General features: G+C 45.1%; 1 protein-coding gene across 3 annotated transcripts; it reads right to left on the minus strand.

The window, feature by feature from the left end:
• Positions 1-15,652: 15,652 nt before the first annotated feature.
• On the minus strand, positions 15,653-109,619 carry SV2B (synaptic vesicle glycoprotein 2B). 3 transcript variants are annotated; one of them, XM_068991186.1, is made up of 12 exons: positions 109,169-109,619; positions 71,154-71,334; positions 70,536-70,687; positions 62,187-62,320; positions 60,323-60,412; positions 50,179-50,289; positions 48,656-48,744; positions 44,905-45,069; positions 32,973-33,106; positions 27,762-27,962; positions 20,196-20,355; positions 15,653-15,836 (listed from the first exon to the last, which is right to left on the minus strand). In XM_068991186.1, the coding sequence occupies exons 1-12, from the start codon at positions 109,617-109,619 to the stop codon at positions 15,653-15,655; spliced, it is 2,052 nt and encodes a 683-aa protein (XP_068847287.1). The 3 variants fall into 3 exon arrangements, with proteins under 3 accessions (XP_068847287.1, XP_068847288.1, XP_068847289.1); XM_068991187.1 differs by lacking the exon at positions 27,762-27,962; XM_068991188.1 differs by lacking the exons at positions 70,536-70,687; positions 71,154-71,334.
• Positions 109,620-144,179: the final 34,560 nt, after the last annotated feature.

The raw sequence follows: 144,179 nt of genomic DNA on the forward strand, positions 1-144,179 counted from the left end.
GGAATTTCCATTTGGCTGAGCAGAAGTCATGAGAAAGGGAGTTCAAACACTAGAAACTCTCTTTTTTATCAAATTTTCATAGATTCTCTTGCAGCCCTGCTTTTTCTCTTGCTGTTTGCTCAAAGGACCATTTCCAGAAGTTTTACATGATTGGGATTTTTAAACTAATTCTCACCAGTTTCGCTGGTGAACAGACCAGTGGAGCTCCTGGCACAATTGTACCAAAAGTCTCTGTTCAGTCAATGAACCTGAGACAGCATTCGTAGTTCGTGAAGATGTAAAGTGCAAAGAAAGCAGAAGGTCTGAGAGATGCTGAACTCCAGACCTGACCATTTACTGGTGCAGAAGCTGAGGCCCAAAGTCAGTGGTTCATCCTGCTCATCCTTCCTTTCATTCTCTCTCCCCACAGCGGGGAGGAGCTTGGGAGCTGAGGCGGGACCCACAAGAGATGTGGCAACTGCAGTCCTGGAGGAAGATGGAGGCAGGAGGGTGAAAATCGTCACGACATCCAGCTCGTCCTCCCTAGTTCCACAAAGGAAAGGGAGACTTTACTCCTCTGGCCCAGAGACCCCAACGATGCCAGCCAGATCAAACTTCGCTGCATAGTCAATTCCCAGGTTTCCTTGGAATTATTACATGGAGTCACTGCTCTTTAATCTTTTATTACTAAAGATAACTCTACTTTGTTTGACAAAAATGCATCTGGAGTACAGACTCTTAAAAGAGAATATGCCCAGATGGTAGCAGTATTTAAGGAAATACAGTTTTCCAATATGAGAACACGTAACCCTCTCTGATTTCATTTGTATGATTTTCCAAACCTTCCCCTGCCTTTTTTACCCATATACAGTTCAAGTTGCCAGGGGAAGTTTGTGAGGTAGTCATGGTAACCAAGAAGCCTCATTATGCTGCCCACCCACCCTACACACAGGCACACATTTCACCCACTCTTACCCACCAACCATAACTTGCTCAAACTCCGAAAATCATTTATAATGCCAAAATGAGTTTAAAATAACAAAGTTGTATGAAGCACCACATGTTGTGTTTTTGTTGCTCTCCCTAATTACTATTCACACCATAAGTAAATATATATCTATATAAATGGGATTCAGGAACAGGTTGCTGGCAGTTTCGGACTTCCTCCTTAATAGAGAGGAGAGTGGGAGTTTGTGTGCTCCCCTCTCCACTAGGAGAAAAGCTGAAATGGGAGACGGCTTTAAGGCATGTTCCTTCCCAGTTGTTTTCACTTTCCTTGCAGTAATAATTATTCTCGGCTAATAATGTTGTTTTTAAAGCAGGTAATTAGTGCTCCCAGCACCGTAATTGAATTTCCTGAAAGCAAAGACCTGCACGCTACAATCCAGGACTCCATTAGTTGACCATGAGCTGCATCTCGGTGACAGAGGCAAGGATCTCCCTGCTTCTGCTCTGGTCGGGTCATACCTGCTGGGAGGTCCACAGCTCTTGAGACCAGTTTCAGAAGAGCATTGATGGATAGGTCTGCATTCAGGCGCAGGAGACCAAGTCAGTGAACAGATCCATCAACTGTGTCTTAAAATTAAGCCCTGGGGACACTGAGAGTCTTTGGCCTAGAGAAGTGTGTGGAGTTGGAGATTGCAAAGTCTATCTTTCAGGTGAAATCTGAAGAGCAGAGGAACTGCTCCTGAAAAAAGAATATCATTAACCAGCGAGTTGGTAATAATAATAATATAATAGTGATGATATTCCCATGCGCTCACCACCTCTCCAAAGCAGAAGATGAGGGAAGCGTCCTCACCCTTTGTGCCGGGGCTCCCTGTGGAGATGTGTTACATGCAAGACGTCCTCCCGGAGGAATGATCCCCATCCCCTTCTCACTCTCAGCCTGCTATTTCCCTAGCCTGGGTTACCCCACAGTAGAGCCTGAGATAAAGGCATATGTGAGAGTAGTCTATTTGGGAGGGTGATTCCAAGGGAGCGAGACTGACGACAAGAGTAAAAAGGAAAGAAGGAAAGCCGCCCACTTGTGCTGTCTAACTGGTCCTTGCTCTTGAGCCACTTGATTGCAGGGAATCACCTGAGAAAGCATGGAACATGTCTCCACATCATCTGGGTAAGACAGGGAGAAGGCATCCACCCTGGGCTCCGTCCCAAATGGGTCCAGGGTGTCCCCATAGGGAACCGACTCCCTGCATGTCAGGGATGAGCACTGGTGGGTCCTGGGATGTGCTTTGGGTGTGCCCCGCCACAGACTCCAAAACTCCCTCAGGCACCAAGTGTGTGCTCAAGTGCTTCAGTCGTGTCCAGCTCGTTGCGACCCCATGGACTGTAGCCTACCAGGCTCCTCCGTCCATGGGATTTTCCAGGCAAGACTGCTGTTCCTTCTCCAGAGTATCTTCCCGACCCAGGGATCGAACCCAGGTCTCCCGCATTGTAAGCAAGACGCTTTACTGTCTGAGCCTCCAGGGAAGTCCCCCATCTAAAAAGGAATCTATAATCGGGCATGTTTCAGTTTCCTCCACTGAAGGACTCAGGATCACTGAACACACTCTCCTTTCGTGTCCCTAGAATTTCTCATGGGGACCTCGTTCTTGCTTCTGTGCACACCACCTGCTGTCCCCTTCCGGCCTGGATTCGTTCCACCTCCTGCCCTCCTCCTCACCGTCTGTGCTCTTCTCTTACCTTCATCTGATTCATTCTCTCTCTCTCCTCTTTATCCTTCCTCTTTTACTCAGGGTAGGTTTCCCCAGGCAAAATCCTACATACAGTGTAAATTACAACTGCAAGCTCGATGCAAATGCAACATTGATTTCTAAGCAAGATTATGTAAATTGTGGGTAGTCCGTTTGTATGCTTGCTGAAATATCTTTAACAAAATTATGAAGTTCTTTAATATGAGGCAGACTCAGACAGTAAATACGTAATGATCAAATCATGAAAACATGATTGTTGGTATCACAGACCCTGCATCCTGATTCTAGGAAACCCTAACATCCGAATTTTGGAAGAGACGTACTTTCTGCTGAACTTCACCCAGGCCTCTTCCATCGCTTTTCCACATAAGAAACCTGAAACTCCCTCAACCATTCTTTCTAGGGTTCATGACTTACAGCTGCGTGTTTCCTGTATGTTTCTAAGCTTCTTATAAACTGGATCTCATTTGCAGTAACCACTCGTGTTTCTTAGGATTTTCTCCAGGCTGTTAATATAGGATTTCCAATCACAGTAAGAGCTTCTCCTGGAAAACTTTGATTCAAAAAGATACATGAACAACACTACTTAGGATGGATAAGACATGGAAACAGCCTAAACGTCCGTTAACAGAGGGATGGATGAACACTGTATACACATACACAATCGGATGTGTGTGTGTGTGTGTTATATACACACGCAATGGAGTTTACTCAGCCTTAGAAAAGAACGAAATGATGTCATTTTCAGCTACACAGATGCACCTAGAGATTATCACACTACATGAAGTGATCAGAAAGGGAAATGCGAATACCGTCATGATATCACTCACATGCGGAATCTAAACTATGACACAAATGGGGCTCTTTACAAACCAGAGACAGACTCACAGGCCTCGAGACCAGACTCGCGGCTGCAAAGGCAGAGGGGAGCTGCGAGGGAGCGTTGGGGTGTCTGGGGTTAGCAGATGCAAACTGTTGCATGTAGAATGGATAAGCCAGGTCCTACTGTATAGCACAAGGAGCTATATTCACTATCCTGTAACAAACCATAATGAAAAAGAAAAAGAAATAATTTCTCCTGTTTTTTTCAGAAAGCGCACAGGGGTGCCACTTGTTGGCATACAAGTGTTTCCCTCACGCTCTTCTGCAAGCTCTGGTTCCCACTTTTGATGTTTAGCGCATCCTGTTAATACAAAGCCTCTCCTCACTGTCACCATCGCCGAGCCTCTACGCACAGTCCTGCAGCTGCTCGCCCAGGGCTCCCACCCAAGTCCGGGGAGGTGGCCAGTGACCGGTCTCCAAGACGACATTGTCTTCCTGCCTTTCCTTCCCTGGGACCTGGTGTACACAGCTGACCTCCTTTCTTCTCCTGCCAAAACGAACTCTGCCACGCAAACCAATGCCGGAAAGGTCTGTCTCGTGAAACACACCAGGACTCACGCTCAGCCGCATCTTCACGTCCTTCACCCATCTGTCCTCTCTGGTCTTCTTTCAAGGCCTGCTCATCTTTAGGTGGGGAGCGTGCTGGAAAAGCACGGTTCCTTCCGGCCAGGTTTACTGTACCCCAGTTTCCCTGTGGTACTGTACTTTCTGGCCTCCTCTCTCTCCACTGGGCTTCAGGGAGAGTGATATGCACTGAATAGATGAAACCTGCAACTATTTTGCATTAAAAAAAAAAGGTGAAATTTCTTTTCCCTTAGAACTACAGATTCAAGTGAAGGCAAAGAGAGGGAGACAACTAACATTTACAAACATCAGATGAGAAAAAAGGGAGGTTCAGAGAGATCCCCCGCTTGCCCAAGCTCACCATCTAACAACTGACAGAGGGGCTTCCCTGTGGTCCAGTGGTTAGGACTCCACACTTCCATCGCAGGGGGTGCCGTTTCAGTCCCCAGTCAGGGAGTGAAGAATAAAATTAAAATTAAATAAATAATAAAATAAAGAACCAGGATTTGGATCCCTCCGTCTCTTTCTCTCCCTGATTACTTTCTTTCGTAGTTTCCATCGGCCTGGCTGAAGTCTCCTATCACCACTTTCTGGGTATCTCAGTTAAGATCTGACTATAAAACTAGACTCCATTTTCACTATGACTACTTCCTTTTTCTTTTTCCTGTAAATTATCCCTGAGTCCAGATTTCCCTCCACATTATGTTTACAGATCATCCACTGCTTTTTTCCTTCAGAAGAAGCCAGCCGTGGGGGGAATAAGCAGAGTACATCCTGTCAAGTGTCTCCAAGTGAAGTTTATCAAACCTTGCATGCATCCACTTCTTTGCATCCTACCCAGATTCACATGTAGAAGGTTCTATTTCTGTGTTTCGCTTTGGAAATCAGAACTTGGAGGGACCTTACAAGCACTGGTCCACCTCTTCTATTTTAAAGATGATGAAGCTGGAGCTAAGAAACCAAGCCAAGACCTCCCAGCCCTTCCCTAGATCACACAAGTTAGGAGTGGAGCCAAGAAACTCTAGGCTCCCAAAGGGAGCTTCTCTGAGTGTATCCGACTGCCTTTATGTGGATCAGATATGCTGAAGAGACTTGCTCCCACGAACTCTGCTGGGATGCTGGCTGCATGTGCTTAAACATGGTTAATGTCAGGAGCTAAGTCACTTCAGTCATGTTCAACTCTGTGCAACCCTATGGCTGAGCCCACCAGTCTCCTCTGTCCGTGAGATTCTCCAGGCAAGAATACTGGAGTGGGTTACCATGCCCTCCTCCAGGGGATCTTCCCAACCCAGGGATCAAACCCACGTCTCTAACGTCTCCACCATTGGCAGGCAGGTTCTTTACCACTGCTGCTGCTGCTAAGTCACTTCAGTCATGTTCGACTCTGTGTGACCCCATAGACGGCAGCCCACCAGGCTCCCCCATCCCTGGAATTCTCCAGGCAAGAACATTGGAGTGAGTTGCCATTTCCTTCTCCAATGCATGAAAGTGAAAAGTGAAAGTGAAGTCGCTCAGTCGTGTCTGACTCTTAGTGACCCCATAGACTGCAGCCTACCAGGCTCCTCCATCCATGGGATTTTCCAGGCAAGAGTACTGGAGTGGGGTGCCATTGCCTTCTCCATCTTTAATGCTCCCATATGTGGAAGAGCTCAACTTTTGAACTGATACATTAGAAATATGGGCTTCCCTGGTGACTCAGAAGGCAAAGAATCCTTCTGCAATGCAGGAGACCTGGGTTTGATCCCTGGGTCAGGAAGATCCCCTGGAAATAGCAACCCAGTCCAGTATTCTTGCCTGGAGAATCCCATGGACAGAGGAGCCTGGTAGGCTACAGTTAATGGGGTCATAAAGAGTCGAACATGGCTTAGCGAGTAAACAACAACGTTAGTCATCTGCTAGGATGTTGCTAAGTGTTTCCACATGCTGTTGTTGTTGTTGTTGTTTAGTCACTAAGTTGTGATGTTCAATTACTCTTTGCAACCGCACGGACTGCAGCACGCCAGGCCTCCCTGTCCTTCACTATCTCCCAGAGTTTGCTCAAACCTATGTTCATTGAGTCGAGGACGTCATCCAGTCATCTCATCCTCTCTCCTCATTCCGCATGAATGTTTAATAAATGTTTGCTCAATCTGAATCTAGACAGTTGCCCCCAACAAGTAAGTCCTTCTGTTTCAGACCTGAGCATATTAAATGACTGATGAACACTCTGATCCCTTGAGAAATTATTCTGGAATCATCTCCACTTTCACATGCATCCTAAAGAATAGAGGGAAATGTTTGTCGTTTTACAAAAGCTGTCACATTCCGCTTGACGGAGACCAGGACCGAAAGCTAACCACCCTGAGTATAAATGTCATACATCTTCAAGGTAGCTACTGCCCTCTAGTGTCCTGTGCAAATAGCAAAAAGTATACTTTGTGAGTGTGCTCAGTCGTGTCCGACTCTGCGACCCCATGGACTGTAGCCCTCCAGGCTCCTCTGTCCATGGAATATTTCAGGCAAGAATACTGGAGTGGGTTGCCGTTTCCTACTGCAGGGGATCTTCCCAACCCGGGGATCGAACACGCCCCTCCTGGGTCTCCGGCATTGGCAGGCAGATTCTTTACCACCACCACCTGGAAAGCTCTCCCCATCTCTAAAAGGAAGAAAATAACATTTCGACCTTTAGTTTTTTATAAGGAGATATATCATATCTCATGTCATGTAGAAAGCTTTCCATATGTGTTTGCTAATATTAGGATCACAAGGTATTAATAGTTTAATGTATTCACCAAACCAAATCTTTCTACTACATTAACACACTAAAGAACAAAAAAGCTTAGGTCATCAGAGCAATTCCACTTTCCAGAGATAGTCAGATGGAAAAGCACTTAAAGGGAGACGGAACTAGAGCATGGAAAATGTGAAGAGGAAACAAAACTGACTCTGGTCATTTCACAGCCTCAGCCTAGCTTTAATCATTCAGTAGGTGCATTCACGATGTATGGTATTATTTACAGACTTCTCCAGACAGCTCCATACAGCAAAGCTTTATCCAGCCAGCTGTCAAGTCACTGTAAAGCGGATAATGAGTCTCTTTGCCCGTCACGTGCAGAATTCCTCTTCTTGGCTCACAGCTTGTGGCCCTGTGTCCTCCTTGTGGCTGTGTCACACACAACTGTAAAGCAAACCCACTCTTCATAATCTCTGCATGAAGCTGCTTCCAAAGAGAGATGGCAGGTTTCCGAAGGAAGGCTCCTTCCTCCGTGGGCTGTGTTTCAGCACATTTCATCAACAGCAATAATACTGCTTTCTATGTATGTGTCCGTATTGTTGTATGCAATAATATTGCTTTCTTGTATATGCCTTTCTATAAATTCCTTCTATATCTACAACGCGTTCTTTACAAATCTGAGAGCACTGTGCAGGACTACACTGGGTACTTGGCAAGATCGTCCCTATCAACTTTGTTCCAGACACCCAACCAAGAACCATAATGGACGTAACTACTCAACTGCTCACATTTGAAAAGTTAGAAGTGCCCCACACAGTCAAAGGACTGGGATAGCCATGTTTATAGTAGTGACTATAAAACACATTCAAAACTACTGGTCAAACATTCAAGGAAGATCATGAAGAGTCACACGTCTGGATCCTGTGACCTTCCCCCCAAAATGGCCCCTCTCTAGCTCCCCTCCGACCAGAGGGAATAAAACCTCTTAGTCCCCCAGCATTGCTTATTGCAGCCCAGAGGCTTTGTTGGGACTTTCTAAATGTAACCTACTACTCCGGAATTTTTTTTAAAAGGTTCTGAAGCATAAGTCAGTAAGAGAAGATGGAGCAAAAAACTTGAACTTCTTTTCCTAAAAACTCAACCTGCTTTATGTACATACCTATCACATCAAGAACAAAGAAGTAATAACTTAGACTGTTAGGGTTGGGGGCCTCCAGGATTCACACTGACCAAAAATCTGGGACCAACTGGAAATGCACAAACCAGCTATTTTTAAGTCTGGCCTATATGAAATGTGTGGATCACAATAAACTGTGGAAAATTCTGAAAGAGATGGGAATACCAGAGCACCTGACCTGCCTCTTGAGAAACCTATATGCAGGTCAGGAAGCAACAGTTAGAACTGGACATGGAACGAGAGACTGGTTCCAAATAGGAAAAGGAGTACGTCAAGGCTGTATATTGTCACCCTGCTTATTTAACTTCTATGCAGAGTACATCATGAGAAACACTGGACTGGAAGAAACACAAGCTGGAATCAAGATTGCCGGGAGAAATATCAATAACCTCAGATATGCAGATGACACCACCCTTAAGGCAGAAAGTGAAGAGGAACTAAAAAGCCTCTTGATGAAAGTGAAAGAGGAGAGTGAAAACGTTGGCTTAAAGCTCAACATTCAGAAAACTAAGATCATGGCATCCGGTCCCATCACTTCATGGCAAATAGATGGGGAAACAGTGGAAACAGTGTCAGGCTTTATTTTGGGGGGGCTCCAAAATCACTGCAGATGGTGACTGCAGCCATGAAATTAAACGACGCCTGCTCCTTGGAAGAAAAGTTATGACCAACTTAGATAGTATATTCAAAAGCAGAGACATTACTTTGCCGACTAAGGTCCATCTAGTCAAGGCTATGGTTTTTCCTGTGGTCGTGTATGGATGTGAGAGTTGGACTGTGAAGAAGGCTGAGCTCCGAAGAATTGATCCTTTTGAACTGTGGTGTTGGAAAAGACCCTTGAGAGTCCCTTGGACTGCAAGAAGATCTAACCAGTCCATTCTGAAGGAGATCAGCCCTGGGATTTCTTTGGAGGGAATGATGCTATGCGAAGAGTTGAGTCACTGGAAAAGACTCTGATGCTGGGAGGGACTGTGGGCAGGAGGAGAAGAGGACGACAGAGGATGAGATGGCTGGATGGCATCACCGACTCAATGGACGTGAGTCTGAGTGAACTCCGGGAGTTGGTGATGGACAGGGAGGCCTGGCGTGCTGTGATTCATGGGGTCACAGAGAGTCGGACATGACTGAGTGACTGAGCTGAACTGACATGGAATGTAGCAGAACTGACAAGTCCGCGTCTCACCAGTTGATAAATATTTCACACTTTTAAACTTTAAAATAGCCTTTAGATTTTATCACATAAAGTAAAAATAGCCTGAATCAAAACTGACTAATTCATGGCATGTGTCTTAAACAATAATAGTTTTCCTGTCTATATATTGTGTACATGTGTGTGTCTGACTCTCTGTGACCCCATGAACTGCAACCCGCCAGGCTCCTCTGTCTATGGGATTTTCTAAGCAAGAATACTGAGTTGGTTGCCATTTCCTTCTTAAGGGATTCTTCACCAGGGATCGAACACACGTCTCCTGGGCCTCCTGCATTGTAGGTAAATTCTTGACCACTAATCCATCATGGAAGCCCCTACATTGTGGAGGGATATTTTTAATGTATATATGGATATTTTTATGTATATATATCACAAATACTTCCATCTTACTTCTCCAAAATTTAATTTTTAGAAGTTGAGCTACCTTTCAAAATCATCAATTAAACCCATTGGTTATATATTTGTCTCTTCAAGACTACCTATGTAATGGTCTTTTCCTGCCTCACTTGTTCACCACATATTCTAACATACATCTCAGCAACATACCATTTATATTCTGATCGAAAATCTTCAGCTTATGGTTTGATATTTCAACCGTAAAGTATGTAGAATGCAGGTTTCTGATGGTATCCTTATTAAAAATCATTAGCAAGAATATGGGCAAATTAGCTATTAGCAATAGCTATTTGTTAAAGTTGTTATATTTTAACAATATTTGTTAAAGTTGAGTTTTCTTGATTCATCCAGACCAACTCCAAATCGGAAAGAAAGCTATTACCACAAAATAAATTTTAAAGAAGTAGAGTTTTGCCACTTCCAAATACTTTTGAGGTCGAAAGAATTAGCTTTGTGATTCTTTGGAAGAAAGGCTGTTGTAAATAAGGGTCATTTATATGCTATGTGGCCTCTTGGAAGGGAGGGGAGTTTGGGGAAGAATGGATACACATAGATGTATATCTGAGTCGCTTGCTGTTCACCTGAAACTATCACAACATTGCTAAACAGCTGCACCCCAATAACAAACAAAAAGGTTTTTTTTAAGTAGTCCTTTGTGAGATAGTTCAAAGTCAAATTTTCCTGAAAGGCTATTTTTGTTGGCCTTTTGCATGTATCCTATTGAATTCACACACTCTATTGCTGAGATTATATATTGTAGGTGCAATATTAATTGAAAGGACTGATACTGAAGCTGAAGCTCCAATACTTTGTCTACCTGATGCAAAGAGCCAAGTCACTGGAAAAGACCCAGATGCTGGGAATGACTGAAGGCGGGAGGAGAAGAGGGTGACAGAGAATGAGATGGTTGGATGGCATCACCAACTCAATGGACATGAATTTGAGCAGACTCCAGGAGAAAGTGAAGGACAGGGAAGCCTGATGTGCTGCAGTCCCTGGAGTCGCAGAGTCAGACACGACTGAGTGTAGGTGACAGGTGGACAGGATAGCTGGTTTCGAATAGCCTGCTTTCCTGAGGGACAGTCATGGAATTAAACAGACCTCCCTATCTAGCCAAATGACCAAATGTGGTGTGGGGGCTATCTCCTGAAAGAACTGTAATTCCCAGAGGAGTACATATTTATGGTCCCTGAAATTCAAAGACATTTGTAGCCAGCGGGGCCAGAAGTGAATGGATAGCCAAGCATGTCCTTTCAGGGGACATGGTGAAGAGTCCTCACTGCCCAGCTCGTGGCTCGAACCTCCTGGAGTGTGTTACTACCGTCCTGCTGAGCACATCCCCTGTTCATCCTGTAATTAACAACAATATAGCACCATTTACTTCTCCATTTACTTTTGTGGATAGCTCTAGAATTTGTTTCAGCTCATCATCAATCTTTTCAGAAACTTCACTGCTGTCACAAAAGCTATGCATATAAATCTCCCCACCATGCTTCTGCAAATTAAATAAAATGTGTTATAAGCTTGCCTCAAATGCAAAGGCTTCATGTGATTTAATTCCACATAGTTCTTAGGGCTGTGCCGAAGCATGACTCACCTACCTGCAAAAGCCCAGACTTTGAACATGGGGACAATCACTTAGAGGTGGGGGCCTTGTAGAGCGTGGGACACACGTAACCATTCTGCAAACACCTGTTGGATGAGGTCTAAGTGGAGGAATTCCTCATATCAGTCTTTCTCTTTTCGAAAGAAATCTCTTTGCCTTTTTCTAGAGATATTTCCGTGCCAAGTTCAGGTTGACTGTCGCTGATCAAGTTCATATCTAGCCATAGCTTCATGGACACCCATCAGTTACTAATGCACTGCCCCCAGTTGATTGTCCCTGAACTTGAGGACTATGGTAATCATCTTTTCATGGCTTCTAGTTTTGTGAGTTTCTTTCTGATTTGGACAAGTTTTAAATGATCGGTACAACAGAACTTCTCCAACAAATCAAATTGGCAGATTGTCGATGCTGCTCAAAATACTATCCAAGGACTGAGGCCATCCACACCACCTGGGAGTTGGTTAAAGATGCAGATTCTCAGATCCCACCCCAGATGGGGTGGGGCCCAGCAGTGTGAGTTTTAGCCGCCACCCCTGCCCCCAGGTGATTCATATGCTAAGGGTTAAGAAGCATCGTCCACCTCTCCTTTCTCTTTTTCTCCCTTAGTGCCAAGATCTTCAATTTGGAGGACAAGTGGCAATGTTCCCAGGTAAAGGTGGCATTTCCTAGCCTCCCCTGCAACAAAGGGAAGTCCATGATATACTTGCGGAAGCAAGCAGAAGGGGCATCCATGACAGCAGGTCCAAGAAAGGCTGCCTCAGCTGGGAAGTGTGGCCCCTTTGCCTGTTGCCCTTCCTTCTGCTTCCCACTGAATTGTGGATGTGAGGGCCGGTGCCATCTCAGTCAGTGAGGCAGCCTTGATGATGGAAACAGCACTGAAAACTAGCAGCTGAAAGGCAGAAGTCTGCTCCCAATAATCAGATTACAAAGCAGCCACACCGGCCATGGCTTTTAGTTCTGCATCCCCAGAATTGAGTGTGGAGACTGGCACACAGTAGGGGCTCAGTAAAGATTTGTCGAATAAACAAAATGAGTCACTGAATGCATGCTTGCTCAGTCACTCAGTTATCTCCAACTCTTTGCAATCCCATGGACTGTAGCCTGACAGGCTCCTCTTTTCATGGAATTTTCCAGGCAAGAATACTGGCTCAGGTTGCCATTTCCTTCTCCAGACGATCTTACCGATTTTACTGACCCAGGGCTGGAGCCTGTGTGTCCATGAATACACACGAAACCCTTTCATGTTTATACTGGTCCTTCCACTTATTCTAGGTAAAGAAATCAAGTGGACTTTCAGTGAATGGTCCCAGGTAAGTGTTGGTCATATTTTCCTATCCCTCGAAGACTATGGGAGACTCTGTAGTAATGTATCAGTGAGTCCAGAACTAGACCAACTTGCAACCCACTTGTAACCCACTCCAAGTGCTACATGTCACCTTGGTCACATCATTTAACCTCTCAAGGTCCCCATATGCAACATAAGAAGGAAATGATTGTCAGCATCCTGTCAGCACATCCAATCAATCAAAGCTTCCAGAAGAGACTTCAGAGTCTAGAAATAATCTTTAGTCTCAGTTCTTTAAGGCTTGTTTACAATTACTTTTATTATTATTTTTAATGAACTAATACAAGGTGCCAGGAAACCCTGGGAAAGAGTTTATTTATTACATGACCTCAGGGTCGTGTGCTATAAACGTCACAAGTAGGCACACCCCTTTCACTATTTATTTCCAGTGAAACAAAAGATCGAGAAATCAGCATCAAGAGATGACACAATACAGCTGAGACCTTTAAAAGCAACTCCTCCCAAACTGGGCATCATAAAAGTACATCATGAACTGCGAACAGATTTGCTCAATGAGGGACAGCCTCATCCCTCTGATTCTCCACGAATGCCATAGGGAGTTTCTCAGGGCAGAATGTGAAATGAAAAAGAAGCACCCGGCCAGGAATGCTGTGCGTTATCCCCCAGTGACCTGCCAAAGGGACTATTTTTAAAGACGCATTTATCTCAGCAGGAGTGACAGCATTTAAGAAGTGGCCAGGTCCCAGTGCCAGACAATTTTGCATGGGAAAAGTCTGCAGAGCATGGCTGTACCTTTACAAAGCCCTGGGTGATGGATGGGATGGGAATTGCCCTTGGTTGGCTAGATGGTTGGTGTACGGAGCCATAAGGATAATGCAGAAGTGAGAACTTGGGAATCAAATGGAGTTTACCCCAAATTGTCACAGCCATCCCAATGCTCAGAAATGAATCAGGCTTTAGATTTACAAGATCCACCCGAACTAGAAATGCAGGCTTTTGCTGCCTTATAAATTTCTCAAGCAGTAACTGTTCATCGAATTGTACTCTCCCACTGAAAAATCGTGTTAGAAGGGATGCAGTAATCCCAGTTTACACCGTTCTCGTTTATGAACCTAGCCAGTGTATTTTGTACCACAAGCAAGTATATTACAGCTATGTTACATTGATCCTCTCATTATGGATGTAGCACTGATGTTAGGTAACTCCTGTAACAAACTGAGACAAACACTAATACACAATGATACATTTACACATTTGGGGGAGTCAGGATATCAAACCAACGTTGATGCATCTTCCTTCCCCGCACAGAAAAAAATAATGGTGATTCAATTATCAGTGGACAAGAGAAGCAAAGAAAACCTTTTCATCATTAAAACTGATCTCAGATCCAGGATAGAGAGTTGCCAGGATTTACTCTTTCTCCTCTCCACCTTCTACTCCAGAGAATAACCAAAGGGTGGCTGGAAGCTATCACGGGGCCTAAGTGTTTCTCCAAAACAGAAAATACACTCAATGCAGCCATCTTTATTCTTTAAATTTTTGAGGTTTCTGGTAGCAAAAGCCTGGCACTTTATAGAATTGAAAGCATCACAAATCAAGGGCTAGTTCTTGCAGACTGAGGTCCATCTGGCCTCAGGGTTCACCTCCAGGGACCCAGGGCTTATAGCTCACACTCCCTTCCATGCAAGACAGTTCTGAAGGGTGAAACAGTTGTTCTTTTTCAATGGATTCAAGACTCCAATCTATTACTGACCTTTGCCACATCAGTTTGTCCTGAGTTCCTGACCCCACCCCCACCCCACCCCATTCACGTTTCATACTAGATCTCAGGAATGTGTTCCTTGTGAGGGCTGAACAAAAACATATATGAAAACCCCTGCGCTACCCAACTCCCAAGCCAAAGTTTGCGTCAAAAAGAAGCCAAACCAAGACACAGAGTAGATTTTCACGGATCTGACCTTTACAATAAACACCGATCGTGCTTCACTGCCAAGTTTACACTTTAAAGGCCTGCGGCTGCATTTCCCCACCCCGCCCTCCGTCCCTCATGCCCGCAGCATCTCATCCTTGCCCAGAGGAGATGGCAGGAACCACGGAACACTCTCCGTGTTGCTTCTGGGTGAGCAGGCACATCAAATGCTAGGATGGACGACGGTGAGCTCGCGTTTCACCAGCAGTCTGTGTAAGAGAGGAAATAATTCCTCCCCCACAAGAAGAAAAGAGCCAGAACGAAATGAACAGTGCGACGTGAGCTCGTGAAGTGCATCCTCCCGCCAGCAAGTTAAATGGCTATAAGAAATTGTGCTTGCACTTCACTCCATCAGCCCCAATTTCTTGGGACCTCAAACACCAACTCCTCTCCAAATATGGCTAAATGCTGGCAAATATTTGCAGACACCATTTCTGCAAATGAAACCCAAAGACAATTATGTACAAAGTTAGTTTAAAGAATGCCTATCCCCTTAAGTGTTTTTGACTAGATCAAAATAGGAATAAATATTATTCTTCAATTTACCCCCTAATCATCATGGAAAACTTAGGACTCTTGGAAGGAGTAACATAGATTTCTACAGATATTGCTCAAATATTTGGTTTCCTATATCAGAGTATCTTCAATGCTACTGTGCCAATTTTCAAATGGAAACTATGAGAAGTGACACTTTAACTGCAAAAATATATGTATCATATGTACTTCAGTATTCAGACAATGACTCAACTTCCCCACCAAGTCCATTTGTTAAGTCCTTGGGCTCCGAGGAACTTCACAGAGGAACGTGAGTGTTTCTCAAGTTCATTTTTAAATGCAAGAAAGTCCTTGTACCTCACCTGCAGAAATATACACCCCTTGCTTAGTCTGTGCTCCCACTGGGGGTGTTCTCCCCTCGGCTGGGCACACTAGAAGCCAAGCATGGAGTTCTGGGATTCTACGGGAGGACAGCTCAGGAAACCCCCGAGTTACAAACATACAGACAGCGGAAACGGGTGCTAAGCTAGGGGTCCCAAGTTCAAGTTTTCCTCCTGCGCGATCCAGGGGTCCGCCGGACAGTGACAGACAGGAAGTGAGGGCACCGTGGAGGTTCCCAGACGGGGTTCTTCCAACATTTCCTTTCCCTGGCAGGTGGTTCACATCAGGACCTGTTCTCGAGTCTCCGGCAGTCGAAGAGCAATCAGGCCTCCCCCAACGAGGGAAGTGGCCGCCAGAAGGATGGGGACCACTTTGGTGATCCCAACAAAAGAAGCGAAGATGGTGTTTCCCAGGATGGCGCCAAATTTGCATAATCCGTTGAGGATGCCAAAGGCTGTTGCCCTGTAAAAGAAGGAGAAAGGAAACCATTCTGGAGGATATAAACTAGACCTCCTTAGATGTGTGGGACTGGGTTCTTCCTTTCCCTTGTTAAAGAAGTAGAGTGCAGCCTGGATGGGAGGGAAGTCTGGGGGAGAATGGATACCTGTGTATGACTGAGTCCCTTCGCTGTACACCTGAAACTACAATGTTGTTTTCTAATCAACTCATTCTTTTCAGCCTCAACACAAAATAAAAAGTTTTTTCAATAAAAAATAAAAACCCTGTCGGAGTGAATCCCTCAAGCCAAAAAAAAAAAAAAAAAAAAAGAAGAAGAAGTATAGTGAAGATGTGGGAGGGAATTTTTTTCCCTAAATATCAAAGTAACACATTCTTATTTCAGTCTAATTTGGAAATACAGAATAACATAAAGATGCAAGAATCTGTAACTTCACCACTGAAAGGAATCACCATTATTAACATTTTAGAGTATTTCCTTCCAACTTGAGTTGCTCACAGGCTTCCCAGGTGGCGCTAGTGGTAAAGAACCCACCTGTCAATACAGGAGACATTAGAGAGGCAGGTTTGATCTCTGGATCAGGAAGATCCCCTGGAGAAGGGCATAGAAACCCACTCCGGCGTCCTTGCCTGGAGAATCCCATGGACAGAGGAGCCTGGCAGGCTGCTTCCGTGGGGTCACAGAGAGTCAAACACTGAAGCAACTTAGCATGCACACAAGTACCTGAGTACTGTGACATATTGCAAGAATGGAAAAGGATGAAGCAGAAAGTGTACGTGTTCCCCATTAATAACTCCTCTACCTTCTTGTGGCAAAAACGGTTCTGCCTAAATAGCAGATCTCCAGATATAAGACTATATTTCCCAGACTCCTGTGCTTCCGAAGTTTAAGCCAATGGAATATAAGTACAAGCGGCAGTTCCTGAGAAACTTCCTTAAGAGATGTCAAGAGTGGTCTTTTCCAACTACATAGCATAGGGAACTCTGGTCGATGTCACGTGGCAGTCTCGATGGGAGGGGCATTTGGGGGAGAACGGATGCACGTAAATGAATAGCTGAGTCCCTTTGCTATTCACTTGAAACTATCACAGCGTTGCTAATTGGCTATGTGCCGTGTGCTTAGCCGCTCAGTCGTGCCTGACTCTTTGTGACCCCGTGGACTGTAGCTGGCCAGCCTCCCCTGTCCATGGGATTCTCCAGGCAAAAATACTGGAGTGGGTTGCCATGCCCTCCTCCAGGGATCCTCCAGGGGATCTTCCCAACCCAGGGATCAAACCCAGGTCTCCCACCTTGCAGGCAGGCTCTTTACTGACTGAGCTATCACGGAAGCCCAAGAATACTGGAGTGGATATTACTGCTGCTACTGCTAAATCGCTTCAGTCGTGTCCAACTCTGTGTGACCCCACAGACAGCAGCCCACCAGGCTCCCCCGTCCCTGGGATTCCCCAGGCAAGAACACTGGAGTGGGTTGCCATTTCCTTCTCCAATACATGAAAGTGAAAAGTGAAAGTGAAGTCGCTCAGTCATGTCCGACCCTCAGCAACCCCATGGACTGCAGCCTACCAGGCTCCTCCATCCATGGGATTTTCCAGGCAAGAGTACTGGAGTGGGGAGTGGGTATACTCCAATATAAAATTTAAAAGTTTTGTTTTGCTTTATTTTTAAAGTCCTTTATCCTTCCATTCTGCTTCCGGGAATATAGATGGTCTCGCTGCAGACCATGACTGAGGTCATGAAAGAGGAAGAAACAAGATAAAAAGACCCTGTAGTTCCTAACTTCCTACGTCTGTAGTTATTAATATCTGGAGTCTCTCACTCATGGCAGAACCTAATCCTAACTGGTATTAACCACACTTCCCAGTGATAACTACTGTTAACCATCAATTGTCTTCTGATTCCATTTATGTACAGAGACAATATTCTAAGCACTATTGGAACTTTCCAGGTAAGAATACTGGATTGGGTTGCCATTTCCTTCTCCAGGAGATCTTCCCAACCCAGGGATCGAACCCTTGACTCATGCGTCTCCTGAATTTGTTGTCCTTCAGTCGTTCAGTCGTGTCTGATTCTTTGAGACCTCATGAACTGCAGTACCCCAGGCTTTCCTGTCCTTCACCACCTCATGGAGCTTGCTCAAATTCATGCCCATTGAGTTGGTGATGCCAACCAACTATCTCATCCTCTGTTGTCCCCATCTCCTCCTGCCTTCAATCTTCCCCAGCATCAGGGTCTTTTCCAGTGAGTTGGCTCTCTACATCAGGTGGCCAAAGTACTGGAGCTTCTGTTTCAGCATCAGTCCTTCCAATGAATATTCAGGGTTAATTTCCTTTAGGATCAATTGGTTATATCTCCTTGCAATCCAAGGGACTCTCAAGAGTCTTCTCCAGCACCACAGTTCAAAAGCATCAATTGATGCTTCGGCGCTCAGCCTTCATTATGGTCCAATTTTCACATCCATACATGACTACTGGAAAAACTATAGCTTTGACTATACAGACCTTTGTCAGCAAAGCAACGTCTCTGATTTTTAATACGCTACTAGGTTTGTCATAACTTTCTTTCCAAGTCACTGAGCCACCTTAGAAGCCCGTGTTCTGAGCACTAGTCCTCCCCAAATTAAGTAAACTGTCTCTATTTCATACCACAAGTTTATAAAGAATATATATATTTTTTTACTTTAAATTCTTTTAACATTTTTTCTATAACCATACAACACTTTACCTTTATCCATTTTTGCCCACCCCAACCCCAGTCTTTTTGTTTTCAGAATTTTGGGGGGTATTTTCATATGTGTATTTCTCCAGATAAATTTTACAGTCTTTTTTTTTTTTTTTTTAGTTTCCCAGGGTGGGAAAAAAATCTCATAGAGCTGTAAATGAATGCTTCAAACGCTAAAAAATACTTAATATTTTTGTAAGATTAAATCTTCTTAGATACATATTGACATATATTTAAGTCTTATTTTGTATCTCTCAGTAAAGTTTTATGATTTCTTCACATAAGCTTTTCAGTTTTCTCATCAAATGGATTCTGAAATATTTTATGATTTCTTCCATTATTAAATGAATTTCATTTTATTTTTAATATTTGATCTTCTTTAAGATCTATAAATTCTTATGTCAGTTTTATTATTGACCATTTTACCAAATTATTTCATTGTCCCTATTACTCTCTTTGTTTAATTCCCTTAGGTTCCCTGGATTTAAAATCACATATCACTGAAATAATGATAACTTTGCATCTCTTATTTTTTGTAATAGAAGTTCTTTGATTAACAGAAGAGGTTTCAAATATAATATCCCGTGCTTTTCCATAGCTACCTGTAATCCAATACCTCTGTCATCAATTGTCTTGGGAATATCATTATTTTCTGCAGAATTGCATTTACTTGCCTTCCACACCACTTCACACTCATTTCTGGCCCAAGAGCCACTCACATGCAGTCCTGAAAAATCCCCCCTCTACATACTATGAATCCATTTAAAATACTGAGAAAGTTATATGGAACAATCTTCAAAATATATGCCTGTGAGAATAAAGCATGACATAGCATGCTCTCATCTTGGTTTTAAAAGGGGGGATGGTAACATATACACAAAGATGGTAACAAATCACACAAACACATACACATATGCATTCCTATTTATGCAAAGAATATTTCTAATGAATACACGAGAAACTGGTAGTAATTGCTGCTTCTGAGAGGGGAATTAGCAGCCTATGGGAGAAGAAAGATTGAACTTCTCACTGTAAATCTTTTTTTTTTTTGTACTGTCTGATTTTACACTGTCTGTGTAACTTATCTATTAAATAAAGAAAAAATCCACAAAAGAAAAAAATTCCCCCTCCATGAGAAGAAATTACCTGCTAAGCAATGGGCCTTGACTCTATGCCTTTAAACTAGACCTCTTCCTAAAGAGTGTGCATGAAAGAAAATAAATGCTGGGCATTCCTGCCACATTCTTTGCAAATGTCCTAACCATCGTGCCTCATGCCACCATTATTTCTGCTCCACCCTTTGTCTGTCCAGCTCTTCCCCTTTCTCCTTCACTTCCCACTGGCATGTCTGTTCTCACCTCCCCTTGGATGGCACATACATAGGGTTAGCCCTGGCTCCTCTCTCCTGGACAAGGTTTGCCCTGGCCCTTTACATCTTGCCATCCAACCTACTCTATCAAGCCTTAGCCTTCCCAGCTCCAGGCCTATGCCAGCCTCTGGGCAAGAGAAACTCAACAACCCAAGAGACATTTGGTCCATCGAACTCCAAGAAGACCAAGATGGCCCTGGTGGAGAATCTCGTGGCAGGCTGACTCTTGGCCAAAGGAGCCCAAGCAAGTCCCATAGAAAGCACAGAGAGGAGCTGACCTTTGGTTGGTGGGATACAGCTCCACTGTGATCACATCCAGTGCGTTCCAGGCAGCAATGCTGGTCCCGCAGAACAGGCACTGCCAGCCGATCATCGCGGACTCGCTGTTGCCGAAAAACAGGAAGAAGCAGCAGACGGCCGAGATGAGCATGGAGCCACCTGCCCAGGGAGATCAGAGGAGAAAGAAACACGAAACCCATGTCAGACAACACCTGCAAAAGCAGGTTCATCTCCACACACAGGGAGCACACCTTGGACCCCCACGTGGCACCCCAGCCGTGGAATTACAGCCTGCATGGGTCATGTCACCAGAATGAGCCACCAGGAAGGATTTCAAAATTCTCCCTCCCTAGTACTGTCCAGTGGTCATGTATGGATGTGAGAGTTGGACTATAAAGAAGGCTGAGCGCTGAAGAATTGATGCTTTTAAACTGTGGTGTTGGAGAAGACTCTTGAGAGTCCCTTGGACTGCAAGGAGATCCAACCAGTCCATCCTAAAGGAGACCAGTCCTGGGTGTTCATTGGAAGGACTGATGTTGAAGCTGAAACTCCAATACTTTGGCCACCTCCTGCGAAGAGCTGACTCATTTGAAAAGACCCTGATGCTGGGAAAGATTGAGGGCAGGAGGAGAAGGGGACGACAGAGGATGAGATGGTTGGATGGCATCACCGACTCTATGGACATGGGTTTGGGTGGACTCCGGGAGGCCTGGCGTGCTGCGGTTCATGGGGTCGCAAAGAGTCTGATACAACTGAGCAACTGAACTGAACTGAGTACTTTCCAGACCAGAGTAACTGAAGACAAGGCAGAGAGGGTGGATATTAGTTGAGAAACTATTATATGCTGGACTTCCTAAGGTGCTGAGATTCATCAGTATCAGAAGACTCCATTCTTGGGACTTCCCCGATGGCTCAGTGGTAACAAATCCACCTGCCAATCCAGGAGGCACGGATTCAATCCCTGACCCCAGGAAGCTCCCACAGGCCACAGGGCAACTGAGCCCCTGCTCCAGAGCCCCCGGGAGCCACAAATACTGAAGCCTGTCGCCCTAGAGCCCGAGCTCCGCAACAAGAGGGGAGCTCCCCCTCGACGCACCTAGAGGCAAGCCAGCGCGGCAACGAAGACCCAGTGCAGCCAAAAATAAATAAATAAATGAAATTTTAAAAAAAAATTTTTTTTAACCCAGGACTCTCACACTGCAGGCAGATTCTTTACCAGCTGAGCCAGCAGTATACGTGAAAGTTGCTCAGTCTTGTCCAACCCTTTGCAACCCCATGAACTGTCCATGGAATTCTCCAGGCCAGAATACTGGAGTGGGTAGCCTTTGCCTTCTCCAAGGGGTTTTTCCAACCCAGCCACCAGGGAAGCCCTTTAATTTTTAATTGAAGGATAATTACTTTACAATATAGTGACAGTTTCTGCCATACATCAACATGAATCAGCCACAGGCATACATATGTCCTCTCCCTCTTAAACCTCCCCCGACTTCCCTGCCCATCCCACGCCTCCAGGCTGTCACAGAGCATAGGCAATCATCTTTTTTTTTTTAAGACTCCATTTTTATGGAGCTCGAGTTCAACTGGACACTGGCTACAGAAGAACACCTGATCAAGAGCCCCGCTGGGCATTCTTACGTATGCCACCTGCATCCCAGATATCTAAGCTACCCTCCTCAGCCCTGCCCTGTGCCCCAGGAAGATAACCCCTGTGGACAGCATGCCTGCAGTTGGCTCCCTTGTCAGTTGCAAGGAGAAAGGGCTCGGGGTATTTCATGCCAGTTTCCAGCCTGCTTTATAAGCCCTTTTTGGGGCAAATGTTACATCCCTCCAGAACTATAGTTTCTCCCGGATGCCTCCTCCTTGGTTCTAGCTCCCCCTGGATTCAGTTACTGCTGTTTCCTCCCTCTGTCCCTGGAGATAGAGCCTGCTGCCCACTGTCACTAGTATCTGGGTGTCTCATCAACCTCATCTATCCCCACAACCCTGCCCACACGTTTAGATGCTGCTCCAGCATACAGTCTTCACCAGAACTATCTTGGGTGAATTCCTTTTCCCACCAGGACTCTGGGTGATACAGTTAATGACAAGAGATTCCCTTCAAAGAAAGCTATGTCACATCCTACCCAAATTCAATACATCCAGACCGGAAGAGCTGGGGAAGTCTTGAGTGGGTGCAGGGCGGGGATCAAGAATATTCTGGAAATGTAGTGGGAATAGTTGGCAGAAAGAAAGAAGCAGGTCCCAAACAACCATCTGGGAAACAGAGAAGAGTCCCCACCAGGGATCAGGAGCCTGGAGAAGGGAGCTCTTTAGGTTGCCAAGGAACCAGAAGGCTGGTCTGGCCTCCCCTGCAAGTGCATCCCTGGGTGGGGGTTGGGGAGGAGGCCTCTGCCTGGAGCCTCACCATCAGTCCTGGAGCCGCTGAGACTCATGCCAAACCCTGCTGATGAGCTGGGGGATGGTAACTGTCCAGCTGCATTCTGCTGATTCTGGGGAGGGATAGGCTGTGACTGGGTAGCATGCTAACCTCTTTCCAACGGTGAGGAGAGTACTAGAGCAGGAGGAGACAGCTATCTACTGGACCACGAGTGCCCCGAGAACTGTATCATCAACAAGCATGCATCGCTCAAGGAGGCCAGCCATGGGCGTTGGTGTACAATGTTTATTGAACACCAAATATTATCATCAAAGAAATCAAGTGATAGGGAACCATTGCTGTTGTTCAGTTGCTAAGTCATATCCGACTCTTTGAGACGCCCCACCCCCCAACCACCACTCACTGAATTGTAGCCTGTCAGGCTGTTCTGTCCTCCACTATCTCCTGGAGCTTGCTCAAACTCATGTCCATTGAGTCAGTGATGCCATCCAACCATCTCATCCTCTGTCCCGCTCTTCTCCTCCTGCCCTCAATCTTTCCAAGCATCAGGGTCTTTTCCAGTGGGCTGGCTCTTCACATCAGGTGGCCAAAGTACTGAAGTTTCAGCTTCAGCAACAGGCCTTCCAATGAATATTCAGGGTTAACTTCCTTTAGGATTGACTATGTTGAGTCTTTCCTATAGATCCCTCTGGTCCCCAGTTCTTCCACTCTCATCATTATGCCCTTGTTTTGGAGAAGCCTGAGGTCAACCCCAGCTGCCCCTGTGTGACCTTGAGTGAGACACTTAACCTCCCTGAGCTGTCTCACTTTCCCCATCACAGGGTTACGGTGAAGGTTAAATATACTAATATTTACAAAATGCCTGAAACAAAATCTGACCTCTAATAAGCACTTCCTAAGTGTTAGTTGAATGAAATTTCTAGTTTATGTCTATCTCTCCCACAGATCATTTGTTCCTTAAGCACAAGGACGCTGTCTGTCTCAATTAGCATCGTATTCCCGTTGCTGACCACACAGCCTGGTGGAGAACTGTTAGGGACAAATTAATGTTTATTAAATTGAATAAATGAGGAATAACGGGCTCATCAGGAAAAATTTCTTCTCTGCTGTTAACAAGGCACAATTCTGGCCCAAAGAGGGCACAGTGGCAGAGTAAGCAGGATAAATGATGCTCCAGCAGACTCGACTGGGGGGTTGTCCCAGGGTCTTGGGAAAGGCAATTTCAAAACAGGTCACTCCACATCACATCGAGACATTAACTGAGTACCTGGTAGGTACTGGGGCCCGAGAATATAGCAGTTGATACTCTGTGTGCCAGACCTTTTTCTAAACATACAAAAAGAACACTGTATGAGCTTTTAACAGTCTTGCTCAGAAATGAAATAGACATTAGCAAAAGATGAAAATATAAAGACAAAGGTCCATACAGTCAAAGCTATGGTTTTTCCCATAGTCATGTACGGATGTGAGAGTTGGACCATAAGGAAAGCTAAGCACCAAAGAATTGATGCTTCTGAACTGTGATGCTGGAGAAGACTCTTGAGAGTCCCTTGGACAGCAAGGGGATCAAACCAGTCAATCCTAAAGGAAATCAACCCTGAATATTCATTTGAAGGACTGGTGCTGAAGCTGAAGATGCAATACTTTGGTCACCTGATGCAAAGAACTGACTCATTAGAAAAGACTCTGATGCTGGGAAAGCTTGAAGGCAGGAGGAGAAGGGGACGACAGAGGATGAGACGGTTGGATGGCATCACCGACTCAATGGATAAGAGTTTGAGCAAATTCCAGGAGATGGTAAAGGACAGAGAAGCCTGGAATGCTGCAATCCATGGGATCACAAAGAGCTGAACATGACTGAGTGACTGAACAACATAGAAACAACGACGAATGGTAAATATTAGCTGCAGATATCCAGTTTGGGGAGTACAACTAGTTAGCATTGGAGAACTTTATTTTCAGCTGGGATACATTCATGATGATAAGAAGAGACTCCGTGGAGAAGGAAAGGATATGTGCTCTCTCCCTGCCCCGCCTGCTTCCTGTGCTCAGCCCTCCCTGAGCCCTTGGCTGAGGGGGGTGGTCCATTCTAGTTCACAGGGGCAATCCCCCCCCCCCAAATTCCGACCCTTCATCCACACTTATCTCCCAAGAACTCTTTCAGCTACTCCAGGACGTGACACAGAATTCACTATTCAACCCTAGGACTTAAAAGACCTGTGATAGAAATTCACTTCCTGGGGACTTCCCTGGTGGTGCAGTGGCTAAGAAACCACCTGCCAACTCAGGGGACATGGGATCGGTCCTTGGTGCAGGAAGACCCCACATGCCTCAGGGCAACTAAACTTTTCCATCACAACTACGGAGTCTTCGGGCCCTAGAGACCATGCTCTGCCACAAGAGAAGCCACTGCAATGAGAAGGCCACGCACACAGCTAGAGAGTAGCCCCTGCGTGCCAGAACTAGAGCGAGCCCACACGCAGCAACAAAGACCCAGCACCGCGGAAGATAAAATAAACAAAGACATAAATTTTAAAATTAAGAAAAATATTACTTACCTGAAGCTATTATATAGAGAATGGATAAACAAGGTCCTACTGTATAGGATAGGGAACTACATTCAATACCTTACGATAGAGCTTCCTTGGTGGCTCAGTGGTAAACAACCTGCCTGCCAGTGCAGGAGACTGAGAATCGCTCCTTGGTCCAGAAAGATCCCCCAAACCATGGAGCATCTAAGCCCATGGCCACAACCACTGAGCCTGTGCTCTAGACCCAGGGAGATGCAACTACTGAGGCCCCGTGCCACAACTCCTGAAGCCCAGGCTTCCTAGGGCCCGCGCTCTGCAGCAAGAGAAGCCACTGCAACGAGAAGGCTGTGCATCGCAACTAGAGAGCAGACCCCAGGCCCTGTCGTTTAGTGTGCAGCAACAAAGACCCAGCGCCGCCAAAAATAAATAAATAAATCATTGAAAAAAAAGAAAGAAAAACAAATTCAGCTTCTTGTACGAAGATTGCTCTTTTCTTCTCCAAAATTGTGGGGGGGGGGCGGGGTTTCCCATAAAAATAGACCTGTCAGAGCCACTCCAAGTGATTTAGTTCAAATGCCAAGTAAAAATGTATGGCTTCAGTCACCTGTTTTTCTTCTCTATGTTGTTATTACACAGACCGACAGAGACTGCTTGAAACATGCTATTTGTCTAGCTCCTTACCTACTAATATTTCCAAAGTTTAAAAAAAAAGGCCAGTGGCAGAAGTGTCACACACTTACTCTCACTGGAGCAAACAGAGGTATTATTTAACCATCGTGGGAGAGAATCTCAGAGCAGTCGAGGAAGTCGTGCGGACTCACAAAGCCAGTGCCGGCTGAGACGGCCAGCTGACTCCCAGCCACCAGTCTCTGACACCACGCTGCCCTTCAGGACCTTCTGCTGAAAAACTTGGTGCCTCCAGCTCACCCAGGAAAGAGGTCATCTCTGCTGGTTCTCTCAGTCCCACAGCGTGACTAAGCCAGGACTCAGTGGCAGACACTGAGCTGGGCACAGACTTCACAGAAGTTGATAAGCCACCATCTTCCCGCATCGGGTTTCCAGTCTAACCAGAACACTGTAACTGAAGAGGGCACAGCTCAATCTGCTATGCCTGAGACAGGACCATCCTCTCGACGAGATTAAAAAGCAGAAACCACAGGCATGTCTTGGGCTCACCATTCTAAATAGTCATGCAACTACTTATTGACAAAGAGGCTCTGCAATTTGTTTTGTGTCCTTTGCGCCTTGCTGCCAGGATCTCGGAATTAATTTTTCCCGACAACTACATCCCCGGGGCTGAACTCATGGCATGTGTATCAGCCTACTGTCTGCTCCCCCTCCCCTGGCCTTGACTTATATTCTTTCTTTGGTGATTTTGTTAATTTATCTTTGGCTGTGCTAAGTCTCCGGTGCTGCGTGGGCCTTTCTCTGGCTGCGACAGCGGGGGCTACTCTCCGTTGTGGTGCAAGGGCTTTGCACTGCGGAGGCTTTTCTTGCTTCAGAGCCCAGGCTCCAGGCGCACAGGCTTCAGCAGTTGTGGCTCCCAGGCTTTAGACCACAATCGCGACAGTTGTGGTGCATGGACTTAGTTGCCTCAGGGCATGTGGGATCTTCCTGGACTGAGGATCGAACCCGTGTCTCCTGCATCGGTAGGCGGCTGCTTGACCGCTGAGCCACAGGGAAGCCCCTTGACCATATTCTTCTGTGTACATTTTCCCTGTGCTGTGCTCAGTGGCTCAGTCGTGTCCAGCTCTTTCATGACCCCATGGACTGTAGCCTGCCAGGCTCCTCTGTTCACGGGATTCTCCAGGCAAGGATACTGGAGGGGGTTGCCATCTCCTCCTCCCACTCCCGACCCAAGGATTGAACTCATATCGTTTGCATATCTCGCACTGGCAGGTGGGCTCTTTACCACTAGTGCCACCTGGGAAGCCCCACGCTTACCCTGGCTCTGGGTGTATACATATTTCGTTTCTTGCTCACCATGCCTGGCTTGTGTTTTGGTAACAAACTGCTGCAAATCTGGCAGAATGAAGCAAGGCAGACGTGAGAACCTGCAATGCACCGAGCACTAGGAGATGCTTTGGGTGCATTGTGTCAAATTCTCCCAAACCCCTGCCAGCTCATCATAAGTCTAGTTATCTGTAAAATGAGGCCCAGAGAGGAAAAGGAACATGTCCAAAGTCAAATAGCCTTTAGGTGATAGGATTCCAACATGAGCCTGTCCAACTCCAAAGCCCAGAACGTTATTACTATTACATAATAAAAAGTAACAAGATTCATCTAAGATCATCAAATGAAATTGATGCTCATTTAAAAGCATTTTAGTGTATTTTTCCACAAAGAGGAATACAAAGTGGGTACAGCGGACGTATATAACATCCTACTGGAGTGCTAATAGAATACGTAACTGTGACAGAATTGCTGAATCAGGAAATGACGGCTTGTGCCTGACCTGGACTAGGGATCTCAGAGATCTCCAAGGTGCCCTAGGGTTTTGCAGACTTGGTTCTATACCAGCAGAATCCATCTTACCTACATGGTTTCCTGTGCGAGTTTTCTTGAAAAAGACAAAGGAAAATCCCACTGCTTTTCCTCCACTTTAAGCCTCTGCCCTGGCCCACTAGAACACAGGCGTGACATCCCTGGCAACTCACCGATCATCTTGAGTCTTCCGACTCTGTCCATGAGCAGGGCAGAAATGATGTTCCCAGGCAAGACAGACAGACTGCCAAGGAAGCTGACAAGGTAGATCAGGAAGTCATTGTCTTGCTCTAAGTCCATATGGCAGCCCTCCTTCTGCTCCAGAAAGGTGACGTTGATAAAATGACAGTTGATGAACTTATGTTGATAGAGGTCTGAGGAGAGAAGGAAACATGTGGTTCATGTGAAACAGGGGTCGGGGAGGGGGAGAGTGCTGGGGAGATGTGGGGCAGAGGCAGGGATTGGAGTTATTCCCCTTCCTCGGGCAGGCAGCACCACCCCCTGGCACTCAGACAAAGTCAAGGTAACACGTGGTGGTGACAAACGTAGACAGCATATTTAAAAGCAGAGACGTCACTTTGTGGATGAAGGTCTGTATAGTCAAAGCTATGGTTTTTCCAGTAGTCTTGTTCAGATATGAGAGTTGGACCATAAAGAAAGCTGAGCGCCAAAGAACAGATGCTTCCAAATTATGGTGCTGGAGAAGACTCTTGAGGGTCCCTTGGACTCCAAGGAGATCAAACCAGTTGATTCTAAAGGAAATCAATCCTGAATATTCATTGGAAGGACTGATGCTGAAGCTGAAACTCCAATACTTTGGCCACCTGATGTGGAGAGCCTACTTACTGGAAAAGATCCTGATGCTGGGAAAGACTGAGGGCAGGAGGAGAAGGAAGCGACAGAGGAGTAGATGGTTGGATGGCATCACCAACTCAATGGAAGTGAATTTGAGCAAACTCCAGTAGTGAAGTACAGGGAAGCCTGGCATGCTGCAGTCTATGGGACTGCAGAGTCAGACATGACTTACCAACTGAACAACAACAATAACAACAGGGGCCAAGGTACAGATGCAGCTGCTGCCGCTGCTGCTAAGTCGCTTCAGTCATGTCCGACTCTGCGCGACCCCATAGACGGCAGCCCACCAGGCACCCCTGTCCCTGGGATTCTCCAGGCAAGAACACTGGAGTGGGCTGCCATTTCCTTCTCCAATGCATGAAAGTGAAAAGTGAAAGTGAAGTCGCTTAGTTGTATCTGACTCTTAGCTACCCCATGGACTGCAGTCCACCAAGCTCCTCCATCCATGGGATTTTCCAGGCAAGAGTACTGGAGTGGGGTGCCATTGCCTTCTCCCACAGATGTAGCAAGAAATCTTTAAAAATGTAACAACTTGTGTAAGTTTCTCTAAGCAAAGGGAAATGGAATGAACGTTCATTGAGGGACATGTGTAAGTAGAACATCTTTCAAGCCAGTTAACAGCCCTGTTTGTATCAACAATATGACACTGAGGCCCACCCTGCCTGGGGTATTCCTTCAAGGGTTCTCAGCTTATAAGAGGCAAATGGCCAGAGAATTGGGTCCAGATTGAGCTGGTCACAAAAACCTGAGCAGGCTTCTAAATAAACACCATTGGCTCAGTGGTTGCGGGGGTTAGGCAGGAAATAGATGACTTGGGAGAGTAAAAATACTCTGCATGATGTTACAATGATACATATTATCCATGTATCCAAGCCCATTGAACGGAGAACACCAAGAACAAAGGCCTTTCCCTCCCCTATTGCTCTGGAAGTCTGATCCTATCTCTAACTAAACTTTGAGACTTAGAAGCTTGGGCAGAAATGTGTGAGGAAAGAAGAAAAATGTGAAGAGTGCGGAATTTTAAATTTTGATTTACTCTTTTGTGGGAGGTGCTTCATAAATGGGAGAAGGCAATGGCACCCCACTCCAGTACTCTTGCCTGGAAAAACCCACAGACGGAGGAGCCAGGTAGGCTGCAATCCATGGGGTTGCTAAGAGAAAGACACGACTGAGCGACTTCACTTTCACTTTTCACTTTCATGCATTGGAGAAAGAAATGGCAACCCACTCCAGCGTTCTTGCCTGGAGAATCCTAGGGACAGGGGGAGCCTGGTGGGCTGCCGTCTATGGGGTCGCACAGAGTCGGCCACGACTGAAGCGACTTAGCAGCAGCAGCTTCATAAACAAATGCACTAATATGTATGTGGAATCTAGAAAAATGCTACAGATGAACCTATTCACAGGGCGGGAACAGAGACACAGATGCAGAGAACAGGCATGTGGACCGAGGGTGGGGGAAGGGGACAAACTGGGCTGTGGCACTGACATACGCACGCCGCCAGGCGTGGAACAGGAGCTGTGGGAAGCGCTGGACGGCACGGGAGGCTCAGCTCAGGGCTCTGGGCTGGCCTAGAGGGCGGGGTGGTGGGAGGGAGCCTCGGGAGACAAGGGGCATATGAATACACGGAGCTGACTCACGCTGTTGTGCAGCAGAAACCAGCACAGCACTGTAAAGCAGTTATGCTCCAATTAAAACCTTTTAAAATTAAAAAGCAAAAGCCTTACTATGCAAAAAAAGAATAAACCTCAGCGTGAACTATGGACTTTGGGTGATGATGTTCATTTATTATAACAAAGCTACCGCCCTGGTGGGGGATGTTGATCATGGCGCAGGCTATGGTGTGTGAGGAGGCAGCATATGGAAATTCCTGTATCGTTCTTCTAATTTTGTGATAAACCCAAAACTTCTCTTAAAAAAGATGAAGTCTTGAAAAATTAACAAAATAAGCATTTGCTTTGGAACCCGTTTCATGTTCTCTGGTAGCTTCTAACATCAGCTGTTCTAGAAGAAAGATCACTATATAGGCTCTCCGCAAACCTGGGTTTGGGAACTGGCTCAGTGGCTGGCCCTCTTTAACCTCCCTGAGCTTCTGCCTATAAAGTCAGAGGAAACACCTAATGATAGCCACTGCTTCCCAGCTCTGATATTTCATGACTACAAGTGTTTGCAAAATCCCAATCTCCCCACGTGGCACAGTGTAAAGAATCCACCTGCCAATACAGGAGATTCAGGAGACCTGGGTTCAGCCCCTGAGTTATGAAGATCCCCTGGAGGAGGGCATGGATTCCTGTCTGGGAAATCCCATGGACAGAGGAGCCTGGAGGACTACAGTTCACGGGGTCACAAACAGTCGCACCCAACTGAGCTCTCACTCACCTACCACGTTAGACGGTGCATACCTATGGCATATTAAGTGTAGAAAAGCAGTGTCACAACAATATGAGCTATATAATCGATTTACTTTTAAACAAACAAATATGTTACCCACGTGAATAAACATGAAAAGTTTGCAAGGACACTGTTATGCAGCAGCTCCCTCTGGAGAAAGAAGAAAAGATTTCAGAAGTCAAGCGCCGGATGGAAACAAGGTTTTAGTTCAGCTCTGTGTCCTTCCTAATGTTTGAACTTTTGCAATGATCATATATAAGTTTCATAACTTTTCTAAATGTTAGGAAGAGTAGTAAGGACAGACCCTACTAAATGAATTGCTATGTTGCCCATGTCTGTATACACATGGATAAGTGTGAGTGTACAGACCTGACTGCACCTGTGTACATATAATGTGTGCCGGTATGTAGCGAATATATGTTCATGAATTACGTGTAGTGTGTATGAACATCTATGTCATATTGTGTTATGTGAGAACATATAAATATATATAGTGCCTGTGTGCGTGCTAAGTTGCTTCAGTGTTATCCAACTCTTTGCGGCCCTGTGGACTACAGCCCTCTAGGCTCCTCTGTCCAAAGGGATTCTCCAGGGAAAAATACTGGAGTGGGTTGCCACGCCCTCCTCCAGGGGATCTTCCTGACCCAGGGATTGAACCTGTGGCTCTTATGCCTCCTGCATTGGCAGGAGGGTTTTTTACCACTAGCATCACCTGGGAGTAGTGTAGTTCATACATACAAAGTATACAGACACATAAAGTTACTTGGGCTTGCTGCTGCTGCTAAGTTGCTTTAGCCGTATCTGACTCTGTGCGACCCCATAGATGGCAGCCCGCCAGGCTCCCCCATCCCTGGGATCCTCCAGGCAAGAACACTGGAGTGGGTTGCCATTTCCTTCTCCAATGCATGAAAGCGAAAAGTGAAAGTGAAGTGTTACTAAATTATATGAATACATATATTCATAGAATTATATATATATATATATAAAACCTTAATGAAATAGAAGATTTTATCTTTGAAACTCCTAAAATATTTTACATAAATAATATGTACTTGCTGACATTGAAAAAAAGAGAAAGAGAGCAAGCAAAGAGGCATCACTGAAACTTGAAAGGAGAAAATAAAAGATATGCCAAAGACGAAATGTACAACACTCACCAATATTTTTTTACATTCAGGCTAAAGATAAATTAGATAAGTTCCATAATGGACTATTTAAAGACCAAGGGATATTTAGGGACCAGATATTGAATTGTTTGAGATTGGCATCATGAAGGGGAAAAAGATGTTCTCACATTAAACTGTGCCATGGTGCCAATGCCAGGGAGAAAGCATTGATCCAGACACAATGCAACTATTTCAGAGGAAGCCTCGCAGACTTTACAGCTTAACAATTAAGGGATGAAGCTGTTTCCCTCACTTGTTATCTGTGGGGGAATTGTTATCTGTGGGGGAATTTTTATCTGTGGCCTTAATGTAAGTTGCTTAAGCTTCTGTTTCCCTAGTTGTAAGATGTGGATGTTGGTACATTTCTTACTTGAGACAGTATCGGTGAAGCCCCCAGTAAAGCTCAGTTAGTTTCCTTGAAACCCAGCTTCACTTGGTATTAATTCATAAAGAGAGAAGTAAAAATAATGGGTGAGAGAGAGGTGGAATTTTGTGATGTTTTTTTAATCATGGAAGTCTGAAATGGTGTAATTTTAAAATATTCTTATCTTATTTCATGCATGAAGCTTGAAAAGATGCAGTCTTTCCTTTTCATGTATTATCGTGAGAATTTTATGTTTCAAATTATGCTAGGTCTTCAAGAATGTACTCCAGGCATAATACATCACCCTCTTGGAATGCTATTTTTTTTTTAATTTGGGTCATAATTTGTTCCTACAAAGACCCTGAGCATATAGCATCAGTCTTGTTGAGATCAGAACACTTGCCCAGTGCTTCTATTTCTATTTTACATGTGATCAAACTGAGATTCAGACAGATTAAATGATTTGCCATGGCACCTTCTTTGTGCCCTGCATGAGGCAAGAACCCAAGACTCAGCACACGCACCAGTGAACACTTTACTACTCCTAAAGCTTATGGCTGAGCAGTCGGACAATTTCTAGACACCAAGCTCACCCTGTTCATGCTCTTACCTGTGTTATAAAAGATGGTCGATTCAATGGTGCAGTTTTTGAAATAGGTATCGGTCGATGTAACATCCTCAAAATAGCACTCATCAAATAACGTGTCCTCAAAGAGTACATGTTTAAAGTACATCTTTGTGAACCTATGGGGGAAAAAAAAAATAGCTCCCAAATGATTCATCCAGGAAAAAAAAAAGGGAGACTTGAGGCTGACACAGAAAACACAGAAAGGCAGAAGAAGAAGAATCGCAAACTGAAAGGTTCTAGCACATTATTTTCGACCCAAGCTAGTTCCCCTTTTCTTCACTGTGTATTTATAAACAGAGAGGGGCCTCAGGACTGTGGGAGCTGACGTTTAGTCCAGGTACACACAGGGTTCTAGGCATCAATCCATGATTCCCAAAAGCAGATTCATGGGCTTTCTGCATCAGAATCATGGAAAGATGAAATAGCGTGACATGAAAATATTCATAATATCTCAGTTTAGGAGCTTTAAAAACAGGAATATCCCTTAGCTGGTCTTGAAAGGTTTAAAGGCAATAGACGTATGAGGGCCTCAGAATTTTTGTTTTTAAAATTGAACCAACAAAAATGTGGGGGAATATAAGCAATGTTATCCACACTGTTGAACATAATTGGTGCAGGCTTTTTGGAGAGCAGCTTTGCAAAATTGAAATGTACTAGCCCTTTGACCTAGGAATACCACCTCTACAATTTTGTACACATACTTGCTCATGCATTCAAAGAGATCCATTCACTGACCTTCACTTAAACATTGCTGATAACAGCAATGGCTTACTAGAAAGATAGATGGATAGATAGATAGAGGATAGATAATAGATAGGGCACAGGTAAATGATAGGAGAGACAGATAATAGATGACAGATAGGGTAGACAGACGATAGAGAGAATGGATAGACAGATAGACAGGTACCACACATAGCCATCCACCTAATTGTTATAACGGCTTCAGGTGCTCAGGTGCTCAGCTGCGTCCAGCTCCTTGGACCCTGTGGACCGTGACCCATGGGGTGGCTCAGTGGTAAAGAGACCACATGCCAATGCAGGAGATGCAGGAGACCCAGGTTCAATCCCTAGCTCAGGAAGAGCCCCTGGAGAAGGAAATGAGATCCCTTTCCAGTATTCTTGCCTGAGAAACCCCATGGACAGAGGAGCCTGATGGGTTACAGTCCACGAGGTCGGACAGAGTCAGGCACGACCGAGCAACTGAGGACCCGCAGATCTGTGTGTCTTAATCTGGAACCACGTTTAAGATGTATTGTTAACTGAAAAAAAAAAAAAGAAGTGCAGCATGATATTCACAGCATGTGAGTTTCTTTCATGTGAGAAAGGATAAGGCACATACAGCTGCAAGTGCATAGCACACACCTGGAGAGAGTGCCACAGACACGGGCGGGTGTGTGCGGCCATGGGGAGGTGCACCAGGGGCTGAAAGGGAACGTGTTCATCACTCAGCTGTATCCGACTCTTTGTGACCCCTCGGACCATAGCCCACCGGGCTCAGACAAATTTTTCTTTATCCCAAGTGTATATAATACTTTTTCACTTAAAACCAAAACAGCCAGTAAGAGGTAAAACCCCTGGATAATTGTGAGGCACAGCCCACACCCGGAGCTGTTGCACACCTTCAACTCCTACACAAACTTAAAAGGAAAAAGCAACAGGACACTTCAAAACATGTACTCACACACAGGGATATCAGCCTCTCCTGGTTATGCGTCCCAAGCTTGGTTAAGCTATTAAGTGAGAAACCTTTGGCTGTGTCTTCATTTGTGATGAATTTCAACCCCATCTGTCTATCCATTCACTGATTCAGTCTCAAGCAAAAGTTTTACCGAGGGTGGCATTAGGTGCTACGAGTACAGACAGAAAAGACACGGTACCTGCCCTCAAGCCTAATGGGGAAAAGAAACGGAGCCAACAGACAATTACAGTTCAGTGGGGACCCAGTGACAGAGGCAGCACAGGGCACTGGGGGCCACTGCTGCTCCTCAGGGCCGCCAGGTCACTCCATCCACCAGCACACACGATGGCCAGGGCCCCTTACTCTTCACTCTCAGCTACGTTCTACTGAGAACCCTCACCTAGAACCACATCTTATTAGCTTTGACAAAAAGACCTCTCAGCAATAAGAAGGCCTGGGCCAGTGCTTCTCAAGGGGAAGTCCCCAGAACACTTGCATCAGAATAAAATAGGGAGACAGACTGGGAGAGTAGCATTGGCCTACATCCACTACCCTGTGGGGGCTCAGATGGTGACGAATCTGCCTGCGGTGCAGGAGACCCAGGTTCAATCCCTGGGTCGGGAAGATCCCCTAGAGAAGGGAACGGCAACCCACTCCAGCATTCATGCCTGGAGAATCCCATGGACAGAGGAGCCTGGTGGGCTACAGTCCCTGGGGTCGCAAAGAGTCAGACACGACTGAGCAACTAACGCTTTCACTTTTCATGTGTAAGACAGATAGCTAGCAGGAAGCTGCTGTGAAGCACAGGAGCTCAGCTGGTGTTCTGTGATGACCTTGAGGGGTGGGATGTGGGGGGGCGGGAGGGAGGCTCAAGAGGCAGGGATTTATGTATACATGAGGTTACACAGCAGGAGCCAACCCAATATCGTAAAGCAATTACACTCCAACCTTTAAAAGTTAAAATAAACTGACGGAACTTAGGTACACACACAAAAAAAATAATAATAATAAAATGGGAGATTATTACGAAAGATGGGAGTTCTCTTCCACCCTGCACCTCTTGAACTCTAATCACCAGAGGGAGATGCCAGATTATTACACTTTAGGAAATGTGGGAATCTCTGATCAAGAAAGCCAAATTGTTTTCAACAGTTTTTCTTAGGGTTAAATTTGAATCGGCCTCCAAAAGCTACTGCTGAACTCTTCCTATTTCTATGGAAAAACTGATCACTAAGCCTTTTGTTACAGGAAGATGGCTCTGATTTCAAAATTAATGTAATTTGTATGCTGACTGTATTTACTCAGGAAAGCTATTCCTGGAGCCTGTCTCAGGTCTTTGCCCTTCTTAATATATCCTTCTCTTTAATACAGTAATGGGCTGGTGATGTGGCCTCCGGTGATATTTTAACGTTCTGCCGAAGGTGGGTGAGAAAGAAGGGCCATAAATCATAACAGGTCTGACACCGGCAGACCTTAAAATGTATCTCCAAGTGAGTTATAAAAAGCCAAAGTTATAAAAGGAGAGATAAAAGGAGAAAAGGCCAAGGCATATTTTATGAGTCTTTTATATAAATCATCTCCTCCGATCTCTAATTTATATACTGAACTGGTCCAAGATGCTTCACTCAGGAGGTCTCAAAGGCTGAAAGAAGTAGCTTGTGGAACCCTTCCTTTAAGGAAACAGAAGCCATTGGTGATCCAGAGCCTGTGGTGGAATTATTATTACAAACGCTTTATTTCAGCTACCCTCAGCCAGTGCTTCATCCACCAGGTGATCTAAACTATACCAGAAGCCGCATCTACACAGTCACCATGATTTACACTTGAATGGGCTCACGCTCAAGAAGCTCAAAGCTGAAGGGGGAAACAAGAAACCTGACAATTGAAATCTGGCGTGATAACTATCGAGCTCAGACATACGTAGGACTCCCCTGGAGGTGCGGTGAATAAGGGTCCGCCTGCCAACACAGGGGACTCAGGTTCAGGCCCTGGTCCGGGAAGATTCCACCTGCTGCGGAGCCGCCAAGCCCTCAGGCTACTACTGAGCCCGTGAGTCTGCAGCCTGTGCTCCGCACAAGAGAGGCCACCGCACTCAGAAGTTCACGCACACGGCGAAGAGCAGCCCCGACTCACCGCAACTAGAGGAAGACTATTAGGAAAACCAGTGAAGACTCAGCGTGACCAGATATAAACTGTTTTTCTAAAAAGATTAGAGATAAGCCACAAGATCACTGCAGACGGGCACTTATGATACAGTCGGGTACACCATGACATTGGCTTTTCCTTAAGGATAAATAAAAGCTCTCCAAGCCAAGATGCAGAGCAAGTGAATTCCAGGCAAAGGGCAGAGCATATGCTAAGGCACAGAGGCATGACATATACTGTGCACCCTTCACCTGACTTTTTGGTAAGTGTGAATTCTCTTTCACATCATTTATACCACCTTTCAGAGAGAACGTAAACAAAGGGTCTATTTTCCCAAAGCTCACACACATGGACCGTCCTACAATAAGCCTTCCACATACAGTGAGATAAAAGAGAAGCTTTTCTGGGAAAGCCCCGGAACTCTAGTTTCTCACACATCATCTGATATCAGGTCCTAATCTGAGATGAAGCAAAGCAGGAATGAGAAAACCGTCCACGTCAGGGGACTTCCTTGGCAGGCTAAGACTTCGCCTTCCAAGGCAGGGGGTGAGGGTTCGATCCCTGGTCAGGGAGCCAACATCTCACATGCCTCATGGCCAAAAACCCAAAACATAAAACAGATGCAATATTGTAACAAATTAGTAAAGACTTTTAAGATGGTCCACACAAAAGAAATCTTTAAGAAAAAAAGAAAATCACTTCAGAAAATACATGCTTGGGCTCATTTTGCTTAAAGAATGAAGGAAACAGAGGGTCTTTTGTTTATAACTTCTATGCAACTTCTTAAATTCTCTATATAACTCTAAGTAACTTCTTAAATTCTCCACACATAGGCATCAGGCTTTTACTTCACCTCTGATACTACCTTCCAAAAAGTGAAGAATAGAGTTCAGCTTTTAGGACTCTCATTAAAAGATTTCAGGCAAGTCTCTTCTCCTCTGCAGGCTTGTATTTTAAAATCTTTAAAATAACATTATTGAGGAGATGACTTTTTCCGGTGCTAGTATTTGGTTTCATAAATGAGAGGTATCTTTGCTATAAGTAGCCTGGGAAAGAAAGGAGTGGAGTTAGGAGAGGGCCATCAAATGGTTGAAATACTGCTTCACGGAGAAGCAGATGCACATGGTGGGAAATACCGGCGCTGCGTCTTCCAGACAGACTCTCTAGGGACAAATCCTTGTGCCTCAGGGGATCTGCCAGTAAATCCAACTTACTCTCTCCATCTTCTCTTACGCTTACAGCCACCTAAGTGCTGAAATCACCATATCTCACCCTGTCTCTTTACACGGACCCTAGAACATTTTTTAAAAGAGGGTATAACTGAAAAGGAGCAGGATACTATGGTCCTTGCCTCCCATGTCCTCAGCCTGCCTTTTGTCTGTGGAAAAACTTTAGCCAAAGAGTAAGTTCCATCAGAGAAGTGAAAACACGCAGAAACAAAGGAAAACAGTCAACGGAGCGCAAGTGATAATAGTTTAGCCATTACACATGGTCAGGGGCCTTATCTCCCTCTCAAGGCCTATTCACCATATTCTGAGCCATGTCCGTGAGCTGTCTTATGGATACGGATGCCCCCACCAGGTGAAGTTGCCTGCCTGATGACCAGACTAGCCGTGACGTGCGCTGTCACAATTCTAAGAATCGGCCTCAAAGAACTGGAAACAAACCAATCCTGGAGCTGAAGATCAACTGCACTTAAAACAGTCAAGATACCACTGGTCAGACCACTGATGACCAATTTCAAGGTGACTGTCAGCCGACCGTACTGTTTCTGCATGTAGCTCCCTCCCTCCGTCTGTAAAAGCTCTTGCCCTCTGATTGTCAGTGGGGGGAGCTTGGCCTTCGGACACATGTCCACCTCCTCCCCTTGCCCCAATGCTGAGTTGCTGGCATCCGAAAGAAAGCAAACTTTCCTTTCTGCCAACCTGGCCTCTGTATTGGCTTTTGAGCAGTGAGCAGCGAGACCCCACTTTCGGTTACATAACCTTGGTGCGTGCACGTGTGTGTGTGTGTGTGTGTGTGTGTGTTTGTTAGTCGCTCAGATGTGTCCCACTCTTTGCGATCCCATAGACTAGAGCCCACCAGGCTCCTCTGTCCATGGAATTCTCCAGGCAAGAATACTGGGGTGGGTTGCCATTCCCTACTCTAGGGGATCTTCCCAACCCAGGGATCGAACCCGGGTCTCCTGCAGTGCAGGCAGATTCTTTATGGTCTGAGCCACCATGGCTCAGCCACATAACACCAAATAACCTTGATACCAAAGATCAATAAGAATAGTATAAGGAAAATATATACCAATCTCATTTAAATGCAAAAACCCTAAATAGAACATAAGTAGTTCTGTGTGTGTGTGTGTGTGTGTGTGTGTGTGTCTGCACGCGTGCACACGTGCATGCTCAGTCGTGTCCAACTCTGCGACCCCAGGGACTGCAGCCTGCCAGGGCTCCTCCGTCCGTGAGATTTTCCAGGCGAGAATACTGGGGTGGATTGCCATTTCTTACTCCACGGGATCTCCCAGACCCAGGGATCAAACCCACATCTCTTTCATCTCCTGTGTTGGCAGGCAGATTCTTTACAACTAGTGCCAATTGGATTTTAGCAAATGTGTCCATCGCTACGGCACCATGCAGACTGTTTCCACTGAGCTCTGCTTATTTATCCATACTTCCCTCCCCCCTAGCCTCTGGCAACCACTGACGTGCATAGTTTTGCGTTTTTAGGAATGACATACAGTTGAAATCATAAACCTTTTTAGAGAGGTTTCTTTCACTTAGGAACATGCATTTAGGTTTCTCAACGTCTTTTTATGACTTGGCCCCTTACTTCTCAGGCACTAAATAATATTCCAGGCCCAGTATGTACCACAGTTGATTTATCCGTTCACCTACACAAGGACATCTTGGATCGCTGCTAGATAATAGGCTAGTTCTGGCAGATGGCATATGGGACATCTCTGTGACTTCCTCGAAATTTCACTGTGAACATAAACAGCTCTGAAAATAATCTTAACAAAATAATAAGTTGAAAACCAATCTGAAATATTTGCACAATTTTCTGTAGAAAATAAAAAATGAAGGACATGTGTGTTGCCTCCACATTTTAACAGTTATGAATAAAACAGCTATAAACATCTAAACAACACAAAAAAGAATATTAGTAAATCAAATCTGTCAATGTATTACCATTTTAAAAAAATCACATGGAATGATCACGATATATCCCAGGAATTAAGTACAGTTGAATATCCAGAAAAAATATTACTTTAATCTATCATATTAATAGGTCCAAGGAGAAAGCCATATGATTGTCATAATAGATGCAGAAAATAACAGACGCATGTGACAGATTCAGTATGCCTTCATGATAAACACTCTCAGCATACTTAAAAGAGAATTTCCTTAACTTTATAAAGAAGACCAATCAAAACATAGCAAGTGTCATACTTCAAAGTAAGACAGCCAAATTACCCCCACTGAAGTCAGGATACCCATTAGCACTGACATTATAATCAACACAATACTACACCTCAATTAAAAATATTTAAAATAAAAAGTAAATGGTCTAAAAATAATAACAAAAAAACTAATTGCAAAGTTTATAGTATGGGAATTATACATTCACATCTATAACAAAGCGTGATATTTACCTAAAACTTAAAGCACACAAAAGAAGGCTGTACAGTGTTTACAGATACACAAATACATGGGAAAGTGTAAAAACACGCATGCGTGTAGAACACCGAGTTTATGACTGTGGTGATCATTACTCCTTGGGAGGAAGAAAAGCAACATCAAAAAGAGCAACCGAGTGAGCGACGTTTAATCTACATTAAAATCTGAAATCAGTGTGAAAGTCGCTCAGTCATGTCTAACTCTTTGTGACCTCATGGACTATACAGTACATGGAATTCTCCAGACCAGAATACGGAAGCAAGTAGCCTTTTCCTTTCTCCAGGGGATCTTCCCAATCCAGGGATCGAACCTAGGTCTCCCACATTGCAGTCGTAATCTTTACCCATTGAGCCACAAGAGAAGCCCTTGTGGGTCCTGGAGTGGGTAGCCTATAATCTCTTCTCCAGGGGATCTTCCCAACCCAGGGATGGAGCCCAGGTCTCCCGCATTGCAGGCAGATTCTTCACCAGCTGAGCCACCAGGGAAGCCCAAAGTCAGTGCAGCATAGTTTATGATTTTACAAAGCTAGATGCTCTGAATAGGGTTGTTGTGTTATTCTGTGTTCTTTGTATATTTGATATGTTTCATGATGTAATAAAAAAGAAAAGAAAGGAGACAAAACAATTGTTATAGGCAGATGACAGGGCTGTTAGAACTAATAAAAGAGCTCAGCTCAAACATCCCCAGATCAGCAGGATTTCTGTTGATCTGCAATAATAATCTGGGTAAAAGTCTGATGGAAGAACAGCCACCCTATTTTTAGTAGCTATTTAGTTGTAAAATGGGCTTCCCACGTGGTTCAGTGGGTAAGAATCCGCCTGCGGTTCAGGAGATGCAGGTTTGATTGCTGGATAGGGAAGATCCCCTAGAGGACGCCATGGCAACCCACTCCCGTATCCTTGCCTGGGGAATCCCACTGGACAGAGAAGCCTGGAGGGCTACAGTCCATGGGGCCACACAGAACTGGACATGACTGAAGCAATGCACTATGCACACATGCACAGTTGTAAAATATTCCGGAAGAAGCTCTATAAGAACTATGCAGAACCTGGATTAAATTTCTAAATTATGCTGAGGTATTTTAGTAGTGGGCTTCCCTGTTGACTCTGTGGTAAAGAAGACATGGGTTTGACCCCTGGGTCAGGAAGATGCCTTGGAGAAGGAAATGGCAACACACCCCAGTATTCCTGCGTGGGAAATGCCATGGACAGAGGAGCCTGGCAGGCTACCGTCCGTGGGGTCGCAAAAGAGTCAGACACGACGTAGCAACTAAACAACATCAACAGTAATTTCAGCAACCCTGAAGCATGACGGACGTTTTATCTCAATATTATGACTTTCTGATGTGCAGAGGCTTGCACAGGTCAGAGAGGGTTCAGCTAGTTACTGACCCATCAAGGCTTGGAACGTAGAGCCCCAAGTCTTGGCTACTTCCTCAGACCTGAAGCCAGAAAGTAAGTTAAACACATTTCCCATCCTTGGCAGCTTCACAGAGCGTTATTGCCCTTAAACACACCCATTGCAGATGAAGAAAATTTTTACTAATGCCTCACTAAAAAGAGCTTTTAACTGTGTGTGTAGCATGTCACTATGATGCATGAAATCAACCTTCTCTCTTCTAGACTTTATTTCTCTTTGCTCTCCCTGCTAAAAGTAATCTTCCCCCATGTGTGGTAGCTAATAAAGTAAATAATTTTACCCAAATTTTTAGTCAGCAAAGTGTGGATAAACTCCAAAGGGGACTACTGGTAAGACTGAGGACAATGCTAACGAATGTGAAGCTTGTAACTTGTCAAGAGGCTCAAGATTCCCGCAGGTGAGATGTTTTCTAGTTTGTGACCAGCAGATGGCAGCATAACTCAAGAAAAACAAACAAACCCACATTCAATTCCTTAGTTTCAAAGGTTCCTAATCTTTTTTGAATTGTGGTGCTAGAGAAGACTCCTGAGAGTCCCTTGAACAGCAAGGAAATAAACCAGTCAATCCCTAAAGGAAACCAATCCTGAATATTCATTGGAAAGACTGATGCTGAAACTGAAGCTCCAATACTTTGGCCACCTGATGCAAAGAGCTGACTCACTGGAAAAGACCCTGATGCTGGGAAAGATTGAAGGCAGGAGAAGAAGGGGATGGCAGAGGATGAGATGGTTAAATGGTATCACGGGCTCGATGGACATGAGTTTCAGCCAACTCCGAGAGATCGTGAAGGCCAGAGAAGCCTGGGGTGCTGCAGTTCCCGGGGTCACAGAGTCAGACACGACTTAGTGACTGAACAACAACATATGAGATTATCTACAAAATACTCAGCCTTAATCAGCCTTGTTATCATTGTCATCACCATCGCCACTATAGTAACACCGCAATAGAGTGTCACTGAACAGAGGCAACTTCACAGATGAAGTCTCTTTTAATGAATTTGTCTCTCCATGGAATAACATCATACCAGAGGGACATCTAGCCATCTATAACATCCCTTACTTTTCAACACTTCCAAAGCATTCTAATAAAGAAGGGCAACATTTCATCTTCTTCTTTTTTTCGGTGGGGGGGGGGTGGGGGTCCCTGTGCTGGGTCTTCCTGCAAATCACAGGCTTTTTTTTTTTTTTCCATCTAGTGCTTAATTGCCTCAAGGCACATGGGATCTTACTTCCTGGAGCAGGGATCAAACCTGAGTCCCCTGCATTGGAAGGAGGATTCGTAACTGCTGGATCACCAGGGAAGTCCCAAGAAGGGCAACCTCTCTTCCTTGGCAATGCCAATGCAAGATCTCTGGCTTTATACGGACGAGCCCCAACAGTGAGAAATCCCAGGGGGATTACCACCCACCACCAACCATCAGCCTTGGAACTGCCATCCTTGAAGTGGCCACTCTCAGCAGATTCCAGTGCCCCAAGTGTCCCCAGCGAGGGCGTGTGCACACACGGGCATGTAAATGTGGAGATGTTTGTGACTGAGCCTCGGCATTTTAAAACATCATCTGAATGTCTGAATTCCGCGTCTGCTGAGAGTCAGGCCTAACGTTCCTTCCTCAAAGGCCTTATATTTATAGAAATAACATTCCTCTTTTCATATCACACTTTCTTTCTCATCCTAAATAACCGAGAACATTTGCTAAGGTCTGGCCAGTAACATATGGACTAGAAGGCCCAAGACCCCCTCCTTGGACTTCATCCAGACACGTACTTCTTTCCCACAGTGGCTAAGAGTCAACGGGCACAGCCACTTGGACACATAGCTGGGTGTGGGCTGGAAAAGTAGAGCTGGCACTGGAGGAGAGCATCCCTGGCAATAATTCTTGCACAGGTGCATGAACTAAGGGGCCGCGTCTATCACCGACACTGAACTGCCTGGGCCGTGGGGTTTCTGGTGTAGCCCTCCCCTGACCCAGTGAACTTGCTAAGGATAATTCAAGATGGCAAACAGCAGAGGTGAAAATGCTCAGCTTAGTGGATCACGTGGCTTGAAGGGAACTATCCTGACCCACTTGGGGCCATTGGAGGCAACCTCAAGGAGGCATTCTTAAAGCCCAGCGGTCTGGACTATCCATCTCAGTGTTCCAGGAGTAGAAAGAGGAGTCAGACTGAAGAAGAGGTCTGTCTGCGAGAGCGCTGTTGTGTCCAACTCTTTGCAACCCTATGGACTATGTAGCCTGCCGGGCCCCTCTGTCCATGGGATTCTCCAGGCAAGAACACTGGAGTGGGTTGCCATTTCCTTCTCCAGGGGATCTTCCCGACCCAGGGATCAAACCCGTCTCCCTGTGTCTCCTGCACTGCAGGTGGGCTCTTTACCACTGAGCCACCAGGGAAACCCTGAAGAGGACATGGGCAGGACTTTTTTTAACACTGCTCTAATTTTTTTCCCCAAAGGACAACACTCTTGATGGCAAAGGGCCATGCTGATAGATACTTGGAGGTAAGAGCTTCCTGACCCAGGGATCAAACCCACATCTCCTGCATTTCAGGAGGATTCTTTACCCACTGAGCTGTTGGGGAAGCCAGTAATAGGTGAAAGAGTATCATAAAATAGTGTCATATTAGCCTTGGGCTTGCTGCTGAAGAAGCATCCAGAATCAAAGAAAAAGCTCAACAATCAGGCTGTGAGTTGGTGCCGGACCTCTGGGCCCTCCCTCTAGGCAGGTATCATTGAGGGGCTCTCTGAGATCTCAGACAAGACAGCCTGGTTGACCCTCCTTGATCAATCAACCCTAGCCAGGATGATGGGGGATTGCACGCTAAAGACAAGGCCACCAAGGGGCACTGTCGAGTCTCTGGCAGCCTAGGCCAAAGGGGATATTCTACCAGTCTCAGAGCTCAATCCCCACCATACTGAAGAATTCTTATCTGGCCAATGCCTCCCTCCCCAAGACAGTACCCACACACACTCCTCTTGATCTAAGGAAAGTCCACGGTCCCTCACTTACTTGTCATTCACAAGTTTCCCGTGTTGGTGAATCTGATTTTCCATCGTGAAGTTGATTGTGACACCGTACACGTGCTCGTCGTGAAACACCTTCATTTTGGACTTGTACGCTTCATCTTGAAAATACCGGATCATGTCGGGGAACCAAACTGTTAGTCCATAGTAACTGTAATCGAGAAGAAAGAATATTGGAGCAGCAACACCATCAGTCTGCATTTCTGACATGATGTAAATCAAGCCCATTTTAAATGAGTCAGTATGGTTCATTAGAAAATGTAACTCATAAAAATAGATCTAATGGAAAAAAGTCACAATCGTCTCCATAGATGCCGAAAAGGCACTTGATTAAAAAAAACAACATGCATTCTTGATTAAAACGCCAATAGATTAGAAATTCATGCATACTTCCTTAGAGTGTAAAAATATATATAGTGCTGGTGGTTTAGTTGCTAAGTTGTGTCTGACTCTTGCGATTCCATGGACTAAGCCCACCAGGCTCCTCTGTCCATGGGATTGCCCAGGCAAGAATACTGGAGTGGGTTGCCATGCCCTCCTCCAGAGGATCTTCCTGACCCAGGGATCAAACCCAGGTCTCCAGCATTGCAGGCAGATTCTTTACCATCTGAGCCACGAGGGAAGCCCAAAATATATATAAATATATCTCAACTCAAAAAAGGATCTTTCAATGGGGGAAACACTGCGGTCACTCCCACTAACATAAGAAATAAGACCAGGATACCCATGTCATCGCTACTATTTAACACTACGTTGTAGTGTTAGCTAACTCAGTTAATTAAGTTAGTCTTAACTAACTCAGCTACGCAAGAAAAAGAACATAGGAATATAAAGTTACAAAGCAAGCAGTGAAACTGTATTTGCAGACGACATTTTATACCTAAAATCTCAAGATCACCAACTCAAAAAAATGGCCATGAAACGTACAAAAATGATGCTCCACCCCACTCATAGCCCCAAAACTGAAAGTTAAAACCACACTGTGTTATCACTCTCGCCCACCAGACCCGAAACCTTGAAGTTTGCAAAAACTCTGCTGGTGAGGCTGCAGGTAAGCAGGTGCTCTTATGCATTGCTGGGAAGAGGACCGCATTTTGCAATACCATCTTGAGGCGAACTGGTCAGTCCCTACAACAATTACTGGTGGATTTATCGCCTTTCGACTCCATAATTCTATTTCTGGGAATCTATTCCACTGATTAACTTGTCCAATGCAAAGAAGCCCACAAAGAGTGACGCACTGTGGCACTGTTTGCAACAACAAATGTCTGAAAACTTCCCAACAACCTGGCAACAAGGTTCCGACTGAAGAAAGTGTGGAGTTGTACTGTGAAGAGCTATGCACACGTTCTATGCCACTGTAAAAAAAAAGAATGTAAATCTCTATCCAGCGGTATGAGAGAGCTCCAGAATATATTGTTGAATGCAAAAAGGAAATGCAAAACTGCTTTCTTGCAGTTCCTTCTCATAAGGAAACAATAAAGAAATTTGTAAATATACATATATTTGCTTAAATTTACAAAAAGAAATACTAGAATGATAAATAGAAAAATAAAAGAGAATTACATAGAAGAGGCAGAAAGGAGTAAATAGAGGGGGAAGGAAGGGAGACCAGATCTCTCTGAGGTTCCAACATTGGAAAGTCATCACCTACTTGACAAAATTAAATTAGACGTAAGGAAATTTCTTAAAACTTTCAGTGAACTGGATCCAAGGGTCTACATTTTAGCTTCTGAAATGTTCTGTGTTCTCGTCTGGCTTGGATGGGACGAGTGGAAGTGAGCAGTCTGCTTCTACCTTACCTGTTTGGTAGAGACTGTTTGGGTCTCCATCAATATCTATTGGAAGACACTTGGTTAGATATCGGAAAAAGCAGGTCTTCCCACATTCCTCCCATAACCCAGGAGGTCATTAAAGCCAGTTGAGTTCCCTGGGTTGAGGGGAATGTGTCTTTGGCCATGGGCGGTGGTGAACAAAACAACTTCATAGGTGAAAGTTTAAAATCTCACTGAAAGATTTTAGCTGATAATAGCAATTTACTGAGCACTTACTGACGTGCCAGAAACAATTGCACTTTATCCGTGCTATGAAACAGCCTCTTAACACTATAAATGGGACCCAAAACTGGCACGGAAAGAAGGGTCATGTTATCTGGAGGTGAATAAAATGACTAGGGTGAAAGACTACTACTTAAGAGAGGAGCCAGCTAATCCTCAGTCACGTTACATTTCATTTACTTTATTGCTGTGGATATTATCGCAAAGGTTCTCTGTCTTTTCCATTTAATATCCACAAGGACACTGAGAGCTGCTGACCCAACATTCATTCCCTGCTTTGGTTTTGTTTGGGTGTCAATGCTCAGGAAAGCAAACAGTATCATCAGCTGAGAGGCAAATCCTGATTAGTCTGAAGTCACTGGGAAATCACACCCCGTTCACCAGTGGCTAGTCTAGCCCTGAAGCATGAGACACACATTTGGCTAATATAAAGCGGGGGTGGGGAGAGCCTGCTGGCGGCTTCTGAGAGAGGTTTGAAGTGAAAGTGTTAGTCGCTCAGTTGTGTCCGACTCTTTACGACCCCATGGACTGTAGCCCGCCAGGCTCCTCTGTCCATGGGATTCTCCAGGCAAGAATACTGGAGTGGGTTGCCATTTCCTTCTCCAGGGAATCTTCCCAACCTGGGGATCGAACCCCAGGTCTCTTGCATCACAAGCAAAGTCTTTACCATCTGAGCCACCAGCAAAGATGAGAAAGGTTTCCTTGATGTTAAAAAGTGGAGCTCAGGGACTTCCCTGGTGGTCTAGTGGCTAAGACTCCACATCCTCCCAAGGCAGGGGTCCAGGTCAGGTAACTAGGTCCCACACACCATAACTAAGACTTTGCAAGCTGCAACTAAAAAAAAAAAAAAAAAGTCACCCATGCAGAAACTAAAGATTCTGCATGCTATAATGAAGATCAAAGATCCCACAGGCCATAACCAAGACTCAGCAGAACCAAGTAAAAAAAAAATATGTTTTTTAACAAAATCAATCTCAGAGAAAGGCAGCCTCCTCCTTGTTGGGACACTTTTCCATGTCTGAGGATGCCGAGAGCAGCTGCAGCATCTTGCTAGCAGATGAGAACTAGCCTGAGGCTGAAGGTGGCTGCCTCTCCATGGAATTCTTATTACAAAGGATCAGAAATTTCCTTGTTGTAGAGGCCACTAGAGTGGGTTGCCTGCCGTAGCCAAAACCATCCAATCTGACACAGACTGTATATGAGTTAAAACCAACGGTAACCCTCAACGTACAGACGAGGCACGGGAAGCATAAGAAAATTACTGAACTTTTTGTTCAGTTGCTAAGTTGGGTCTGACTCTTTGCAGCCCCATGGACTGCAGCACACCAGGCTTCCCTGTCCCTTCACTCTCTCCCGGAGTTTGCTCAAACTCATGTCCATTAAGTCGGTGATGCCATTCAACCATCTCATCCTCTGTTGTTCCCTTCTCTTCCTGTTCTCAATCTTTCCCAGCATCAGGGTCTTTTCCAATGAGTCAGCTCTTCACATCAGGTGGCCAAAGTATTGGAGCTTCAGCTTCAGCATCTGTCCTTCTAATGAATATTCAGGGTTGATTTCCTTCAGGACTGACTGGTTTGATCTCCTTGCAGTCCGACTCTCAAGAATCTTCTCCAGCACTACACTGTCTACGTCTGTGATAGCTCTTTATTAATTAATGAACTTAAGGAAGACAGAACTTACCTTAAAGCCATGGTAAACCAGACCACGGCCAGAATCAGCGTGTTCATCCTGTAGGGTCCCATCACACAGTACAGAGCATTTTCCCAGACCTGTAACCCACAGCACAGATGGGTGGTTAAAGGCAGGAACTTGTGACTTGGAAGAGCTCCTTTTTAAGATTCTCTATTAAATTGCTTAGGAACCCACAGACAGATCAGGCAGCAATGTCTTCCAGAGGCAGCAATTCTGCTCAAGGCACAAGGAACCCTCTTCTGTTCTTCTTAGCTGGTGTCACACTCTAACAGTCCTGCAGCGTCCTCGAACACAATGGTGCATGTGACCAAAAGCACAGTGAGTGGGGATGTCAGGTGCTGAGCAGCCCTGAGCTCATCTCCCCACCAACGGGGACGGACGCTGTTTCAAACACTGAACCACCCTGCCCCAAGAGGGTTATGCAGGCTCAGTATCCTGGCCGATGCCTGCCTGAGTGTTTGACAGTTGGCTTGTCTCACAGGACCACTTCTCCGGAGAAATGCCCTTGCCCTTCATAAAGACTTTCTCAGAGATCACCAACAAACCTTACAGGGGTCCTTTCTTTCACTCACTCCCTCCTTCCCACAGTTTATTTAAAGAGAAAATGCCACTGCAGTGGCTCATCAGCAAGAATTTTCACCTGGTCTAGGATGAGACTCCCAGCACTGTGGCACAAAAACCAATCCTGAAATGTCTCCCACATATGGATCGAATTTTGGGCCAAGAGGAGGAACTGATAAGCGGAATACTGCCTGTCATATTGGTCTCATTCACCAGTGACTTCAGCCATCACCAGAAGGCGAGCTGGTGAACCCTGAGGGAACTCAGAAGGGAAAACAGTACCTGCCTTTTAGCAGCCACCAGACTGCAGCCTCTCCCCACAGGGAGCCCTGAGGAAACTCAGGGTGTGAAAACACAGGAAGGACATTGGCCCCAGATAGCTGAGGTGCATATAAAAGGAATAATTTCAGTGAGCCCAGACATCTTCCCAGCATGGAAACGCACTAAATTCTTTAACTTGGCATATCTAGTTTTCTTTCATTAATAATAAACTTTTGACTGTCAGACCACCTGCCCTTTGTTGCAAAACTCCTATATATCTGGCTTCCCCCGTCCTCGCCTCCTTGGATAGTTCTCTCAGAGTTACTTGAGCTGCTATCTCCTGGGCTTGAAGTCCTAAAAATTCCCACTGAATAAAACATAACTCTCAGACCAAAAAAAGAAGAAGAAGAAGGTGCTAGAAAGAACGGTGCTTTCTCAGACTAGACATTGTGTCTACATTCAAAATCTCTGCCTTTGGAAAGAAGAGCAAAGAAAAGAAACCAAGGATTAGATACTTTGTGGTTCAGGGCTCACAGGAGTTGGAGATTGGTGTGGGCTAGGACCCAGATGTTGCTTCCTGCCCATCACTGTGCCTTGGGTTGATGGGCGTGTTCAGAATCTCTATTCCTCATCCACTCTCGTTACAGCTCACCATAAAGCCTCCCTCTCACCCAGGTCTCCAAACTTACCTGCTTGAAAGTGGTCTTGAATCTGACCAACCAGCGTTGATACCAAGTTCCTGTTGAACTCTGGATCTCAATGAACTCATCCATTTGCTTGGGAGTTTTAATGTTGGAAACCTGTGAAGCAAAGACGGGCTAGAGAATCTCAACCTTACTTTGACTTTTCAATTTTCAGTTGACTGTAACTGACTTTATTAACTTCCTTAGGGCTAGGGGAGCTTTTGGTGACCCTCTAGTTCAGTAATTCTTAACCAATATTGTACATAGCATCTCTTAGCGATCTTTCTCAGGTAGATATGTCCCACTGCAGACAGATGATTCGGAGTTTTTTCACTCAGTTATGGCTTTGAGAAATACACTGAGGTCCTGTCTATATCTTACTTGCCCATAATAGAGTTGACTGCACCTTAAAATTCAGAGGTCTATCCTTAATAGGCATTAACATCAGAGAAGTCTAGAGCCTGCAGAGACAACAGTGTGTGTGCATGTGTGTGTGTGTTGGGAGAGAAAGCTTGCTCTGGAAGACTTTTTAGTTATTTTGTTTAGTTTTGGCTGTGCTGGGTCTTTGTTGCTGCACGGGCTTTCTCTAGTTGTGGCAGGTCGGGGCTTCTCCCTAATTGCGGTCTGTGGGCTTCTCATTGTGGTGGCTTCTGCTGTTGTGGAGCACAGACTCCAGGGCACGAGGTTTCAGTAGTTGCAGCTTCTGGACTCTAAAGCACAGGTTCAATAGTGTGGCACATGGCCTTAGCTGCTCCACAATATGTGGGATCTTCTTGGATCAGGGATCAAACCCATGTCTCCTGCATCGGCAGGCAGATTCTTTACCACTGAGCCACCAGGGAAGCCCTGTGTGAGACATGTTTTAAATACACCAGAATAAAAGACATTAAGTCCTCCTTCTGCACAGCAAAAGAAATCACCAACAAAATGAAAAGACAACCTACTGAATGGGAGAAAATATTTGCAAATCATAAATTTGACAAGGGCCTAATATTCAAAATATATCAACTCCATGCAACTCCCAGCAAAAAAAAAAAAAAAAGCAAACAATCCAATTAAAAAAATGGACAGAGGATCTGAGTAGACAGTTCTCCAGAGAAGACATGCTGCTGCTGCTGAGTTGCCTCAGTCGTGTCCGACTGTTCACGACCCCATGGGCTGCAGCCTACCAGGCACCCCCGTCCCTGGGATTTTCCAGGCAAGAGTAGGGTGCCACTGCCTTCTCCGAAAGAAGACATAGCGGTGGCCAATAGGCAGGTGAAAAAAATGCTAAGCATCACTAATCATCAGGGAAACGCAAATTAAAACCACACTGTGATGTCACCTCATACCTGCTAAAATAGTTATTACCAAAAAGACAAAAAACAGCACGTGTCCATTAAGATGTGGGGAAAAGGAAACCCTTCTGCACTGTTGGTGGGGATGTAAACTGCTGAGGCTACTATGGGAAATAGTATGGAGGTTTCCCCCCAAAATTAGAAATAGAACTACCATAGGGTCTATGAGTCTACCTCCGGATATTTATCTGAAGGAAATGAAAACACTAAATCAAAGAGATATCTGTGCTCCCATCTTCACTGCAGTATTATTAAAAAGGTGAAGATATGGAAACAGCCCAAGTGGCCACTGATAAGTGAAAGGATAAAGATGTGATACACACACACACACACACACACACACACACACACACACACAGGAATACTAACCAACCATAAAATATAAAATCTTGCCATTTGCAACAACGTGGGTGGACCTTGAGGACATTACGGCAAGTGAAATAAATCAGATGGAGAAAGACAAGTACTGCATGATCCCACTTATATTCGGAGAATCAACCAAACCAAACAAAAACAGAAAACCAAGCTCATAGACAGAGAGAACAGACTGGTGGTTTCCAGAGGGGAGGGGTGTGGGAAGGTTGGACAAAACAGGAGAAAGGAGTCGAAAGGTACAAACTTGCAGCTATAAAATAAGTCCTGGGATGTAATGTAGAGCATGGTGATAGTAGTTCCATTCAGTTCAGTTCAGTCACTCAGTTGTGTCCAACTCTGCGACCCCAGGGACTACAGCACGCCAGGCCTCCCTGTCCATCATCAACTCCTGAAGTTTATTCAAACTCATATCCATTGAGTCAGTGATGCCATCCAACCATCTCATCCTCTGTTGTCCCCTTCTCCTCCTGCCTTCAATCTTTCCCAGCATCAGGGTCTTTTCCAATGAGTCAGTTCTTTGCATCAGGTGGCCAAAGTATAGGAGTTTTAGCTTCAGCATCAGTCCTTCCAATGAATATTCAGGACTGATTTCCTTTAGGATGGACTGGTTTGATAATAGTTAATAATACTCTATATTCATTATTTGAAAGTTGCTAAGAAAGTAAATCTTGAGTCCTCAGCACAAGAAAAAACGTTTTGTAACTGTGTGGTGACAGATGGTACCGAGACTTATTGTGCTGATCATTTTGCAATGTATACAAACACCGAATCATTATACAGAACACCTGAAACTAACACAGTGTTACATGCCAATTGTACCTCAATTTGTTTTTAAAGGGGCTTCTTTGGTGGCTCAGATGGTAAAGCGTCTGCCTACAATGTGGGAGATGTGGGTTCCATCCCTGGGTCATGAAGATCCCATGGAGAAGGAAATGGCAACCCACTCCAGACTTCTTATCTGGAAAATCCCATGGACGCAGGAGCCTGGTAGGCTACGTGCACGGGGTCACAAAAGTCGGACACGACTGAGCAACTTTACTTCACTTTTTAAAAAGAGAAATTAGGTCTTCCTTGCTACCCCTGGTTTTCCTGTTGGAAATCAAAGAGATAGGAAGTGGGAATAAGGCTGTGTGTAACAGGGAAGAACAGAATCTGACTTCACGTTGGCTATGTTTCTTTAACCTTTGCTTTCTGTGGCTTTTGTTACTAAAAGGATGCTGTCCACAGCTGTAAGCTTTCCCTGCTTGGGGAACTCTGCCCCTCTACGTGCATACTAGGTTGCTTCAGTCATGTCCAACTCTTTGTGACCCTATGGACTGTAGCTAACCAGGCTCCTCTGTCCATGGAATTCTCCAGACAAGAATACCGGAGTGGTTGCCATTTCCTTCTCCAAGGGATCTTCATGACCCAGGGATGGAAACTTTGTCTCTTTCACCTCCTGCAATGGTAAGTGGATTCTTTACCACGACAGCCAGCTGGAAAGCCCACCCCTCTACTGACTTTAAACTAAAGTGTCTTTGTTCAGCTCACAGGGAAACACCAAGACCCTGACCACCTGTGGATGGCTGCAGGAAAGAAGAAATGAACACATTCCCCCCCACACACACACACACAGAGGCTGGCCAAGCCAGGAGATATTTTGCAAGATTTATGGCCTTTTTACTTTACTTCCTCATCACCTCTCTGTCTCTATTCTATAAAAGAAACTAGCACCCAGACCCCAATAAGATGATATTCCACCATCTTCTTGGACACCCAACTTTCCAAATAAAGTCTCTCTTCCTTGCCTCAACACCTCCTCTCCCGATTTATTGGCCTGTCGTGTGGTGAGCAGACCAAGCTTGGACTCAGCAACACAAGAGCCCTGGAAAGTGTCCATTTGTCCAATATCAGCAGGTATCTCCAAGGAGCAATCCTGACTCATTAAGACAGTTTAATCAAAGTGTAAGACAACCACTGAATTCTATAGCTAACAATCACGTTAAGGAGATTTCTGACCACACAGACTTAGCCAAGTTATCAAGGTCTATGCTCGCAGACCAAATCAGAAGAAAATGGAAGAGCCTACTCGAAAAATTCAAAAACAGTTTCTAGCACCTCTTCCAACAAATCTTTCTTCTGGGGAGAAAAGGCTTTAGTCATAAGAGCATCTCCCATTCTTTCTTCAACCAAGGGACTGAGGATGTAAAGAGACAAAGGAAGAGAGAGAGAAGTGAGGCTGAATATCACACGGGAAATGCAGTCACTGAAATAGAAACAAGTGGTTCTTTAATTCCCCAGCACCAAGCCCAAGATGGCGCGGCTTCGTTTTTCTAAAGCTTGAACACAGTGGTTCTTAAACTCTTGACTGGGCTGGATACCCGTTTGAGAACCTAGCAAAAGCATAGGTGCTCTTCCTAAAATTGCAGGTATATAAGCACACCAGAGCCTCCTGAGCTGGCACTGCCATTCCCGGGTGTGTGGCCTTTGCAATTGCACTACTGCCTGGGTCCAGACAGGGACACAGGAGAGGGAACCCAGTTGGCCCACATCATGGGCCTCTTGGCTGGAGCTGATCTTCCTGTTATTAGATAACCCAGGCGAGGCAAGAACACAGCTGAAGCCAAAAGAGGCCGAGTGGAAGTGTTGGGAAAGTGTCAGTTGCTCGGTCATGTCTGACTCTTTGCAACCCCATGGACTGTAATCACCAGACTCCCCTGTCCATGGAATTCTCCAGGCAAGACTACTTACGTGGGCTGCCAGTCCCTTCTCTAGGGGATCTTCCCCATGCAGGGACTGAACCCAGGTCTCCTGCATTGCTGGTGGATTCTTTACCATCTGAGCCACCAGGGGAAAGTTGACCCCAAGTCAGGAAACACGTTAGGATTCACATTCAGTGGGACTTCCCTTGCGGCCCGGTAGTTAATACTCCATGCTTCTCCTGCAGTGGGCTCTGCCGGATTCCATCCCTGGTCGAGGAACTAAGATCCCACGTGCCTTGTGGTGCCATCAAAAAAAATGCAAATTTTGTCTTTGCTTTCCTCTTGGGGAGAATAACACCCTATTCCCTAGGGATTTGGGAGTGGTGTGTTGACAGCTGCAAGCACAATTACTCTAATTTACAATTAAGTAGGATGCTTGGCTTTCCTTTGGTCTAAACTATAATATGACCTGTGTTCCCCTCCAGCCATGCAGAACAGCAGTTCTCAAGGGAATATTTCAACACCTCTCCTTTGCAAAGGTGTCCTAGGGACACCTGCCCGGGGGACATTTTGGAAGCTTGTGAGGCAGCAAACAGGGCTGGTGAAGCCAGGGCCCTGTAAGGGAGGAAAAATTTCTCCTCTACCATCCTAGACTCCCTGACTGGGTCTGGAAGCTAAACTGGCAAAGACAGATTTAACAGGAGTAGAGACTTCCCTGGGGGTTGAGTGGCTAAGATTCTGCGCTCACAATGCAGGGGGCCTGAGTTTGATCCCCGGTCATGGATCTAGATTCTTCAACTGAAAGATTCCGAGTGCTGCAACTGAGACAGCACAGCTGGAAAAGATTAGCAGGAGTAAGGGACCCACGTTTTACTAAATTTTTACGTATCTGCGGGAGCCTTCACAAGAGAATGAAGTCCCGAAGAAGTGACCAGTGCAGGAAGCTTTTATACTCGTGTGTGTGTGTTTTACTTGCTCAGTCACGTCCAACTCTTTGTGACCCTATGGACAATAAGCCACTAGGCTGCTCTGTCCATGGGATTCTCCAGGCAAGAATACTGGAGTGGGTTGCCGTGCCCTTCTCCAGGAGGTCTTCCTGACTCGGGGATGGAACCCAGGTCTCCTGCATTGCAGGCGGATTCTTTACTATCTGAGCCACCAGGGAAGCCTTAGAAACAGTAAATTTGTGAGGAACAGACAAAACAAAGGGATTTGGGTGAATAATGGTGAAGAAGTAATTAGGATGATAAGGGTTTGTTTAACAGGGTTTGTTTATATAGCCCTCTTCATCTGAGGGACGACAGCCATAGCTCTTGAGAACAACGTCTTCTTTCCTCCTGGTTCAGGGAAAGCATCTTTCACATGGGAGATTTATGGCCTGTTTCAGGGAAGAAGAGGGAGCAAGGGGAGGTCAGAGTAACCTTTCTGCTTCTGCTGTTCTCTCCAACTCCTTCACCTTATGAGATACAATATGCCGAGGTGCCATAATCGGGGGCTGTTATATCCTGAACCCCATCAGCTCAAAGGCAGAGAGAGGAGGCCACACTCAGGGCTTCCCATGGGCACTGAGTCCAGCCTGCCCGACGCTCTTCCTCAAGGCCACTGAGTACGTTCACTGTGATACATGCACGGAGGGGAGCACGCAGGAGCGGAGCAGGCGACCCCAGCCAGTGGGGCTAGGTATTCACGTCCGACTCCAGCCACAGTCCAGCGGTCTGAGGCTATAACACTTTCCAGTCATTTGTTTTTCCCTTTTCTCCCTGCCCCAACCAGCCATCCACTCCTACATAATTATGACCATCAAGTCAGCATGAAACCATGCAGGACCCTGTGGGGCTCCTGGGCATAAGGCCTTTCTGTGTCCCCCATTTGTCTGATTACAGGAAAGAGCCTTCATTCAGCCTCCATGACCTTCCCTGAGTTCCAATGGGCAGTTCCAAGCAGTCGTTAATTAGGGAAGGGATGAGAGATCAGGGAGAAACAATAGTGCGGCCTTGGAGCAAGGACCTGTTTCCACATCAGTGGATACACATAGTATCTTTGAGCTGTTTTACAGATCCTGAAATCCCCTCCAGGTGAGAGAAGTTAACTATTAATGACGATATGCTGCCCACAAGCATGTAGACCCCAGACCAGTTAGACCTGAAGGCTGATGATGCTGACTCCTACTTAGCTCACCACCAACCCATCACCCATCAGAAGAACATCCATGAGCTGATCACATCCTCTTTGAGTAATTACTATGAAACTTCTCACTATCTTCCCCAAGTTGGGACACACATTTCTGAGGGCATCAGCGTGCTGTGGCCCCCCACCCTTTCCTGACAAAGCAATAAAGCTATTCATTTCTACTTCATCCAAAACTGTCTCTGAGATTTGATTCGGCCCTTGTGTACAGAGAAGCTGAGCTTCCAGCATCAGTTATGGAAATACTGAGTCCATAACCTTTCTAGTTCCCTTTTCCTGTGGAGGGGTGAAAACTACTAAAAACAGAGTTTATGCCCAAGGATTTGGTGACTGGCATGCGTGTTGGAGAAAGACAAAATTCCAGGTCTCAGATCCCTCTGCTCACTGATTCCTGCCTGAGCTTTCTTCTGGGGCATGCACACCCTTCCTGAAATGAGGAATTCTGGTCCTGAAGGAAGGGCTCAGTTTCACCTTTGGAACTTGGAGTTTTGATTGATTTTCAGGCCAAGAAAGATCTCATTTATTAAAAGTAAACTGTTTACGTTAGAATGGGTTGTTAAAAAGAGAAAGTCAGACCACTTCTCTAAAAAGGGGTCCCAGTCAGGCAACCCTGTGGTTGTTTTTTTTTTTTTTAATTTTTATTGGAGAATAGTTGATTTACAATGTTGTATTAGTTTCTACTATAAAGCAAAATGAATCAGTCACGTGCATGCAAAGTCCCTTCAGTCACGTCTGATGCTGCAACCCTATGGACTGTAGCCCTCCAGGCTTCTCTGTCCATGGGATTCTCTAGGCAAGAATACTGGAATAGTTTGCCATGCCCTCCACCAGGGGATCTTCCCAACCCAGGGATCAAACCTGAGCCTTCTGCAGCTCCTGCATTGCAGGTGGATTCTTTACCACTAGCACCACCTGGGAAGTCACACATACACATATCCCCTCTTTTTTGGACTCCCTTCCCATTCAGGTCTCCACAGCGCATTAAGCAGCCTTCCCTGTGCTATACAGCAGGTGTTCATTAGTTATTTATTTTATACAAAGTGCCAATCTGTGGTTAGGTTAGAAGTGATCCTTCCAGAGGCAACCTTAGGAAAACCACCGTTTGTAAGGTCCTGCATGGGACAAGCAGGGCAAGACACAGGTGGAAGTTCAGGGAGATTTATAGTTACAGGGACAGACACACAAATGAAGTGGACAGTGAGAGTTGGACTGTGAAGAAAGCTGAGTGCCGAAGAATTGATGCTTTTGAACTGTGGTGTTGTAGAAGACTCTTGAGAGGCCCTTGGACTGCAAGGAGATCCAACCAGTCCATTCTAAAGGAGATCAGTCCTGGGTGTTCTTTGGAAGGAATGATGCTAAAGCTGAAACTCCAGTACTTTGGCCACCTCATGCGAAGAGTGGACTCATTGGAAAAGACCCTGGGATTGGGGGCAGGAGGAGAAGGGGACGACAGAGGATGAGATGGCTGGATGGCATCACTGACTCGATGGACGTGAGTTTGAGTGAACTCCAGGAGTTGGTGATGGACAGGGAGGCCTGGCGTGCTGTGATTCATGGGGTCGCAAAGAGTCAGACACGACTGAGCGACTGAACTGAACTGAACTGAACTGAATCTACCCAAAGACTCCTCTTAGGAGAGTTCAGGGTTATTGTGGAATAAATACTGCATATTAATAAACTGCTTCACATGTGGGAAAATTCTTGGGAAATGGGCTCAAACTCAAAAGACATAAACTTCTTTGCATGAGTCAAGGAGAAAAATGTGTTTTATTCCACAGAGAGGATAGGGGAGGGGAGGGGACTAAGAGGGAGAAAAGAGGAGGGGGGTGGGGAGAAGGAAGGGGGAGACCCTGTACTCTGAGAGGTCGATCCTCTGTGCCCCTTCAGTCCATGCAGTCGCACAGAGTTGGGCACAACGGAATGATTAACACATACACATGTATAAGAAAAGCTTAAGCTAAATGTTATACTATAAACTCCTAGAGGAAAGCATAGGCAGAACACTCTCTGACATAAATCACAGCAAGATCCTCTATCACCCACCTCCCAGAGTAATGGAAATAAAAGCAAAAATAAACAAACAGGACCTAATGAAACTTAAAAGCTTTTGCACAATGAAGGAAACTATAAGCAAGGTGGAAAGGTAGCCTTCAGAATGGGAGAAAATAATAGCAAATGAAACAACTGATAAAGAATTAATCTCCAAAATATACAAGCAGGTCATGCAACTCCATACCAGAAAAATAAACGACCCAATCAAAAAAAATAGGCCAAAGAACTAAACAGACATTTCTCCAAAGAAGACATACAGATGGCTAACAAACCCATGAAAAGATGCTCAACATCACTCATTATCAGAGAAATGCAAATCAAAACCATAATGAGATGCCATCTCATGCTGGTCAGAAAGGCTGCTATCCAAAAGTCTACAAGCAATAAATGCTGGAGAGGGTGTGGAGAAAAGGGAACCCTGTTACACTGTTGGTGGGAAGGCAAACTGGTCCAGGCACTATAGAGAACAGTGTGGAGATTCCTTAAAAAACTGGAAACAGAACCGCCATATGACCCAGCAATCTCACTGCTGGGCATACACACTGAGGAAACCAGAATTCCAGAATTGAAAGAGACACGTGTACCCCAATGTTCATCGCAGCACTGTTTATAATAGCCAGGACATGGAAGCAACCTAGATGTCCATCAGCAGATGAATAGATAGAAAGTTGTGGTACATATACACAATGAAATATTACTCAGCTATAAAAAAGAATGCATTTGAGTCAGTTCTGATGAGGCAGATGAAATCGGAGCCTATTATACAGAGTGAAGTAAGCCATAAAGAAAAACACCAATACAGTATGTTAACGCATGGAATTTAGAAAGATGGTAACAACGACTCTATATGCAAGACAGGGAAAGGGACACAGATGTAAAGAACAGACTTTTGGACTCTGTGGGAGAAGGCGAGGGTGGGATGATTTGAGAGAATAGCACTGAAACATGTGTATTACTGTATGTGAAATAGATGACCAGTCCAAGTTCAATGCATGAAACAGAGCCTTCCAAGCCAGTGCCCAGGGACAACCCAGAGGGACGGGGTGGGGAGGGAGGTGGGAGGGGGGTTTGGGACAGGGGACACATGTACACCCATGGCGGACTCATGTCCATGTATGGCAAAACCACCACAATACTGTAATTAGCCTCCAATTAAAATAAATATTTTTTTTTAAAAAAAGGATGATTCTGAATACTATTAGACACATGTAGAATGTCTATGAGTGCTCTTAAATAATATATATTTATATGTAAATATAGGTACATCTGGCTATCTCCATACGAATACAGCTAGTTTTTTCCTTTGCTATTTTTGAGCAATTAGTGGTACCAAGAAGGAATCCATCAAAATACAAAAAATAATTATGATGCAGTAATATGATGCAGAATATCTGGGGCTTTATTTCCTTTTTGACAAATTTTCCGTGATGTGCTTATGCAGTAAAATTATTTTTTAGCAAACCAAAACAGTGAAGAGGAGAGGCGCCCTCCGGCTGGCACAGGTGACCACACACTCACCGTGAACACCTTCTCCGGGGCCCCCTTGGCCCTCATGTTGGTGTCATGCACGTGCTTGAGAATCATCCAGGCTTCGTCGTGTTTGCCCATCTGGTAAAACCAAGGAGAGAGACATGAACAATCCTTTGCTAATTAGAGGTGGAAAACCCAACCGAGACAACAGGGTGCTGATGCCCACGTCTTAGGCCGTTGGCCATGGATACGTTACAGTCTGCAGCTTGTGAAAAACCAGGACGAGCTTCTGTCGCAGCCCATCCTGGAAGGGTAATCAGGCTGTGCCTTCGAGGTGTAAATGCTGGGTATTATTATCATCATAGGCTGTGAGTAACCACTTTGTAGTTTTTAGACTGAATAGACTGCAGGTGGGAGCCGTGATCCTCTCTGGACGACTAAAGCCAAAACCCAACAAATAACAGGTTCAATTGTGTCCCCCACGCCACTTTGATACATTGGAGTTCTAGCCCTCAGTGCCCCCAGAAGGTGACTTTATTTGGAAGTAGGGTTGCTGCAGATGTAATTAAGATGAGGTCATACTGGGGTAGGATGGGTCCCTAATCCAACATGATTGGTGTCCTTATAAGAAGAGGCCCAAGTGAAGACCTAGAGGCACTCAGAGAGAATCCTTTGTGGTGACAAAGACAGATTGGAGTGAAAGAGCTGCAAGCCAAGGACCACCGTAAATGTAAGCAACCCACCCAGAAGCTGGAAAAGGAAGTGAAGTTTGCCCTAAGGCAGTGGCCCCCAACCATTTTGGCACCAGGGACCTGTGTCATGGAAAACAATTTCTCCATGGACCAGGATGCAGAGGATGGTTTGGGGAGGATTCAAGTGCATTTCATTTATTGTGCACTTTATTTCTATTATCACGATATCAGCTCCACCTCAGATCACCAGGCACTAGGTTCCAGAGGTTGGGGACCTCTGCCCTAAGGACTTCTGAGGGAGTGTGGCCCTGCCAACACCTTGATTTGGCACTTTTAGCCAACAGATCTGGGAGACAACAAATTTCTGTGACTCTGAGACATTCAGTTTGTGTAGCTTTGTTACAGCAGTCCTAGAGAGCTAATACACATCAAAGCTTCTGAGACATGCTTGGATTAAAAAAAAAACACTTTTTGCTGCATCTGCCCCTGACCAATGGGATGAAAGAAGACATTCAACAGGAAAGTCTGCAGAAAGTTAGAAGGAAGCTAGTGAGTGGACTCTGAGGACTGGGGCTGTAAGAGCCTTGGAGTCCTGTCGCCCTTCCACCAGCCCTGCCCGTCTGACCACTGCAAGCCTCCACCACCACCACCATCCAGCTGGAAACCTCACAGGACTGCAGGAGCAGCCTTCTGGAGGAGAGAGGTCCTGCAAAGACAAGAGTCTTGAAGGGCTGGGGAGCAGAGAAAGATCGACAACCCAGGTCACTGCTGTAACATGGAAAAAACTCCATGCAGCTTTTTGTTTTTTGTTTTGGGCATTTTTTGTTTTGTTTTGTTTTGTTTTGTTTTCTGCCTCAAACCATGTGGATGTTAGTTCCCTGCCCGGGGATTGAACCAGTGCCTCCTGCAGTGGAAGCACGTTGGAGAGGACCACTGGACTGCCAGGGAAGTCCCGCTCATGCAGCTCTGAAGGTCATCAGGACCTCTGGGGAGCATGGGTACCGGAAGCATCTTCAAGAGGGTGCCCTCCAGCCCCACCCAGACTCGGGAAGCAGTGCCGCTGCTCTGCACTCTGTGAGCTCTGTCCCTCCAGCTCTGGCAGTCCTCACATCCTGGGCAGGCCACCATCACGACGGGTTTAATGACGGGCCAGGTCAAAGCCGACCTGGGACCAAGAGACCGGGACAGCAAGCCTCGCATGGGGTGGGGCACTGACTCACCTCCAGCAGAAACCTTGGGCTCTCCGGCATGAACTTCAGGGCCACAAGGGACACGGTGCAGGGCAGGGCGCAGACAATGACAAACACTCTCCAGCTGTGGAAGTGGTAGCTGCTGCCCATGCTGAAGCCCCAGCCTGTGAAGAAGCAGCCAGACACGCAGCACTAGTTACAACAGCCAGGACGTGGAAGCAACCTAATGTCTGTCGACAAATAAATACATAAAGAAGTACTATCTATTCGTAGTGGAATACTACTCAGCCATGAAAAGGAATGAAACTGGGTCATGTGTAGTGATATTGATGGACCTAGAGTCCATCATACCAAGTAAAGTAAGTCAGACAAGAGAAAAACAGATATCGTATATTAATGCCCATTTGTACAGTCTAGAAATATAGTACAAATGAGCCTGCTCACAGGGCAGAAATAGAGACCCAGTCATAGAGGACAGACATGTGGCACAGAGGGGAAAGGGGAGGGTGGATGAACTGGGAGAGGAGCACTGACATATACACGCTCAGTTCAGTTCAGTCGCTCAGTCGTGTCCAACTCTCTGCGACCCCATGGACCACAGCACCTGGCCTCCCTGTCCATCACCAACTCATGGAGTTTACCCAAACTCATGTCCATTGAGTCAGTGATGCCATCTAGCCATCTCATCCTCTGTCATCCCCTTCTTCTCTTGCCTTCAATCTTTCCCAGCATCGGGCTCTTTTCAAATGAGTCGGCTCTTTGCATCAGGTGGCCAAAGTATCAGAGTCTCAGCTTCAACATCAGTTCTTCCAACGAACATTCAGGACTGACTGATTTCCTTTAGGATGAACTGATCGGATCTCCTTGCAGTCCGCAGGACTCTCAAGAGTCTTCTCCAATATCACAGTTCAAAAGCATCAATTCTTCGGTGCTCAGCTTTCTTTATAGTCCAACTCTCACATCCATACGTGACTACTGGAAAAACCATAGCCTTGACTAGACGGACCTTTGTTGGCCAAGTGATGTCCCTGCTTTTGAATATGCTGTCTATGTTGGTCATAACTTTGCTTCCAAGGAGTAAGCGTCCTTTAATTTCGTGGCCGCAGTCACCATCTTCAGAAACAGATAACTAGTGGGAAGCTTCTGTATCGCAGAGGGAGCTCAGCTCAGTGCTCTGTGATGACCTAGAGGGGTGGGATGAGGTGGTGGTGGGAGGGAGGCTCAAGAAGGAGGGGATATGTGTATATGTATGGCTGATTCACTTCATTGCACAGCAGAAACTAACATTGTAAACAACATTGTAAAGCAACTATACTCCAATTGAAATAAAGCAGAGTGTCTCTGACACTTGGTCTTAGAGTGACCTTCAGGAAAGTGAAAGTGTTTGTTAGTCCCTCGGTCCTGTCTGACTCTTTGCAACCCTATGGACTGTAGCCTGCCAGGCTCCTCTGTCCACGGGATTCTCCAGGTAAGAATACTGAGGTGGGCTGCCATGCCCCTCTCCAGGGTATCCTCCCAACCCAGGGATCAAACCTGCATCTCCTGCAGATTCTTCACCATCTGAGCAAAAGGAGAGCCCGAGCAGGGCCTTGTGTGACCTAGGGTTTTGATGGGGGATTACTCTCACCCACGTCAAAGAGCAACACCATCTCTGGGTGGTTCCAAAGCACAGGGCTTAAGACCACAGTTTGAAAACCACTGTCAGTCATAACACTAATTTTTTTTTTTTAAAGAAGCTGAGTTTCTACATTCAAATGAATTCATAATCATTGAAACAGAGAGGTGACTAGCTCCAACTCAGCTTTCATTATATTCAAAGTATTTCTAAAACTCATTTTTGGAAATTGCCTTCAGAATCTACAAAACGTTATTTCAAATATCTTTATAAGTAGCAAATGTCCCTCTTTCAGGGAACAGTGACACAGTGGAAAGTGCCTGGACTTCTGCAGTCACACAGGTCAGAGTTCAGATCCTGGCTTTCTCACATCGTTATTATGTTGGTGAGTTTTCACAGCTGTAGAATGCAGCTAATGGTGCTCCCACAGATTCACTGTGGGTGAAAGCTCCCCAACAATCAATAATAACTCACCTTCTTTGAGGGTAGCTTTGATTTGTTTAGAAATAGTTACATGACATTTAGTGCCAAAGATGTTGAGTAAAATGGGTGATCTTTCAGCAAAAGATCAGCAAAAGAACTGTTTTCTTTTTCTCTCATGCCATTCAAAACAACCTCTGAAGACAATTCCAACAGCATTTCTGGTTTTGGTTTTAAGGTCCCTTTTTTTTTTTCTTTTTCGATGGGGACCATTCTTAAAGTCTTTATTGAACTTGTTACAATATTTCTTCTGTTTTTTGTGCTGTGCTTAGTCATTCTGTCATTGCGACCCCATGGACTGTAGACTGCCAGGTTCTTCTGCCCATGGGATTCCCCAGGCAAGAATACTGCAGGGGATTGCCATGCACTCCTCCAGGGGATCTTCCCAACCCAGGTATCAAATCCAGGGCTCCCCCATTGCAGGCGGATTCTTCACCATTTGAGCCATCAGGGAAGCCCATGAATACAGCAGGGGGGAGGCTATTCCTTCTCCAGGGGACCTTCCCAACCGAGGAAACAAACTGGGGTCTCGTGCACTGTCCATGGATTCTTTACCAGAATTTTGTTGGTTATGTTTATGTTTTGGATTTTTGGCCTCTTCGCTACCCAACCAGGGGTTAAACCTGCACCCCTTGTATTGGAAGGCAGTATTAACCACTAGACCACCAGGGAAGTCCCTCAATAGCATTTCTTAAAAATACCTAACTTTATAAATAAATATGGTGATTTCTAAAGTTCAAAGGGTAAACATTATTCCACTGTAAAATCTCTATTCCATTTACTTGAAAAATACACAGAATGGCTAACTCCAGAGGTGGGAAGTTTATGTCTTGAAGTCTATTACTTACCACTGCAGTTCAATTTGTTGTACTTGCCAGAGACTCCTAACTAATATCTCTTGCTTCTGCAGATATTTCTAACTCTATTTGCAGAGTGAAGGACTGGCCAGAGAGAATCCCAGGTGGAAAAACAGGGGACTGTGGCCACTTTTACACAATGGCCACAGAACATAATACACAGAACACACCCAGCCTTCTCAATCAGAATCCAACCTCTTTAGGCACAGCCCATCCTCCTTCCCATATCACTGGGGTTTGCTTGTTTATTTTAATTTTAATTAAGAAGCCTTTCCTTTCTCCTGGGAGTGACAACTGGAAGAGAAAGACAAAACCATAGGAAGATTTCCACATTCTCAGCTCATGTTCAAAAACCATTCTGGCGTAATTAGAAATAACCACATAGCCATCCAACTCAGGTGGGTAACAAGAGAAGAACAGAAAACAGGTATGTTTAGAAAGTACTCTGCCTCAGAGAGATATTTTTTTCTTAATGATAATCTGTGCAAATTATCCAAAATCCATTATTCCCTCATGCCTCTCTGGTTTTTACGGTGACTTAGTAACCTGCACTTCATTAGGCACATCTTTGGGGCCTTAAATTAAATAAAATTAAATAGCGAACTGCTTCCAAATATATGGAACAACTGCTAATCTGGAGACATGGATTGTCTTGTTCACTGATCTTTTAGCTTGCCCTACTTTTTCTCCATTAGGATCTCACAAACAGCTGGTGCTGCTGACTACAGTGGGAATTAATCTTCCATAATATAGCCACTTTTTTCAGGGCTGTGCCCATGACTTCCCAGAAAAACATTCTGAGCTTTGTAATTTTCTTTCTTAATGACTCCGTCACCCAAATTCCTGGTGCCAAGACCTCACATCATTTCATTCCGGCAAAAGCAATTAAATGGTTTGAACAAGCTACGTACAAACATTCAGTCTCCTTTCTGGATCACCCTTGCATTTGTCCCTGCAGAGAGGAGGCGATGTTAGAGGATTAATGTCTTAGGTCTATTAAAAAATATCATCAAATAACTGGTTCACTGTGGACAAAACATCTGGTCCTGGTAAAAATGAGGCTTAAAATAAATAGTCACTCCTGTTACCCTGTGATTCTAGTCTACCATATTTCTAGGATGGTTTGCCCTCAAGTAAATGTGCATTTCAAGGCTTCAAGCCTAATCATCCAAGAGGCCATTTTTAAATGGCATGTAAAAGCCACAGATTTCATACAAGCATCAGTTCAGTTCAGTTCAGTCACTCAGTCATGCCTGACTCTTTGTGACCCCGTGGACTGCAGCATGCCAGGCTTCCCTGTCCATCACCAGCTCCCGGAGTTTACCCAAACTCATGTCCATCGAGTCGGTGATGCCATCCAACCATCTCATTCTCTGTCACCCGCTTCTCCTCCTGCCTTCAATCTTTCCCAGCATCAGGGTCTTTTCCAATGAGTCAGTTCTTCACATTAGGTAGCCAAAGTATTGGAGTTTCAGCTTCAGCATCAGTCCTTCCAGTGAATATTCAGGACGGATTTCCTTTAGGGTTGACTGGTTGGATCTCCTTGCAGTCCACAAAGGCATACAAATAGGAAAATATCCCGTCCATTTGGAGTAGGATATTTAAGCATAAGTCCTGCTATCAGCCAGCAGCCTTATGGCCCCTCTGCCATGGGCATCCCCTTCAGTCTTGATCAGCAAGTTCCCAACCTGAATTATTTTATTGCTTCTTTAAAAACCAGACACCCAGACATTGGCATGTGTTAGTGTGTAAAGTGAAGTGAAAAAATGACACAGTTTGTAGTGACTACTGAAGGCTGCTACCCACCTCACAAAATCTTTCCAGTCCTTCTCCACTGGGTTGCAGACTTGTGGTTTGGGTGGGACTGACCCCACCCCCAATGCCAGGGACGGGGAATGAAGTATATGAACCCTCAGTATCTGGCATCCTCTGGAGTTTAGTGATTGGCTGAGGTGAGCATATGACCTAAGCTGATCCAATCAGAGTGAAGCCAAGAACCTTTGCTCATTGGCTGGTTGTGGGGGCGGTCCCCTTACAGAAAAAGCAGTCTGCAAACAGGGCTAGAATTGCTAATGCAGCTTGGAGGGAAGCCAGCCCAAGTACTAGAATCATCTCCAAAATTTTCTTGACATGCTTTGCATCCCAAGAACTGTGGGCTGTTAAGGCTGGCACAGATCAGATCTCTAGAGTCAATTCCCTTTGCTTCTTTCTCACTTCATTTTATAGATGAAGGAACCAAGCCTGGACAAGCTAGGGTGACTTGTTCTAAATTACAGAGCCCCACTATTTTGACTTAGCTTTTATCCAGAATCTATTTGTTCCCCTCCCAGCAAATTTTTCTAGTTCAATTTATATGTAGAAATAATTTCTTACTGTTAACACATTTGGACCAATGACCCGGGGAAATATTATATGAATAGCAAGGACAAAAGCAATTCCTTGGACCCATGTAACCAACAGCCTGGATAATTAAAGTGTGCCTTTGGGGGAAGGGTAGAATGCAGAGCCTAATATGGGGAATAATACAGTTTTGTATCTAAAATTAGGAAAAACTGCCTGCGTGGGTGCTTAGGCGCCTCAGCCATGTCCACCTGTGACCTGATGGACTGTAGCCTGCCAGGCTCCTTTGTCCATGGTATTCTGCAGGCAAGACTACTGGTGTGGGTTGCCATGCCCTTCTCCAGGGAGAACTGCCTATGATAACAGAATTATCTGGAAAACGTCGACTCTTTATTTCATTGTTTCTGTTCACATTTCTTTCTCTGTTTCTAATACAAAATCCGGTCGGATATGATCTCAAACCCATTTCCTCCAGCTTCAGGGCACACAGCTAGGTTACACTGCCCGGTGTCCTTTGCCATAGTGTGTAGTCGCTTTACAGATTTGGGGCCAAGGGGATGTGAGCAAAGAGGATGTGATCTATTTCCTCCCCTGCCCTTCAAAAGCACCCACATGCAACTGCCCACGCTGTTTTCCTGAATCACTCTGAAGAGAGGAGAGCACACACTGGGAGGAACCCGAGCTCTAAGATTACTGAGGAGCAGAGCTGCCCACAGATCAGAAGGACCAGCCAGCTTTGAAGGAGGGGAAAATATCTTTGGTATTAAACCACTGAGATTTCAGGGTTGATCAGGTTCTCAGGTTAATATACTCAGCATCTCCTTAACTACACCAATCCAAGAAGATTGCTTCTTCTTAAAAAGATAATGCTGAAGCCTCCATTAGCCCAGAACAGACAACAGCAAGGTTTAGGTTTAAAACAAGCATCCCAAAAGGAAAAGGAATCCTCCTACGCTGTTGGTGGAGATGCAAATTGGTACATCCTCCTATGGAGAACAGTATAGAGGTTCCCTAAAAAACTACAGATAGAATTACCATATGACCCTGCAATCCTACTTCTGAGCATTATCTGCAGAAAATTTTAATTCAAAAAGCTACATGCACCCCAGTGTTCATAGCAGCACCATTGACAGTAGCCAAGACATGGAAACAACCTAAATCTCCATGGGACAGATGAATGGATGAAGAACATGTGATATATATTATGGAATACTGCATGCATGCATGCTAAGTCACTTCAGTTGTGTCTGACTCTTTGCAACCCTATGGACTGTAGCCCACCAAGCTCCTCTGGCCATAGGATTCTCCAGGCAAGAATACTGGAGTGGGTTGTTATGCCCTCCTCCAGGGTATTTTCCCCACCCAGAGATCAAACCCACATCATCTCCAGAGGCTCCTATATTGCAGGCAGATTCTTTACCACTGAGCCACCAAGGAAGCCACACTATGGAATATTACTGAGCCATAAAAAATAAGAAAATAACGCCATTTGCAGCACCATGGATGGATCCAGAGATTATCAGACTAAGTGAAGACAGAGAAAGACAATTATCTTATGATACCGTTTATATATAGAATCTAAAAATGATACACATGAACTGATTTCCAAAACAGAAACAGACTAACAGACACAGAAAACAAATTAACAGTTACCAAAGGGCAAAGTGAGAGAGGGCAGTGGCACCCCACTCCAGTACTCTTGCCTGGAAAATCCCACGGACGGAGGAGCCTGGTAGGCTGCAGTCCATGGGGTCACTAGGAGTTGGACACAACTGAGCAACTTCACTTTCACTTTTCACTTGCATGCATTGGAGAAGGAAATGGCAACCCACTCCAGTGTTCTTGCCTGGAGAATCCCAGGGACGGAGTTGCCTGATGGGCTGCCGTCTATGGGGCTGCACAGAGTCAGACACGACTGAAGTGACTTAGCAGCAGCAGCAGAAGCAAGGACCTACTATATAGCATAGGAACCATACCCTATATTTTGTAATAAACTATATGGGGAAAGAATCTGAAAAAGAATAACTCACTCACATTCCTGTACACCTGAAAGTAACACAACATTGCAAATAAACTGTACTTTAATAAACACACACACAAATGCACACGCACACACACACACTCACACACCAAGGAGGGGAATGGGTGGAGAAGTGTTGGTTAACTTCAGGGGCATTTGTCTCCTCTTCCCTGTGGTCTGCAGGATTCTAGATGATGGCAAAGCCTACACCCATGATCTATAGTTTGCCAAAAATAATTTTGAAGGATGTTAATGGCATTACCCAGGATACTCCAAAGGCATAATCAAATTCAAAACTGCTGCCTTCTCCCTACTTTACTCTTAATAAAATCCAATAGTGGAAGTTAATGTTGCCAAGTCTCTGTCCAGAAAATCCAGTTTTCGCAATTAACCAAGATAATAAAATTGTCTCGGCTGAAACCAAGACCCTGTCTGTAAGGGCTGCTCCATGTCTGCAACCAAAAGAGGGACAGCAGGAAGTGAAATGGCAAACGCATGAGAGCACTGCGCTGCGAAGGAGGGGCGTCAGGATCCAAGGTCATGCCAAGGCCAAGTCATCAGTCTGGCCGAGTCACCAACTTCCTGGCCTCTGCTACACCATCTATAAAAAGGAGTTACTGAGCCTAATTCACTGTGAGGAGGAGAACTGGAGATGAAGTTTGCCTTAAAGGGCTTCCTGGGTGGCTCAGATGATAAAGAATCCACCTGCAATGCAGGAGACCCAGGTTCGATCTCTAGGTTAGGAAGATCCCCTGGAGAAGGGAATGGAGCCTAATTTGCTGTGAGGAGAAGGGCTGGAGATGAAAGCTGAAATCCCTTCAAATGAAAGAGAGGAAAGGAGAGAAGGAGGGGGGAAGAGAGGAAGGGTAGACTGTATTATTTCCAGACAGACGTGTACTGAAATTAGCAATGTGTCTCCAGCGCTGGAAGTTCTTTAGAAAGATCAAGGTTGTACTCAGGAACTGTGTATGAGAGTGTGGGATCAAGGCTGAGGACAGGATACGCTGTTCGGATGCAGGTGTCTGGGAACAAAGGCCCCCCGGCCCTTTGAAGCTTGCTGCACTCACCGTAGTGCGGGATGATGCTCCAGGCCATGGCAGATGCGTAGATGCCACCAGCCATCCAGAAGATGCCCAGCCAACTGAGATGCTCCCCTCGCTTCTCCCGGGACAAGAATTCAGAAAAATAGGCAAACACGATGGGCAGAGCACCCCCGATACTGCAGAAAGAAAACGCCAGAAAGGCAGAACCAAGTCAGGCACTAAACACAGTCAGACCAGGAACCCAGTTGCCTTGTCCCACCCTTGGGCCAAGTGGTGAAACAACCCACTAAATTCAAAAGACCAGCCTAAGGCAGCGTTAGGTTCTTTTGACCTTATACACTGACTTTGCAACCTTTCCCCTTTCTAAGATTCAACCTTAACACAGTATCTTGGAAGTCACACAAAATTCAGGAACTTCCCTGGTGGTCCAGTGGTTAAGACTCTGCCTTCCACTGCAGGAGGCGTGGGTTCGACTCCTGGTTGGGGAACTGAGGCACCGCATGCCGTGAGGTACAGCCAAAAACTAAAAAGCAGATTGCAGTTCAAGGTTTTCTGGAGAACCGCTCAGAGGCAAGGTACCAGGATGGACGGACCGCTGGCCTGGGGGCAGGAGGGGCCGGCTGAACCTCTGTGATTACGTACCCTATGCCTGAGATGAGTCTGCAGAAGAGGAAAGCTCCGTATCCCTGTACGAAGGAGGAGAGGGAGGCAAAGGAAGCGTTGATGGCCAGGGAGATGCTGAGGACTCGCTTCCTCCCCAGCTTGTCGGCCAGGCCCCCCAGGACGAAGGCGCCCCCCATCATTCCTAGGTAGACTATCAGCCCTGTGAGAAAGAGAAGGAGAGAAGGGAGGGTGGAGGGAGGAGACAAGAGATTAGCGACCGTACGATGTTTTAGAAAACCTGATGCCCATCTTAATGCATCCTAGAAATTCTGTGTCACAGACATAAAAGGTGGAATGTGACAGATGTTGGCTGCAAATTAGACACGTTGGACAAACGTGACTTCTGAGGAACGCTATTCAGAAAATAGCAGCCTCACCAGGTTGACACATATGTACACGTGCTAAAATAGATCAACCAGAACTGGGTTTGACGTACCTTTCTTTGAAATGCGTAATGTGCAGCTGAAGGAAATTCTGTCATTTTTATTTTTAAACAAAAAAGTGGCAGTGCCTCAAATGTCCTTACCTGTGGGGTTATGCTTAAAGACAAATTTCCAAGGAAAAAGTGTGGTGAGGCAGGTATGGGGACCATTGGGAGGGCAAAGACGAGACAAGAGTGATAAGAGCGACTACCAACAAGACAGTTCATTTTATTAAACACCCAAGAAGGGCCTTTTCCAAGCCACCACCAATGTTCAGATTTCCTTTTTTATTGGACTGTAATTACTTTAAATGTTGAGATTTATCAGGAGAATGTAGAAGAGAGCAGCCATGTGCTATCCTTTCTCCAACAGGTGTAACTACTACATGCTTGTAATACAATCAGTTACCCTGGTGGTGGTTTAGTCGCTCAGTCGTGTCTGACTCTTTGTGACCCCATGAACTGTAGCCTGTCAGGCTCCTCTGTCCATGGGATCCTCCAGGCAAGGATACTGGAGTGGTTTGCCATTTCCTCCTCCAGGGGATTTTCCCCACCCAGGAATCGAACCCAGGTCTCCTGCATTGGCAGGTGGATTCTTTACTGCTGAGCCACTGGGGAAGCCCCATCAGTTACCTTAAGATATAGTAATATAAATACACTGTTGTAGACACATTTGTGGAATTCCAGTAAAACCAGCATCCTCAGAGGGGTGGCAGATCTCTAGAAGCACACAGATAATTCTTTCCAACTAAAAACTGAATACTTACTATTTATGAATGACTTAAGAATATATTGATACATTATATCTGTGTCTTTTTGGCTGTCTTGCATACAGGGTCATCATTGCCATCTTTCTAAATTCCATATATATGTGTTAGTATACTGTATTGGTGGTTTTCTTTCTGGCTTACTTCACTCTGTATAATCGGCTCCAGTTTCATCCATCTCAACAGAACTGATTCGAATGTATTCTTTTTAACAGCTGAGTAATACTCCATTGTGTATATGTACCACAACATCTGCTGATGGACATCTAGGTTGTTTCCATGATGCGTATAGCGGACTTTTGGACTCAGAGGGAGAGAGAGAGTGTGCGATGATTTGGGAGAATGGCATTGAAACGTGTATACTATCACGTAAGAATCGAATCACCAGTCTATGTCCGATGCAGGATACAGCATGCTTGGGGCTGGTGCACGGGGATGACCCAGAGGGATGTTGTGGGGAGGGAGGTGGGAGGGGGGTTCATGTTTGGGATCGCATGTACACCCGTGGTGGATTCATGTCAATGTATGGCAAAACCAATACAGTACATTGTAAAGTAAAATAAAGGAAAAAGAAAAATTAAAAAAAAAGAATATATTAATACGTTATATACTAAACCCAAGAAGGAAATTTTGGAGAACGTCTTTCATACAGTGGAAATCCTGAATACAAATTAGGTAAGTGTCCTTTTGCTCAACCTTGACTGTAAATCAGATGAAGAAAATGATTTATCTTTCAGGAAGCTTCTCCTGACCCATGATGCTTTATTTAGGCAGATGTGTGCTGGGAGGGGCCCATGTACAGCCAAAATCTTCATTAGCTGTTTAATCAACTTGAAGGGAGGTCCCCAAAAGGATCAGTGGGACTACGCTCTGCTTTATCTTCCCGGTGACAGGTTTCCTTCTTTTATTATTTTATTTTATGAGATGAAGATAACTTTGGTGCTATCAGTGGTTTTCACTAACTAAGACTTCCTTCACTCACACGCCTTGTCACTTTTCACCTCTACACAACTCAAAGCCACGAAATAAGCCCTTTCCTTTTTCCCTTCCATATGTGACATTAATCCAGGAAACATGCCCATGAGTCTACAAACATTCATTCAATGCCTGTTATTAGTTAAGTACTATTTGGTGATGCTAGTGGTAAAGAACCCACCTGTCAAGGCAAAAAAATAAGAAACTCAGGTTCCATCCCTGGTCAAGAAGATCCCCTGGAGGAGGGCATGGCAACCCACTCCAGTATTCTTGCCTGGGAAATCCCATGGACAGAGGAGCCTGGCAGGCTGCAGTCCATGGGGTCACAAAGAGTCGGACACAACTAAAGTGACTTACCCCATGTTTCCATTACTGGGAATATAGCAGGAGACAAATGCATGAAAATCCCTGCCTTCGTGGCCCTTACATTCTAGTTGGGAAAAGAGATGATAAGTGAGTGAAATATACAGTAAGTGGGTTGCTGAAAGTGATACAAAGACAAATAACACGGAGGCAGAGACAGGGAGAATCAGAGTGGAAGGTGACATTTCCAAACAAAATGGTTCAGACATCCCTTGGGAAACTGGGACATTTGGGCAAAGACCTGCAGTGAGTCAGATGTGGGGATGTCTAGGGGAAATTGCTGTACCTATGCTCCTGGGCCCAAGGTTTTTCTCCACTACTATTTTACCAGTTTCCCAGCCCACAGCTTAGAAAATATAGTGAGCAATCTCCCACTTTATTAGGTCATTGACATTTGTGTTTGAGAAAATGAGCCAAGACTTGCAAACCCAGCTCAGGCCTGGGTCATGCTGTATTGTAATGATGTCTGGTTAGTGTTCCCACTAGACTCTGAGTTTGTCTGCCTGATTCAGCCCTGACCGGCCAAGGGCTTTCAGCATCTGGCTCCTGGCAGACTTAATCTTGCCCAGCTCTTACCTATTGAGTGTTATGTCTCAATGCCTTACTCATTGATGAAGGTGTCTTAAAACCATCTTCTGTGGCCATTACCCATCTCTATCAAGAATGAATTGGGGGCTTCCCTGGTGGTTCAGTGGCTAAGAATCCACCGTGCAATGCAGGGGACATTGGCTGGATCTCTGGTCTGGGAAGATCCCACATGCTTCGGGGCAATTAAGCCTGTGTGCAGCAACCACTGACCTGCCTGCCTAGAGCCTGTGCTCCTCAACGAGAGAAGCCACCGCGGTGAGAAGCCCACGCACCTCAATAGAGAGTAGCCCTCACTCGCTACAACTAGACAAAGCCCGTGCACAGCAATGAAGACCCAGCACAGCCAAAAATAAGCAAAATAAAAGCAAATAAATATTTTTAAAAAGAATGAATTGGGTCCTGTGCCTGGGTCAGGCTGGAGCTTTCCTGTTACTCTCATCAGGCGTACTAGTCTGCAAGACTGGCTTGGTGCCTGGTCCATGCTAGCTTCCTACCAGCATCTGATGCCCTAACCAATCAGATAAGTCCCAAACTCTGCCCCTGCCCGACCAGGCCTCCCCCAGGACACCCATGGCCAGAGCCCCACATATGAGATGCCCTGTCCTTCTTCTCCCCTCCCAGACAGGCCCCTGGGAGGTCACCACCAGCCCAGTTGACAAGGGAGTTTTACATCATTCCTTATGCTTGATAATTCAGGCTTCTAGACCAGAGCAGAGAGGGAACTATTTTCGCCAGGTAGGTACGTGCAGCTTCCAAGTTTGGCTTGCCTCATTTTAGTGCGGCTCCCTGCCTAGATGCTGGGAAAGACTGTGGGCAGGAGAAGACGGGGGTGGCAAAGGGGGAGATGGCTGGATCGCATCACCTAATCAAGTGGACATGATGAGTTTGAGCAAACTCCGGGAGGTAGTGAAGGACAGGGGAGCCTGGTGTGCTGCAGTCCGTGGGGTTGCAAAGAGGACATGACTAAGCCACTGAACAACAACTGCCTAGAATTTCCACCATCCCATTCAGCCAACAAATGACTTGTGTTGGTCTCGTAATACCTGGTTAGTAAACATTTGGAATGAAGAAAGAGATATTGAAAGGGAGGAAGGGGGTCCAGTGGTTTAGAATCCCTGATTGTCCAGTGGTTAAGAATCTACCTTGCAATGCAGGAGACACAGGTTTGATCCCTAGTCAGGGAACTCAGATAGCACATGGCCCAAGCAACTAAGCCTGTGAGTCGAGCTAGAAGGTCCATGAGCCTCAGTGAATATCCCACGTGCTGCAACTAAGACCAGACACAGTCAAATAAACAAATAGATATTTAGGGGAATAAAGGAAGGGAGGAGGAGGGAATTCCCACCCAAAATACAGCTCCATGAGCAAAGCAGATGATACAGTGGCTTTAAGCCACTGAGTCATACAGGAATAGATAATGGGGTAGCAAGTATATACTTCGACCAGTAATGCTGAAGAAGCTGAAGTTGAACAGTTCTCTGAAGATCTGCAAGACCTTCTAAAACTAACACCCCCAAAAAGATGTCCTCTTCCTTATAGGGGCCTGGAATACAAAAGTAGAAAGTCAAGAGCTACCTGGAGTACCAGGCAAATTTGGCCTCGGAGTACAAAACGAAGCAGGTCAAAGGCTAACATAGTTTTGCCAGGAGAACACACTGGTCATAGCAAAGACCCTCTTCCAACAGCATAAAAGAAGACTCCACACATGAACATCACCAGATGGTCAACACTGAAATCAGACTGACTATATTCTTTGCAGCCAAAGATGGAGAAGCTCTATACAGTCAGCAAAAATAAGGAGCTGACTGTGGCTCAGATCATGAACTCCTTGTTGCCAAATTCAGACTTAGATTGAAGAAAGAAGGGAAAACCACTGGACCATTCAGGTATGACCTAAATCAAATCCCTTATGATTATACAGCAGAAGTGACAAATAGATTTAAGGGACTAAATCTGATAGACAGAGTGCCTGATGACCTATGGACGGAGGTTCGTGACATTGTTCAAGAGGCAGTGATCAAGACCATCCCTAAGAAAACGAAATGCAAAAAGGCAAAATGGTTGTCTGAGGAGGCTGTACAAATAGCTGAGAAAAGAAGAGAAGCTAAAGGCAAAGGAGAAAAGGAAAGATACACCTATTTGAATGCAGAGTTCCAAAGAATAGCAAGGAGAGATAAGAAAGCTTTCCTCAGTGATCAATGCAAAGAAATAGAGGGAAACAATAGAATGGGAGAGACTAGAGATATCTTCAAGAAAATTAGAGATACCAAGGGAACATTTCATGCAAAGATGAGCACAATAAAGGACAGAAACAGTATGGACCTAACAGAACCAGAAGATATTAAGAAGAGGTGGCAAGAATACACAGAACTATACAAAAAAGATCTTCATGACCCAGATAACCACAATGGTGTGATCACTCACCTAGAGCCAGACATCCTGGAATGTGAAATCAAGAGGGCCTCAGGAAACGTTACTACGAACAAAGCTAGTGGAGGTGATGGAATTCCAGCTGAGCTCTTTTAAATCCTAAAAGATGATGCTGTGAAAGTGCTGCACTCAATATGCCAGCAAATTTGGAAAACTCAGCAATGGCCACAAGACTGGAAAAGGTCAGTTTTCATTCCAATCCCAAAGAAAGGCAATGCCAAAGAATGTTCAAACTACTGCACAAATGCACTCATCTCACACAACTAGCAAAGTAATGCTTAAAATTCTCCAAGCCAGGCTTCAACAGTATGTAAACTGTGAACTTTCAGATGTTCAAAATGGATTTAGAAAAGGTAGAAGAACCAGAGATCAAATTGCCAACATCCTCTGGATCATCAAAGAAGCAAGAAAGTTCCAGAAAAACATCTACTTCTGCTTTATTGACTATGCCAAAGCCTTTGACTGTGTGGATCACAACAAACTGTGGAAAATTCTTAAAGAGACAGGACTACCAGACCACCTGACCTGCCTCCTGAGAAATCTGTATGCAAGTCAAGAAGCAACAGTTAGAACTGGACATGGAATAACAGACTGGTTCCAAATAGGGAAAGAAGTACATCAAGGCTGTATATTGTCGCCCTGCTTATTTAACTTATATGCAGAGTATATCTTGAGAAATGCTGGACTGGATGAAGCACAAGCGGGAATCAAGATTGCCAGGAGAAATATCAATAACCTCAGATATGCAGATGACACCACCCTTATGGCAGAAAGTAAAGTACAGAAGATCTAAAGAGCCTCTTGATGAAAGTAAAAGAGTAGAGTGAAAAAGGGCTTAAAGCTCAACATTCAGAAAAATAAGATCATGGAATCTGGTCCCATCACTTCATGGCAAACAGATGGGGAAACAATGAAAACATTGACAGACTTATTGTTTTGGGCTCCAAAATCACTGCAGATGGTGACTGCAGCCATGAAATTAAAAGACGCTTGCTCCTTGAAAGAAAAGCTATGGCAAACCTCGACAGCATATTAAAAAGCAGAGATATTACTTTGCCAACAAAAGTCCATCTAGTCAAAACTATGGCTTTTCCAGTAGTCATGTATGAATGTGAGAGTTGGACTATAAAGAAAGCTGAGCACCAAAGAATTTATGCTTTTGATCTGTGGTGCTGGAGAAGACTCTTGAGAGTCCCTTGGACTTCAAGGAGCTAACCAGTCCATTCTAAAGGAAATCAATCTTGAATATTCATTGGAAGGACTGATGCTGAAGCAGAAGCTTCAATACTTTGGCCACCTGATGCGAAGAACCAACTCTTTGGAAAAGACCCTGTTGCTGGGAAAGATTGAAGGCGGGAGGAGAAGGGGACGACAGAGGATGAGATGGTTGGATGGCATCACTGACTCAATGGACATGAGTTTGAGCAAGCTCCGGGAGTTGGTGATGGACAGGGAAGCCTGGTGTACTGGAGTCCATGGGGTCGCAAAGAGTCAGACACGACTAAGTGACTGAACTGAACCAATCTGAAGTACTCAACACACTTAAGAAGCCTAATGCATCCTATAACAGCAGCAAAACAGCAAACACAGACTCAACACTGGCCACTAGACAGGAGACCTGGGTTTGATCCCTGGGTCATGAAGATCCCTTCGAGAAGGGAAGAGCAACCGACTCCAGTATTCTTGTATGGAGAATCCCATGGACAGAGGAGCCTGGCGGGCTACAGTCCATAGGCGCACAAAAAGTCAGACATGACTGAGCAAACAATTAATTTAAAAAATAAGATAAATTTGAATTTCAGATTTAAAAAAAAAATTAGTCAGGGTTCCACCTTGGTGATGGGATATATCACAGGCAGGAGCAGACAGCAGGTGCAAAGACAGGGAGGCAGAAACAGCCCCTGATGTGTGTGGGCAACTACCTGCAAGGAGTTCCACGTGAACAGAATGCAGTACACGTGGGACATGCGAGGAACTGGGGCTGGTGAGGACCGAGGCCAGCTCATGAATGGCGCAGAGGGTGTACGTGTGTGCGAGAGACAGAACATGAACACACATGTATGATTGCATGCACGTGTGCTGTCTACATGCCTGTGGGGCTACAAGTTTAGAAGGGAAGACAAGAATCAGACGAATGGTCAGGACATTTGGTAAGAACCCATCTATACACCCCTGGAGAAGGAACTGGCAATCCACTCCAGTACTCTTGCCTAGAGAATTCCTTGGACAGAGGAGCCTGGTGGCCTGCTGTCCATAGGGTCGCACAGAGTCGGACACGACTGCTGCGACTTAGCATGCATGCATACACCCCATACCCTGCCCCCACCCCAGAGAAAAACACCAGAGTCCAAAAGAAGTTCTCTTTTTCTCTTACTTCAATAAAGCTATCTTCAGAACTTCTCCAATTTCACTGTGCACACAAATCACAGAGGGATCTTCTTAATATCAGATTCTGATTCTCAGTTCAATAGGTCTGAGCTGCGGCTTGAGATTTTGCCTTTCTAGCAAGACTGGTGCTGCTGATCCATGGACCACACTCTGAGTAGTGAGAGGCTAGTATAGTGTACACCCACCCTCAGGGAAACACAGGGAGGGGTAGCGATGGAATCCTGGTCCCTGGAAACCAAAGATCTTGTTCACTGGTTGCATAATTTGAGAGATATCCTCTCACCCTCCAAGGGCCTGACCACCACATCTGCAAACTGATTACTGAAGTAGCTAACCTCCAGGCTGGGCTTCCCAGGTGGCACCGTGGTAAAGAACCTCCCATCAATGTAGGAGATGCAGGAAATACAGGTTCGATCCCTGGATCAGGAAGATTCCCTGGAGAAGTAAATGGCAACCCGCTCCAGTATTCTTGCCTGGGAAAACCCATGGACAGAGGAGCCTGGCAGGCTACAGTCCACAGGATTACTAACAGTCAGCTGAGCATGCACCCTCCAAGCTGCCTTCCCATTCGTTTGTTTATAAAAAATATAAAAAGAGAAAGATGAAATTCCGTGGATTTCTCAGGAAGAAGATTGTCAGATTATAAAAACAAACCCAAAGCAAATAATATCCCACTGTATGGCTATACCACTGTTGGTCTATCCATTCACCTACTGAAGGAGATCTTTGTTGCTTCCAAGTATGAGCAATCGTGAATAAAGTTGCTATAAGCTTCAGTAGGTGGGTTTTTGTGTGGACATACATTTTAAAATTATTTGGGTAAAGCCAAGTGACTTTTGAATTCTCTTAACTTTTCTATGCTGTTTTGCCTTAGATATGTCTTTTGTAAGCATCTTATAACTGGAATTTTTAAAAGCTAGGTTTGTGCTGGGACTTCCCTGGCGGTCCAGAGGTTAAGACCCCATGGTTCCAATGCAGGGTGTATGGGCTTCATCCCTGGCCAGGGAACTAACATTCCCCTGTGCTACAAAGAGTGACCAAAAATCTTTTTAAAAATCAAAAATAGTTTTTAAAAGGCAGTTTTGTGGAGAGATAGACAGTGAAGCACATATAGTAAAATATTAATTGTAGAATCTAAGTAGTAGGTATATAAGTGTATATTGTAAAATTATTTCTATCTTTCTATATGTTTGAAATTTTTCATAATAAATGTTGAGGGAATAGTGAAAAAGCAAAAAACAAACAAAAAAACAAACATGAATGGATGATTAAACGTTTGGGATTGTCACACAGGACAGATGGGTCAGAGGTGGCTCTAAGTCGCTTCTGGGCCACCAGTTTGCAATCTCAGCAATAAACATTGAGCCAGGTATTAAGCTATTCCCTTTTAGCTCCAAAGCCACCCTTCCAGCCCCTACACTGTCCACAAACGACATGTGCTTTGCAAGCCTGCCAGCAGGGGGCACTAGAGGGAGGCTTAAAGGCTGGTGAAGGGGCAAGGGCCTATGCTTTCTGCTCCTGCAAGTTTCACCTGAGCAACACTCTTTCACGCTGGCTGCCGCAGTTCCCTTCCGCCGCAGCAGCAGCGGAATCCAACAAGAAGAACCACTGGAGAATGGTTCTTGGGGGAGGATGGACACATGTATATGGATGGCTGGGCTTCCCAGGGGGCTCAGCAGTAAAGAATCTACCTGCCAAGCCCGAAACGCAGGTTCGACCCCTGGGTCGGAAAGATCCCCTTGAGAAGGGCGTGGCAACCCTGGCAACCCACTCCAGTATCCTTGCCTAGGAAATCCCATGGACAGAGGAGCCTGGTGGGCTGCAGTCCATGGGCTCGACTGAGGGACTAAACTAAGGAACTAAACAATATGTGAGGCTGAGTCCCTGTGCTATCCACCTGAAACGATCACAGCATTGTTAATCGGTCAGACTCCAAGACAAAATAAAAAATTTTAAATGTGTCATAAAATAATTAAATTTATTATTAATTTATTAAAAGCAGAACCAGCCACATCCTGCCTCCCCTCCCTTCACACAGCACCAGCCAGCCAGGACCCCTTCCAGAGATCTGCGCTGTATCCGCATGGGAATGCTTTCTCTCAGTTTCTAAGTTATCAAAATCCCAATTTATTCCTTCTTGCCGTCCCTACTTCAGTATACGTTCTATAAACATTTCACTTATATGTACTAAATTAATAGGGGTTGTTTTACATTAAATTCTCTCTGTTCCAATAACTGGCATAATTTCTGTGTCCGGACTACACCCTGACAGATTCAGACACGTAGGCAAATTGATGAATCTTAGAAATTAGACATTGAGTTCAATGCCTATGCTGTACCAGGTGAGGAGGCTGAGTGCCAGAGAAGGCCAGGGACTCGCGGAGGCTCTCTGCTGGCCCTGCATACACTCTGGTCTCCTGGACTCGAGCCCGGTACTTTTGCTACTAAACCTCACTGTCCAAGCCAAAGCAGGAACTCGAGAAAACAAGAGCTTCTCAGAATGCTGTCGCAGAGAATCAGGATACGTGGCCTCCAGATGTGCCACTTTGATACAAGGAGTGTTTCAAGCAGAAGACCGCTGAGAAAAGAGCAGGCTCGCAAAAAAAGGAAAAGCTCCTGTTCTCCGCTGTTGCTTAGTCTGTTCAGTCATGTCCAAGTCTGCAACCGCATGGACGGTAGCCCGCCAGGCTCTTCTGTCCATGGGATGCTCCAGGCAAGAGTACTGGAATGGGTGGCCAAGCCCTCCTCCAGGGGATCTTCCCGGCCCAGGGCTCCAGTCTGGGTCTCCTGAACTGCAGGCAGATCCTCTACCCCTGAGACACTAGAGAAGCCCCTGACCTCCCCTACATTTGCCTAAAAGCAGGCAGGCCGTCTATGGGGTTGCACAGAGTCGGACACGACTGAAGCAACTTAGCAGCAGCAGCAGGCTTAGACTCTAAATCATCGGAGACTCTTATCAACCCAAAGACACGACAAAGAGGGAAAATATCACTTAAAACAATTCTGTACCATTAATGGATTGCTCCATATGTTCACCTTACCACAGTTCACCACTCTTGGAAGCCTAAGACCCTTTTTCTTCGTCTTGTCCCTTCTCTACAATGTATTGTCCTCTGTGAAGATGCCATCTAAATTGTAACCATCCCTAGAGGTACTCACAAGTATATGCATTGTGCGTGGGAATGAAGTCTGTTTGTATTTCTCTTGCTAATCTGTCTTTTGTTAGTTTAAATCAAGGGTCCCCTGTCACCGAACCTAGGAAGGTAGAGAGAAGTTTTTCCTCCCCTGCTCTGTCTTGGGAGGCCACAAAAAGGAAGAAAGGAAAAAAGATGAGCTTATCCAAGGAGAAGAAAAATAGAAAATTCACAATGCCTCTGAAATGGCTCTGCTATTAAACTCATTTAAAAATCTTTCTTCCACAGAAGAAGTTAAGACAATAAATCTGAAAAATTAGAGTGCATTGGTGTTATCAAAAATTACTTTAGCATGAAGCTGATAAGGGACTAGTTAGAAAGCTGTTAAGAAGTCTACCCTTCTTCAATAAGCTCAGTGGCATTTTAAGGCAATGTCACCCCTAATAACACTGAGTTTTTTAGATCATTAAAAACCATGATTGCAAAGACTTCCCTGGTGGTCCAGTGGCTAAGACCCCGTGATCCCAGAGCAGCGGGTCTGGGTTTGATCCCTGGTCTGGGGACTAGATCCCATGTGCTGCAACTAAAGAACCTAGATGCCATAGCCAAATAAATAAATATTCAAACAAACAAACAAACAGATTGCTACTTTCAGAGTAGGGAGGATGGAAGCGAAAGGAGATGGTTGGGGTGAGTAAGAAGGGCTTTCAACTGGCAAATAAAATGGAATAGGCTTCCTTGGAAGAGGGAGGAGCCCATGCTGATAAGTTCGTATATAAGGAAGAGCCCGGTCTTCACACATGACACTTCAGCTGGTCATGTCAGAGTCCTGGCCAGCAGCATAACCACAGGCACTGCACCCAGCTTCTCTGACCACCGCGCCTTCTTTGTAAAATTCAGACACAGAGTTATCTTGCAGAGTTATTAGGATTTTGTAAGACAGTGGGTTGCAAATATGCAGCAGGATGCCTGACTCAAAAGTGATGCATTACCTGTAAATACCAGTTAAATCTATCTGGTCTATTGTGTCATTTAAAGCTTGTGTTTCCTTACTTCTTTTCTGTCGAGATGACATGAGGTGGGAGGAGAGGAGGGTGGGATGAACTGGGAGAGTAGCATTGACATATATATACTACCATGTGCCAAATAGCCAGCTGGTGGGGACCTGTTACAAAGCACAGGGCGCCTCAGCCCCACTTGCTGTGATGACCTATAAGGGTGGGGTGAGAGGCAGGTGGTGGGAGGGCGGTCCAGGAGGAAGGGGATATATACAGACACACACCTATAGCCGACTCACTTCACTGTACAGCAGAGAATAGCACAACATTGTGAGGCCATTAGACTCCCTCCCCAAAACTATTCAAACACAAACTTAAACAAATAGATGCATAAGCGATCAAAGTTGCTATTGTTGCTATAAGCAGTCCAGCTTAGAATGGGGCTGGGAACTGAGAGAGCCATGGGATTGGAAACATGACAATAGGTTGGTGATATTTTAAAATGAAACCAACCATATATCAGCATTTGCAGCAAGGATCAAGACAAGCAGAAGAAACTTATTTATAGTAGCATGCCCTTTAGGTGTACCTTCCTGTCTCCTTACCTGGAAAGGAAGCCAGATTCCAATAAAAAGTTTTTTAGGACAAAAGTTTTTTTCAAATTTATTCTAATAAGACTTTGTCAGGGGACTTCTCCTCTGCCCCAATTCTCTTTCTAAAGTTCCCAGATTAAATATCATCTCCTAAGAGAAGCAAGCCTGATGTTCCAAACTGGGACTCGTCAAACTTTCTCCGTAAAGGGTCAAACAATAAATATTTTACTTGCAAATAATTTACTTTACAGATGTCTTGTGATCTCTGTGACATACGCTTCTTTTCTTTCTTTATAATCCTTTAAAAATATAAAAACAAAAATACAAGTCCTCTACATTCAAACAAGTACTGTTTCACAAGCATGGTCATAAATTCAATTTGTTCACAAGTTCAACCAAGTTAGCATAGGTACCAACTAACACAGTGAGCTATATAAACTGTACTGTAATAGGTTTATAATGCTTCTCACACAAGTAACACATAAGAAACAAGCACAAAGATAAAGAAAACATTTGTATTCTTACAGTGCAGGACCTTGAAAAGAACAGGACTACAGCACAACAGCTGGCACTCAGGGGCTGGCACGGAGTGAACAGGCCAGAAGCGTTCGTGATGCAGGAGGGAGAGGGGTTGGGAGAGGGCAGAGCTGAAGGGCCGTCAGCAGCAGGAGACGGAGGGCACGCTGGCATGTCACTCCCGCCTGATGTTGATGGAAAGCATGTTCACATCTCCGAAAGTTCACAGTTTGAAGGGTCGTATGTAGGGGATTGAGCGTAGCCCGCAAATCACAGCTTGCTGGCTCCTGTCCTGTTCCAAAGGAAATTCTATCATCTCTGCTGGTCCTTCCACATCCTACTAGCATTACTTTATATAACATATGTCTATTTGCTCCAATGTATTTATTGGTTCAATGTTTGTCTCTAGAGGTGCTCCTCACACCGACAGAATATACCCTCAGCCCCAGAGGCAGCAGGTTGAGGAAATAAAACAGTCAGATTGTGCTGGCTGAAATGTGATGGGAAAGAAGAGCCCCCTGCAGAATAATCTTCTTTATTTAGCAATTAACCAAGAACAGCGAAGGCATTTCTCTCTCTCTCTCTTTTTTTTTTCTTGAATGCATTGAAATTAAATGCATTAATATCCAAGGAAAATTCTGAGCTCCCTTTTTCTGCAACTACTCCAATATTTATTTGACTCATGCATATGCTTTGAAGGAATAAAAAATCAGCCTCTCCAAATGGAACCATTGCCATTCCACTTTATTCTTCAACCAAATATACTTTCCTGAAGGGTAATGTTCTCTTGGACAAGGGCCTGGAAGTCAGTGGTAGCTGTGATAAAGATTGAATATATGAGGGAACCCCCCCAGGGGAAGTCTCACTTTGCTACCAAGGCATGGAAGAACACCAAGATATCTATGTGCATACCCCTATTAAACCAGATGCCTCGGGTAGGCTGGCCAAGTGCTTTGTTTATATGACATCTGAACGCTTGGAAACTTCTGGGATGAGTAAACACTTTCTCTTGAGTCTAAGTGCTTAGCACAGAAGCTTGGCTTCAACAGTTGGTCTAGTGGAATCCAACCTGCAGTCACTGCAGTGATTCTCCCGCCAATTTGTGTGCAAGCGCTCAGTCACGTCCCACTCTTTCAACCCCACGGACTGCAACCCACCAGGCTCCTTCAGTCCATGGAATTTTCCAGGCAAGGATACTGCCATGGGTTGCCATTTCCTCCTCCAGGGGATCTTCCCCACCCAGGGATCGACCCCGCATCTCAAGTCTCCTGAATTGGCGGCCGGGGTTCTTTACCACTAGTGCCCTCTGGGAAGCCCCAGCACTTTATGTGTCAGATAAACTCAAGTGAATGAATCTTTGGAAGTAGGTTAACTTGCCCTGCTGAAGGGAAGTAGGTTAACAGTCTGCTGAAAATTGGACCTCTCCGAAAGGTCACTAAGACGTTTGGAAAGGATGTTTTTCTCTAGTTGCAAGGAGTTGAAGGTCTAGGGGTTACTCTCCAGTGGTAGTGCGCAGGCCTCTCACTGGGGTGGCTTCTCTTGTTGCAGAGCACAACCTCGGGCAGGGGGCACAGGCCTCAACAGTTGTGGTGCACAGGCCTAGTTGCCCCACAGCATATGGGAATCTGTCCAGACCAGGAATCAAACCCATGTCCCCTGATTTGGCAGGCAGACCCTTAACCACTGGACCACCAGGGAAGTCCCACAATTATTATATCTAAGTAAACTGTTCCCATATCTGATGGAAGAAATCCAGGTTTATAGTTGGGTGATTCATCAAATGATGAATTATGTGCCCCAAATGATGGAGTGTGCTTAGCTGCTCAGTAGTGTCCAACTCTCTGTGAGCCCATGGATTATAGCCTGCCAGGCTCCTCTGTCCATGGGGATTCTCCCAGGCAAGAATACTGGAGTGGGTTGCCATGCCATCCTCCAGGGATCTTCCTAAACCAGGGGTCAAACCCAGGTCTCCCACATTTCAGGCGGATTCTTTACTGCCTGAGACACCAGGAAAACCCAATGATGGAGCTGCTGCTGCTGCTGCTGCTAAGTTGCTTCAGTCGTGTCCAACTCTGTGCAACCCCATAGACGGCAGCCCACCAGGCTCCCTCGTCCCTGGGATTCTCCAGGCAAGAACACTGGAGTGGGTTGCCATTTCCTTCTCCAATGAATGAAAGTGAAAAGGGAAAGTGAAGTCACTCAGTCATGCCCGACTCTCAGCGACCCCATGGACTGCAGCCCGCCAGGCTCCTCCGTCCATGGGATTTTCCAGGCAAGAGTGCTGGAGTGGGGTGCCATTGCCTTCTCCGAAAGATGGAGCAGTCCGTGAGAAAAGATGCATCAATACTATACGAGGACGCCAGGGCTGGAGGCCTGTGTCGCTCTGCCTAAGGGTGCGATGCAATCACTCATGCTTGCACCTTCGGCTATAGAGAAGCCACAGTCCCACGGACGAGCAGAATCATCTGTCTCGGAAGGTCTAGGATCGGGATGCGGCCCACAGACCCAGAGGCAGGGTCTGCAGGTGGATTGGAGAGTTAGAGGGACAGGGACACTTGTTACAGTAGCGTAGCGTAAGGATGCGGTCTTCTTAATATATTTTAATAGTAATTCACAACCTTTCGGGGGGTCTGTGTTGGGTCTTCATTGCTGTGCAGGCTGTTCTCTAGTTGTGGCGAGCGGGGGCTACTCTCTAGCTGCGGTGCACAGGCGTCTCATTACAGTGGCTTCTTTTGTTGTGGAGCGCAGGCTCTAGGGCGTGCAGGCTGCGGCAGCTGTGGCTTCCAGGCTCTAGAGCACAGGCTCACCAGTTGTGGGGCATGAGCTTAGCTACTCCATGGCATGCGGGATCTTCCTGGATCAGGAGCTGAACCCAGGTCTCCTGCATTGGCAGGTGGATTCTTTACCGCTGGGCCACTGGGGAAGCACATAGATAAGGTCTAATCCCAGGAAGCGGTTCTTTCTCCAGCCATACTTATGGGAAACTAAAGACCCTGCAAGGGAGCCCAGAGACTCCATCATCCCAGGTGGTGATGCAAAACCAAGCTCAAGCCACAAGGCAATATTCTGAGCTGGTAAGGATACCCAGGCCCCAGACCCCTAGCCATGTCTTTGGTGAGTAGAAGACAGGTCTACAGTCATGGTGGAAGCAACGGTAACAGAAAACACTCAGGATACCAGTGAGGTTTCTGTCCGGGGCTCAGACTAGCCCTGGGGCAAAGGGGTACCTGGTGTGTCCCTTAATCGCCTCTCAAGCTGATAGCAAGAGGCTTTAAGAAATATTCCTTGAGGATGCTGTGAGAATCCTAACATTGCTGTGTTCACATCCCCTGACACCAGAGCCATCTTAGAAAAGCAGAGGTTTCCTTTTGTACCTCTCAGTGCAGGTGAGAAGACGCGTCATCTGGGCTAAAGCTGTAGAGGTGTGACACCTCGGACAGCTCTCCTGGGGACCCTGAGCACCTCAGCTGTGACCACTACCCATGAGACCCGCAACCCCTCCTCCACTCCACCACGGCCCAGTTGTGGCTGCCACTGTGTTCACGTCCAGAGGGTGGAACAACGTGCCTGATGACACCCAGGACCAGTCCAGGGGAATCACAGTAGGCTTATTAGCGGTAGAGTATTTTGGCACCGCGGTAAAGAATCCACCTGCCAATCCAGGAGAAGCAGGAGACTCAGGTTCAGTCCCTGGGTCGGGAAGATCCCCTGGAGGAGGAAATGGCAACCCACTCCAGTATTCTTGCCTGAGAAATCCCATGGACAGAAGAGCCTGGAGGGCTACAGTCCATGGGGTTTCAAAGAGTTGGACACAACTGAGTGACTGATCACATGGCTGAGAACTAGAAGCTGAGACGGGAATAGCTGACATAAAATCAAGAAAAGAAACTACAATCTTCATGCTGAAATTTGCTCAACCCCACTATCTACATGTCAGTGAGTATGGGAAGAGGGCATAGAGATTAAATAAGCCCAGCCCAGTCCTCTGCTTCAAAAACACTCACAATATAGCTGAAATAAATAGGTGGACACAAGAACTGGTAAAACAGGGCAGGGGCCAGAGAAAGGCCGCAGCAAGAACTCTGGCAAGGTGATGGCAGGAAGGAGGGTGGGGGCAAACTTGGCTGCCCTAGAATAAGCAGACGGTTGGGGTGATGGAAGATGGTCGGAGGGGGAGCAGCGGACCGAGCATCACACAAAAGAATCAGAAGGTGATGAGGCTGGTTGTTGGCAGAGGTCAAACTCACGACCTTCCCAAACCTGGATGTCTTTCTGATACAATGACTCTGAACAGGCCACCTTGTCTTCAAAGAACATTAGCTTCTATATTAGCGCAGAGCTGATTTACAACTGGGGCTGGAAAAGATCTGTCTTTCTGTCTGGGACACCTAGAGGTCTGGCTCTGACTCATGGCCAAGATAAGGGCAATGAGATTTATGATGTGCTGTTTAAGGTCTGAAACTCCCGTGGCGATCCCGACAGTCAGTTTGTTTACTCATGGTTTCAGCGGCATAACTGGTTACTCAAAACTGCTGGAGCAAAAGCCAGAGGGATGAGCAAATCCCACTGAGAACTTCTGCCTTGAGGTCTTCCGAAAGGGAAGATTTCTTGCACAGATCTTGGTGGTTTTACCTGCAGACAAGTTCATATAAGAATAGGACCCTCGTGACTATGCCTGTATATCTTTTGAACATCCAGTGCTTGCCTACACGCTCTTTCTCACTTTAAATAAGAGCCTATGTGACTGTGGGCTTCCCAGGTGGCGCTAACGATAAAGAACCCACATGTCGATGGAGGAGACATGAGACACAGCCTTGATCCCTGGGTCAGGAAGATGCCCTGGAGGAGGGCACAGCAACCCACTCCCAGGATTCTTGCCTGGGGAATCTCATGGACAGAGGAGACTGGTGGGCTACAGCGCATGGGGTCACAAAAACTCAGACATGACTAAGCAAGTGAACTGAACTGAGCAAAGCAAACAATTATTTTCATCCAGTTTGAGAATCCTATGTGACAGAGATCTGGGCAGGTTTTAATATTAGTATGTTAGGAAAGTGAGTATTCACGCTTTTGTTGAAATAAAATGTATCTCATGGATCAAACCTCTTAATTTTTTTTTATTCTTATGACAATTACTCTTTTCTCTTTACCTTTGGTGGCTCAGAGGGTAAAGAATCTGCCTGCAATGCAAGAGACCTGGGTTCGATCCCTGGGTTGAGAAGATCCCCTGGAGGAGGAAATGGCAACCCACTCCAGTATTCTTGCCTGGGAGATCCCATGGACAGAGGAGCCTGGAGGGCTACAGTCCATGGGGTTGCAAAGATTCGGACATGACTGAGCAACTTAGCACACACACACACACAAGTGATGCTCTTTCCCATCTGAGTCTTCACACTGCTTGTTTCTCCATCTATCATGTTCAGATCTTTGCACGGCTGGCTCCTTCCCATAGTCCAGGCCAAAGCTTCCCTGGCCACCCATCCACGGGGTCTCTCCCTCCAATAGATGGAATCACAAAAGCCAGTTAGAGGCCATTATAAACCCAGGTGGGTGACACTGACCACTTGGGGCAGGGTGATCGGTGGCAGTGGAAGCAGTAAAAAGGGGCTGGATTCTGGATGTATTTTAAAGGTAGGGTCAAAAAACTTCCCCGGTCCAGTGGTTAAGAATTTGCCTTGCAAGGCAGGGGATGTGAGTTCAGTCCCTGGTCAGGGAACTAAGACCCCACATGCTACGGAGCAACTAAGCCACGTGACACAGCTAGAGACTCTGTGAACTGCAACAAAAGATCCCACTTCCCACAGCTAAAACCCAACTCAGCTAAACACATACATAAATATTCTAAAACTTTAAAGTAAAGTCAAGAGGATGGATGACATATGAAGCAGAGATTAGGCCAGTTCAGTCCAGTTCAGTCTCTGAGTCCTGTCTGACTCTTTGCAACCCCATGGTCTGCAGCAAGCCAGGCTTCCCTGCCCATCACCAACTCCTGGAGCTTGCTCAGACTCATGTCCATCAAGTCGGTAATGCTATCCAACCATCTCGTCCTCTGTCCTCCCCTTCTCTTCTTGCCTTAGCATCAGGGTCCTTTCCAATGAGTCAGCTCCTAGTATCAGGTGGCCAAAGTATTGGAGCTTCAGCTTCAGAATCAGTCCTTCCAATGAATATTTAGGACTGATTTCCTTTAGGATTGACTGGTTGGATATCCTTGCAGTACAAGGGACTCTCAAGAGTCTTCTCCAACACTGCAGTTCAAAAGCATTAATTCTTTGATGCTCAGCTTTCTTTATGGTCCAATTCCCACATCCATACACGACTACTGGAAAAACCATAGCTTTGACTAGACAGACCTTTGTCAGCAAACTAATGCCTCTATTTTTTAATATTCTGTCTAGGTTGGTCATAGCTTTTCTTCCAAAGAGCAAGTGTCCTTTAATTTTATGACTGCAGTCACCATCTGCAGTGATTTTTGAGCCCAAGAAAATAAAGTCTGTCACTGTTTCCATTGTTTCCCCATCTATTTGCCATGAAGGGGTGGGACCAGATGCCATGATCTTTGTTTTTTGAATGTTGAGTTTTAAGCCAGCTTTTTCACTTTCCTCTTTGATTTTTATCAAGAGGATCTTCAGTTCCTCTTTGCTTTCTGCCATAAGGGTGGTGTCCTCTGCTTATCTGAGGTTACTGATATTTCCCCTGGCAATCTTGATTCCAGCTAGTGCTTCATCCAGCCCGGCGTTTCAGATCTCCAAAAGAGTGGGGAGAGAGGGGACCTTCTTTGGCTGAGTATTGACATGTTCTAATGTTAAAGGGCCCAGAAAATAAAGAGAAACCAACAGTGGGGAATGAGAAGGAGTGGCCAGTGGAACAGCAGGGAAACTGGAGGCAGGGATATCCCAGATGTCCAACAAAGACAGTATGTCAAGGAGGCAGAGGGATCACCTCTTACAGTGGTTGCCGGCAGGTCGGGAACGCGGAGGACCGAGATTGGACCACGTGGGGGTAATCTAGACAAGAACAGTCTTCTGAAGCGCTGGGGACTAACTTCTCCTCAAAGTCAAGTGAGAATGGGAAGTCAGGACTTGGACTTAGTGGGTTTTACTAAAAACGGAAGAGACGTGTGTGGAGTCAGGATTAGAGAAAGAGTAGCATGTTTGTGCACTGATGGGAATGACTCGAGAGGGAAAAGTCAGTGAGGGAGGGGAAGGTGAAAATTATGCAAGTGCTACCCTGGGGAAGTGAAAGGGAAGAGGCATGGAGCCTGGGAATGGACAGGGGAGCCCCACGGCTCGTCCACGGCCGCAGGAGGAAGGGGGAGGACCAGAGGCAGCTGGGAAGCCGATGTGGCGGTGGGCACGGTGGGAGCCCTTTCTGGACGCTCCTCCGCTTTCTCAGTGAAAGAGGCACTGAGTTCATTACGCTGACGAGGTGCTGGGAGTTGGACAGCAGAGGTGAGGCACAAAGCAGTCATCAAGGAACGTGGGCAAGTGAGTGGTTCAGGGAAACGAAGGGTGATGCTGGCGGCACAAGGGCCCCCTCGAGGTTCTTGACGATGAATTTAAAGTGAGGCCAATGGACAACGTGCTGTGTAGCTCACCAGTCGCGTTCAGCTACGGAATGCAGACTCACAAAGAGTAAGGTGCAGGCAGAGCTGGTGAATGCGACAAACTGGAGAAGCACAAGAAACTGATGGTCTGTGCAGGGAGTGGTTATGGTCTGTCGGCAGAACTAAAACCCAGGGAAGAATGTGGTGAGGACAAGAGTGTGGTGAGAGACAGACCAACAGGGTGTGGCTGTCCTGAGGTCGAACCATTCTGACAGTTGGAAGACTGGATAAGGTGAGTTACAAAGACAGGAGCGGGTACCGACGTTGGGATTTTTGGAGGGGTTGGGGTTATTGATAATAATAAGACCTAGGGTGAGAACAGAACAGTAAGCGACTGGGAGGGGGCTATCATTGCAGAAGACCTTAAGGAATAAAGAAACGAGGACATTGGAAAATGCTTATGGAAATCACCAAGAATTATAATGAAAAGAGTGCCAGTAAAGCTCCAACTAAAATCCTCCAGGGGGACTTCCCTGCTGGTCCAGTGGCTGAGATCCTCGCTCTCAATGCAGGGGACCCGGGTTCCATCCCTGATCAGAGAACTAGATCTTACATGCTGCCACTAAGAGTTCACACAATACAAATAAAAAATCCCACCTGCCTCAGCTAAGACACAGCACAGCCAAATAAATAAACAATAATTTTTTTAAAAAAGAAAGAAAGGGCATGTCCAGAGTTCTCCTTTATCCATTCTCCTTCTAAATACTATAAGGTTGTAAGTAATGGCTTTTGCCTTATACCCTGTGTTACAGATTATAAGACTTCCCTTTTTAGGACCCAAGGAGAGGTGAGGAAGAGAGGCCAAGGAAAGGATGGGACTTCTCTGGGCTAATTGCTGCACGTCACCAATGGAGATTGATGTATGTCTCTGAGTCAGCAAAATCTCCAGTGTTGAAACAAAAGATGCTCACTCTGCATATTTGCGCAGTCTGGGCCAGTCCCCATGGAGAGAAAGGCATTTACATTCAGTCTGCTCACAGACCCCAGAGGACATGTCAAAAGCTGTTACATTTCCAAGACCACCTATCTGACTCTCCCATCTCTCTCCCCTGCCCTGCTAATATCTGAGACTCTCTGGAAATTAAAATTCAATCAGTTGCAAAGAAAAAACCCAACTCATCTGGGCTTGTGCTGTGTAAGAGTTAAAAATACAGAGAGATTTTACAGCCACTGGCCTGCAAAAGGGCATTACAGCTGTACAGTCATGAATTCCACACTGGATGTCAATGTTTTGTGTTTTTTTAATTTCTAATTTTCTTTTTATTATTGCTATTCAGTCACAGAAAAGATTAACATCTCTCTAAGAAATTTATTTGAGCATATGCCATATGTTGATACAATCGACATAATAATTTTATATGAAGAGAATCCATTGCAGAAGTAACTAAGGAGGCGCCCTAACAAGAAAATAAAGGAAAGGCAATAAAAAAAATTCTTTCATATAAAGACTTCTGATGTGCATCAATTTTTCAAAATATAAAACCTGAATATTAGACAGAACACCGAGGATTAGGAAATGTTCCATGCAGCTGCTTGGCATATGTGGTATACGTATGGATTGAGTTATAATAAAAATACTTATGTATTATAGTCAATTCTTATATAGAGCCTGAAACAGAAATTTTCAGTCAAGCATGGCTGGACTGACATTGTCTGTCTTCAATTACATGATGAATTACGGCTGTATGGCAGTCACTCCTGGCCAGCAGTGTCATGACAAATGCTCCATAAGATATAATATTTCTCCTTGTTCACTTGCAAAACGCGGGTGCCTTTTTAAAATGTTCTACAGGTTCTGATGTTCGCTATCTGATGCGATTCCTGGCAGGGGGAGGGTGGAGAGGTCCTTGGTGCCTCCAGAGCTCCCTAGCTCTGGAGCATTTCTTGGGACCCTTTTCATGGGAGGATGGCAGTGAAGCACTTAGGCAATATAGTGGCCTCTTCTGGGCCGACAGAGGTGCCTAAGTATCAGATCACCTCAGGTCCCTTGCCTTCCTGATCCTGGCTGGGGTGTGGACTACATCACCCTCCCGCCTACAGAAATACGCTGTAACTGACTCCAGCACGCTGATGGAGGCCCAGTGCCTAACTGGCAACTGCATCTTAACAGAGTGATGCATTTTGCATAAAGGTTGCTCAGGGTTCCATATGCAGTGGGCACAGAGGAACATGTCCCACAGAGGGAATGGCAAGGCAGAGGAGAAGCAATGGACTCTCAAGGCAGACATGGCTGGTTTCAACTCCTAGAGCCGTCACTAACTAGTTCTGACAAGTTTCATTAACTTCTTAGAGACTTTAAAAAAAAAAAAGTTTTCTTTAAAAGGATGAAAAGAATGCTTCCTTTGTAGGTTGTTCCAAGCATCAGAAATGTCATATTTAAAATACTTAATATAAAAGAGCTGGCGCTGGTGGTAAAGAACCCACCTGCCAATGTAGACGACGTGAGAGACACGGGTTCAGTCCCCAGGTGCGGAAGATCCCTGGAGGAGGAAATGGCAACCACTCCGACATTCTTGCCTGGGAAATTCCATGGACAGAGGAGCCTGGCGGGCTACAGTCCATGGGTTCACAAACACTCAGACACGACTGAAGCGACTTAACACATAGTATAAAAAAGTTCATCACATGGTAACTCCCTGGTGGCTCAGTTGGCAAAGAATCTTCCTGCAATACAGGAGACCCAGCTTTGATCCCTGGATCAGGAAGATTCCCCTGGAGAAGGAAAGGGCAACCCACTCCAGTATTCTTGCCTGGAAAACCCCATGGACAGAGGAGCCTGGCGGGCTACAGTCCATGAGGTTGCAAAGAGTCGGACATGGCTGAGCATCCACGCATTCCAGGACAAAAGATTTTATCAGATTGTAAGTATTGCTGGTGGTAGTAGCATGATCATTATAGTTTGCTTTTAATTTAAAAGAAGGGTAACAGAGTTTGCATCAACACTGGGAAATAATGGACCCTTTAGCATCAGTTCTTTGTTTTCTATGAAGAAATCCATATGTGAGAAAATAAACCTTCCAACCTCATTGCTAGAAAGTCCCCCATAGTGAACACGAGCGGCAGTGAGCGACGACACAGGACAAGAGGCCTACCTCAGCAGCCACAGGTATCACTTAGGGTCTCCAAGCAGCAGTTCCCTCACCCTGTAAACCGGGGATTACCACTCTGATCACCTCACAGTGTCATTTAAAGATCACATGTGAGTATCTGTGAAAATCACTGATAACCCCTGAAGCACTGTGCAAATGTAAGCAAGGTCTTTGGGTACAGCCCCATTTTTTTCCCTGCTGGTCAAGGTGTGTGCAAACATCGCATCCATCCCCATGGACACAAGAAGGAAACCATCTGGGGAGAAGTCCTACACAGCACAGTAAGCGCAAACCCTGACGACCAGCAGCTCCTGCTGACCCTGAGTCTCTGGGTCAACTGCCTAATTCTCTGTGCTGGCTGCACAACACAATCGCCAGACCACTGACCGTGATCCCAAAACCCTCTGCCACACCTCACCGACCACAGAGACTCTGATAGCATTATTCTAGGACAGGGCTTGGTTGCTTTTTTCTTTTTTTAACAGCTCTTCAGGTGATGCAAAAGGGCAGACAGAGGCCAGAATCACTCACCTGGAGCATTGGTTCTCAACTGGAGGTGATCTCATGCCCCCAGGGGACATTTTGCAATATCTGGAGTCATTTTTAGTTATTAGTTATATATATATATATACACACACACATACTTGGAGCCTCTCTGGTGGGTCAGTGGTAGAGAATCTGCTTGCCATACAGGAGGCGCAGGTTTGATCCCTGGGTTGGGAAGATCCCCTGGAGAAGGAAATGGCATCCCAATCTAGTATTCTTGTCCAGGAAATGCCATAGATAGAGGAGCCTGGCGGGCTACAGTCCAGGGGGTCGTCGAAAAGAGATGGGCACGACTTAGCAACTAAACATCAACAATACACACACTTGTACAGAGTGAGCTAGGTATATGTATATGTATGTATTTATGTGTATAAATCCAGCCCATGCCTGACCCTGCAACTTGCCCTCCATTCCTAGTAGATATAACAAGTTACTTAAGGATTTCTCCCACTCATTCCTGCTGTATTTTCCACGATCTGAAGATTATATTTTCAAGTATGTGAGTTAAGCTGAAGCTCCAATACTTTGGCCAGCTCATGTGAAGAGCAGACTCATTGGAAAAGATCCTGATGCTGGGAAAGATTGAAGCCCAAAGGAGAAGGGGGCAGCAGAGAATGAGATGGTATGAGAGCATCACTGACGGAACGGACGTGAATTTAAGCAAACTCCAGGAGACAGTGAAGGACAGGGGAGCCTGGAGTGCTGCAGTCCGTGGGATCACAAAGAGTTGGACATGAGTCAGCGACTGAAAAACAATGACAAACGTGGATTTAGAGCTCAGTGGACTTTCTCTAGTTCATTAAAGTTTTCCGCGGTAGGAGCAAATATAGAGGAATCCATATAAATTAATAAAGATCATATTTTTATTCCAAAAATTAGTAAACCATTAGTTAGCAAACATCTTTTATTTAGATCTTGAGGAGTGTGCTTACAACAGTGGAGGAAAAAAAAAGCCCTTCAAATCTTTGAAGGAATCATGGCCAAAGATGTTCTGCAAGCAGTGTAGACAGAATGTACTGAGACATCTTTGCTACAGTAAAAGTTCAAACAAGTTAGAAGCAGAACATCGTCTGTTGGAGATGGATCACAAGAACAGAATGAATATTAATTGATTACATACTGTGTGCAGACCCTGAGCTGGACAGTTAGCACAGCGGCATGGTAAGTTGCTTCAGTCATGTCTAGCTCTTTGTGACCCTATGGACTGTAGCCCCCCAGGCTCCTCTGCCCATGGGATTATCCAGGCAAAAATATTGGAGTGGGTTGTCACACCCTCCTCCAGGGGATCTTCCTGACCCAGGGATCGAACCCATGTCTCTAATGTCCCCTGCATTGGCAGGCGGGTTCTTTACCACTCTCACTCAATTCTCCCAACAGCCTTGAGAGCTAAGGATTCCTCCTAGTCTCCCTCCGTCCCCTCCCCCTCTTCCCCTTCCCCTCTTGCCCTTTCTCTCCTTCTATTTCTTCTCCCTCTTTCTTTATACAATGCTATTTACTCCATGTAAAAGTAAAACACACACAGAACCCCAAACAGCTTTGATTCAATCTTGATTAAAATCAGAGTAGAAATCCAGGATCTGCAAATTTGAACAAGTGGTTAATAATTAGCAGTTGTTGACACAAGTGTTTTCAGACTGAGGTAGGCTCTATCCTTTGATGTAGGACTTAGTTGAAAAGCACACACACACACAAAATAGCAGAGACAAGTGGGAAAAGTGCCTCACTCAAAGCTAAATCCATACTTAACATGTAGCCGACATCATAAAGATGATTATTTTGTTTCAAGACCTTCTCTTTGCAAGGGTTTTCTTAACCCCCAATGGTTAACTGTGAAATTACTTTTCATCTTGGAATTATGTTGCTGATTTTGGGGTTGGTTGATTAGCTGGTGGGTTGGTTGGTTTTAGAGGAAATTGTTTTTCTTCATTGTATGTTTGTTACAGAAAATTGAATTTACTCACTAGCTTTGTAATAGTCAACCCTCTGATTATGAATTCACTGATCTTATTATAATAAACACAACCAGCTGTGTAAAAATGTAAACCTCTTGAAGTTAAGAGAGCTTGTCTTCATTGCATAAGTCATCTGTTTTCTTCCTTGAATAAATTAAATAAGAAAAACTGATGCTTATAGCAGAAATATTTTAAAGCTCCACATAAAAAATCTCAATTTTTCAAAACACTCAAACAGCCTCTACTATCTCCTCTACATAATAGTCCAGGAATTGCATATTTCCCCTTGGACTACTCCAATAACCTTCAGCCAGCTCTCCCATCTGACAACTCATTCTTCATCAGCGTGGGGATTTTGCTAGTTGCTAAATATATCTCCTCCCATTAGACATTCCAGAACTGGGGAAATAGCCACAGAGTAGATTTGGGGACCTATCAGGCCCACTGTGAGATGGACCTGAGCCAAAACTGCATTGACCACCTGACTTTCTAGTCTGACTGATAGACCACCGTGATGTTCTGAATCTCCTGGAATTAGTGTCAGTCCAGATCCCATTATCCTCAAAAGGTCTGATTATTTCCTTTTCCCCAATGCACAATCATCCTGGTAGAAAGCCAGAAGTCCCCTGGGAGAAACTGGGAGAAAGATTAACCAGTATAAATTTTGGGCAAGGGTACTGTGATCCTTTCTTTAAGGAGACCCAGCCTCTCGTTCATTCATGGATTTGGGGCTTATCAACTGGCTCAAACCTGGGAAATGATTGAGGAACTGTGACTGTTTTTTTGAGACAGGTTAGACTTTTGCTCCCTTGACCTGGAATCTTTCTGTTTATACAGATCAAACAAGAATTCAGTAAGCTTCCTATGTATGTCACTTCTGGGAATACCTCAGTCTCCAAGAGTCGGGCTATTCCGGTCACTGTTTTGACTCTGTGGTGCATTACAGCAATCACACCCTCCTTGACTTTGGTGGTTAAGTGCTGCCCCTTGACCCCTGCCACCCAGGGTCCAGTTACTCCTCCTGCACTTACTTCCTCACTGCAGTGGCTCAAGTCCCCACTCTGAGGTCTGGCTTGCATTTAAGAGTGATCACAGAGGACTTCCCCCATGGGTAAGAATCCCCTGCCAATGCAGGGGACACAGGTTTGACCCCTGGTCGGGAAAGATTCCACCTGCCACGGAACAACGCATCCATGCGCCACAACTGCTGAGTGTGCGTGCCGCAGCTACTGTAGCCCCTGCCGCCAGAGCCCATGCTCCGCAGCAAGAGAGGCCACCACAGTGAGAGGCCCACGCGGAAGAGCAGCCCCACTCACTGCAACTAGAGAAAGCCAACACACAGCAACAGAGGCCCGGCACAACCAAGAAACTAAAAACCAAATTTTAAAAAAGATCGCTTATCTTATAAAAAAAATAAGAGTGATCATAGAGCTCTTCAAGAATGTTAGGAGGTGGCCTCACAAATTTATTTCTCATAGACACAGTGAAAAATATATGCTGTGGACCCTCCCAAGATGGGTGCATAGGTTTTAAATGACAAATCCATTCTACCATTCCAATCTCCCTAAGCCTTTGAATCTCTTCCTCTACATGAAGCCTAGGCAGGTCTGGCACTCAAGTTCACACACTGTGAGCCAGCCAGTCTGGTCCATGTTTTAGCCACCCAACTAACCAAACCGGTAGAGCCCTTTTTAACTCCTCAGTCTTCAATATTAAATGTTGAATTTCTGTTTAGCAGGTCCATTATCAATTAATGCAGCCCGATTCAATTTTATTTTCCTTCCCCATTACCCCACACCCTTAATATCCATTCCCACACATGTTTCCTGAACTTCTGTGTAAATTAGAAAACCAAGTAGTTCTTTTACAGTGTAACAGACCTCCTCATAGGCTTCCCAGGTGGCTCAGTTGTAAAGAACTTGCCTGCCAATGCAGAAGACACAGGTTCAATCCTTGGCTCAGGAAGATCCCCTGGAGAAGGAAATGGCAAGCCACTCCAGTATCCTTGCCTGGGAAATCCCATGGGTACAGTCCATGGGATCACAAAAGGTCAGGACACGACTGAGCATGCATGCAATGCAAAGACTTCTTCATGGGTCTCACTTTGACCCTCACTTTTAGGGACCTGCAGCAACTTGAGTCTAGTTATACAAGTCCGGAGGAAAAGAGGGGGTTGAGGTCCTCAGGAGAATCAACAATGTCTCGCAAGGCAACTGCCACAAGGGAGGCAATTACAGCTTCCTCATCAAAGCAGGGTTAACACAGGTGGAGAGGCTGCTTCTACTGGTGGAGAGGCTGCTTCTACTGGCGAAGAAGACTCATCAAACTTTAGGAGTTCAGTGCCCTCAGCTTCATCGGGGTCTTCCCATACATCCCCATTCAACTTCCAGGATCTCATTTCTTGCCTATCAACAGTAGACATTCTGTGAGGCTAGGAATTCAACCCTGCCCTTGTTATTCAGTCACTTAGAGGATGAGATTCTGGGTTTGGTTGTCAGCAGTCTCAGGAGATAAACGTCTCCTTCAGGGCAGACACATAAGATCTGGAGTCTCTTATGCAGTGCTTGGTGCTGGGAATTTGAGCCCTGAGTTCATTCATTTCTTTTCCCACTTTGTCAATGACATTAGGAGCAACCAGCCAATGTCATACTCATTAATTTGACAAAAATGTTAGTCTAACAAAAATGGTCACCCAGATCCTTGTCTCTTTTAAGTATCTGAACAGGAGTATCCAATGAAATTTTGTATATCCCTATGGCCACCTCATGCTGTAAACACAGAAGTGCTCTCTTCGCCATGGAAATAGAGTCAATGCTGCCTTCCAATCTAACTGGATCACAGGGCTGATTCCAGAAGTTCCAGAATCAATTCAGTAAACATATCCTTAAGATTATGTTCCCCTAGAACCACGCCCAGTACCAAAATCACTGGAGTAGAGTCATCATCTTAAACCAGCTTGTCACTCTCTTCCTCAAAGTCATTTAATAGCTCTTCATTAAAAGCTCTTCCATTGACTGTGCAATCAAGACCACCTTCCTAAACATGGCAATCAGTGTGGATTCTGTTAAGGGAGTGCTTGGTTTCCTTTCTATTCTAAAGAACACCAAGATCTAAAAAATCATAAAAACAACTGATACAATCAAACACAAAAAGATTATATGAGAATTCCTAGTGGTGGATTTCACCATCATGAGTGTCTGTTTCCATGATACTAAGTAAGCACTTATTTAGCACATGTTGTGTGCCAGGCTCTAGGGTATAGGCGGCCTCTCCTTTTAGGAACTGACACTCTGAATTCAGGGCTAAATATAAAGCGGCTCATAAATCAAGTGTTCTGCCCTGATGCTCACTGTGAATTTGCATATAAAACAATTAAAGGATAATCTTTCGTGACAGTAGAGTAATACATCCATCTCTGAGCCTCTATGGAAATTCAGTGCACAGTTTATTCTAATGAACCCACTCCTTCTGACATTGCTCCATGTCCTCCCTTAGCTCATACAGACATCAAGCCCCAGGGCTCCCCTATTAGGTTCTAAATCACTGTCTGAAGCTGGAGGACTCCCTGAGCCTTCCCACTGCTGATCGCAAGAAAAACTAACAGCCAATAAAGTACCCACAGAGCAACTAGACCCTTTTAGGAAATCCAAATTCTGAAGGCAAAGGTGGAACTGTGGCCTGAAAACAGAGCTCTCTTTCTTCAGATCAGCATGAAGGTGGGAATCACCCACAGTTCCAGCTTAAGGAGTATTTTTACAATTATGGGAAAACCTTGGTGGTAATTTACCAAAGTCAGGCAGAGAAGGACTCTGTTGGTTTGTTTCATGTGTCATGAATAAGTACTGTCCTAGCTGTAAGGAAATAAGGATTAGAGATGGCAACAATTGGATGTCATTTGAAAAAGAAAATGTCATGCCAGCTAGTCCTTAACTTCCTATCTTCAAGTCTTTTTAAATGATTTTTTCCCTATATATAACCAGAAAATACATAAATAGTAACTAAAAGGGATTAAAAAGAAGTATAGATTCATTCATCAACCACCTAAAATCATGGAAGTCTTTGAGAAGAAGACTCCAAAATCAGCACAAGGACACACAGCCACAGAACAGAAGAGCAGAAGTAAAAACAGGCCACTTGACTCTACAACCTGCCAGCCTCAGGTTCTGTCCCTTACACTGTCTGTTTCCTTCACATCTGAACGCAGCATTGCTTAACTGCAAAGTGCTGTTTGTATTCTGTGTTTTTGGTCACCATTAGAGCAAAGCTCACTGAGCGCTGGGACCTGCCCGCCTCGCATTGTCACAAGTGAATACTACATGGAAATGTTCAGTGATCCTTCTAAAAATAAGAAGAATGAATTTAATTAACAGATGAATGCATTCTTCCTGTCTTAAAGGGGACTAACCGCTTCATAAGAGAAAGGGCTGAAGAAAAACAAATATCGTATATTAACACACATATATATGGAATCTAGAAAGATGGTACTGATGAACCGATTTGCAGGGCAGCCATGGAGACGCAGCCACAGAGAACAGACTTGTACACATGGCAGGTAGGGGGAGGAAGGAGAGGGTGGGGGGAACGGGGAGATTACCATGGAAACATATACACTACCATATGTAAAATAGACAGCCAGTAGGAATTTGCTGTATGACTCAGGGAACTCAAACTGGGGCTCTGCAACAACCTAGAGGGGTGGGATGGGGTGGGAAGGAGGTTCAAGAGAGAGAGGACTCTTGTACACCTATGGCTGATCCATGTTGTTGTATGGCTGAAACCAACACAATGTTGTAATTATCCTTCAATTAAAAATAAATTTTAAAAAAAAGAAACAACTGCTGAAACTGTAAAAAAAGAAAAGAAAAAGAACAGGGCTGAACCTTGAATGCTAACATTTTTCATGGGGCTTTTTCTTCCCCAAATGAGACAGTTTTAGATGTGACCCACTAAAACACAACCCTTGAAGGAAGGGTTCATCTTTCATCTTTTTAAAAGCTCAGCAAAGCGGCACAGCAGCACCTAGATATTTTTGTTACCTGGCCTAGGGATGCTTCTTTTATCTTCTGAATGGATTCATCCATTTCCAGGAAGAAAAATAACAAAATAGTTCACAATTTGAGGTCTGAATTTGGGAGTGGGAGGAGTTCTCCTTCTGAATTCTTTCCCCGGAACATTAACTCGGGTCAAGTCTAGAGGCGTCACTCTCAGTGTCTTTTTTCCTTTTTCTGCTTTGGCCGAACTACATGGCTTGAGAGATTTCAGTTCCCCCACCAGGAATTGAACTCGGGCCAGGGCAGTGAAAATACTGAATCCTAACCACTAGATTACAAGCAACTCCAGTCTTTAAAAAAAAAAAAAAAAAACACAAGAGAGCTAAGAGAATGAGAAGACAGCTCACAGACTGATAGAAAATATTTGCAAAAGACATCTGATAAAAGACAGTTATCCAAAAACTACAAAGAACTCTTAAAACTCAACAATAAGAAAGTAAAAAACCTAACTTAACAACTCCAGTATTCTTGCTTGGAGAATTCCATGGACAGAGGAGCTTGTCGGACTACAGTCCATGGGGTCACACAGAGTCGGACACAACTAAGCGACTTTCACTTTCACTTTCAAAGACCTTAATAGACACTTCACCAAAGAAGGTATGCTTGTTTAGTCACTAAGTCATGTCTGACACTTTTGTGACCCCATGGACTGTGTAGCCCACCAGGCTCCTCTTTACCATGGGATTTCCCAGACAAGAATCCTGGAGAGGGTTACCATTTCCTCTTCCAGGGGATCTTCTCAACCCAGGGACTGAACCCATGTCCCCTTCATTGGTAGGCGGGTTCTTTACCGCTGAGCCACGGGAAGCCATACAGAAGGTATACAGATAGCAAATGAGTATATGGAATGATGCTCTACATTGGGTCACCAGAGGTCATCAGAGGTCATCAGAGTAATGCAAGCTAAAACAGCAAGATATCATATCACACCTATTAGAATGACCAAATCCAGAACACCGAAGACAGCATATACTGCTGAGGATGTGGAGCAACAGAAGCTCTTATACACGCTGCTGGGAATGCAAAATGGTACAGCCCCTTTAGGAGACAGTTTGGCAGTCTCTTACAAAACCAAACTCATTCTTCCCATACAATCCAGCAATCACACACCTTGATACCCAAAGGAGCTGAAAACTAACTATCCATACAAAAACCTGCACATGGACATTTATAGCAGCTTTATTCACAACTGTCAAAGCTTGGAAGCAACCAAGATGCCCTTTGGTAGGCGAATGGATAAATAAAACTGTGGTACATACAAATAATGGAATATTATTCAACCCTAGAAAGACATGCACTATCAATCCATCCAAAGACAGGGAGGAAACTTGCATGCATATTACTGAGCAAAAGAAGCCAATTTGAAATGGCTACATACTATATGAGTCCAATTGTACAAAATTCTGGAAAAGGCAAAACTTTATGAAGACAGTAAAAGAAAAAAAAATCAGTGGTTTCCAGAAATTGGGGAAGAGGGAAGGGATGAATAGGTGGAACACGAGGAATTTTTAAGGCAGTGAAAATACTCTGTAAAACACTATAATGACAGCTATGTATCATTATACATTTGTCCAGCTCATTGAATGTATCACACCAAGATTGCACCCTAAGGTATTAATCAAAATAAACAATGGACTTTGGGTGAATAAGATGTGTCAATGTAGGTTCATCAGTTGTAACAATGTATACTCTGGAAGAGGATACAGATAATAGGAGGGAACTATACATATGCAGGGGCAGAGCAGGACATAAGCAAAATATCTAAATACCTTCCTCTCAATTTGTCTGTGAATCTAAAATTGCTCTAAAAAATTGTCTTATGAAAAAACACTAGGGAGGAGAAAGAAAGAACTAGCTTAGCACCTGAAAGAAAAGGTCTTTTCACCAGCCTAGGTAGGGAAGCTTGACCTTCAAAACCTGCTATTAATAATCTTGGGTGAAAGGAATGCACAATGGCACCTGAGAAAATCGAGTCCTGAATTTGGGTGAGTCACCATGATCAAGCAATCAACTTAGTAATGACAGCAGCCTCAACAGGGACTTCCTTGGTGGTCCATTGGGTAAGACTCTGCACTCCCAATGAAGGGGGGCCTGGGTTTGATTCCTGGTAGGAGAACGAGATCTCACATGCCACAGCTAAAGATCCCACGTGCCACCAGGAAGATGGAAGACCCTGTGTGCCACAAAGAAAATCCCTGAAGTCTCAACTAAGACCCAGAGCGTTCCAAATAAATAATAAATATACCCCACGGACAGAGGAGCCTGGCAGGCTACATTCCATCGGGTCACAAAGAGTTGGATACAACTGAGCAACTAAGCACAATTATTTCTTAGAATGTGTAGAACAGTCTTTTGGACTCTGTGGGAGAGGGAGAGGGTGGGATGATTTTGGAGAACGGCATTGAAACATGTATAATATCATATATGAAATGAGTCGCCAGCCCAGGTTCAATGCATGATACTGGATGCTTGGGGCTGGTGCACTGGGACGACCCAGAGGGATGGTACGGGGAGGGAGGAGGGAGAGGGGTTCAGGATGAGAAACACGTGTATACCTGTGGCGGATTCATGTATGGCAAAACCAATACAATACTGTGAAGTAATTAACCTCCAATTAATGATGCTAAAGCTGAAACTCCAGTACTTTGGGCACCTCATGCGAACAGTTGACTCATTGGAAAAGACTCTGATGCTGGGAGGGATCGGGGGCAGGAGAAGAAGGGGAAGACAGAGGATGAGATGGCTGGATGGCATCACTGACTCAATGGACGCGAGTCTGAGTGAACTCCGGGAGTTGGTGATGGACAGGGAGGCCTGACGTGCTGCGATTCATGGGGTTGCAAAGAGTCGAACACGACTGAGCGACTGAACTGAACTGAACTGAACTGAAAATAAATAAATTTATATTTTAAAAAATAAAGAAAGAAAGAAACAACCTTAGCAATAATAATTGAAATATCTTGAGCACCTATGATGGGCAGCCCACCGTTTCAGGCAAGTTAAATGCATTAAACTCATTTAGTCCTCAAAAATCCTATGATGTAAGATATCCTTAGCAGCTCCATTTTGCAGAGAAGGAAACTGAGCACAGAGTAGCTAAGTAATTCCCAAAGTCACTCTCCTAAGAATTGGAGGAGGCTGGGTCCACGTGGCTGCAGGGTCCAGGCTGTTCCATGATCTCAGTGCAACTGTGCTAAGTTGTTTCAGTCATGTCTGACTCTTCTCAGCCCCATGGACTGTAGTCCACCAGGCCCCTCTGTCCATGGGATTTCCCAGGCAAGAGTACTGGAGTGGGTTGCCATTTCCTTCTCCAGGGGATTTTTCCAGCCCAGGGATCGAACCTGTGTCTCCTGCATCTCCTGCCTTGGCAGGCAGGTTCTTTACCACTGAGCCACCAGGGAACTGCAACTCACTATAAGTGCTGCAGGGAGGCTGTAATGATACAAAGTAACAAGAGGTAACAGTAGTTTAGAGGGCATGGGGCTTACCAGCTTTATCTCATATAATCCTTGCCACAGATGTATCATTACCCTATTCCATATATAGGAAAATTGATCATTAAAGAAGTGATGACTTGCCCAAGGCCACTTGCCAGGAAAGATGAATGACAAAGCCAGTTGCCAAAACCTTGTTGAGGGACACCAGTGTCCACACTGGCAATGTTCCCCACACCCTGCTACCTCTCTGTTGGAAGAAATCCATGGTGTTCAGGTACCCTATGGGGTGCCTGATGACTGGAGAGAAGTCTTCCCCATGGCATGACCTCCTTCCTAAAGACCATGGGTGAAAGAAAGGCTGTATGGTGCAGCAGAATCAGCACAGATCCTAAACTCAGAAAGACCTGGGTTGAAAGTCCAGCTCCAGCAATTACTATGTGCCATCGAATACAGCTCACTGAGTCTGCTTCCTGATACGTACAAATGGGACAAAAATTCCTATAAGCACCATGGTGACTATGCAGCTGACATGAGAAAATGCATAGCGAAGCCAGCCTGATGAGACTCTCCAGTCACCCACCTCCCTGGACCCATTAAGGGGGCCCCACAGGCGCATACGGGAGTCCATCTCTGTCAGGGGTCTGCCTGCCCCTCTTGGGCTGAGTCATAGCATCTTCATCGTAAACAATGAAAGCAAAACTTGACAATGTCGCGTCTCCAGATTGGGGCCATGTTTCCTCAATTCCCAGCATTTGCCCTGCGAGCTGGCTGTTAATGAGGTTGTCGGGTACCAGGGTAGTGGAGAGACCAAGAGGACATGAAGTCATTACTGACATGCCAATTTGGACTAATAGGAATCCAGGGTTTCAGTCGAAACCTGTTTTGTTCCACAAAACAAAGTAATGGTCTTGGGAATGTTTAGATCAACAGGCAACAGTTTTGTTTGGTCAGGGGGTTGGGATTCATTTTGGTTTTTGCCCTTTTTAAAAAGTCTGTTGAAACTTGAAGAGACAGCAAAATTTTGCTGATAAAAATAATAATAATTTTTATTATTTTAAAACAATAAAAAAAAACTCTGGGTGACATCTTGCTACTTGAGTCATTTCTTCTGTTTGTATATACTTGGTCTCTTTTGGTTCCCTGATAGCCATACCTGACAGAGATCTCATAATTTTAAAGGTCCCTTTAACTTTAATTAAACAGGAATAAATAAAAAACGTGGGTGTGTGTGGTTTATTCCACTTAGTGTAACTCGTTTCATCCATGTTGTAGCTTGTGTTAGAATTTACTTCTTCTTTAAGGCTGATTTTTTTTTCACACTTGTATTCATTAGGGATAGTGGCCTGTATGCTTCTTTTTAAAAAGTTTTATTTAAGTATAGCTGACTCACAATGTTGTGTAAATTCTTCTCTTCAGCAAAGTGATTCAGATGTATAGGTCTCTCTAAATATAGATAGGTATTTTTCATATTATTTTCCATTACAGCTTATCACAGAATATTGAATATAGTTCCCTGTATGACCTTACGATGTATCCATCCTACATATAACAGTTTGCCTCTGCTAATCCCAGACTCCCATTCCTTCCCTCCCCCTACCCCCACTTCCCTTTGGCAACCACAAATCTATTTACTACATCTGTGAGTCTATAAAACCATTTTTAAAAGCCTCCAGGGATAGTTCTTTATGCAGATGTTTTCTCCATTTTTTTATCCTAGTCCTATTTATTGTGGCTGTAAATCAGGGGCCAGTGAACTATAACCCATAGGCTAAATTCAGCCTGCTACATTTTTTCTAAATAAAGTTTTATTGGAACACAGTTGTGCCTGTTTGTTTGCATATTGTCTATGGCCTCTTTTGTGCTAGAGGCAGAGTTGAGTAGTGGCGACAGAGACCATCTAGACCTGTAGAGAAAATGTTTGTCAGTCCCTGCTGTAAAGCAAGCAGTGGGGCCAGAGTGGCACAAAATGTTTGAAAGCATGCATCCTTACCATAATCAAATAATTCTCTGTTAATGTCTGTCTGTCCTACTTTACATAAGTTCTTTGAGAGGCAAGGACAACATCTACCTTGTTCAATATTTTTTTCTCCAGGGCTGGAGCAGAAAGACTAAAACATGGTACACAAACAAGAAATATTTGCTGAATGAATGAACTAAACTGCTGGACGGATTTTGAGTTCTTGAGGGTCATAACGATTAAAGTGTCTCAGTCTCGAGTAAGGACCTGACTCACGGTAAGTTCTCTGAAACTGTACATTTGCTAAACAATCAACTGTACGGATGGTGAATTTAGAGAATGAATATGTTTTGTAGGACATTTAATGACCAAGACAAGCCCTTGTCTATATTTTGAGGAATCTCTTCTATGCCACACTATTTATGCCCACACTCTCTCTAACTTCACAGAATTCTCTGTGCCTCAAGCCCTGATATCTGAAGTCTGGCTCTGATGGTGCTAGTCTCATCAAGGATTTGCCAAGCTCCCGTCCTCCGTCCCACGGACTCCATCTGTGCCTCACAGTGTGGCTCCCAACAGCCTGCAGGGGCTCAGCGGGTGGCTCAGCCCAGCATTTACCGCCAAGACACCCGGGCATTCGGCCCATTAACACTTATATGCAAGAGAAACCAGGAGCAGATGCTAACGGATTCTGGAAAGTCAGAGAGGAGCACTCAGTGGAAGAGACACGCACACACACAAAACGAATTTGTTATTTGGATATGGAAGATGACTTAATATAAAGAAGAGAGAAATCAGACTCTCAGGGAGGAGGAGAAGGAAGTATAACCTTTAAAATTTGTGAATCCCTATATTGTATGCCTGTAACTTATATAATACTGTACATCAGCCGTACTTCAATTTTTTAAAAAAAGACTTGGAAAAAAGAACTAAAGTCTTGAGAGTCAGACAGTTCTCAGTAGGAACCTAAGCTCCAATATCTATCAGCTTTGTAAGCCTGTGCCTATTAAAGTCTCTGAGATAAAAACACCTTCATGACAAAACGGATGTAAAATGATAGAGCTGCAAGGACATTATGGTAGATTTAAGACGCCTAAGAGTGACAGGTGCTATACAAATTATACCGCTCTTTCCCGCTTCAGATTTTCAGGCCACAGGAGAATGAGCTCTGAAAACTTCTACTTACCAAGCATTCCTTTCTTGGAACTAGAGAGACACATGTCCTTCTCGGCACTGGGCAGGGCAAAACTCACCACGAACACTTCCACCCCATCAGCCATCAGGGCCAAACCCAAAACGAAAAAGAGGGTCCACTGGAAGCGCCCATGGCCACACTCATCAATGATGGTCTCGTACTGGTGCGCCAGCTGCTCCTCGTCTTCCATCCGCTCAGCCTGCAGGTCTGCCTGGCCCCGGAGGCCATCTGCCCGGGAGGGCGCCATCTTGGCCTGCTTGGCCTTGGCGTCATCCGGGTGAGGGATGCCCTGGTACTCGCCCTCATAGATCTCGTCTTCCTCATCGTGGCCTTCCGTAACGTCACTCTGCGCATCCTCCTCTGCATTGGACTCGTTGCCACGATAGTAGCCGTCACCGGGGGCATAGCCCTCATAGTGGTCCTGATACTTGTAGTCATCCATTCCTCAGTTCTGGGACTGCCTGCTTGCCTCGTGAGCTATATTCCTTTCACTGCGATAGAGGTTTGGGCTGTCTCAATAACCATCATCCATGCTAGGTACAGACGTTTAAATGTAGACTTCTTGGGTGAATGTGACACCCTTTGTCTTTTTGCATTCAGTGGCTACTGGAAGTCTTTGAAAAGTTTCAAAGTCTGGCCTGGTCTCCTTCAGCAATCCAAAGGTGTTGTGTTGAACGTTGATTAGAAATGGGTCCAGCTGTTCTCCTTGACAAGGAGCCCACAGGACTTGGCAGCTTGCTGACTGGCCTGATTTGTTCTGACACTGAAGGTTATGCTCTGGAGTGAAAGAAAGGAAAGAGTGTTATGAAATGTAGAAATTCTAGCAAAGTACTCTCAGAATTGAACAAATATATTTATTAGTGCCAAGGTTTCATGTGTAAGGTGGAGGACATCTTGATTAGACATCAGATTCATATCAAATAAATAAGCCTCAAATCAGTAAGAACAGTGGTCAGAGAGCCCTTGGAAGCATTGATTAACCCATGAAAGGGGTCAAGTCTTATATTAATACAAGAATGAAATGTAAAGTGGGCAAGAAGTTTTTTAATACAAGATGATCTTGTGTTATGGATTTTCTGTTAGAATTAATCAAGCTTTTGGCAACAGGGCAGGTTTATTACAGTTCAGCTTCTGTTATGAGAAGACCAGCTTTTCTAACTGTCAAGAAGTATCTATGCAATTTTATACCTAGAAATGTATGGCTAAGAAATATCTAGGACCATTTTTCCCAAGGCTCAGCTTACTTATGATACCCAGCGTTGTGGTTCCAGGGCTACTCTGATGTCCTTGCACTTGCCTTAAAATGGGTAAGAATAGTTGCTGGCTTGTGTCTGAAATTCCATCCTGCCACATAGTGGCAGTGTGATCGTGCACATGTTTCTGAGCCTCGATGTTCTCATCTGTGAACTGGAGATAATCAATAGTACTTAACTCATGAGGTTGTGCATAAAGTGCTCAGGATAGTGTCAGACTCGCTTGGTAAGCACTTTTTAAGCTTTTTTAAAACTTTTTATTTTACACTGGAGTATAGCTGATTAACAATATTATGATGGTTTCAGGTGGACAGGAAAGGGACTATCCATATACACAAATGCATCCATTCTCCCCCAGACGCCTCTCCCATCCAGCTGCCACATAACACTGAGCAGGTTTCCCCATGTTATACAGTAGGACTTTGTTGGTTATCCATTTCTAGTAGAGCAACCCTATTTAAACACTGATGCTATTTTGCTCTTTTTTCTTCCTAGCTCCAATTCTGGGAACCAGGGCCCAGTATTGTCAGACCCAAGACCTTACCTTGAATCCCAGTTCCAATCACTGGGTCCATCTGTTGATTTCCATGCCCAGCAGTGAAATATTATTGCGTGCATGTACGCATGCTCCATTGCTCAGTTATGCCTGACTCTTTGCAACCCCATGGACTGTAGCCCGCCAGACTCCTCTACCCATGGAATTCTCAAGACAACAATACTGGAGTGGGTAACCATTCCCTTCTCCAGGGTATCTTCTCAACCCAGGGATGGAACCAGGTCTCCCACGGTGCAGGTAGATTCTTTACCATTTGAGCCACCAGGGAAGCCCAGCAGACTCTGTCCTAATCATGTCCCTATAACCCCATGCTCACAAGATCTGCAACCACCATTTAACAATGTCCCCTGGGCACGAGGAACTGTGCTAAACGTACCATATCCTTTATCCCTGATTCCTACAATGATCAGAAAGAGAAGAAAACTGTGCCTGTATCTTTATCTTACAGGTAAATAAATTTGTATTAGCCCATGCCAGACTGAACCATGTCAAATTAATATTCTAAATCTGTTTTTATTATATCTGTTTAGGACCACAGGAGGAATATAAATCACACGTAAACAGCACGAGAGCTTAGCAGAGTGCTATAAAAAATGGAGAGAGGATGCCAACTGCCTGAGATCTGGTGTGCTATTTTCATCCCGGGGGTTCTGCAAAAATGTCATGAACCAAAAATGATAGATGTGCAATTCCAAAAGCACGTGTGGCAAATACCACTTGGGGCAAAGGTCCTGGGACTCACTTTGTGGAAAGAAGCAGATCTTTGTCAAAACGAATTCCTCTCATCATATCCAGTTAAACGGACCGCGGTGAACGTCAGGGGTCGTGGAGTTGGGAAGACTCACTGTCAAGTGTGGTGGGTTTTCTCCTCTTTCATTGAGAAATGCCAACTCATTTTCTCAGCAAAGTATTTTCTAGAGAATACAATAATTAGTCATTTTCTCTGTTACAGGTTGACTTGGGAAAAAATGGTATACTGAAATCCTAACTTTCAGAACCTCTTAATATGACCTTTTTAGGAGCTACATTGTTACAGAGGCAATCAAGTTAAAGTCAGGTCATTAGGGTGGCCGCTAATCCAAGATGACCAGTGACCTTATAAAAGGGGGAATCTAGATGTGGAGACAGACACGCATAGAGAAGATGCTGCAGAGACGCAGGGAGGGTACCACTGACAAGACGAGGGACGCCTGAGGCCACCAGAAGGCAGGAGAAAGACATGGCTCACAGCCCTCAGAAGGGGCCAACCCCCCTCATCAGGACTGATCAAAACCAACACCTTGACTTTGGATTTCTAGACTGTGGCACTTTGAAACCATCAACTTCTTTGCTTAAGCCATTCAATTTATAGTGCTTCGTTATGGCAACACCAGGAAATACATCCATTCGAAAACATTAGCAAGTCTAGTGTTTATCAGCTAAACAGCAATACTAAAACAACCAGAAGAGCAGCTATCAAGATAAGCATGTTACCAGCATTATCGCATTATCCTCACGGCCAATAAAGAAGCACTGCTATTCTCTCCATCTCACAGATGAAGACACTGAGGGCTAAGGGGATTCAAGAATGTGCCCAAAGTAACACAGAGAATCACTATCAGGGCTTGGATTTGAAGCCAGCCTCAAAGAGCATGTTAGGGATGATACACAGTGGAAGAAACTGGGAGTCCAAAGGGCCAACTCAAGGTCACACATGGCGTTGCCTACAGAGCTAGGATTGACACTGAGCTTCTGATTCCCAGGTTCAAGTTGTCTGCCCATTCTCAACAAACATCCCCCAGGATCCTTGGTGCTTAAGGCAGTGCATTAGGTATGACATGCCTTGATCCCCACTCTCAAGAGGTCTACCCCTCACGAGAGAGTCAAACAACACAAAGCACCAGGCATCATGAAAATGACCATCTTGATTATCAGCAACATTATCTTTCATTTATTGGATGCTCTGTGGCTTTGACCCAGGTACAGCGCTAAGTTTTGTAGTATCTTCCAACCAGGGCAAGAACCCTATGAAGCAGGGGCTGTTTTTACACTCAGTTTACAATAAATAAGATTGAGGCTGAAGAGGTTGGACAGATGACCAGTGTCCCAGGTTGCAGTTCTCTCAGGGGATTCAGAGAAGGGAGAGATGACCATAGGCTAAGTTCTGCTGAAATACATCCTAGAGGTTAGGGGCCTTCCAAGGGCAGGCAAGCACTCAGAAAGCAAACAACAGAGAAGGCGGCGCAGCGGGCTGGAGGACAGTGAGAAGCCAAGGCACGGAGTTAGGCGCAGCTTCCCTTGTTCTGGCAGCAGTGAAGCAGCCGCCCCTGCAGAGGATCCCAAAGGGGCAGGCACGGGCGATAGACGGGGGTGTAAACAGCAGCCAGTCTGAAGGCCCCGCTCAGGGACTGGGGATTATCCTGGGAACAAAAGGAGCCTTGCAGGTGGTTGTTGAAGTGAGTAAGAGTGGTGTGTCGTGTAGAGCGGGAATCTGGAAAGATGTTGCTGGTGGGGATGCAAATCCTGATTTTTAAGTGAAAACCCGGAGACAACGAAACCAGGTAGAGGTTTTCGTGTGTGTGTGTGTGTGTGTGTGTGTGTGTGTGTGTGTGTGTGTGTGTGTGAATAGCCCAGAGGTTAGGTTAGGCCTGGACAAAGGAGGTGGCCTTCAGACAGGAAGAGAAGGATAAACACAAGGAGACATTCTCAGGAGAATGAGTGATATGTTTCCTGGCAGGTGAGAAGGAACAGCAAGGGGAACTGGGATGATGATGACTCTAGGGAGGCGAATTCTGGACTGGAAATCCTACAACTGCTGTGCAGTTAAGACAAGCAAAAATCTTCTTTCAGGCTGATCTGCCTTTTGGAAGGTGAAATGAAAGTCACTCACTCAGTCGTGTCGGACTCTTTGTGACCCCGTGAACTATACAGTCCATGGAATTCTGCAGGCCAGAATGCTGCAGTGGAGAGCCATTCCCTTCTCCAGAGGATCTTCCCAACCCAGGGATCAAAGTCAGGTCTCCCACACTGCAGTTTCTACCAGCTGAGCCACCAGGAAAGTGGTAGGATATATATACCAGGCTTCTCAGGTGGCCCAAGTGGTAAAGAACCCACCTACCAATGCAGGAGACATAAAAGATACAGGTTCGATCCCTGGGTTGGGAAGATCCCCTGGAAAAGAAAATGGCAACCCACTCCAGTATTCTTGCCTGGGAAATCACATGGACAGAGGAACCCAGTGAGCTACAATCCCTAGGGTCTCACAGAGTCAAACACAACTGCAGCAACTTAGCAAGCATGCATGCAGGATATATAGCAGAGTGGTTCAAGAACACAGCCCAAGTGTCAGGGCCCCAGGTTCAGATCCTGACTCTGCCACTTCCTGCAACCTGTGTGCAAGCTACTGGTCACTCTGTGCCTCAGTTTACTCATCTGTAAAGTGGCCGCAATACTAGTACCCACACTCGGGATTTGAGAAGATAATTCATGAAGACTGCTTAGCACAGTGCCTGGCACAGATGTGATCAACATAAATTTGAATTATTATCATTGTTGTTGTTGTTATGATTATTATCTGAGCATTGATAAGGAAAATGTAGCCAGGATCTCAGCTTGAGCTTTGCTGAACTCCACTTGAGATCTGAGGCCCATCTGGACTGGGCTGGGGAACCAAGTACAGAGAAAAACAAACTGACATTTAGTTATTCAGGGAAACCACCGCTTCTCAAAAACGGCCCAGCACAAATCTCTTAAGCACCCTCCTTTAACTCTTGCATTCTATTAACCTCTGCATGTATGCCACCTGATTTAAAATCATCATGTGGTAAACACTTGTTCGTAATTAAATATCACAGAGAACAAAGCTAAAAATATTACAATCAAATGATGTAATGCTTCCCAAAACGTGTTCTGCAGAACATTAGGCCTTTTAATATGCTCATTTAAGGGAAAAAAGAATTTCAAGAGAAATTGAGTTTAGGAAACGTTGTGTATACTCTATTCACCATTTTCTTTCAGAGACTAGTAATTCACATGGCTATGTTAAAAGCTGTGAGAAGACCTGCATAAAAATCCATTTCAGACCACAATGAGCTACCACAACACACAGATCAGATTTGCTCCAATCAACAGACAAATGACGGCAAGTGTTAGCTTCTTTGTGATGAACTGGAACACTCATACATTGCTGGTAGGAATGAAAAATGATTCGGCCACTTTGGAAACCAGTTTGGCAGTTTCTTAAAATGTTCAACATATGCTTACCAAACAACCTGTTGATTCCATCCTAAGAATCTACCCAAGAGAAGTTAAGACATAATGCCCACAAAAGACTAATACATGAATGTCAAAAACAAAATAATGTATAATAGCCCCAAACTGGGAACAATACAAATGTCCATCAACTAATGAGGAATGAACAAAAGGTAGTCTATCGATGCAACGGGATAATAACCAGAAAGAAGAAAAACTCTACTGGCACATATTGCAACATGGAGGAACCTCAGAAACATTATGTTAATTAAAAGAAAGCAAACACAAAGGGCCATGTACTATGTGACTCCATTATATGAAATCTCCAGAACGGGCAAATTTCAGTTCAGTTCAGTTGCTCAGTCATGTCCAACTCTTTGAGACCCCATGGACTGCAGCACGCCAGGCTTCCCTGTCCATCACCAACTCCCGGAGCTTGATCAAACTCATGTCCATTGAGTCGGTGCTGCCATCCAACCAATTCAACCTCTGACATCCCCTTCTTCTCCTGCCTTTAATCTTTCCCAGCATCAGGGGCTTTTCCAATGAGTCAGTTCTTCTCATCAGGTGGCCAAAGTATTGGAGTTTCAGCTTCAGCATCAGTCCTTCCAATGAATAATTAGGACTGATTTTCTTTAGGATTGACTGGTTGGATATCCTTGCAGTCCAAGGGACTCTCAAGAGTCTTCTCCAACACCACAGTTCAAAAGCATCAATTCTACAACGCTCAGCTTGCTTTATAGTTCAACTCTCATATCCATGCATGAATACTAGAAAAACCATAGCTTTGACTGGATGGCCCTTTGTTCGCAAACTAAGTCTCTGCTTTTTTTTTTTTTTTAAGTCTCTGCTTTTTAATATGCTATCTAGGTTGGTCATAGCTTTTATTCCAAGGAGTAAGCGTCTTTTAGTTTCATGGCTGCAGTCACCATCCGCAGTGACTTTGGAGTCCAAAAAAATTAAGTCTGTCACTGTTTCCATTGTTTCCCCATCTATTTGCCATGAAGTGATGGGACCAGATGCCATGATCTAGTTTTCTGAATGTTGAATTTTAAGCCAATTTTTCACTCTCCTCCTTCACTTTCATCAAGAGGCTCTTTAGTTCTTCTTCACTTTGTGCCATAAGGTGGTATCATTTTCATATCTGAGGTTATTGATATTTCTCTTGGCAAACTTGAGTCCAGCTTGTGCTTCATCCAGTCTAGCATTTCACATGATGTACTCTTGCATATAAGTTAAACAAGCAGGATGACAATATACAGCCTTGAGGTACTCCTTTCTCGATTTGGAACCAGTCTGTCATTCATGTCCAGTTCTAACTGTTGCTTCTTGACCTGTATATAGATTTCTCAGGAGGCAGGTCAGGTGGTCTGGTATTCCCATCTCTTTCAGAATTTCCCACAGTTTGTTGTGATCCACACAGTCAAAGGCTTTGGCATAGTCAAGAAAGCAGAAGTAGATGTTTTTCTGGAACTCTCTTGCTTTTTCCATGATCCAGCAGATGTTGGCAATTTGAGCTCTGGTTCCTCTGCCTTTTCTAAATCCAGCTTGAACATCTGGAAGTTCACGGTTCATGTACTGTTGAAGTCTGGCCTGGAAAATTTTGAGCATTTCTTTGCTAAGGTGTGAGATGAGTGCAATTGTGTGGTAGTTTGAGCATTCTTTGGCATTGCCTTTCTTTGGGATTGGGATGAAAACTGACCTTTTCCAGTCCCGTGGCCACTGCTGAGTTTTCCAAATTTGCTGGCATATTGAGTGCAGCACCTTCACAGCATCATCTTTCAGAATTTGAAATAGCTCAACTGGAATTCCATCGCTTCCACTAGCTTTGTTTGTAGTGATGTTTCCTGAGGCCCACTTGACTTCACATTCCAGGATGTCTGGCTCTAGGTGAGTGATCACACCATCATGGTTATCTGGGTTGTGAGGATCTTTTTTATATAGTTCTTCTGTGTATTCTTGCCATCTCTTCTTAATATCTTCTGCTTCTGTTAGGTCCATACTGTTTCTGTTCATTTTTGTGCCCATCTTTGCATGAAATGTTCCCTTGATATCTCTAATTTTCTTGAAGAGATCTCTAGTTTTTCCCATTCTACTGTTTTCCTCTATTTCTTTACATTGATTACTAGGGAAGGCTTTCTTATCTCTCCTTGCTATTCTTTGGAACTCTGCATTCAAATGGGTATATCTTTCCTTTCCTCCTTTGCCTTTCAATTTTTTTCTTTTCACAACTATTTGTAAGACCTATTCAGATGACCATTTAGCCTTTTTGCATTTCTTTTTCTTGAGGATGGTCTTGATCACTGCCTCCTGTACAATGTCACAAACCTCCCTCCACAGTTCTTCAGGCATTCTGTCTATCAGATCTAATCCCTTGAATCTATTTCTCACTTCCACTGTATAATCATAAGGGATTTGATTTAGGTCATAACTGAATGGTCTAGTGGTTTTCCCTACTTTCTTCCATTTAAGTCTGAATTTGGCAATAAGGAGTTCATGATCTGAGCCACAGTCAGCTCCCAGTCTTGTTTTTGCTGACTGTATAGAGCTTCTCCATCTTTGGCTACAAAGAATATAATCATCCGATTTCAGTATTGACCATCTGGTGATGTCCATGTGTAGAGTCTTCTCTTGTGTTGTTGGAAGAGGGTGTTTGCTATGACCAGTGCATTCTCTTAGCAAAACTCTGTCAGCCTTTGACCTGCTTCATTTTGTACTCCAAGGCCAAATTTGCCTGTTACTCCAGGGGTTTCTTGACTTCCTACTTTTGCATTCCATTACCCTATATTGAAAAGGACATCTTTTGGGGGGTGTTAGTTCTAGAAGGTCTTGTAGGTCTTCATAGAACCATTAAACTTCAACTTCTTCAGCATTACTGGTCAGGGCATAGACTTGGATTACTGTGATATTGAATGGTTTGCCTTGGAAATGAACAGAGATCATTCTGTCATTTTTGAGAGTGCATCCAAGTACTGCATTTCAGACTCTTGTTGACTATGATGGGTACTTCATTTCTTCTAAGGGATTCTTGCCCACAGTGGTAGATATAATGGTCATCTGAGTAATATTCACCCATTCCAGTCCATTTTAGTTCACTGATTTCTAGAATGTTGACGTTCACTCTTGCCATCTCCTGTTTGACCACTTTCAATTTGCCTTGATTCATGGCCCTAACATTCCTGGTTCCTATGCAATATTGCTCTTTACAGCCTCATACTTGACTTCCATCACCAGTCATATCCACAACTGGGTGTTGTTTTTGCTTTGGCTCCATCTCTTCATTCTTTCTGGAGTTATTTTTCCACTGATCTCCAGAAGCATACTGGCAAATTTATCGAGACAGAAAGCAGATAAATGGTTACCTGGGGCCAGAGGTGGGAGAGGGGAGTGACTGTAAGTAAGTTTGAGGAAAGGTGAGTGTTGGGAATATTCAAAAACTGGGTTATAGTGATGGTTGTTGCACAACTCTGTAAATTTAATAAAATCATTTACTCTAATGAGTGGATTTTACATCATGTGTATTTTAATAATAAATGATATATTAAATATAATAAATTAGTTGCTCAGTCATGTCTGACTCTTTGCAACCCCATGTACTGTATGTAGCCTGCCAGGCCCCTCTGTCCATGGAATTCTCTAGACAGGAATACTGGAGTGGGTAGCCATTCCCTTTTCCAGGGGATCTTCCTGACCCAGAGATCAAATCCAGGTCTCCTGCATTGCAAGTGAATTCTTTACCATGTGTGCCACTAGGGAAGCCCTATTATGTTAAATAATTTTATAATGTATATTATGTAATAAAGCTGCTATTCTCTCCCTTTACTTCCTTCCCAAATCTATTTAACAGGATTTAATTGACTGAAGCCAGTGTTTCCCATGATTATGGACCTCTTTTTCCTTGGAACCTGTATTAACATTTATGGAATATAGGGTCTCCTAAGGGGGCTTCTCAGGTGGCTTGGTCGTAAAGAATCCACTTGCCAGTGCAGAAGAGGCAGATTCAATCCCTGGGTTGGCAAGATTCCCTCGAGTAGGAAATGGCAACCTGCTCCAGTTTTCTTGCCTGGAAAATCCTATAGTTAGAGAAGCCTGGCAAACTACCATCCATGGGGTCTCAAAGAGTTGGGCACAACTGAGCAACTGAGCATGCCTGCAGACTCTTCTAAATAGTGAAGCACTCATTTTGTGCTTAGAACCTAGGCTTTATTCATCTTAGGATTTTGTCATGTATTGAAAGACCACTTGGCAGGTGTCCCAGAATCTATCTGCCTACAGGGCCCATTAGTGTAGTGTTAGTCGCTCAGTCATACCCGACTCTTTGCGACCCCATGGACTGCAGCCCTCTGTCCATGAGATTTTCCAGGCAAGGATATTGGAGTGGGTTGCTATCTCCTTCTCCAGGGGATCTTCCCAACTCAGGAATCGAACCTGGGTCTCCTGCACAGCAGGCAGATTCTTCACCAACTGAGCTACAAGGGAAGCCCATTACAAGTAAGAATTAGCACAAAATAGCCTGGTTGTAGCCCAATGGGCCACAACCACAACCTTCCAAGATTTTCCACCAGCTTCAATCAAATCAAATGTGGTACATTAAAAGCCCAGACTGTAGCTCCTTGGGTGCAAACAATAATAGACAATGTCCCCTTAGCAAAGATACCAGTAGACTCAGACCACCCCTGGGAAACTGAGCACACTCCTTGGCCTCTTTAGCAGGAGTCAGTAGCAGTGCCCTTCAGCTGATATTGGCCTTCACCCCAAAGACTCAGAGCAGAAGAACATGGCAGATAACCTACACTTAGAAAGACTAGTGCAGCAACACAGGAGATGGTTTGGGGACTCCTGAAACTGTTTGGCAGGAATTAAGGGGGGACTGAGGCAAAGAGGGGTAAAGCCTGAGAAAAATGTTATTTAGAACCTTAGTGTAATTCTATCTTACATGAACAAGAGATAGGAAGGTCGGCAAACTCAGCTGAGTTCAGTCACTCAGTCGTACACAGACGAGCACCAATGAGATAGTCAATGCGTCAATTAGCTTTGCACACACCTCTTACTTCACTTCCCATCCTAATTGTACAGGTCATGCCAATGATGAGTCCAAAGAGAAGGCAGGGGATTCAGTACAAAATATTGTCAGTAGTTTAAGAGAAAGACCACTGGACCCCAGGATACAGGATGTGAACTATAGTCTTGTGCCTGCCATCAATTCATGGTGGGAACCTGGGTGAGGCATTCAGATCCATGTGTCTAAATGTCAGGCTGCATTGTCATATATACATAATATATATGTATATATATTATATTGTAATTGTGTAGTTCAACCAAGAGATTGTGAGCAATTCTAGGATAGATAAACACTGGATTTTACTAACTTCTTCATCTCCAGCACCAATTACAAGGTCTGCAAAAGGTCCTTGAAAATATTTGCTCAATAAAGGAGGTTAACAGTTACTCAGTGCCTTAGAGGATTAGAGAGATCACAGGTTACATATCTGCTCATGTGCTCAGTCGGATCCGACTCTTTGTGACCCCATGGACTGTAGCCCACCAGGCTCCTCTGTCTGTGGAATTTTCCAGGCAAGAATACTAGAATGGTTGCCATTTCCTACTCCAGGGGATCTTCGCTACCCAGGGATGGAACCTGCATCTCTCATATCCCCTGCACTGGCAGGCAGGTTCTTTACCACTAGCACCACCTTGGAAGCCCTAACTCAGTGCCTGCCTGCAAGCAAATCAAAAATGGCCCACGGGCCACAGTTCCCCTGCCTTTGCTATAAACAAACCAGCTGGCTTACCTTTATCAAAGAAAAGTCTGATCAGTTGACATCCTGAAGATGCCACCTTTTATAAGGAGTCATTTACTCTTTTACTTCCCTACTGGCCTTCTATTGACACTGAGGTCTCAGTTGAGATGGCCCAGAATGCAATGGTTCTAAGGACAACTTGAGTTATTTGTTGTGAACTATAGAAGGTAAAACATGTTTTAACCACCTGCGACGCTCCCTGAAATATACTGCTTGATGTTTCTGTAGTAGGTTATATCTTCTATGAGCAGGAAATACCAAGACTTAATCTGGCTGGTATTGGAAGATGTTTTCTCTGAGGTTTCCAACAATCACTGTCCCACTTAAAACAGAATGAGCTCATTAGTGTGATATTAAAAGTACTTCTCTCCTCTTAGCTGAATCATCCTGCTATTCTATTGTGTTAAAACAGAAAGTGAGTTTCCAAGGTGTGAGAAATGATTATTAAGAAAGAATCAAACCACATGATCTTTTTAGTTAGAGGGAAATAACAAATATTTTAAAGTACTATCAAATCCTTTAGAGTAATGTCAGCCTTAATTTGACTGTTGAGAGGTTCTTCATTTTAAATACAAAAGCAAAATAACAATTTATGGAGAAGAGTGCTAATCCAAGCATTATTTAGGACATCAAGCCTGGAAAACAATCCCTGTATATTAAACAACAGGGGCTATGTGGTTCAGTGGCAAAGAATATGCCTGCGAATGCATACATGGGATCTGTCCCTGGGTTGGGAATATCTCCTGGAGGCGGAAATGGCAACCAATTCCAGTACTCTTGCCTGGGAAATCCCATGGACAGAGGAGTCTGCCAGGCCACAATCCAAGGGTTTGCAAAGAGTTAGAAGTGACTTAGCAATTAAACAACAACAAAATAAATGTTGGCATACTTATATAGTTAAATATTATGGTGATATAAAAAGTATAGGCTTTGAAGAATTCATTAAGAAAAAATGATAACACTATATTAGAAGATGATCCCACTGCAATAGCAGATGAATACTAGATAAATCATACATTTAAATCACTATGCCAATAGTTTCCATAACATTGTATGTTGTAAATATGTGCTTATATCATACAAATGTATTCCTATCTGGTGGGATGGTCCATTAAGATGTTAATGTTGACCGGCTTGCTTGTGCTCAATTGCCAGGTAGTGTCCAAGTCATTGTGACCTCATAGACTGTAGCCCGACAGGCTCCTCTGGCCATGGGATTTTCCAGGCAATAATACCGGAGTAGGTTGCCATTTCCTCCTCCCGGGGATCTTCCCAGGGACTGAACCCCTGCCTCCTGTGTCTCCTGCATTGGCAAGTGGGTTCTTTACCACTGAGCAACCTGGGAAGCCCAATCAATGTTGACCTAGTGATCCCTGAACTGTTAATTTTCTCTCTCTCAGATAAGAAAGCCTTCCTCACTGATCAATGCAAAGAAGTAGAGCGAAAACATAAAATAGGAAAGACTAGAGATCCCTTCAAGAAAATTAGAGATACCAAGGGAAAATCTCATGCAAAGATGGGCACAACAAAGGAGAGAAAAGGTATGGACCTAACAGAAGCAGAAGATATTAAGAAGAGGTGGCAAGAACACACAGAAGAACTATACAAAACAGATCTCCATGGCCCAGAAAAACATGATGGTGTGATCACTCACCTAGAGCCAGACATCCTGGAATGTGAAGTCAAGTGGGCCTTAGGAAACATCACTACAGAAAAAGCTAGTGGAGGTTATGGAATTCCAATTGAGCTCTTTCAAATCCTAAAAGACGATGCTGTGAAAGTGCTGCACTCAATATGCCAGCAAATCTAGAAAACTCAGCAGTGGCCACAGGACTGGGAAAGGTCAGTTTTCATTCAAGAAAGGCAATGCCAAAGAATGCTCAAACTACCGCACAATTGGACTCATCTCACATACTAGCAAGGTAATGCCCCAAATTCTCCAAGCCAGGCTTCAACAGTACATAAACCATGAACTTCCAGATGTTCAAGCTGGATTTAGAAAAGGCAGAGGAACCAGAGATCAAATTGCCAACATCCCTTGGATCATGGAAAAAGCAAGAGAGTTCCAGAAAAACATCTACTTCTGCTTTCTTGCCTATGCCAAAGCCTTTGACTGTGTGGATCACAATAAACTGTGGAAAATTCTGAAAGAGATGTAAATACCAGGCCACCTGACCTGCCTCTTGAGAAACCTGTATGCAGGTCAGGAAGCAACAGTTAGAACTGGACATGGAACAACAAATTGTTTCCAAATAGGAAAAGCAGTACGTCAAGGCTGTATATTGTCACCCTGCTTATTTAACTTCTATGCAGAGTACATCATGAGAAACACTGGGCTGGAAGAAGCACAAGCTGGATTCAAGATTGCCGGGAGAAATATCAATAACCTCAGATATGCAGATGACACCACCCTTATGGCAGGAAGTGAAGAACTAAAAAGCCTCTTGATGCAAGTGAAAGAGGAGAGTGAAAAAGTTGGCTTAAAGCTCAACATTCAGAAAATGAAGATCATGGCATCTGGTCCCGTCACTTCATGGGAAATAGATGGGGAAACAGTGTCAGATTTTATTTTTGGGGGGCTCCAAAATCACTGCAGATGGTGACTGCAGCCATGAAATTAAAAGACTCTTACTCCTTGGAAGAAAAGTTATGACCAACCTAGATAGCATATTCAAAAGCAGAGACATTACTTTGCCAACAAAGGTCCGTCTAGTCAAGGCTATGGTTTTTCCTGTGGTCATGTATGGATGTGAGAGTTGGACTGTGAAGAAAGCTGAGAGCCAAAGAATTGATGCTTTTGAACTGTGGTGTTGGAGAAGACTCTTGAGAGTCCCTTGGACTGCAAGGAGATCCAACCAGTCCATTCTGAAGGAGACCAGTCCTGGGTGTTCATTGGAAGGACTGATGCTAAAGCTGAAACTCCAGTACTTTGGGCACCTCATGCGAAGAGCTGACTCATTGGAAAAGACTCTGATGCTGGGAGGGATTGGGGGCAGGAGGAGAAGGGGAAGACAGAGGATGAGATGGCTGGATGGCATCACCGACTCGATGGACGTGAGTCTGAGTGAACTCTGGGAGATGGTGATGGACAGGGAGGCCTGGCGTGCTGTGGTTCATGGGGTCGCAGAGTAGGACATGACTAAGTGACTGAACTGAACTCAACTGAACCATAGAAAAATTAGGGTCAGGGTCAGGGTCAGGGTCAGGGTTAGGATTCAGTTCAACTGAACTGAACTCCTCCTCTGTGTTCTGAGGCCAAATCAGGGTTTTTCTAAGGACACCCCTCAAACCACCTCTAGGAGAATCCCTTGGTGCCAAGTAAATACACTCTTCGATCCTATTTCAAACCTTTTGACACAGAAGGGGGACAGAAATCTGTTTCATTAGCAAGCTCTCCAGGTAGTTCTTGTGATCACTCAAAGTCAAGAACCTCTGGCTGATGCTCTTCTTACCCCTGGAAGCGGTCAACAATTTGTTTGAGATTCAAGAGCAAATCCAAAGACAGCCTCAGCCAAGTCTTCAGACAATTAGTTCCTTCCAGGAGCTAAACTAGAAGCTCCTGGAAGAAGGAGAGGGCAAGAGGAGCTGGTGCTTTGACTTGTAGGGGACGTACCCAAGCCCTGAGAGAGGGCACTCACAGAGAAGGAGCCTGTGAGTTTCCTAAGAGAAGACAGAACCCTGTCTGTCCAGCACACGGCACTGCAAATGAAGGATAGGCTGTGGGTGCCCGTGGAGGCTATTAATCCTGTACCCCAGGATCAGCAAAAATGGTCTCATGCAGTAAAAAAAAAATCAAGAATTGTTGGATGGTGCCACTGTATCCATCCAAACCAGAACCGCCCGGCAGATGGCAGAAAACCTGATCCCACAGGCAACACTGAGCAGCAGAAAGGACCAGGGGAATCTCTGTGGCTGTAGCCACAGACCAAGAACCAGGCATCCTCACAATTTGAGGGGGGCCTTAAGTAGTCCCTGGTGACTCAGATGGTAAAGAACCTGCCTGCAAAGCAGGAGACTGGGTTCCATCCCTGGGTCGAGAAGGTCCCCTGGAGAAGGGAATGGCTATGATGCCACTATTCTTGCCTGCAGAATTTCAGGACAGAGGAGCCTGGTGGGCTACATATAGTCCATGGGCTGGCAAAGAATCGGACGTGACTGAGCAAGTAACACACACACACTTAAGCAGTTCAGCGGAGTGAGGAAAGGAGCCCTAACAAAGACTGATCATCGCCATCTGACCAACCCTACTCTTATTTGAGTAAGAAACACATTTTTAAAGGTATTTCTTGCCTTGCTGTGATATTGTAAAGCAAATTCTTGGCCATACATCTGCAGATTCTAGTTCTGCTCCTCACAAGCTCTGAGAATCTGAGCAAGCCATTTAACCTTTAAGCTTTGGTTTCCTCATGTGTGAAATGAAGAGAAAGTGAGTTCCTATTCATTGGGTCTTTATGAGAATTAAACGAGTTGATAGATTCAAAAAGCTCAGTACAGTGTCTACCATCAAGAAAGAGCTCAATAAAAATAGCTATTATTATATAAATGAATAACACGGAGATATGAATTTCTCCTGAAATAGGAAATGGCAACCCACTCCAGTATTCTTGCCTGGAAAATTCCACAGACAGAGGAGCCTGGCAGGCTACAGTCTATGGGGTCGCAGAGCTGGACGCGACTGAGCACACACTCTATGCATTTCTACATACCCACTAACCTCTGCAGCACTGCGTAACAGAACTAGAAGGGCAGTAAGAGCCTTCAGCGCATCCCACAAACAGCAAACACACAGACTGAAGTAATATTCTCTCGGTTTTTAGCACCGCACTCCGCTGCAGCCCCAGCAGTCTCAGGAGTCCCTACCCTCTGGCTAGAGTCCTGACCACCTCCCCCCATCACTCTGCACCACCTCCTCTCCCCCCGGGAACCCCCCGCCCCCATCCCTGCAGTAACCATATGGTAATTTGCACATTTTATGGTTCAGAGTGGCTCCCTCAAAATACACCGTATCGATTACTCTGAATTGCAGTTACTTAAGAAACAGCCAGTGCAGGAGGGACACTTTGATCATCTGCAGTCCCCTTGAAAGCAGGAAATAAATCTCTCATGTGAAAGGTACATCTGTATTTAAGAGAACACCCTTATCGCCAGAAACAGGGAATTCAGGCAGAGAATTCATGAACAAACCCTGTCACTTCTTTAATTGACGATGCCAGGCCTAAATTCTAGATTCTTCACTGATTGAGCGCCTAAAACCTAAGTCTCTTTGCTGTGCCAATTCTTCCCAGATGTACTGTTACCTTGCCTAAAACGTATAAAAGCTGCCTGCTTTGGGCCACTTCTTAGGTCTCATTTCTACCAGACCTCTATATGCTTGAATTAAAATGTGTGTCTTTTTCTCCTCTTCATCTGTCTTGTGTCAATTTTATTACTAGTCCAGCCGCAAGAAGTCAAGAGGAATTGACGGGCAGATTTCTCCCTTCCTGACACTCCCAGAGGACTGTTTCCCAAGGTCAGGCTCCTAGAGTGGGTGATGCTACCTTTGTTGGTATCTGATATGATTTCAAAAGATCCCAGATGAATGGATAAAGAAGATGTGGCAAACAGATATACAATAGAATACTACTCAACCATTAAAAGGAATGAAATAATTCCATGTGCAGCACCACGGATGGACCTGGAGATTATTATACTAAGTGAAGCAAGACAGAGAAAAACAAACCTCACGTGATATCGCTTACATGGGGAGTCTTTTTTTAAAAAATTATATGAATGAACTCATTTACAAAACAAAAACAGACTCACAGACTTAGAAATGAATTTATGGTTACCAGAGGGTAAGGAAGGAGAAGGACAAATAGGGGTTTGGGATGGACATGTACACACTGCTATATTTAAAATGGACAACCAACATATATACCTACTGTATAGCACAGGGAATTCTGTTCAATATTATGTAACACCCTAAATGGGAAAATAATTTGAAAAAGAATAGATACAAATATATGTATAACTGGACCGCTTTGCTGTATACATAAAACTAACACAATATTGTTAATCAACTATACTCCAATATAAAATAAAAACTTTTTTAAAGATAGGTGTTCAACCATACCATTAAATAACATTAATTGCATGAATAAAAAGTGCATTTTTAATGTTCTTTCTATCCCTTTTGATTGTCAAAGAAAAAGTCTCCTTTGGGGGGGGCCAGCACAGCTCTATCATCTGCTTGCTAACTTGTTAAACTGCCTTTTTAACCAAAGTGAAACAGGCCTTAGATTCAGAGCTTGGGTGTTCTTTGGAAGTAATGATGCTAAAGCTGAAACTCCAGTACTTTGGCCACCTCATGTGAAGAGTCGACTCACTGGAAAAGACTCTGATGCTGGGAGGGATTGGGGGCAGGAGGAAAAGGGGACGACAGAGGATGAGATGGCTGGATGGCATCACCGACTCGATGGACGTGAGTCTGAGTGAACTCTGGGAGTTGGTGATGGACAGGGAGGCCTGTGTGCTGCGATTCATGGGGTCGCAAAGAGTTAGACACGACTGAGCAACTGAACTGAACTGAACTGAAACATTAGTAACCTAATATTGTATTGTTTTCAGTTTTTGTTTTTCTATTACTTGTAAAGTTTTATAGAAAGAATGCATCTGAGTCATCATTCTATTGGAGAGGACAACTGAACAGTACTTATAAAACATAACTGTCATTGAGTAATAATTATCAAAGGTTTTAATTGTACAATATTGACAAATATAGAGCAAAATACAGTTATCAAAGGACAATTGCTCTACAATACTGTGCTGGTTTCTGCCATACACCAACACAAATCAGCCACAGGTATCCGTATGTCCCCTCCCTCGTGAACCCCCCTCCCACCTCCCACCCATCCCAGCCCTCTAGGTTGTCACAGAGCCCTGGGTCGAACCCCCTGCATCACACAACCAATGCTCACCTGCATCTGTTTTACATACGGTAATGTACACGTTTCCCAGGCTACTCTCTCCTTCACCCACAAGTATCCACAAGTCTGTCCCTCTGTGTGCATCTCCACGGCTGCCCTTATAGTTGGGGGTCATGCATGAGGAATGCAAGGTTGGCAAATACCACTGAGACAAAACACTTCCTTCAAAGCAGAACAAAAGCAATATTTTGTTACCTGAGTACTTCAAGTCTATCATCTCTGTTTCAGCTTCACCACACTATGAGATAGTTACGCTTGTTTTTCTACTCCACAGATGAGAAAACAGACTCAGAGTCCAAGTCCCTTGCCAAGGCCACACAGCTAAGTTTGAGAGTCAAGATTCAAAGTTTCCACCTGGACCAAGCTTCCTCCCCCACACCCTTAGTGCTTTTCCTGCTGCCAGATGGAAACCAATGCTGGTTTGCTGAAAAATTAAATGTATGTAGAAGTCTACTGACTACCTACTGCTGGGAGGGCCTGCCTGCCTGATAACCCAGACGCCCTGTCTCAGGCCCTTGGAATCCAGGCTTCCTCCTTTCTGTAACAGAACACTCTACAATTCCACTTTCCTGTTGCTGTTTTTTATTTTTGGTCACACCCCACAGCAGGTAGGGCCTCGGTTCCCTGATCGGGGATGGAATCTGTGCCCCCTGCATTGGAAGGTGGAGTCTTAATCACTGGACCACTGGGAAGTCTCCATCCCACTTCACTTTACAATCAGGCACACTCACCAAAGACTGTATACTCCAAGCAGCAACTGAAAACGTCCCTGAATGTTCACTTAGGAACATATGTGCCCTAAGTAAACTCACAGACTGACAAGATTACACAGCAAATTTGGGTAACACAGGGGCAGAAAAACAGTGTCTTCTTCCCTCAGATCTTTGGTGGACATAATGATTAAATTGCCACAGGACAAGTTAACAGGAGAAAAACAAATTTAACTTGATATGTACAGGTGCCTCATAAAAATATGAGACTCAAAGAGATGACTAATTCAGGCAGTGTTTATGCCTTGTAGACAAAGAAACAACAAATATGTGAAGAACCCACATGACAAAGGGGCCTGAACTTTGGGAAGTAAATTAGTTAGAAAGTAAGAAGCTTTGCTTAGACAGCCCTCTTGGAGCTAAATTTCCTATTTCTTGTAAAAAGGATGCCCACTACCCTCCTGGTACAGGGGAGTTACTTTTCATGCAAGAGATTTAGTTCCTGCTTTCAGGGGAACAAAGGAAAATCAAAGTGTTCTTCTTGTACTGGCAGTTTCTTAAGTAACAGTAAGTCAAAATAATCAATATGCCAAAGTGGCATTTTCTGCTTCCCTTTGGTATCATCAGGTTTTTTAATAATGGGAGCTCCATGGAGGCCAGTGAGCCCAGAGGGAGCTTGGAAGGCCTTGGGGAGGATGGCTGGAGATAGATGTGGAAGTGAAGGTAAGGCAAGGTTAAGAAGGGCCTTGAGTGACAACAGAGGGTGCTGGACTCGCTGACACCTCAAAGCTGAGGCGTGAAGCAGCATAAGTACATTTCATTTTGCTTTAATTTCTATTTTTTAAAATATTTCCCAGTTTTTAATTTTTTACTATTCCACCACAGAATGATGTGAAATATCTATATCTGCATATCCCCCCATCAGCTCTCTTTAATTATTTTGTTGTTGATTTTAATTTCTTTTTTAAATAATTTATTTTATATTGGAGTATAATGAATTAACAATGTCGTGATAGTTTCAGGTGTACAGCAGAGCAACTCAGCCATACATATACACATGTATCCATTTTCCCCCTCAATCTCCCCTCCCATCCAGGCTGCCACATGACACTGAGCAAAGTTCAGCACAGGTACATTTTAAACTAGCCTTTTGAAAAATAAATGTTTGCTTTGTTTTTCCTGAGAAGCAATATTTCCTTTGGAAAGAAAAGTAAGAGCTATTAAATTGAAACCCTCTGTGTTGCCCACATCTACCTGAACACTCACAGAACGCTGCATGAGCTTTTATCTAAGGGAGCGCTGAAAGATGCGTCTCACTGCCAGTGGACTTCCATCGCCCAGCTCAAGAAGAGAGATTAGACCCACTGGGCATTTCAAATATACCTTTTTTCCTTCCCCAAAATAGATTGGATTCAAAAATCATTCTACTGGTTGAAAACACAGCTTAAAGATAAGAAACAAATAGTTTAGAGTGCCATACCAATAGCAGAATTGACTATCAGCTTGAAGACTTCTGTGTCCATCATCAAGAAAGCCAAACACCCAGGGTCCCCTTCTTGTGTAGTTTACAGGTTTTGCCCACTGAGCCCATTAGCTTTTACACTTTGACACTGTGCCAGAGAAATAAGGTCTGGAGACAAGCCTTCATCCCACTGACACCGCCTCAGAACACCTCTCATCTGAGTTACCCCAACAGAATCGGCTCACCTCCCTATGGCCTGAGTAACAGCTCTTCTTAAGTGGTTTCTCAAGACCTTCAGACCACTGCCGTCAAATTTGGCCTTGAAGGACCAGTGCTGAGCAACACCCACTCCACCTCCCCAGCTATATTTTCTTTTCTCATAACTCCTTCCTAAGGGGATTAGTCTCACTGAACTCTCATCATCACAGTCGCTCACCTTGCGGGGCTGGGGCTTGGTATTGTGCCCAGAGCTGGGGATGCTGTGTGTGTGTGTGTGTGTGTGTGTGTGTGTGTGTGTGTGTGCATGCTCAGTCACTTCAGTCGTGTCTGACTCTGCAACCCCATGGACTGTAGCCCACCAGGCTCCTCTGTCCATGGAATTCTCCAGGCAGGAATGCTGGAGTGGGTTGTCATGCCCTCCTCCAGGGGATCTTCCCAACCCAGGGATCAAACCTGTGTCTCTTGTCTTCTACCTTGGCAGCTGGTTCTCTACCCATAGTGCCACCTGGGAAGCCCACTGGGGATGTTGAGAGGAATATAACAAGCTCCTGGCCTCATACCCCTAATAGTCTAGTTCACAGATATTTTACTGAAACCCCAACAACAGATTTCTGTAAGGACAGGTTTCTTCACACATAAGGTCATCTCCATCTTCTGGTGAGTTACAGTCTTTAGAAGTAGATCCCCACCTGACCTGCCTCTTGAGAAACCTGTATGCAAGTCAGGAAGCAACAGTTAGAACTGGACATGGAACAACAGACTGGTTCCAAACAGGAAAAGGAGTACATCAGGGCTGTATATTGTCACCCTGCTTATTTAACTCCTATGCAGAGTACATCATGAGAAACACTGGGCTGGAAGAAGCACAAGCTGGAATCAAGATTGCCGGGAGAAATATCAATAACCTCAGGTATGCAGATGACACCACCCTTATGGCAGAAAGTGAAGAGGAACTAAAAAGCCTCTTGATGCAAGTGAAAGAGGAGAGTGAAAACGTTGGCTTAAAGCTCAACATTCAGAAAACGAAGATCATGGCATCTGGTCCCATCACTTCATGGGAAATAGATGGGGAAACAGTGTTAGATTTTATTTTGGGGGGGCTCCAAAATCACTGCAGATGGTGACTGCAGCCATGAAATTAAAAGACACTTACTCCTTGGAAGAAAAGTTATGACCAACCTAGATAGCATACGGAAAAGCAGAGACATTACTTTGCCAACAAAGGTCCGTCTAGTCAAGTCTATGGTTTTTCCTGTGGTCATGTATGGATGTGAGAGTTGGACTGTGAAGAAGGCTGAGCGCTGAAGAATTGATGCTTTTGAACTGTGGTGTTGGAGAAGACTCTTGAGAGTCCCTTGGACTGCAAGGAGATCCAACCAGTCCATTCCGAAGATCAGCCCTGGGATTTCTTTGGAAGGAATGATGCTAAAGCTGAAACTCCAGTACTTTGGCCACCTCATGTGAAGAGTTGACTCATTGCAAAAGACTCTGCTGCTGGGAGGGATTGGGGGCAGGAGTAGGAGGGGACGACAGAGGATGAGATGGCTGGATGGCATCACTGACTCAATGGATGTGAGTCTGAGTGAACTCCGGGAGTTGGTGATGGACAGGGAGGCCTGGCGTGCTGCGATTCATGGGGTCGCAAAGAGTCGGACACGACTGAGCAACTGAACTGAACTGAAAAGTAAAAATATAGAACTGGCATTAAATTTAAATGATTTGACACTCCAGTACAGGGCCATTGGTTAAAAAACTGGATCTCTTCCTAAAAGACTAAAAACTTTGTGGATACAGATTGGTGAGGAAAATGAAGCGTGGCAGATGGAAGAAAGGTGATAACAAGGAGGAACCAAGACCGCCCCAACGTGCCCCCAAGGGCAAATCAGAGGAAAACGAGCCAAGCTGAAGGAGTTTTTCTTCATGTCTTGATTTACCTCTTCTCTTGTCTTAGCCCCTGTCCATTTTTTCTCTTAAAACTAGCCTTCTCTTCTACCATATGATCTTGCAATCCCACTTCTGGACATATAACTGGAGGAAAACATGGTCCGAAGTGTTACATGCACCCAAATGTTCATCGTAGCACTGCTTACAATAGCCAAGACGTGGAAGCAACCTAAATGTCTATCGACAGAGAAACGGATAAAGAAGATGTGGTCCATATATACAATGGAACATTACTCAGTCACAGAAAAAATCATGAAATAGTGCCACTTGCAGCAACATGGATGGACCTGGAGGTTCTTGTACTAAGCAAGGTAAGTCAGACAAAATAAAACAAATATCATATGACAGTGCTTTTATGGTAATCTAAAAAAAGATACAAATGAACTTATTTACAAAACAGAAACAGACCCATGGACTTAGAGTGAAACTGTGGTTGCCAGGAGGGGAAGGGTGGGGGAAGGGAGAGCTAGGGAGTTTGGCATCGACAGGTTCACACTGCTATATTTAAAATGGATAACCAAGAAGGACCTACTGTATAGCACAGGGAACTCTGCTCCTTGTCATGTAACAACCTAAATGGGGAAAGAATGTGACAAAGGATAGATACATGTATGGGCTTCCCTGTGGCTCAGAAGGTCAAGAATCCATCTGCAATGTGGGAAACATGGGTTCGATCTCTGGGTTGGGCGGATCCTTTGGAGGAGGGCATGGCAACCCACTCCAGTATTCTTGCCTGGAGAATCCCATGGACAGAGGAGCCTGAGGGGGCTACAGTCCACCAGGTCACAAAAAGTCGAACACGACTGAACGGCTAAGCACAGCACAGACACATGTATAACTGACTCACTTTGCTGTGTAACTGAAACTACCACAACATTGTTTTGCTTTGTTTTTTTAACCTTCTTGATTCTTTTTTTTTTTTTTACTTCACAATATTGTATTGGCTTTGCCATACATTGGCATGAATCCGCCATGAGTGTACATGTGTTCCCCGTCCTGAACCCCCCTCCCACCTCCTTCCCCATCCCATCCCTCTGGGTCATCCCAGTGCACTAGCCCCCGAGCACCCTGTATCATGCATAGAACCTGGACCGGTGATTCGTTTCACGTATGGCTAACCCCCATACAAAATGTTTTCAGTGTTAACAAAAATTTAAAAAAAAAATTTTTAGTGGAAAAAAAAAATTAAAACAAAATAGATAACCAAGGGCCTACTATATAGCACAGGGAAATGGGCTCCTTATTATATAACAATGTAAATGGGAAAAGAATTTGAAAAAAGAATAGATACATGTATATGTGTAACTAAATAATTTGCTGTATTCCTGAAACTAACACATTGCTAATCAACTATGAAAGTGAAAAGTGAAAATGAAGTCACTTAATCATGTCTGACTATTTGCAACCCATGGACTGTAACCTATCAGGCTCCTCCAAACAAGGATACTCCAGTTTAAAATAAAAAGTTATTTTAAAAAATCTGCTCTTCGCCACATTCCAGGCTTGCCGAAGCTGAGCTAAGTTGCTTCAGTCGTGTCCGACTCTTTGCGATGCCATGGACTGCAGCCCACCAGGCTGCTCTGTCCATGCGAGTCTCCAGACAATACTGGAGAGGGTTGCCATTTTCTACTCCAGGGGATCTTCCTAACCCAGGGATCGAACCCACATTTCTTATGTTTCCGGCATTGGCAGGCAGGTTCTTTACCACTAGCGCCACCTGGGAAGCCTAATCACGGACATGCCCCCTCCTCTAGGGTTGCCTGCAAGTAGCGGATTCTGCAGCTCAGGCCAATGGACTTATCACACACCGCTTGACCAGGGGCCCCTGATTTCTGCTGCCCAGTTATGGCTGCACCCTGGGTCCCATCATCCTGCTGCTCTCCCCACTGCTGGAAACCTCCCCCACACCTCTCACTTTGAAGAAACTCTTCCTGGCTTATCTTGCTTTTGTTAGTCCCCTATGTTTCCCAAAAATAATATACATTTTTAAATTTACCCCAGTACATTTTTATTTCTTTTTACACTTTTTAAAATTAATTTATTTTAATTGAAGGTTAATTACTTTACAATATTGTAGTGGTTTTTGCCATAGATTGATATGAATCAGCCATGGGTGTACATGTGTCCCCCATCCTGAACCCCCCTCCCACCTCTCTCCCCATCCCATCCCTCAGGGTCATCCCAGTGCACCAGCCCTGAGCACCCTGTCTCAAGCATCAAACCTAGACTGGTGATCTATTTCACATATGGTAATATACATGTTTCAATGCTATTCTCTCAAATCATCCCACCCTCGCCTTCTCCCACAGAGTCCAAAAGTCTGTTCTTTACATCTGTGTCTCTTTGGCTGTCTCGTATATGGGGTCATTGTTGCCATCAATTCCATGTATATGCATTAATACTCTGTTTTTCTTTCTGACTTACTTAACTCTGTATAATAGGCTTCAGTTTCATCCATCTCATTAGAACTGATTCGAATGCATTCTTTTTATCAGCTGAGTAATATTCCATTGTGTATAGGTATCACAGCTTTCTTATCCGTTCATCTGTCACTGGACATCAAGGTTGCTTCCATGTCCTAGCCCCTGGTCTTTGCTGCAGCACACAGACTTTCTCCAGTTGTGGCGCACACAGCCTCCTCTTGTCAGGATCGACGGGCCCTGGAGCATGAGGGCTCAGTGGTTGCTTTGCTCGGGCTCTTTAGTCACAGCCCATGAGCTCTCTAGTTGTGGCACACAGGCTTAGCTGCAGCACATGGACCTAGCTGCTCCACAGCATGTGGGATCTTAGCTTCCCAAGCAGGGATAGAACTCACATCCCCTGCATTGGAAAGCATATTCTCAACCACTGGACCACCAGGGAAGTCCCTACCCCAGGACCTGCTAATTCTTGCCTCCGGCTCCTGATTCTCCTGGGATGACTCAGTCTTTGGTGTGACTGGCCCCGTGGTCCTCCTCCGCCCCCTACTCCAGGGTATGACATTTCTGTAATTAGTCTCCTCCTTCTCTCCATCCTCGCCTCTGATTCAGCTTTGGCAATGTATACACTTGGTAATTAGAAAGGGCTCAAATGTTGCCAGGAATGCAAACAGATTTAGTGCTAGAGTCTAGAGTTTTATACAGTTCTGGGCTCCACTCCAGACCCTAGAGTAACAGCGAAAGAAAAGGGGAGAGGAAGGGACCCCATAATGAGCTTGTAATACATGTCAGGAGCTTTCTCACACACAAGCTCATTTCATCCTCTCGAGGACCTAATGGGTGGATCTGGGTAACAAGAGTTCAAGAGAATTGCCCAAGGTCACAAACCCGGAGAGAGTCAGTCAGATTCACACCCAGGGCTATACTTGGCAGCCTCGGCTGTGGTCTTTGGGTTTCTCCACATTTTTACAGAATGTCACAGATTTTCTCAGTCTGACACCCGACAAGCCTGGCTACTTGGGTGATAGAATTCCTTGACATGGCTCTTTCCGCTCTTTGGCCCTCCTATTGAAATGACTCCAACCTATTTGACCTATTTGGTAAGGAGAGATTTCAAATGATGTCAATACCTTAAAGAACTCTGTTTAAGCCACCCCACGCAGCATCCCTGCCCTCCCTCACCCTTGGAGCTGACTGCCCAGACTGTCAGCACCTTGAGGGCAGGGTCCACCTTGTATTTGTCTCCCAGTGCCAGGCTGCAGAACTCTGCACTCAAGGCAGTGTAGCCCTCCATGTAGCTCCTCTGACCATGGGATTCTCCAGGCAAGAATACTGGAGTGGTTTGCCATTTCCTTCACCAGGGGATCTTCCTGACCGAGGGATCAAACCCAGGTCTCCTGCATTGCAGGCAGATTCTTTACTGTCTGAGCTACCAGGGAAGCCCCACTTAATAAATACTGTGTTGCAAAAGAAAAACAAAGAGAAGACTGGGTTTCCACTGATGCCTCTGAGTGTCAGTTGAAACCCAAATAAATGATCCATCACAGCATCCTTTCATCTGCCTGTGGACACCAAAATGAACTAGGGGAGCTATGTCCTGAACTCCTGAGTGAGACAGAAGGGAGGAGGAAGGGAGGAGGGAGCCATACTGGGTGGCAGGTAGCTCTTTTTCTTAAAAGATGCGTCTTCCTGTCCCCCTATTCCTAAACTGCCTTATTGTTTAGGGGGTTGTCATACACCCTCTATGAGGAAAGATGCATTTTAAGAAGAACTGGCAGGGATATTTTCATGGGCTCCTCAACAGCTACTAGAATCATCCCAGAAACAGATGGCACATCACAGCAACATGCCGTGTGAAGGACAATTCCTGCTCAAGCATCATCCGGGATCCACCCCCAGAGCTGCCGGCTGCTACCATTGGGAGCCGTGAAGCCAAAGACGCCACATCTTTCTATGTTCCCTGAATATGCTACTGTCTTTAGCATGCTGATCTTTGGAAACTTTCACCTCTGAAATCAACTAGCCCGGTGTTGTTTTCTTTTCAGAAGGAAAAAAAAAAGACTTTCCTCTTCATCATAAACCACACAGTCATGATTCGCCCTAGACATCTAAGGGGGAAAAAAGGTAATCTGCAAGCTGGTGTGCATATATGTATAGGATTTCCAGGTGGCGCCACGGTAAAGAACCCGCCTGCCAATTCAGGAGAAACAGGAGACATGGGTTCAATGCCTGGGTTGGGAAGATTCCCTGGGAGGAGGAAATGGCAACCTACTCCAGTGTTCTTGCCTGGAAAATCCCATGGACAGAGGAGCCAGGAAGGCAACAGTCCACAGGGTCACAGAGAGTTGGACACAACTGATTGACTGAGCATGCTTGCATGCACGCATGTCCATATATATAGAAGTGTGGATACGAATATTTTTGCAAAATGGGAGAGGTCTCTGCTGGGGAATTTGAAACCAGCTGCACAGACACCAGTCAGTTTCAACTACTTCAGAAATGTTGCCATTGCTTCCTCAGGGCTCAGGGACGCTGGCTTGACTGGGAAGAACCCAGTCAAGATTGACCATCAGGAAGAGCCCTGAGTCAGACAGAATATGGGTCAAATGAGATGATTGGCCAGAGACAACCTGGAAGCTAATTTAATCACCATAAAACCCAAGACTGCCAGCCACGTGGCAGAGCAGTTCTCCCGGGTTCCCTCACCCTGACGCTCTCCAGCCAGGAGCCTCTTCCCAATAAAGTCTCTTGCCTTGTCAGCACGTGTGTCTCCTCAAACAATTCATTTCTGAGTGTTAAACAAGAACCCACTCTCCAGCCCTGGAAAGGGTCCCGCTTGGTGCAAAATATGGCTATATGCATGGAGAACCTTTGGGAAATGCTAACCAAATATTAACGGTAGTGACCTCTGGGAAAGGGGATCATAGGCACTGCATCCAGACAGTAAAGCTTTCTGGAAGAGGAGGAGATAAGGGAGCAGCAGCAACAGGGGCCTGTGAGCTTCTTTCTGAAGCATGTGAATTACTCCAGAAAACAAAAATTGGGGTCCATACTTCAGCCTTAGGTCAACTTGGTTGGCAGAAGTTTGGCAAGTTTATTTAACTCCTCTCAACCTCAGTGTTTCCCACCTTATAGGGTGATGGTGAGAAGAAGTTAGAGCTTCCCAGGTGGCACTAGTGGTGAAAAAAAAAAAAAAAACCTGCCAATGTAGGAGACATAAGAGACGCGGGTTCAATCCCTGGATCACAAGATCCCCTGGAGGAAGGCATGGCAACCCACTCCAGTATTCTTGCCTGGAAAATTCCATGGACAGAGGAGACTGGTGGGCTACATACAGTCCATAGGGTCGCCAAGAGTCAGACACAACAGAAGCAACTTAGCACAGCACAGAAGAAAGGTGAGTGGATAGATAAACACAGCCGATGTGTGTAAACCTCCATAAATATTATATGATCTACTATCGTAACTCTCAACGCATCACAAATGTGCATTAGCTTTTCTTTGAAACAAACATCCCTACTCAAACTAGAAAATGTTAGAAATTTAAAAGACACGAAGGCAAAACCGTCTGTCCAGTAGAACTTTCTGGGCTGTCTGTTACAGTAGCCACCGGCCACCTCTGACTATTGAGAACAGGAAATGTGGTTAGGGTAACTGTGCTTGCAAGCATCGTCACTCAGATTTGTCCGACTCTTTGTGATCCTATGGACTGTAGCCCACCAGGCTCCTCTGTCCATGGGATTTGCTAGGCAAGAATATTGGAGTGGGTTGCCATGCCCTTCTCCAGGGGACCTTCCAAACCCTGGGATTGAACCACATTTCCCGCCTTGGCAGGCAGACTCTTCACCACTGGGCCACCAGGGAAGCCCCTCTGCCTTTGTACACCTTTCCTTTCTTGCAGCTCAACAGAGCTGCATTCTATTGCTATATAAGATGCTGCTGTGAGGCTTTTGGAGCTGACGGTTGGAAACTAAATATTTAATATTTACTGCAGTTGCAGAGATTCCAATGCAAGTCAAGAACAACGCAGTGTGACATTCTCCTGCTGTACTAAAGAGCCTTCAGAAGGTGTACTTAACACTCAGTGCAGGGACTTCCCTGGTGGTCCAATGATTAAGAATCCACCCGCCAATATAGGGGACACGGGTTCCATCCCTGATCTGGGAAGATCACACACACTGCAGGAGAGTAAGCCCACAAGCCACAACTGCTGAAGCCTACGGGCAGCAACGACCGAAGCCCACACATCCGAGAGCCTGTGCTCCACAACAAGAGGAGCCACTGTGGTGCAAAGCCCACACCCGGCAGCAGAGAGCAGCCCCACTCACCGCAGCCCGGGAGAGGCCGCGCGCAGTGATGAAGACCCAGCCAAAGAAACGAACAGACGCTCGGTGTGGCTAGGATGCCAGGCAAAATACCGAAAGGCAATTGGCAGATTGTAATCTATACAAAATGCTGTGTATCCCAAATTGAGAGGTGGTTGCCGGGCAGCTTAACCATCGTGGCTGTTATTTTCACGGGCATTGCATTGCTACCAATCTGGGGGCTGTGCCTGGCCCAGCATCTGCTGAGTGATATTGAAGCTGTCAGAACTCACAGGTACAGCATCTGCAATATCTGCTTCAAGACACTGGACAGACGCAGACTTCCTGACCGTCCGTGTGCCCAGCTGACATCCATGCTGTGCAGACCGTAATCAAGACGCGTCTTGCAATCCCACCTGATGGAGCTGCCAAGAATGTAGCTTTGTGGGGATAAAACTAGGAAGTGCTGCCCACTGATAGAACCATTTAAAACATACCCAGTTTAAAAAAAAATTGAATTGATTTTTATAAAGCCAGTTAGGTCTTCAAATTTATTCAAGTTGAATTTTTGTTATTTAACAGTGCCCTGTATAAAAACAAAGCAGATTAAGGGCAACAGGATCCTGGAACAGTGAGAATGGGCTGTTTCAGGTAGAGAAATAAAGGAAGACCTCATGATAAATTGACATGTGAGTAAAGAACGGAAGGAAGTAAAGGCATGAGCCATGTAGATACAGTCAGCGCTCTCCTATCTGCAGGGTCCACACCCATGGATGCAGAATCCACAGATGCGGGAGGGTTGGCTGTACTACACCATTTTATAGCACAAGGGACTTGAGCATCCTCAGAATTTGGTATCCAGGGAGGATCCTGGAACCAATCCCCTGCAGATACTGAGGAACAACTGTAGTTGCAGAAAGTAGTTCAAGTAAAGAGGGCAAGTGCAAAGTCAGGAGCCGTGAGAGATACAGAGCAGAGGTGTGATGCGATTTCACAAGTTTTAACAGGATCACGCTGGTCAGCGCTGTGTTGAAAACAGACTAGGCGTGTAGACAGGGGGTGGGCAGACAAGGAAGGGAACAGGGAAGCCACAGGGGAAGGCTGGTCTTGCCATAACCCAAACCAGCAAGAGCAGTAGTTTAGGCTGAAATGGTTATGACCGAAGTGGTAGGAACTGTCAGACCTGGCTCTGTGTTGGAGGTACAGCCATCTGGATTTGTAGATGGATTAGATGCAGGGTGTGACCACAAGAGAGGAGTCAGATGACTCTGAGACTAGATGAAAAAAATCGGCAGGAGAAGCAGATTTGACTGAAGATGGAACAGGATCAGGAGATTATGGGAAGGCAATATTGCAGGCTGGTGATGGGGTTTAGGAGTAGACTGTCCCGAAAGATGCCACTTTGGCATACTGATTATTTTGAATTGATGTTACTTGGTCCCATCACTTCATGGGAAATAGATGAGGAAACAGTGGAAACAGTGTCAGACTTTATTTCTGGGGGCTCCAAAATCACTGCAGATGGTGACTGCAGCCATGAAATTAAAAGACTCTTACTCCTTGGAAGAAAAGTTATGACCAACCTAGATAGCATATTCAAAAGCAGAGACATTACTTTGCCAACAAAGGTCCGTCTAGCCAAGGCTATGGTTTTTCCTGTGGTCATGTATGGATGTGAGAGTTGGACTGTGAAGAGGGCTGAGTGCCAAAGAATTGACGCTTTTGAACTATGGTGTTGGAGAAGACTCTTGAGAGTCCCTTGGACTGCAAAGAGATCCAACCAGTCCATTCTAAAGGAGAACAGCCCTGGGATTTCTTTGGAAGGACTGATGCTAAAGCTGAAACTCCAATACTTTGGCCACCTCATGCGAACAGTTGACTCAATGGAAAAGACTCTGATGCTGGGAGGGATTGGGGGCAGGAGAAGAAGGGGACGACAGAGGATGAGATGGCTGGATGGCATCACTGACTCAATGGACGTGAGTCAGAGTGAACTCCGGGAGTTGGTGATGGACAGGGAGGCCTGGCATGCTGCAATTCATGGGGTCGCAAAGAGTCAGACACGACTAAGCGACTGAACTGAACTGAAGAAACAACTGCTGTGAAAAGGACACTCCAACCCTCTTTCGTTCCCCTGAAAGCAGGAAATAGACCTCCCACATGAAAGGTACCCTGCTTGTACCAGAAGGAAGAGAGACATCCCTATGACCAGAGATAGGGAGTTCAAGGCTGAGAAGCCTGTGTCAATAAACATTGTTATTTCTTCACTAAGTTACTACCCAATCCAAAACCCCTTTGCCTTGTCAATTCTTCACAAATTTAGTGTTTCTGCCTAAAAGGCATGAAAGCCGCCTGTTTGGGTCATTTCTTTGAGTCCTTGTTTATTTTTTAATGGTTTCCATGTACATACAAAATAAAATTTGTTTTTCTCCTGTTAATTTGTCTTGCATGCATGTGTGTTAAATTGCTTCAGTCGTGTCCGACGTCCAACGTTATGCAACCCCATGGACTCTAGCCCACCAGGCTCCTCTGTCCATGGGATTCTCCAGGCAAGAGTACTGGAGTAGGTTGCCATGCCCTCCTCCAGGGGATCTTCCCGACCCAGGGACTGAACCTGCAACTCTTATGTCTTCTCCATTGGCTGGTGGGCTCTTTACCAGTAGCGCCACCTGGGAAGCCCCATTAAAAAAAACATACTATTTTAACCATATTTAACTGTACACTTGCTTCCTCATCGGCAAGTGGGCTTAAAATTAATAGCCTTTAGCCCAGAGTAACATGCCAAGCCCTCATCCCCATGGTGAATGTCCAGAAACTCCTACTGGGCCTCTGCTTCATTACCTGGCTTACCTACAGCCCCACCTGGGCACTGAAATGCAGGTCCCTCAGTGGTTCTCATCTCTTACTGCTTGTGGTACTGATTCAATACTAACAGGCTTGAAAACAAACAAGGACCATCACAGCCTGCAAAGTATTTACTCTGCTCCCAGAATCTGGGAGCCTAACACCTGCTCAGAAGCACTGCTTGCTCCCACTCCACGCAGGGAGATCTCTAGGAGACGGAAGAACATGCTTTGCTATCAAACGCCTGCATCCTCAGCATCACCACCAATATTCTGGTCCCCTGAGCATTCTGGCTTAGAGCATTGTTAGCAGCCTTTTTTTTTTACCTATGCTCCCCCTCCATTATAGGCTTCCCCGGTGGCTTAGTGGATAAAGAATCTGCCTGCCAATGCAGGAGACACAGGAGATGTGGGTTTGATCCCTAGGTCAGGAAGATCCCCTGTAGGAGGACACTGTAAGCAGCAGCCAGTATTCTTGCCTAGCAAATCCCCCAGACAGAGGAGCCTGGTAGGCTACAGTCCAAGGGGGTCACAAAAAGTAGGAACACTTTCACTTCCCCCACTTCAACAAATTCCACAGCCATTCATTTCCTAACCCTCATTCTTCCCCCGAGGGTGTGATGGCTCTGTTAAGAGTCACATTATTTTCTGAAAGTTTTTCCCCTGAGATATGTTGAGTTTAGCTCTCTGTAATATACATGGGGTGGGCGGAGGGGCAGGGGGAAGGAAAGAAAAAAGTATTATATTCAATGTAGAAATTTTTTTTTAAGTTTCTTGGTTTTCTTTTTTAAATTTTGTTTATTCATTTATTTTTGGCTGTGCTGGGTCTTTGCTGCTGCCCGCAGGCTTTCTCTAGTCGCGGGGAGCGGGCGCGCCTCTCCAGTCTCGGGGAAGCAGGCTTCTCACTGCTGTGGCTTCCCTTGCTGTGGAGCACGGGCTCTGTGCCCACCGGCCTCAGTGGTCATGGCACATGCGCTTATTTGCTCCACAGCATGTGGACCTCCCCCGACTAGGGATCAAACCTGTGTCTCCTGCATTGGCAGGTGACTCTCAACCACTGGACCACGAGGGAAGTCGAGAAAATATATCCGGTAATACCAAATACGCTGCTTCAAACTGTAAATACACATGCAAAACCACAGGAGGTTCAGCCAGTCCTAAAGAGCCATCTCGCGTCTTTAGAATCACTACGGCTTATGTCCCCTCCAGCAGATCAGGCCCCGAGCATGCAGCAAGACTAGTCCAGGTCAAACCAAAGCTGGCCACATAGGTTTAATAATTATAATTAAGGGACTTCCCCGGTGGTCCAGTGGTTGAGAATCCAAGTTGCAATGCAGAGGACCCAGCTTTGATATGTGTTCAGGGAACTGAAATCCCACGGGCCAAGAAGCAGCTAAGCCCACAAGCCACAACTCCTGAGTCCACAGCCCAGGAGCCACAACTTGAGAGTCCGCGCACTGCAAGGGAAGATCTCACGTGACGAAACAAAGCCCCCACGTGTGGCAACTAAGACCCAACACGGCCAAAGAAATGAATATTTTTTTAAATAAAAATTATAACTAAGATCTCCGGCCACCCTCCTTGGGCAATATCACCTCAAGCAGGTTCCTGCTTCCCCACCACCGTCCCCACTCACCCCTTATGGTGTGCTCAGCTCCCGAGGTCTAGGTCCACTCACCGACAGCACAGCCCTTCTAATCATTAAGGTCATATGTTCTGCATTTCACTTAAAGAAAATAGTTTTTTAGGTTTCTGATACAAACACCATACTCCATTTTGACAAATACGTTCGCTTCCCCTAACAGATCTCCAAACACACCCCCTACGCACACACATGCCTCCTGGATGAAGACCAAAACCTGTCAATTGGGAAGACAAAGCAATTAGGAAAATTTTAATGCCAAAAGTAATGTCTTCTTTGAATAGACCTGGGTGCCTTGATTAAAGCATCGCCTTTTAAGATTTTATTGTGTTAATGAAATTTCTCTTAAAATACAGAAATCCAAAGAGAAAATAATATACCATAATGAAAAACCATGAATCCATGGCCCAGATATATCTAATCTTAACTTTGACCTTGTGGACTTCTTGCTTTCAAAACAAAGAAAGTTGTTTGGATAAACTTGAAGCTCCCCCATGTAGACCTTTCCCATATTGTATCATCTCTCTCTCTTCCTCCCAGAGATTCACAGGTTTTTATTATTGTTCAGTCACTAAGTCATGGCTCTCCAAAAGTCAGACTCTTTGCAAGCTCATGGACTGCAACACACCAGGCTTCCCTGTCCTTCATTATCTCCC

Source organism: Capricornis sumatraensis, chromosome 19 (genome assembly GCF_032405125.1).
Source record: "Capricornis sumatraensis isolate serow.1 chromosome 19, serow.2, whole genome shotgun sequence".
NCBI lineage: Eukaryota > Metazoa > Chordata > Mammalia > Artiodactyla > Bovidae > Capricornis > Capricornis sumatraensis.

Coding starts and splice junctions, on each gene's coding strand:
- SV2B (XM_068991186.1), bottom strand. CDS start 109,619: ATGGATGACTACAAGTATCAGGACCACTATGAGGGCTATGCCCCCGGT. Junction 48,745..50,178: donor TCAAGACCACTTTCAAGCAG/GTAAGTTTGGAG, acceptor TGTGGGTTACAG/GTCTGGGAAAATGCTCTGTA. Junction 20,356..27,761: donor CGGAAGACTCAAGATGATCG/GTGAGTTGCCAG, acceptor CTCCCTGGGCAG/GTGGCTCCATGCTCATCTCG.